Source organism: Gossypium raimondii, chromosome 5, assembly GCF_025698545.1.
Source record: "Gossypium raimondii isolate GPD5lz chromosome 5, ASM2569854v1, whole genome shotgun sequence".
Lineage (NCBI taxonomy): Eukaryota > Viridiplantae > Streptophyta > Magnoliopsida > Malvales > Malvaceae > Gossypium > Gossypium raimondii.
This window is the reverse complement of record NC_068569.1, coordinates 46,730,073-46,851,527: the sequence shown is the minus strand read 5'-3', so window position 1 is coordinate 46,851,527 and position 121,455 is coordinate 46,730,073. Positions and strand designations below refer to the sequence as shown.

At 33.6% G+C, this 121,455-nt stretch overlaps 6 protein-coding genes across 7 annotated transcripts; 5 read left to right on the top strand and 1 right to left on the bottom strand.

Annotated features, from left to right (window-relative positions):
* Positions 1–12,369: 12,369 nt before the first annotated feature.
* LOC105766247 (probable BOI-related E3 ubiquitin-protein ligase 3) lies at positions 12,370–13,771 on the bottom strand. The gene is made up of 2 exons (XM_052630794.1): positions 13,143–13,771; positions 12,370–13,049 (listed from the first exon to the last, which is right to left on the bottom strand). The coding sequence occupies exons 1-2, from the start codon at positions 13,482–13,484 to the stop codon at positions 12,513–12,515; spliced, it is 879 nt and encodes a 292-aa protein (XP_052486754.1). The 5' UTR covers positions 13,485–13,771; the 3' UTR covers positions 12,370–12,512.
* Positions 13,772–57,713: 43,942 nt separating this feature from the next.
* On the top strand, positions 57,714–60,411 carry LOC105766246 (protein Iojap, chloroplastic). The gene is made up of 5 exons (XM_012585624.2): positions 57,714–58,024; positions 58,400–58,526; positions 59,146–59,284; positions 59,387–59,475; positions 59,894–60,411. The coding sequence occupies exons 1-5, from the start codon at positions 57,782–57,784 to the stop codon at positions 60,013–60,015; spliced, it is 720 nt and encodes a 239-aa protein (XP_012441078.1). The 5' UTR covers positions 57,714–57,781; the 3' UTR covers positions 60,016–60,411.
* A 4,293-nt stretch (positions 60,412–64,704) lies between these two features.
* On the top strand, positions 64,705–71,781 carry LOC105766245 (isochorismate synthase 2, chloroplastic). Of its 2 annotated transcripts, none has more exons than XM_012585620.2 (14): positions 64,705–64,983; positions 66,775–67,025; positions 67,132–67,249; positions 67,360–67,476; positions 67,575–67,721; positions 67,838–67,912; positions 67,991–68,059; positions 69,141–69,259; positions 69,372–69,429; positions 70,027–70,137; positions 70,401–70,485; positions 70,869–70,966; positions 71,194–71,286; positions 71,571–71,781. In XM_012585620.2, exons 1-14 carry the CDS (start codon positions 64,783–64,785, stop codon positions 71,637–71,639), a joined length of 1,611 nt encoding a protein of 536 aa, XP_012441074.2. In that variant the 5' UTR covers positions 64,705–64,782; the 3' UTR covers positions 71,640–71,781. The 2 variants fall into 2 exon arrangements, with proteins under 2 accessions (XP_012441074.2, XP_052487814.1); XM_052631854.1 differs by having other exon boundaries at positions 64,840–64,983; positions 66,598–67,025.
* A 3,285-nt stretch (positions 71,782–75,066) lies between these two features.
* Positions 75,067–76,923, top strand: LOC128041017 (uncharacterized). Its single transcript, XM_052630296.1, has 2 exons — positions 75,067–75,997; positions 76,082–76,923. Exon 1 carries the CDS (start codon positions 75,280–75,282, stop codon positions 75,979–75,981), a length of 702 nt encoding a protein of 233 aa, XP_052486256.1. The 5' UTR covers positions 75,067–75,279; the 3' UTR covers positions 75,982–75,997; positions 76,082–76,923.
* LOC128041091 (uncharacterized) lies at positions 76,117–76,926 on the top strand. The gene is made up of 2 exons (XM_052630415.1): positions 76,117–76,190; positions 76,329–76,926. Exons 1-2 carry the CDS (start codon positions 76,117–76,119, stop codon positions 76,924–76,926), a joined length of 672 nt encoding a protein of 223 aa, XP_052486375.1.
* Positions 76,927–95,205: 18,279 nt separating this feature from the next.
* Positions 95,206–116,369, top strand: LOC105766243 (conserved oligomeric Golgi complex subunit 1). The gene is made up of 6 exons (XM_012585619.2): positions 95,206–97,499; positions 104,493–104,687; positions 108,324–108,601; positions 114,290–114,469; positions 114,588–114,765; positions 115,941–116,369. Exons 1-6 carry the CDS (start codon positions 95,340–95,342, stop codon positions 116,115–116,117), a joined length of 3,168 nt encoding a protein of 1,055 aa, XP_012441073.1. The 5' UTR covers positions 95,206–95,339; the 3' UTR covers positions 116,118–116,369.
* Positions 116,370–121,455: the final 5,086 nt, after the last annotated feature.

Genomic DNA, 121,455 nt, shown 5'->3' with positions numbered 1-121,455 from the left:
AGAAGCTCAAATTTGTTTTGACTCGGGCACCCATTCTGATGCATCCTCAATCTGGTAAGGAGTTTGTTGTGTATAGTGATGCTTCTTACACTGGTTTGGGTTGCATTCTAATGCAAGATGGTAACTTAGTGGCTTATGCATCCCGGCAGTTTAAGCCACACAAAGGTAACTATCCTATGCATGATCTTGATTTAGCTCCAGTTGTCTTCGCATTGAAAATCTGGAGGCATTATTTATATGGTGAGAGGTGTATCATCTACATTAATCACAAGAGTCTCAAGTACCTCGTTAGTCAAACAGAGTTGAGTCTTAGGCAATGTAGATGGATTGAGTTGTTTAAGGATTACCACTGCGTAATAGAGTATTATTCTGGTAAGGCCAATGTTGTGGCCGACACTCTTAGTCGAAGATTGATGTCTGAATTGAGAGTGATGCTTGCTCGCCTAAGTCTGTTTGAGGACAATGGGTTGCTAGCTAAGTTACAAGTTAATCCATCATTGATTGGTCAAATTCAGGATAAGTAGTTAGTGGATGATTCTCTGGTCCCTTAGTTTCAACGGGTTGAAAATGGTAAGACTTTTGATTTTGGGTTGAATAGTGAGGGTGTTAAGTTTCGGAGGTTGGGTTTGTGTGCCTAATGATGCTATGTTGAGGTAGTCTATTTTTTTGGAAGCGTATAGTAGTCTTTATGCTATGCACCTTAGTGGGAATAAAATGTATCGAGATCTACGAGAGTTGTACTGGTGGCTCAGTTTGAAATGAAAGGTAACTAACTTTGTTTGTCGTTGTCTAACGTGCTAGCAAGTTAAAGCTAAGCACTAACTGCCTTCATGTTTGCTTCAACCCATTAATATTCTTTTTAGGAAATGGGAGCATGTGACTATGGACCTCGTTAGTGGGTTTCCCTTAATACCCACTAAGAATGATATTATCCGGGTCATCGTGGATCGGTTAACCAAGTGTGCTCATTTTCTTTCAGTTAGGACTAGTTATTCTTTGTAGAAAATAGCGAAGCTCTACATATATGAGATTGTTAGACTGCATGGGGTTTTGGTACCTATTATCTTTAATAGAGACTCTCGATTTACGTCACAATTTTATAAGAAACTGCATGAGGCTTTGTGTACTCGATTGGACTTTAGTACTACATTCCATCCTTAGGCTAATGGGAAATTTGAGAGAACGATTCAAATATTGAAAGATATGATATGGACTTGTGTTATCGACTTCCGTGTAGTTGGGAGGATTTTCTGTCATTGGCTGAGTTTGTATATAATAATATCTTTCAGTCCCGTATTCAGATGACACCTTATGAGGCTCTTTATGGTTGTAAGTGTTGCACCCTTTTGTGTTGGACCGAGTTGGGAAAGAAGAGGATTATGGGTTTGGGTTCGTTTCTAAGATTGAAGATAATGTTAGATTGATTCGGGATCGTCTTAAAGCGGCTTCTGACAGACAGAAGTCCTATGCAGATCTGAAGAGGAGAGATATAAAGTTTGCTATGGGAGATAAGGTTTTCCTTAAGGTATCTCCATAGAATAAGTTCTTTCGATTTAGAAGTAAGGGAAAGTTGAGCCCTAGGTTCATTCGACCTTATCGAATTCCGAAACGAGTTGGGCCGATCACCTATCTGTGACACCCTAACTTATTTAATCTTGTTTTTGTGAAATTTGTCATAAATATGTATCTGCTTCAGTGGTTAAGTAATTTGAGGGTGTGTTTGAGGCCTTGGGTTCAAGTCTCACTCTCTGGAAAATTTTGTTATTTTTTATCCTAGCCTTATCTTTGGTGGGTTGGGTTATATTTTATTTTCGGTCAACTTATATCAGAATGAGCCTGCTGGTTCAAGTGGTAAGGTGTTAGCTTGCCTGAGAGTCATGTATTCAAACCCCCGTGTGAGCAAAGGATGTTATTTTTGCTTCTGTGAGTATGTGTCGGTTGGGTAATAGAACCTGAGTAGAGTTGAAGTTCTGAGGTAGTTGGATGAGGTTAGTGGGTAGGATTCTAGGGGATTATGTTGTTAATGGGGGAGTTATTGGGTTTTTTTATTTTTTTAGTTAATTAGTTAATTAATTTTTGTCTAATTTTAATTTTAATTTTGTTTTCCAAAAATAATCCCCTCTTGTTTTATTACGTCATTTTTCTGTTCCCTCTTCTCCTCTATGTAAATTTTTTTCTTTTTTCTTCTCTTTGTGAGTTTCGAATCAATCAATCGTGCGTTACTCTTTGTTGATCGACGTTGTTATTTCATTTCGTCTTCTTTTGTGCAACTTTCAATTTTGTTTGTTCCAGTAAGTCTTCTGCAGATATGATTTTAATGTTTCTTGGCTAGTGATTAATGATGGGTTTTTTTTAACTCTCGGTTAGGGGAAAGGCAAGAAACATTTGGTGCTCCAATAGTGAATTAAGCGTTGGGTGTTTCCTATTCGTTGTCGGTAAGTGTGCGAATACGTTGAATGTTGTTGTGAGGTTTTGTTTTAGGATCATTTGTGTTTGGGTTTCGTAAATGCTTACTGAAATTGGGCATTAGAATGCCATTTTTAGGGTTCAGTGGTCTCAGAGTTGATTTTCCATAAAACATGAACCAGGTGTGTAACAAAAACGCGAGAAAATGAGGTTCGACAAAAGCTGAAAATGTGGCCTGTTGACACCACACGAGCTTATGCCCGACCGTGTGGTAGGCTGTGTGCGATACACAACTGTGTGACTGGAAAGTGTGTGGCCGTGTAGGTTACATGGCCTAGGCCGATTTGGGTGTGTAAGCCACACGGGCAGGGTTGATTTGGGTGTGTAAGCCACACAGGCAACGCTGATTTGGATGTGTGGGCCCACACGGGCATATGGGCCAAAAATTTAGTATTTTTCCCTAGGGTCGCACGCGTCGTTCTGATCGACCGTGGGCCTTCCATAGGGTTAGTAAGGGCAATCCAAACCCTAAAGCATGAGATCTGCTAATCTGATAAACTAGTTTGGGTATAGGAAAATCGATATGTATAATCTGATTATTCATATAAGCATGTATGATATTTGTATTTGAGCATGCGAGACATGTTAATTCTAATTTATTTTTTGATTTGTTATCTATATTTATTATGGGGTGGGTTATGTATATATGAAGGAAGTGTTTTGATAGACGATATTTCGCCATTATTTTGGCAACATCTGCGATTATTTTGATAAGTGACGTACGGATACTATATGGTGTGTAGGGCTGGATGGCTGTTTTATACCCCACGTGGTGTGTTTGGATGGTCAGAGTTAGTGTGTAGAGGATGGGGGTAGGGCTTTACATATCTTATGACTCTGTTGATCTAATTCTGTTAAGGACTTATGTCCATATCTGTATCTCTTCGGTATGTGAAAAATCTGGGTATATATGTATGTATGTTCCAAAAGTTACATACTAAGTTTTTTTAAAACTCACATCTATTTTCTGTTTTGTTCAGGTAATTCTCAAGCATAGGCGGGTCGGTGCGGCGAAGGCTCAACGGTGACCACTAGTTCTGAAACTATTTTAAATAATTAAGAATTTATTTAAGTTTCTATATTTTCTTTGAATTTTTTGTAATTTTACAACTTTTTGGACTACTGGTTTTAAATTTTTGGTTTTGGATGCATTTATGATTTTTATCCTGCGACGTTTTACAAAACCATGGTTTTACTTCAACAAATATTTTTGAAAATACAAACTCGGTTTTCAAATATAACGACTTTCAAACTTTCGCTGCAAATTTTCATTTTAGTTAAAGGAACAAGAAACTGATGATTTCACAAAAGATTATAACAATATGTTTCTCCTAAAATGAGGACTCTCTTTTTGCAATAAACTATATGAGGTTTTAACATGATAAGATTAGATTTGAAACCCTACTTTGTAACATTCCTAGATTCGGCCATAACGTCTAGGTCAGGTTTGGGGTGTTACATTTAGTGGTATTAGAGCCAGGTTGCAAAACTCGGGTTGTAAATTTTGGGTTCAAAATTGTATTTGTAAAAGAACTTATTTTCAAACAAAATTTGTTTCTATGTTGCTACACAGGTCCTGATTTGTCGCGACATTGACCCTGGACGAGAATTAATAAAGCCAGGGGCGTTTTGATTTGCACAATTTAACTTAAAGCTCGGGAAAGTCAGCTAACCTAGTGTTAAGGACAATGGTCATCTCAAATTTGTAAATAGGCTCATTTGTGACATGTTATGGACACCAATTACTTAGTTTAGGATCTCTCTTTTTAATTTTGGTTTAGTTTTCTCTTTTCTTAGGTTTTAGATTTATTTTGGTTCGTTCTTTGCTCTATCTTGGGAAATTTGGTTTGTGGATGCAATCAAAATTTGTGGATCCACTCTTTTTCATAATACAAATTAGGATTTTCCTAAACTCTATACTTTCGATTCGATTATTATGTTTACATCTTATATCAATTTTATATTGTTTATAGAAACCATGAGGAACTAATCCCTCTATGGGGGATTAGCGAGTGGAGGTATGATGGATTGACTATTTTGTAAGGTTACTCAACGGATTAGTTGCTTAGGAAAGGGAGAACCTAAACCCTAGGCTTGACGACCTTAAAAATTTATCAAGGTGGGAATTAACCCAAAATTGGTATGGCCTATCCGTGAACACCTTAACCTTGAGTCGGTTTGGACTGTGGGGTCGAAAGATAAGTAATCTCTACTGACTCGTTATTCTAGTAGACGTATCAGATTTGATCAATTTTACTTTTTCAAATTCCTAATATTATTTGCTTTTCTTATTACTATTACTATTATTATAAAAACCCCAAAAATCATTATTTTTATATTCTTGTAATATAACTTAATTAGAGTATTAATTAGATCTTTTAGTGTTTAGGTTGAAATTGATCTAGTGCTAGCCTCTTTTAGGTACGATCCTTGGATTACTCATCTACTCCACTGTAACTATATTATAACATGGCCTGTATAGTTGCGGATACCGTCTCATTTATATATATCTTTTGCTACAATATCCACACTCTGGACGTTAGTACGTCCGAGGGTGGTCAGTAACCAACAAACTTCAGAAGGATTGGCATGGCAGGAGCTCAGTTTCAAATTGTTTTTCCTTAATTCTATTAAGTTTAAGAATTGTTTTCAACTGGACTTTTTTATTTGGACTTTTGGGGATTGTTATTCGTTTCGGATTTTATTCTTTATTTGAATTGCTTAAGCATATTTTGAATATTTTATTTCAAATTGAAATGCACTGAATTTCAAAATCAAATTACAGATTTCAAAACTCTGTTTAAATTTTTTAAAACTTCATTTAACTCAATATTTCCGCTACAAAATTAAGTAATCTCATAAGTGTTTTTCTGAAATTAAAATGAATTAACCGAATAAGGTATTTTTCCCTAAGAATTGAAAATACTATTATCAAGTATTGTTTTATGAAACATTTTCAAATTTTAAATTTCTGGTTTTTGAACGGATGTATGTAATTCCTCAGAATTCGACCATAACGTCTAGGTTGGGTATGGGGTTTTACATAAAAGATCATTGATCACATACTTGTTCTTTGCCCAAATATTTTGTCAAAAACCTGTTAATTTTCTTTGAAGAAAATATGTCTCGCTGACAATGTAATAATGAATACTATCCTTACAGGTAGAAAACATTTATATTAATTGGTATGAAACAAATCAATATTAATTGTAATATTTGGTAGTAAAAAAATAGTTGAAAACTCTATAAGAGTTAATTATTTGGTCGTGTAAAATTAGTTGAAAGCTTCGAAAGAGTTACTATATCAATATCTGAAGGAACAAAATTAGTGATGGTTAGCGCATAATCCTCTGAAGATATTCACTGTAAAGATCTCATATTGAGATTGTGAATGAGGAAAAGAGTATATTTGGTATGAATCACTCTTTTTGTGAATTTCTATCTCTTTTTCTTAAATATTTGATTGACTATTGAATTATCGGTTATTAAATATGTTGAAAATTTTGAAATTCATTAATATTGTATGTGAATAGTTGAATCCGAGAAAATTTGATTATGTAGTATCAACTTGAATAGTGGAATAATTTAAAAGAAAGATATTTCATTGGAATATGATAATTTTATGATTGGATGCACTGAACTTGCAAGATCACCTATCTAAATCTCATTATGATCAGATGAACATGAAGTTGCAAAATTTTAAAAATACGAGTGAATATAACTTTATAGTATTCAAAATAGGTTCTCAATTAAATTTTAATATTACTAATAAGAACTTGTTTGAGATTTTTTAAAAACTTTACATGCTTCAAATATGTTCTTACAGTAGCAATATCATGAAAAAGTATTTTAAGACATATTCGCATGTTTACTTGTGGTTGAATAAAATAACAAGCTATTAATGAAAATAATGAAGCCCATCCTACTAAAGTTACTCCATTCTTTGAAGTGAATGTAGCAGCAATACATAATAAACTCAAAAGATGTAATCGTGGACGTGATAGGTGGAACTATAATAACTGTAAAAGGAATGGTCATATTAATTCTTCCTCACCACCAAAAGTGGAAAAATGAATATAAATAAGAGAAGAATAAGTGATGTGGTATGAAAAGTCATTTGTTGCATACTTGTCTTATGCCTAAACATTAAGTACAAATTGCATCTTTTTTTTTTTGTGGATTGTGGCACTAATTACTTATTGGATTTCTTACTAGTAATAATTTTTCTCACAACTAGAAGTGGAGATATAGAGATAAATAAGAGAACTATAAGATTTCTCAATATAACTCTTCAAAGAAGAAAAATAATTTTTGAAAAGGTGTTGGTTATGTGCCTACCATACACTTGAAAATTTTACTATTCAATTAATATTGCTTAAAGGAAAGAAAACATATGTCTCATAGACAATACAACAGTGCATACTATCTTTAGGGATAAGAAACATCTTTCTTATTTGGTAATGAACGAACTGACCTTAGGTGGTACAAATTTAATTTAAGGCTCCAAAAGAGCTAATATATTGTTACCCTATGTTCAATGTGGTACTGGAACATGTTAATCTTTCATAGTACAAAATTAATTCGAGGCTCCAGAAGAGCTAATACATTGTTATCCGAAGAAACAAAGCGATAATTAATGAATTATGTTCTAGTCAGTCTCAAATAAATAATTTTGTTTTAAAAGGATATACGTTGTACTATCATATTGAGACTATGAATGAGGAGACGATTAATTAAATCTATTATATTGGGTAAGAAATTAATATTAGAAAACTATCGTCTTTTTCTCTAGTTGGTAATATGTATATTTTAGTATGTTTAAATCATATTAGATGGTAAACTAGAAGTTTACTAGTCCAAATATACTAATTAGTTGGCATGATCAAGAGGTCATCTCGATCAATAATGATGTGACATTATAAAATTTACTTATATTTATTAAAGAACTTGAAGATTCTTAGTTTATCAAGTGTTTCTTGTTCTTAAAGAAGATGAATTATTAGAACCTTACTAGCAAAAGTTAAGATTGAATCTTTTACATTTCGAAAGAAATATAGGCCCATTTATCCAACAAGTTCATATTTTTATATAATTTCATAGATGCATCTACAAGATAACCACATGTGAGTTATCAATGCACAACCTATAGTTTGTGAGATTACTTGTTTAATGATTAGTATGAGAACAAAATTTATATTTATGTGTATAAAATGGTTTAGCATAATTTATGAAGTAATGTCTTCAGTCAATAGTCAAACCATATCTTTTGAGAACAAAAGTTTTTGTACATATGTATAAGGATATGATATTTGACAAGCATAAGAATTTGTACGCATCATGCTAATAAGTTATGACAAATGCTCTCTATTAGAATTTTGAATGTGTGATATATGTTTAAGTTTCTCCACCACAATGTAGAAAATAGGTAGTTAAAGAAAGTTGAGAATATACATTAGTTATGAGTCTTCTTGTATTATTAAATGTGTTGAATAAATTGGAGATTCAAATATAACATGATTTATAATTACTATTTTGATTTATAGTTTTCACAACATTAGGGGAAGAAATAATAGTTAAATTAAATAATTACTTTAAATGACTTATTATATAGATCCTCATAGAAAGTAATTTGAACCGAAGTTCAAAAGATAATTCACTTTATTACAAGTTAAGCGCCAAATGCATATATTGAGTTGATAAGAATAATCAAGTATCATATACTAGTTGATATTTTGAAGTCCCAGTAGGATAGCTTGTTATAATAAAGAAAAGTAATGCATGCTTGAAGTATGATATATCAATTGGTTCCAAATTTGAAAATTCTCGTAAAAGATAATAATAAATCTAGATGGTCATATAGGGGAGGCAATCCTCTTGAAGAGACCTAAGACATAACTAATTATTAAAACTCCAAAAGGGATTCAGGTACTTAAAATTGAAGATAGAGATAAGAAAAATAAAAAGATCTCGACAAGTTATGTCTATTTCAGAAAATGTGGAACCGATAAGCACGCAATATTGTTGTTGAAATAATGAAATAAAATAATGATCTTGAGTGAATCTGTTGAGAAATATATGGAATATATTGGCCAAAAATAGAAAGACACAATTCAATTATAATTAAATTCATAAAGTTTAGACCAGTAGTCCAACTATCTAAAGGTATAAAGCCAGTAAGGGTACAAATGAAGTAGTTTTGCGAAAACAAAATTAGAAAAATGAAGTTTTTCGCTAAGTCATGACATTGATTATGAAATATTCTCTTTTATGGTGGATGCAATAACCTTTAGATATCTTATTAGTCTAGTAGTTCATGAAAGATTTGATATCGTCTAGTGTTTGTTGTTATGGATTTTATATGAAAAACTATATAGTGGAAGTTTATATGAAAATCCTTGAAGGATTTAGAATGTTTGAAACATAGAGAAATTCCGGAAATTGTTCAATAAGATTGCACAAATGTTTATATGAATTGAAATGGTTTGAACATATGTAGTAAATTTGACTCGATGAAAAGTAGTTGAAGGAAGATTATAAAATGATCCAAAATATCTATTTGTATTTTTATAGAAATATCATGATTAAAGTTTGCTATGATTATTTTCTTCACTCATGACTTCCACAAAATGATGATATAAATGTTTAGCAAATCTATTCAAATGATTATTTAAAAACTAGTATTCAAGAGTGAAATACGTAGAATTAGATATATCATATGATGTTATCATGAGTGGGAGTAAATATGTATTGTATTCTTTTTCCCTTAATTGAGGCTTTATACCACTGGGTTTTCTGATAAGATTTTTAATGAGGCAACATATTATGTGTATTATAGATATGTATATTTTTTCCTTCATTACGGGTTTTTTCCACAAAGTTTTTATCTTAGGTTTTAACGAGGCACATTATCTACCAATGGACATCCAATGAGTAGTGTTATGAATACTTTATTATTAAGTGAATGTCCATTAAGTTTAATATAAGAGTGATGTACTTTAGAACTCTAATATTCTTTAGAAGTAGAGTTTTATTTCATTTATACATCTTATGTCTATAAATATAGATTTTGGAGAAACATTGTGAACATTCATATTTGATAAATAAAATATGTTCCCTTTTCTCTCCAATTTCTTCTTCTTTTACTTTCTTTATTATTTATTTCATAATTAAAACATTTTTAACATATTCAAATACAATATAGTTTTACTTTATGCAATTAGTGCCAAGTAACATTATTCAAAACAATATCTTATTAACATAATTAACTCTAATATTAATTAAATGATAATTAAGATTCTTAAAATTATATTCCAATAATAACTCTATTTTGCATGAATAAAATTAACATAACTTTTTGCATAAATTTTTAACTAATAGTTGTAATTAAATTATAATTATCGCAACTTTTTCATATATTATATGCTTAGAGTTCTATTCAATTAATAGCTCTATTTTAAAATTAGAAAATATTTTTAATTAATAATTGTAAATTAAATTATAAGAAATTTCTATTAAATTATAAATATCACAACTTCTATTTTACTTTAACTTTTTTTAAATGGATTTAGTAATATGAGGAAAAATAAAAGGTATTCTCATTGTTCAACATTTTTTCCAAACTCGTGATTATATATATTATAGATTATATCTTAATTACAAAAATAATTTTAACATGATTATTATTATCATATTTAAAATAAAATAATATTTATAGATAAAAATTATAAAAAATTAATTATTATTATTTTTAACTAATCTAATTATATCCAATGATTCTAAAGATTTAAAGTTTTTTATTTATTGATAATATATTATTTTACTTTTAAGTAAAACTCTTAAAATGTGAATAAATTAATTAATATCACATTAATATACTATCACTTTAATTAATAGCTAATTAATATTATTTTTATTATCACATCATAATAATTAATATATTAATAAATTATTTTTAATGTGAACTTAGAAATACAATTAACAATAAAAGAGGTTTTCGTCACTCTAAACTTATATATATATATATATATATATATATATATATATATATATATGTATATTAGTTTTCCTTCTCGGCTACGTAGCAGTGAAAAAACATGTTTATTTTATAAACATGAATAATATTTTATGAATAAAAGAAGTAAGTATCATAATTTAAGTTAATAATAAAATAAAATACCAAGTAAAAAAGCAATATATTGTAGTTAATAATAAAATCATAATTATTATATTATTCATGTGCTCTTTCAAATCATCAAAAGAAATAAAATTATAAATAAAACATCTTTGTGAATTGTAGAAGTTGTTTCTTTAATAGCGATAAAAAAAGTCAATGATAATTTAAGTTTATTATGAATACTAATAAATCTATCAAAATTTTTTTACTACATATAGGGTTTTTCCTTTTGAAAATTATTTTGAATTAATGCATAAAACTATTGAAAACAATATAAAAATTAGAACTAAAGTAAATTATAATATTAAATTAAAAAGGGTAAAACAACAGTTTTTTACTTTAAATTAATAAATATATTTAATTATAATGACTAAAATAATTATTGATATCCTATATGCTATTTTTTTTTTACTTTTTAATCTTTCTCTCATCCATTAATAATAATAATAATAATAATAATAGAAAGTATTTTTATGGTATAAGCAACTCACAAAACCTTTTCTTTAAAAAAACAAAATATTGTTAGTTGAATCTAACCTCGATTGATATTGGTATTGTTGCTAGTGCAAGACGATGTGGATTCAAGTGTGTTGAAGCACGTTCATCTTCTTATTTAAGGGTTGGGATGGGTTATGGGTAGTTCTAAGTATTGCTTCAACTTAGAAACTTTCAAATATTTTCACAATTGAATTAGATATTAAAAATAACAAAATATTATATTATCTAATAATCAATTAAAATGGCCCTACATATCTCACCATCTTTTAAATATTATTTGATATTTCCTCTTCAAAAAAAACCTTAATTATTAGTTATTTTAATTTGTTGATAATAAATATGCTTAAACTTTTATTTAGGTTATAACTCATTTTTTAAAATAAGTTATAACTCTATTTTAACAGTAAATAAAACTACCGCAACTCAATTTTAAATAGAATTATAATTAATAATTTTAAATTAAACTATAAATATTTTTAAATATTAAGTCAAATTCAAATTATCTTTTACTATTTTATGTTTTATATTCGTAATTATGTGCAATATTAAGATTACTTTTTGTTTCATAAACTTAATCAGTCAATCTCAAATATTCGAGCTCCCGACAAAATTGACAACTGAGTTACATATATCTGGGAATTTGACTTAATTTAATAAAAAATCTTTCACCATCAAATTAATAACTTAAATTTGTCCTATCAAAATAAATTCTAAATGATTAAAGTGAAAGGCCTTTAATTTTTATTTTGAGTAAATACATCTTAATCGAATTATTATTACAAAGTATAAATTTGAATAAAACCTATAGAAAATTTAAGTCATAATAATAAAAATAATAATAAAGAGAGTCCACACAATTTATCAACACGATCTATACATAATGAAACTTGAATCTAAATATTCAAAATCTCAATCTTGTAAATCTGGTTCACTATATCAATTTATTTTAACATTTAATAAATTAATAAAGAAATCAAATCAAATAATGTCAAGTCAAAAGTTAAATATTTGAAATATCAAATTAAAATTATTTAAATCACAATCTAAAACTTGTTTATATAAATGACAAAATTAAAATAATAAAAAGGTATTTAAAATAATCACAAAAGAAAAAGAAAAAAGAAACTAGCTTGAAAGCTTATTTAAAAAGAAGGCATATCAGGAAGTAAATTGAAAGCAAAGAAGTGACTTCCTCTTCAGTGCAGGAAGAAATGAAAACTGAAATTTGAAAGTGGGGGAAAAAAAGAAATAATCTAAACTAACTAATTACAAAATTTGGGGTTACTAAGTTGAAACAATATTTGTTTTCTGTTTTGTTTTGGGGTGCTTAATGTATTACTATTATTATTATTATTATTATTATAATAAAGAGCTTTTATGACATTTTAATATGAAGGCTTGCATTCTTCGGAGATTTACAAATTGGACAAATGTGAAGGCGCGGCGCACAAACAGTGCATGAGCACAAATGCCTACATGGTAGCAGCAACACACATGATTCCTCCTCCCTACAGGTCCGGCATAGCCTGCCGCCGTCGCCATTTTTCTCCACGTCCCAACTGCTGCCGCAACATGATTGCGCATCGTCAACATCATCCGCCGCCGCTTCTAATCCTACGCCACGGTTTCTCTTGTCGACCTTAACCTGCTGTGCCGTCGCGAGGATTTGTTCTAGGTTGGACCGCAGGGCAGTGGCGGTGGCCTCATTGGTTTGAGCCAAATCTCTCCAAATTTGGTTCTCTATGCAAAGGGATTTCACTCTTTCTTCAAGTGCCCAATTTATTTTCTCAATCTTCTCCATTTCTTCTTCTTTGACTCGAAGTTTCTTCATTACTCTTTCTTCAATGGCTTCCATTATTTTCCTTGCTTGCCTCTTCTTTTTTTCTTCTATCTCCACCCTCATTTTCTCCATCTATATAAACACAAAAAATCCAGACTCCATCAATTCTCAAACTTTAAAAGCAATCGATAAAACTAAACAATTGATCTTGTTCTTTAGGCTTACATGTTGTGAGATGAGGCGATCAATATCCAACTGTTGCTGCTCCATGTGAAGGGAGATATCATGGCCAAGAAAAGAAAAACGAGAGCAAGCTTCGTTGCTTTTGTGAGGTGGAGAAGGGAAAGAAACCATAGCGGAATCTCTGGAACGCTTCCTGGGTAAAGGAAGATTGTTGTACGTCAAACTACTCTCCGATTTGATCGCTGCCGTAGGCTTTCGATGGATGAAGGAATCGGTAACCAAAGAGTTATGTAAAGGAAGAAATCCTTGAGTCGCCACCGTCGGAACTCCATATACCATCTGGGTTTCAAACATATTGCCGTTTGCTTCAATAGGATTCATCATTAAGAGAATGAATGCAATAGACGTTAGAGGTAGGTGGTTGGATCTGAATGTATGATCATTTGGTTTCAGTCTTAAACGCTTAAAAGGAACATGTACGCTAAGAATTAAGGAGAGAAGAGATTGAGATGCGAAGCTTCAACGGCCATAGATTAAAGAAGAAGATTGGGTTTTTTGAGTTTGGTTTGCTTTGGTTTGGGATATAAGGACGAAAACTGAAAGGGAAAGAATACAAAAGGGGCATGCTATAGAGGTGGCAAGGCTGTATGGTGGGGTTTATTTAGGGTTTGGTTCGGGTTAGAGATAGAGTAAGATAATTAATATTAAATTAGTTTTTCTTTTCAATTTTTGGTTAGATTTGTAGATAGAGAAGTAAACTGATCTTGATACAATTATATCTTAGGCATAAGTTCACCCAATATATATAGGAATAATAATTTATTTAATACTCTAATTTTTTTAAAAAGTTATTTTGTTTTATTTAATTTTATTTTTTAGCCCTTAAACTTGTCTTATTTGACAAATAATTCAAAATAAACAAAAATTAACATCTACTAATTTTGCTGATGTGACGATGTCAAGTTAGCAATTAATTAATTTTAAAAAATACAATTTTTTAATATTTTTATACTTTTTATATTTTTAATTTTTAATATTTAAAAATTAATTAATTGTCATCATGGCATCTGTGGAAATCCATCTATGTATGTCACATTAACAAATTTATCTTTTCAATTTATTTTGGATGATTTGACAAATAACACTAGTTTAAATGTTAAAAGAAGTAAAAAATTAAATAGAGATCAAAACGACTTTTTGATAAAGTTGAGGTCAAATTAATCATTATGCAAATAATATCAATATTCAAATATATCACTTTGTCGCAATAATTTTTCATATTCTAATTTTTGGTGGTTACAATATTTTATTATTTAAATTTATTACTATTAACATTTAAAATTATAAAATGTAGTATTTTAAATTATATTTTAAAAATTAAATTAGTTAAAACAAATAATTGATTTCAAAATTTTGAAAATACTTAAAAGATTAGTTGTGATATTTAAACTAAGATGAAAGTAATTTTTTTTATTAATGGTTGAGTAGGAGATGTAAGCGTCACAGACCGCACAAAAGAGTATGTGATCTAGGCACACTTTGATCTCTCTTGTTTATTGGGGGTTATTCGACCCGACGAGACTAGCTCATTACTTGGAAGAGACTCAAGCCCCATCTACTTGAATCATGGTTAAACTATAAATTGTATTTTTACTAGGATAAATATTGTAAATCCTAAAGGATAAAGTGTAAAGAGTTTAAATCCCTTAGAACTCTCTTATTATAGATGAGAACTAATCTGAGTCATCATTGTAATTTGATTTGTACCGTTAGATATAGGGGAGGTCTACTATAAATAGAGCCCTCCTCATTCTTTTGTATTCATTCCATTATTGAGTTCAATAATATTTTGAGATCATTTACTCAAACACTTGGTGTGAGATATTTTTTTTTGTTCGTTTGTGGCTTCTTTCTTTTTCGAGTTTGCTTCCGCTTTGTTTTGGTGTCTTTGAAAATTGCTGTGTGAATTATCATTTTTCGAGAGTAAGGCTAACTTAGGCAGATTTGAACCTAAGAAATTGCTTAAGGTTGCATGGCTTACCAGACTAAAGTTCTAACTCCATGACAGTTGGTACAAGTTAGTGATCAAAGACACCAATTGCGATGACAAAAAGAGTAAATGAGTGGAATGTCCCGATGCAGACCCGTGCTAGGAGGGGAAGGAAAAATAGTAGATCGAGAGATATGTTGTCGACTTTGAAAAGTCATGTAGTTCATCTCGAAGAATCCATAGGGTGAAGTGAAGGAAACACTTAAGGTTGTTGAGGGTCGCACAGTTGAGTTGGACCCGATGAAAGAGCAGTTCAAGGAATATGTGGCGCAGGCCTTTAGTTTCGATATGGACACACTGCAAGTGCTCCTCAACATTGTTGTGGGTAAGCTATCAAAAAAGAATGATGCTCTCGAAGCCATAGTGATGACTTTGAACAAAAAAAATCAAAGAGCTTGAGGAAGAGTTCGCTGCGTGCAAAGTTGTTGTGAGAAAAAAAGGGTTTTGAGTGAGACACCAAGCCGTAAGATTGATGTCCCAAAACTAAAAAATTTTAAGGGGCAAGCTTTGCAAGGGAAGTGGAAAATTTTTTTATGAAAAATGGAGCACTACTTCTTTGTATTAAGGATGGTGATGCTAAGGTAAGTATTGTTTCCATATATTTTATTGATGTCAGTATTTTATGGTGGCGTTGTAAGTCCACATATGAAAAGCGAGCTGGGACCAAAATTAAGACTTAGGTTGAGTTCCAAAAAAATTTTAAGGACTAGTTTTACCCACAATATGCCGAGAAGGAGGCTCAAGCTAAGTTGCATAAGTTCTCGCTACAAGGCACAATTAGGGAGTATGTGAAGGAGTTTAGTGAGCTAATGCTCCAAATCACTGATCTGAGTGAGAATGAGACATTCTTCTTCTTCATGGATGAGTTGAAGTCGTAGGTTAAGCAAGAATTGGAGCGTCGTGGGGTTGAGGAACTTACCAAAGCCATGACCATTGCGGAGTCACTTCTTGAGTTGGGTGCTAAGAAGTCAAAAAAATTTGAGTCTTCCATGCCCAAACTCAAACCAAAGGGCAATGGTGGGGGAGATAAAGATATGTCGACAAAGAATGGCAATGGTAAGTGTAATAGCTCTATTTTTAATAGTGTCGAAAAACGGTGGCTTCGAAATCTTATTTCTGACGAGTAAGTCCGTAAATATTATTATATATTTATGAGTTTATTTAGAATTATATTTAATTTTGGTTTAGAAATTTTATTGAATTGATAATTAATCAAGGTACAATTGTGATTGTAACACCCCAAGCTCGATTCGATAAACCGGATCCGAATCTCAGGTGTTACCACTCTAATACAAATGTAGGGTCAATCTAGTTGTACAAATTTCAATGAATATAACTTACTTACATACCGCCTGAACTGAAATACATTAGACCATTTTTCATTTTTCGAGAATTTCTACATGAATTCTCATTTTTCGAGAGTAAAGCTGACTTAGACAGATTTGAACCCAAGAAATTGCCTAAAGTCACATGATTTGTCAGACTAAAGTTCTAACTTGGTGACATAAGAATAGACGTAAATTGGTCACTTAAATAAATATAATTCATTTAAGATTATACCAATAACTTAATTGATAGTGTGATTATTAATATATTAAAATTATATACAAATTAGATTATCATACACACTGAAGAAATAAAATTAATTAATAAATATATTTATAAAAATAATATAAATAGTAAATACGAATTTGATTAATGATAAAATATAAATATTAAAAATTTTAGAGAAATAAGTTTAAATTGTATTATATGGGCGTAATTTACTATTTTAATTTCTATATTAAAAATATAAAGTAATAAAATAACTTAAAAACAATTTACTTTGTAATTCTTAAAAGTAGAATTAGCATATAATCAAAATAATAAAAGTGGAATACAAATACATGAATAACTGAATAGGAGGATTAAAAGCTTGTTTATTTTAAGGAGAGTCGCTTACCAAATTAACCTCTTTCCTCCTACTCGACTACAATAATCCCTCCAGTGGTCCTTGAAAAAAAATATAGAAGTAGTCAATCCGTAATTCTAGAAACTTTATAGAGGTATTTACGGTTTATTTGAAATCTGATTTATGGTTAACTGTTTTTTCTCGTTACCAAGTCACATATAACAATATATATAATGTTATGAATATCTTATTAAGTGGATGTCCATCATAATTAAGATAAAATTTTGGTGTGTTTTAAATTCTAATAGTTATTAGAATTAGATCTCTACTTCTTCTATACTTCTTATGCCTATAAATAGAGACTCTGATGAAGCATTGTAATCACCCATTTTGATCAATAAAGTACATTCCATGTTGCTTTCATATTTTCTTTGTTATTTATTCTCTCACCTCTCTTTATTTTATAACACGTTATCAGCAAGATAATTCTCTATTTTTTCAAAATCTTTCGAAGTCGTCTCACAAATCAATCTTTAAGATGTTGAAAGATTCAATCTCAAAATGGATGCTCGTGATAATAGTCAAGGTGATGATGATGATGTTAAAGATCTTCAAGTATATTTTACTATGTTATATTTATTATATCATATTTATTATAATTGGAGAATAATCATGACAACATGAATGGATAGCTTCTGATTTAAAATCCACATATGTTTATGATGTTGATTATGAAATAAAAAATCAATAGAGACGTTTAGAAGTCTATCCTACCAGATTTGTTGCATTTCCTGAAGTGAATGTAAAAATAAAAAAAATAAAAGATATACTCATGGACCACTAAAAGTGGGAACATAGTAATAAATAAGAGAACAATAAGAGTTCTCAAGATAACTCTTCAAAGGGTAAAGATAACTTATGTTATCAATGTGATATGAAATATTATTGGCCACATATGATATTTTATTTTGTTAATATTCTTTGAGGAAGGATATGAGAATGTAGTAATAAATTCTATCATTATAGATAGAAAATATTTATCTTATTTGGTACTAAAACAAACAAATATTATTTCAAGATTGATAGTACAAAATTAGTCGAAAGCTCTAGAAGAGCTAATATATTAATATCTTGTGATGGTTAATCCTTTGGTTTTAAAATATATTTATAATGGATCTTATATTGATATTTTGAATGAGGAAAATATTATATTTCATATGAATCACTATTGTTATAAATATCTATTTTGAAAGGATGAAAAAGGGAGGATTAAGTTATTGATTATTCTTGTTATTAAATTGAATTGATTCTGATTATCTTTGTAATCTTCTTTTGTCATCATCCTCATTAAGGGGTTAGAAGCAAAATATTTGACTGTGAAAGATCTGTTCATGAGCAATAAAATATGATAATTCTGTCTAAAGCTCGTTATGGTTGGATGCACCTCAAGTTGCAAAATTTTTTTTTAGATATTTGAAGATTTTGACATTTTCTGAATTAAATATTGCATATAATTGTTTGGAAATTATATTTATTTTGTGGACTTAGTGACATTATAATATTCACATTGATTTAGACATTTCCAGTAGTAAATGTCACAATAGCACTTATATGTGGATACAAAGTAAAAGGAATGATAGTAAAATTATTAATTTGTTACAATTTAGTACAATTGAAACACAACGTTGAAGTAAACCAGAAGTAATGCGTTTACTACTTGGCATAACCATTTAGACCATCCTGAATCATAAATGATTTGAAAATTAATTGAGAATCTATATGAACATTCATTAAAGAACTAGAAGGTTCTTTAATATAAAGTATTCTTATTTGTTATTTGTTCTCAATGAAAATGGTTCTTAGAAACTCACTAGTTAAAATTGATATTTAATGTATTGCATTTCGAAATGAATATGGGCCTATTCATCCACCATGTGGATGATTTTGATATCATATGATTTTGGTAGATGCATCTACAAAATAACCACATATGTGTTATCAATTTGCAACATGTCGTTTGCAAGATTGATTGTTTAAATAATTAATTTCAGATCATGTAATTAAGACAATTTATCTTGCTAATCTTGATGAGTTTATATATTAATCTTTTATTGATTGAGTTTGAAAAACTTCGTAAAAGTTTAGCATAATGATTTAGAGAAATTATTGATTGAACACTTCTAATTAATGTCTAAATAATTATTTATGAGAACTAAACTTTCTATTTCAACATGAGATTATGTTGATTTACGTATTGTACGCATCAAGCCAATAAGTTATAGATACTCCCCATTACAGTTGATTTTTGATCAAGAGCTAAATATTTCTCATCTTTGAATTTTTGTATGTGCGTATATGTTTCAATTGCTCCACCACAACGCACAAAGATGAGTGAATCCTCAAAGAAAGTTGGGAATATATATTAATTACAATTTTGATTTGATAGTTTTCCCGACATTAGGGGGAGAAAATTAATAACTTGTAATGAGTTAGGGGGAGAGTAATTTGAACCAGAAGTTCAATAAGAATAACTCATTACAAGTTAACTGTTAGATGTATTTACAAACTTAATAAGAATAACCAAGTGTTTATATATCATCTAATATTTTTATTTAAATCAAAGTCCCAATAGGACAATCAGTTGGAATAAAATAATAGATTGATCGGTTCCAAATATAAAAATTCTTCTAGATGGTTATATAGTGGAGGCGGGTGCTCCAGAAGAGACCCAAGACATAACTAATAAGTAAAACTTCAGAAGAGATTCAAATACCTGAAACTGGATTTTAAAATAATGAAAATAAGAGATCTCGATAAGTTATGTCAATTCGAGAAAATGTGGAACCGATTAATAAAAGTGGTCGACAATGATTTTGCATGCAATATTATTATTGAAATAATGAAATAAAAGGAAGATATTGAATAAATCTATTGAGAAATATATATATGAAATAAATTGATCAAAATAGAAAGGCGCAACTTAAGTACAACTAAATTCGTGGAATTTTTGGACCAGTAGTCCAAATATCTAAAGGTATAAAGCTAGTGAGGGTGCAAATGAAGTAGTTTTGCAAAAACAGAATAAAAATATGAAGTTTTTCACTAAGTACTGGTATTGATTATGAAAAGATATAATATTCTTTTGTGGTGGATACAATAACCTTTAGACATATTATTTTGACAATTCATAAAAGATTTAACTTGCGTCTAATGGTAGTTGTTACAATCTTTATAAATCACTATATAGTAAAGTTTATATTAAAATCCTTAAAGGATTTAGAATGCTAGAAGCATATTGAAATTCTCGAAATTATTCATTTATATAAATTGAAATAATTGAACATATGTGGTAAATTTGACTTAGTCAATAGTAGTTGAAAGTGGATTATAAAATGATCCAAAATGCCTATTTGTATTTTTATAGAAGGATTATGATTAAAGTTTGTTATGATTATTGTTGAAACTCCTAAAGAGATCAAAATATGCTTCCCCAAAATTTTCCCTCACTCATGATTTTCAAAAGAATGGTGATATAATTGCTTAGCAATACATTCAAATAGTCATTTGAAAAACTAGTATTCAAGATTGAATACGTAGAATATGAGAAAGTATGTTATGTTTTCATGAGGGGGAGTAAATACGCGTTGTACTATTTTTTCCTTAACCGAGGTTTTGTCCCATTGGGTTTTCTTGGTAAGTTTTTTAATGAGGCAGCATATTATGTGTATTATAGATTGTGTACTCTTTTTCCTTCATTAAGTTTTTATCTCACAGGGTTTTTCCTAATAAGGTTTTAACGAGGCACATTATCTACCAATGGACATCCAAGGGATTAAGTAGATGGACCTTTAAATTCTAATAGTTATTAGAATTATATTTCTACTTCTTCTATACTCCTTATGCCTATAAATAGATACTCTGATGAAGCATTGTAATCACATCTTTTGATCAATAAAGTACATTCTCTGTTGCTTTCATATTTTCTTTGTTCTTTATTCTCCCCATCTCTCTTTATTTTATAACATATAATGAATTTTTTGGCTCTCTAATTTATAGAAAAATTCATTTTGTCATTTGTTTAATTATTTAATTCTTTGAACCTTTAAAATTGTATTATTTGTTAAAGCATCCCAAAAGGGATGAAAGGTTAGCGTTTGTTAACTTTGTTAACGTGACATACAAGTGAATTGCCACGTGTATGCCATGTTAGCAATTAATTAATTTTTTTAATTAAAAATATTTTTAATAATTTTTAAAATAATTTTTTATAATTTTTTGATTTTTTAAAATTAATTAGTTGCTAACATGGCATCCAAGTGTATGTCACATTAGCAAAGTTAATACACATTAATTTTTCCACCCATTTTGGGGTGATTTGACAAAAAAATACAAGTTTAAGGGCTAAAAAAGGTGAAAAATTAAATGGAAGACAAAAATAATTTTTTTTTTGTAAAAAAGTCATTATGCCAAAGCAAAAGAACGTATGTCAATAAAAAGGCTTAAGCGTGTAAAAAGCCTCGAAGCTAGCCCAATTAAGCCATTGTTTTTTCCTTCACTCAATTGGGTATCGGCTATACCTATTCATGGGTCGGGCTACCCACCTAGGCCTTAAGGTTCTCCCGAAATTTGAGAGGGCTTGGGCAAAAAAATTAGGCCCATTTTGAGAGGGTTTAAAATTAGGCCCTAATTTTTTTTGAACATTCAAGGCCCAAGCCCGACCTATTTTTAAGTTTATAATACTTTATATTATGTAATTTATAATACATTAAAAGATAAACATATATTAAATATATAATACTACTCTAATGTAAACATTAAAATAATGTTAAGATGACTATATAAACATTTTCAATAAATAAAAAAAATTAAATTAAAATAATATAATTTTCTTAAAATAATATGAGCGGGCCTAAAATGGATTTGGATTAATTTTTTTTGTAAATATAAACTGATTTGGACAAAATTTTAAACATATATTTTGAGTTGGACTGAACTTGAATCCGAACCAAACCTAGTTCAACCTAGCCATAAATAGCAAAATGCATAAAAAAATAGAATTACAATAGATTACTTTCATTTTGCAGATCAAATCAACAACCAGTTGAAGTAAAAAATGTATAAAAGAAGGATCAAAGTACTGCAGAGCTTGTCTCTTTCTTTCTCTCTCTTTTTTTACGATGCCAATTGAGTGATAAAACTGGGTGAAATAAATAGTTAAGTAGGAGCCAAGAAATACCGGTTTTTCTACCATGAAATTCTACTCTCAAGCTCATACTATTTGGTTATTAATTCCAAATTTACATTGCCATTCCAAATTAATAATTAATGAATACTAAACATGATTTTAATCAAACATATAAACATGTATTTTCATATTTTATTTACACCCATGATTTTGTCAACATGTCTAATCCCTGTTTTGAGGGGGTTTTTAAGTATCAATTCAGCAGTACTTGAGCCAACTTTGCTGGTTCATTCACTCTAATCAGCTTTAGTTTCATTCCCAATACAACCAAACAGGCAAGCATCAATAAAAGGTTTGGTCTGGTAAATCCGTGACGGGAATTAATTACATGCAGACATGCAAATATGAAAAATAACATCATTTGTTTTTTCTCTATAATTTTAATATTTTTGATAATTTTTAATATTATTTTTGTATTATTTTTATAATTTGTATGGATTTTAATAAAATTTCATCAGTTTTTTCCCACATGTCACAACCACCATGTGATATGCGGCAAAAATAATTGAAAATGAGGCCTTTAACTTTAACAATTGATCGTTAGAGTTAATAGTCAAAGAATTTTTTTTGATACATTTTAATGGTTTAAATATTCAATTGAGTGAAAATAAAAAAGAATAAAAATTTAATTATTTTTCTTTTAAAAAGAATTGAAAAGATTTTTACGTTCTTAAGGGTGAGTTTAGATAGACGGCGCGTTTACCTGCGGTTAGTGTAAAAACAGCGGTGGCGGTGAGATTAGGCACTGTAGCGATACTGTAGCGTGAGACAAAAAGTAAACTAAACGCACCGCACCGCACCCAATCGCCCATCCAAACCCACCCTAAGTCTTTTAGATTTAAAAGTGTTATACCAACTTTGGTGGCGGAGCCGATTATGGGATCAATGAAATTTAACAAAATAATAATAATTTATAAATTGAGTCATGTACCCTCTCACAAAAATAATAGAAAAATGATCATTCAAATCTAAGAAAACTTAAATATTTTCTATTTTCTTTTAACTTTCATCATTCTTTTTTTAAATATTTTTATTTTGTCACACTCTCTCCATAACTTTTACAAGATAAATTATGTCTTTCAAAATTCTTTTAAGTAGGTTTCTAATTTGATAAGAATTTTTCTTTTCTTTTGAAGCTATTGATTAATCTCTAAAAAATTAAATTTATGACTTTACTTGTGATAAATTTGGATTTTTATGCAAGATTAAATTTTATTGATGGAATTATTTTAGGATATTAATTATGTATGAGACTACTAATACATTGATTGATTTATATTTTTAGAGAACATTAATACAAGTTCATAAAAAATTAGGATTGGTTGTCTGTATAGTCTTTTAATATAGATTAAAAATTAATATTTTCGTTTAAAATTATTGTCGCTGGTATGATTTTGTGCATCTTGTGTTTTTACTCATAATGTATTTTTACACGTGCATTCATACTTAAGTAGCTTTTATTGTTGTGAAGGGAAGTATAATTTATCTCATAACTACCGGCGTGAATTGTGAAATGAGATTTTATTTCAATTCAAGTTATAAAATGATAAGCATAAAAAGATAAATTTATTTGCCACTATTGATTAGAAAATTTAGTTATTATAAATGACTATTGGTTTAATACTAATAATATGGTTAGCTTTATGAAAATTAATTTATATGATTTTTTAGACATTTTAAATTTTCGAAATTTGAGCCCACAATCAATATATTATGACTCCACCCTGATCACCTTCGTAGACACCTATGCACATGCCCTTTTTGTGTAAGCGTCATAATGAGTGGACCTTCGATACCAGATTTTTTCACCATGGGCCTCTTACCTAATGAACCTCCGCGGTGAACTACCTTCATTAAGAGCGTATAGCATCTCACGCTTATTGATTGTTTAACAATCTTAAGATGTTACATCCCCATTGTATGAGATTACATCGCTGCTCCTATAAAATGATAAGATGCGACTTTGCTGCTAGTAGGATTCTAACACATGATGCACTCTTTATCTCCTGTATATTTTAATTAATAAATAACTATTTGAGCCAATTTGAATTATTAAATAAATTATTCAAAACTTAATTCCAATAAATTCAACTTACTAAACTGACCACCGAGGACATTGGTGCACAAAGTGAATGCGAATGAATAATTTGGAAAATTATAATTACTAAAGTGATAAAAGTTATATTTTAACATGAAAAGTTATAATTCAAATTTTACCTCGTAATATACATATATTTATTTCGGTCCCTTGACAAATAATCCAACCTTAGATTTAATTGCAGCCGATATAATTTCGGCATTCATTCACTAAGAAATCATAATTTTGCATCAACAATTTCGGCAGCTTTGTACCTAAAAAAAAAAGAAAAAGAAAAAACAAAAGAACATCGGTAGCTCAATCATGTCATTGTTAATGAAAAATTTGTTATTGTAAAGGCGGCATTGGCCGTATCTCGTAAACCCCGTCCAACTATATAGTTTTAAATACCAACAATATATGATCCTCAGTTTCTTCTCCACTCCAAATCTCATCAACACCATATCCTATTCATGCCGCACTCTGATCAACAACAACCTCCTCGTAAGTTCTTTTTACTTTAATTATTCATATGACTTCACTTTGCGCTCCCCATAATGTCCATATTTCTTCACAATAACATCCTCTCTCTCTCTCTCTCTCTCTCTATATTTATATATATTCCACAATTACTCTAAATTCCTATAAGAAAGATTTGTTAAAAAAATGTGCACTTAGGGGAGGGAGGGTAAGAAGTGCATATGTACACACATTTTCCTAATAGGGTTGCAAGTAAAAATTGCAGTGTAAAACTTGTGATATTATGTTGATATATAACACCACAAAAATTCAGATAAAAATGGATGATTGTAATTTGGATTTGAATTTTTATAATAAAGTTTATCTTGTTTAGTTCGATTTATAATAAAATATGTTCATGTTATAATTAAATTATATATATGATAGCATATCCTCGACCGAGCGAGATATATCTACCATTAAAAACCCCGTTGAAATGTCTGCTATTGTGCCTTATATTGCTCCGCCACCGTCACTACCACCACCCGTCGGCTATCCCATGACCAATGGCACTGGCAACCCCCAACAGGCGGCTCCTCCTGTCCACCTGCAAAGCAAGGGTGATGACTTTTGGAAAGGATGGTGAGCATCTTGTGTCGTTGTGATTTGGTCTTTCAATCTTTCTATGTTTGTTATTAAATTTCAATCTATTTGCAGTTTGGCTGCCATATGTTGCTGCTGTGTCTTGGATGCGTGCTTTTGCTAATCAATTCCAATAGGATTTGGATTCTGTGTTTCTTTTTTTCTTTCTCATGGATTTTCCATCTACAAATTAAACTATACACTTTGTTCTACTTGTTATAGTTATTTTGTATAAATTTTGGGATATATAAACGAATAAGAATGTTGTGTAAGCTGAATGAATCCATAACATTCTTACTGGTTTGTATCAATTCATATCATCCAATTCAACTCTGTTCACTTCTGATCAATGTTTAAATAAAAAAATATATATTTTTGTTCAACTATATTTACCAATTTTATATTGATATATATAAAAATAAAATTTACATTTAATAATGTTATTGGATTGTCTTCCTGTGTCCAACTTGATTTTTTATATAAAGAATTGAGAAATAGAAGCATAGCCTTAGTGAAAGTTCTCTAGAAACGTCATGGTATAGAAGAGGCTACCTGGGAACCAGAAAAAGCTATGAAAGTGCAATACCCGAAACTCTTTTCTGGTAAGATTTTCGGGGACGAAAATTTCTTTAGGGGGAGAGTTCTAACAACTTGTTTTTAGTAAAATCAGAACAGTAGTTTTGGGACCACAAATACGACAAGTAAATATTTATTTTTTTATTTTAATGTCTATGGTATGATAGTAAGGTCGTATAAAAATTTCGTTAAGAAATTTTGATGTTTTCATGCTTAATTGAGTAAAAAGGACCAAATCGTAAAAGGTGCAAAAGTTAAGTTTTATAAGCTAAAGGGGTTTAATAGCTATGAAATTTTAAAGTAAAGGTATTTATATGGTAATTAGACCATTATTATTAGTGGACAAAGATGGGCAAGAAATTAATGTTTTAATTAGTTTTAACTAAAGATTAATAAAGTAATTTAATAAATAATTAAGGTAAAATAGCCTAAAATGAAGATATCATCTTCTTTTGTGAGTTACTCCACCAAAATTAAGAAGAAAAAACCCTCCATTGTTGCACCTTAATCATTCAGCTAGCTATCTCTTGCATGTAAGCGACTCTTTGTCCCCTTTTTATTGATTTTTATGTTTTCGAGATCGTTATAGCTTAATCTAGCTAGCCCTGGGACTAATTTGCAAAACTGTTAAAGGTTTAGGGTTTTTCCATGAGCATGTTTGTATGGTTTTTGAATTTTAATGAAAGATTATGAGTCCTTGTTGTTAAATAAACAAGTTTTGTAAAGTGATTTTTAATAAAATTATTATTTAGGGACTTATTTGTAAAAGTAGTAAAATATCATGGTAAAATTGTGAAATGATGATTTGTATGGATTGATATAAGTCCCTAGGTAATTCGGCTAGCATGAAATGTGGATGAAATTGCATAAATTTCAATTTACGAGCTTAAGGACTAAATTGTAAAAAAGTTAAAATATTTTGGGTAAATGTGTAATATTTTAAAAGTATGAATTTTGGACTAAATTGAGTAGTATGAATATTAAATGGATTGAATTTGCTTATTTAGATCAAGATAAACCTCGTACGGATCTAGATCGAGGAAAAGCTAAAGCCTCGAATTAGTTGACCTTATGTCGACATCTTTATAATCGAGGTAAGTTCATATGTTAAATAACGTTATAATGTTATTTTGATATTTATGAGTTGTGATATATATCATGTAAAGAAATGATGAGAATCCAACAACGTTTCAACGATTATCGAGTCTCGTTTGAACTTTAGGAATATATAGGATACAAATGACGTCATTAGGGTTACCATGTTTCGGATGCTGGTCTTGAATGTCCTACCGATGACTGAGGTCCTATATTTGTTGCGGATGCTCGTCAGCTTGTGTGAGTGGCATCGTGTGGCTTACATTCCAATTGTCAGCTTGTGTGAGTAGACCCATTTTATGGCTCGAGTGAGCAACGATGTAAAGGAAAAGGAAAGGTTATATATTTAGCACACTTTGTGTGAGCTTTCCCGTATATCCGATATTATTCTAAGTGGTTCAACGGGCAAGTAAAAGGAATGAATGGTAAGTGTTCCATCAACTATGTTATGAACCTATGGAAAGGTATGAAATGGAAATGTTCAATGTATGCATATTTATGCTTATGGAAAGTATGAATTCAATGGTACTATGTTCATGTAAAATTTACCTTACCATGTGATAGTTTAATTGAGTTATGTGTTAAAGCACTAACATATGTTGTTGTTGATGCTTAGGCTTGTGCCAAGCTTGTTGTTGGATTATATCATGCTTAATTTTAATGTTATACAATGAAATGGTATGTTTTGTTCATGTTTTACAAACTTACTAAGCATTATATGCTTATGTAGCTTTCTTTCTTATATTTTATAGATTATCAAAAGCTTGATCGGTTTGAAAGTTCGTCGAAGACCTATCACATTATCCAACGAATATATTGGTAGTTTTTAATGTTTTAGCCAAGGTTACAATGGCATGTATAGGTGGACTTATGTTTAATGGCTAGTTGATATTTATGGCATGTAAATGTTGCTTAGAATTTGTGGTACTTTTGGTACTTTTGATACTTTGTGGTTGGGTGTTAACGTGGTCAAGCTGATGCATGATTTTATGACCAAAGTAGTAAGGGATGGTATGTTTGCAATGTGGTCAATTATGGTATGTTTTGATATGATTGAGCTAGATATGTATAGATGAGTTATGACCAATTATGCATAAGTTTAGGTATATTTGCTTGATTATGATTGAGCTGCCTATATGGCATATTGGTTGGATGGATTAATGACCGATTGATTTGGTCTTATCATGCATGTTTTGGTATGTTTTAGTGCCTTGATTATATGTGTATATTTCTTTTAGGTACATGTTTGAAATGCGTGAAATAAATGATTTGATTTGGCCAATTTCTTGTCCACGCGGCCTAAGACAAGGGTGTGTGTCTCAGCCATGTGTGACACACGACCATGCGACACAGTAGTGTGCTCCCTATAGGTTTTAAAGGTTACAAGTCAGGCAGTTGCACGGCCTAGAAGATAGGCGTGTGAGGCCGTTTCGATTTCGAGTGTTACACGACTTGACAGACGGGCGTGTAGCTTGACCATGTAACCCAAGTCAGAGAGTTACATGGGCTAGGACACGGCCGTGTGTCCCTATTTTGATTGTTACATGGCCTGAGACACGGACGTGTGTCTCAGCTGTGTGAATTACACGGCCTGACCACACAGTCGTGTGACCCCTGCAGTTTAAATTTTCTAACTTTTTCCTCAACATTTTAAATGTTTTCGATTTAGTCCTGATTCGTTTATAAAGTATTTCTAAGGCCTCAAGGGCTTGATTAAGGGACAATATGCATGTATATGATTGGATTATGCTATGTTTATATCAATTTTTGGAAATGTTTGTTTTTATGTTACGATTTTACGATAATGCTCTATCAGCGACAGATACTGGTTAGGGGTGTTATAGGGTTCATAAGAGGATGCGAACTCATCACATGCGAACCCCAAGACGTGAACTATGTAGGTTGTGGGTCAGTTCCAATCGGGTAACCGGGTAGCGGGTTGGTAATGGCGAACACCATAACAATTTGTCCCCAACCTAGTTCAAATAAGAGTAATAAAGTGACTCTTCTGAGAACTTGGCTTCGCTAAGTGGAGAAAATTTGAGAATGAAACGTATCACACACATTTTCCGCTTAAAATTGTTTTGTCGCATGATTATATGCAAGTGTACATGGTCGTACAAGTAATAAGCAGTGAGTAAAGAGTATCGTCTCCACAGAGATTGTTGTGTGAATTATTTGCAAAGTCAATTTTAATCAATTTGGAAGAAAACAAAAAAAAAAGAGAATAGTGTTGATGAAAGTCACAATTTAAGTTAAGGATGTAATCAGTTGTCAAATACCCACAAAATAAAACAACATACATTGCAGAAAAATAATTACAACAGAATTAAACATAAGACTTAATATAACACAAATTTAATAGACTAAAATAAATATTTCACTTAACAAGATTTTATTGGCATTCATAGAAAGAATATCACGAAAAGAATGTGGCAATATGAAAATTCATTAAACCCATTTTAATTAAGGCATAAGCTTCTCCCAATTTCCTATTATGTTCCTAAGTTAATTAGCATATACCTATGTAAAAATTAAATTAGAAATCACACTTTTGGGCATTTATACAGTTTATACATACAAAATTAACTTTCGATATCGACATGATATGCACCACTTAGGTCTTTTGTCCATTAACTATTACCTCTTCTCAGATTAAATAGTTAATTCATTAACATACAAATGTTGGCCATACATTTACAAGTATATTCATGAATTAAACCTAAATGGATGAAATAATCATTTGCAAAAAATATTCAAAAAACAAAATCCAGTTAATTCAAATCAAAATTCATATCCATTTTGAATAAACAAAATTAAGGCATGTCATATGAAACTGGAAACATGTAGATGAGATGCAATCTTGTCTCTCGACATAGAAAACAATAATTAATAGTAAAGAGAAAGGTAGGAAAGAGTAGCCGAGTGGGGCTATCCACGACCATTTCACAATAAGAAGAGTAAACAGTTGACTATAGGGAATTATCTACAATTTTTCATTGCAGCTTCCCATGGTGGCTTTCCTCATCATCTTTATGATAAATCATCTAGACGTCTTCAATTCATCCTCTTAGCTGCTCTTATTTCGACAAGTGATTGCCTTACTTTGTGGAATTCAAGTGTGTAGCAAGCCATGAGAAAGGCAAGAACCCTCATTTTTTTTTCTGAAAACTTGGTATGTAATGGTGTGTTGATGAATGAAAATTTGGCTCCTTTTATAACCTCTTGTCCCCAACGTCTCTTGCTAATAATAACAATGTGAATCATTGATTTTCTCTTCTACTTGTGTTGTCCCTGGTATAGTGGTGGAGTGGCTACTTCCTTGCTAATTTTACTTGAATTAAGGTAACATCAAATAATATCAATTTGCAGATAAAATATGAAGACAAACATAAGGAAACATAAAGAAAATAACTAAGTCTTAAGACAAGTGGCGGAGTTATCAGAAAGATATCTTTAAGCCCAAACATAAACCCACATTGCCTTTTGTTGAGTAATATTTTCTCGTGTCTTATTGATAAGAATGTTCGGGTATTTATACATATTGTTACATATGCTATTATAGCTCATGATAGGGCCCCACTATTTTGTCTTGACCCTGCTGCCTCTAGTACTGACATTCTTTACAAATTCTAGTTTGCTTAGCACGTGTCTACAGAGCACGTAATCCTTTCTGTTCCTGAGACTGACATTCTAGGTGGGCTCCTTACGTGCTGAACAGGTGTCTAGGTTGCCTGCAAAGAACGAGCCCTTTTATGAGCTCTCTAGGTGTACGTGAGTTGAGGTGGTGGCCTAGCATTGCGAGTTGGGTCCGTGAGCTGGCACTGCGAGTAAGGTCCACAAACCCGCCTTGCTGTCCTCTTCATGGCTCGTTCCGCACTCACTCTTCTGGTGGGACCTGCCCGGGTCACTTGTTAGAGACTTGGACCTTGAGTAGGGCTTGAGTCAATGACATCTAATGTATAACACCTTTAATCTAAGGCTTGCTTGTTCTACCTTTCCAAATTTTTCGCTTCTTGTAACACTCGTCTCACCACAACTCACCTCGCAATCTAGTTATCTGCAATGTTTGGGAAAGAGTGTGTGAGTTCTTGCGAACTTAGTGAATGAACAGGAAAGAATAACCATATTATAGTACAAAACATAAGTTAAACAGAAACATAGGCATTGTTACTGAACTACGAAAATGGTTTGCATACTTGTGCGAGGTCTGGTTCACAAACACTTATAATCAAATCACTTAGTAAAAACTTAGGTTTGAAAATCACAATCTTTTTCTCTTTTTTCTTCCTATAGGATAAGTGGCTCTCCTTATCAATCCTTAGAATGACTCAATGAGTCCTTAACATGCCCCATAAGTGTAGCAGAAGGCTAGACACTCTCCAACACACCAACATGTTGCTCTGAATAGAGCCAAACTCGACATTCCCTTATCTTTTCAACCTATCCTAGGGCCTCAATACCTAATGCATAAAATGTAAGTGTGAGTACTCACAACCCTATGGCATGCTAATATATCCAACAGATTTAAAAGGTTTTCTTGTCAAAACATTTACTTAACACAGAGCTCACAAATCACAAGAAGCTCGCAAAACATGAAATCATATAGAGTTTGCCATAAAGATCTCGCATATCACTTGTTCATAAAAACACGTATTTAAATACATTCATTAAATAAAGTTATAGAAAAGGTTTACTCTTGGAACTTAGGTTAAGACTCTAAGCTCCTAATTAACATTGTGGTTCGCACATACAAGTGGTGATTCCTGAACACTCACCAATTTGTTGAATCTTAGGCAAGCTTCACTTTTTCCTTATTTTTTCTTGTAGACGATTCTGTTCGGTTCACAATAGATATGCATAAGTTACAAACAGCATATTCAATGTACACACATAAATATTAGCGAACTTAGGTTCGCACATGTTAGAGTTTTAGCGAACCTAGTTTTTTTCATTATAAACTCTTTTAGACATCAATATAGGAACAAAGTCTTACGTTAGGTCATAAGGGCTTAAGTTCTAGGTTCTTAGAACTTGTTAACAAAATAATCGATGAAGAATTTAAGGGAATAATAGAATATAAACTTTCTAATGGCAAGGGCTTAACTTACAAGCAATTAGTGTTTCAGTGTTCCTAGGATACTCTAGTTGTATTAGAAGTAGGAAATAGTTACGTGCATGAATGGTGTTGTAGTACATGTTGTCTTCCTAATTCAGGTATAACTGCTCTTTTCACACGTGGCTAAAATTGGCAATCCCAGTTTGCCAACCTACTAGCGAACTCCTGTTCGACAAACCTACTAGCGAACTATAGTTCGCCAATCATGCTAGCGATCTCATCTTGCTAGGCATAAACCAATATTTGCAATTTGTTAGTCCCACTAGCGACCTCTACTCGCCAAATATTCTAACAGATACATAGTCACCAATTCTTCTATCAAACCCCTGTTCGCCAAACCTACTGGGGAATACCTGCTCGCCTGACTCTTTAGCAAACACCATCTCGCCAAATCTACGGGCAAACCCCAATTTGCCAAGTCCAAACTTCTAATCCCTACTGTGGAATGTTATAGTCACCCTATTGGGTGTCGCTATCTTGGCCAACCGCAACACATGCAACACAACCAAACTAGGTCATCTCAATCTCAAATTTGGACTTAAATGCTTATTCATGCAAAATATGGCACGCTACTCCTTTCTCCGCACAATCTCATAGGTTTCATAAACAAGAAATCCCTAAATGGTTCTCTTGTTCAAGCTCTCAGACTTGATAATCCTCTAGCCTATTTTGGTTAAAAACTCAATGACACTTAGACTAGCTCCACAAATCTCATGTATTAGTAGTTTATCATGGATAACGGCATCGTACGCCCTACCCCAAACAAAAGGATCCAGCTATCCGCTTATGGTCCTCTAACCAACTCAAACTTAAGGGTCCTTGGACCCACTCAAACTCAAGGAATCTCCAACCAACTCAAACTTGAGGTTCCTCGAACCGACTCAAACTTAGGGGACCTCCGACCCATCTAGACTCAATCTCGCTAGGCCTTCTAAGCCCATCTTGATCACAATGGCCTACTAACCAACATAGATGCAGCTTGTAATTGCTACAATGCTACTTAGGCACACTCTTGTCCTACTTAGGTGCCCTCAAACCCATTGCCTCAATAGGACACTTCACTTGCTCCAATGATCCTCAAGTGCACTCTAGCTCGTTGCTTGTAGGAGCCTTCATTAGTTCTAGTAGTGGGAAACAAAAATGATTCTCATGTTTAAAAAGTAATCTAATTTGGTTCTAAATTGTTGAAAATTTACCACTACAAAAAAAAACCATTAGCACTGACACCAAACTGAGTGTAAATAAATAAAGCAATCACGGTGCCCTAGAAGAACCACAACCGAAGAAGCAAATTCACCCTGATCAGTGTAATCTTGTTGTGAATGTCGCCCCCAAGGTTAACACAATACCTCAATATTCATATACCCGAATAAAGAAGTTCGAACATAATAAGTATTGTTCTCCTCAAAATGAATCGAGACTGAAGAAACAAAAGCAGTTGGTCAAAAATCTAATTAAAAAACTGGAAGAAAACTGGCAAAACCACACTAGGTTTACTTTCCATGAAATATTCGAGGGGTCATAGATGATCCCGCTTAAAACCCAATCTCTTAGGAAAAATTTCCCTCTTGTTTAATTTCGTAGAGCACCAAAAATTAAAGAACAGAAAGATGAGAGAAGTTGGTTTTCTCTTGTTGTGTTCAATGAAAAATGTGGAAAGTGGCCTTCTAATTATATTATTTTCTAAAGGGGAAAATGGTAAATTTGCAGTGTCAGTTTCCTAAAAAATCTCAACAGCCAAATTCTGATTCTATCAAATCATAATCGTTTAGAAGCTAGATTCTGCTTTTGTCAAATCGTAACCATTTAAAAATATTTTTTTTATTTTGTTTGCATTAACAACAACCTGTAATTCCCTAAATAAGAAAGTGACACCAAACACCCACGTTGCCATAAAAACTTGCTTTAATTAGAAAGATCATTTTTCATTTGGGATCATTCTATAAGTCCCTTACCAAATAAGGCTAGAGAGAGAAATATCTAAACTCTATCTCCCTTTAAGTTTAAAAACTTTATGGACGAACGAAGCATTGACTTGACGGTCAAAATGTGTCTTAGAGAGAAAATCTTCGGCAAGCACTAGCTAATTCCTTGTGTTGCAAGTACCCAAGGAAGAGTCAGTAACTATGCTACAGACCCCCAAAAAGAACTTTTTAATGGTTGAAGAAGTATCCTGGGCACGATCCATCTTTTTCCTTTATCCCAACGTAAAAAAAGTTCCCTCAAGAGTTTGTAACAAAAAAAGAAGCACCCTAGGCACGATCCCTCTAATCCCTTTGTCCCAACATTAGAAAGGTTCCTCAAAGAAGAGTCCATAATGGTGGAAGAAGCATCCTAGGTAGGATCCCTCTAGTTCTTTGGTTTTATTATTACTTAAAGAGGAGTCTGAAGATTTCATAACAATAGAGGAAGCATTATGGCCACGATTTATCTAGTCTCTTGGTCATGACATTACTTTAAGTAAAGCTTGAGGAATTTTTTGCAATAGAGAAAGCATTCTAGGCAAGAATTGTAACAACCCAAAATTTAATGGTGTTGAAAATGCGATTTTCGAACCCCATTTTCTTAAATGAGTCCATAAATATTTTCATTTAATATTTATGGAGTTATTATAATAAATTAAAGTTCAATTAAGTATTTCAACCAAAAAAGTATTTACTTAAAGTTGAGGGGTTATATTGTAAAAGTCTAATTACTATTAGGTCTTAATTTAGAAAAGGCTTGGAGACCTAGAGGGCAATTATCCAAAGGACTAAAATGGTCAATAAACCAATTCTAGTTAGTGGATGGTCGATGATGATGATTGTTTCCATTAATTTTAGTTAAAAACTAATTAAATTGTGTTAATTCATTAATTAAACTAATTAAACAATTTTAATTAAATCTAATCTAAGTATAATTAATAGGTAGTGGGAATACAACCAAATTGTCATCTTTTTCAAGCGACCACCGTAGCCATTAAAGGAGAAACACCAAGCTTCCAGCTCAACTTTCAGTCAAAAATTGTTTAAGGTAACCAAGTCCTGTTCTTGAAATTTTTATAGACTTATGATCATGGGAACTTGATTTAATTAGAACTTGGACCAATTTGTGAAACTATTAAAGTTTTAGAAAGTTGTTGTTTCGATTTCTTGAAAAATTAAGCTTGAAATTGATAGATTTTAGGCTTATATTGTGAAAAATGACTAGATTGTAAAGTAATTTAACTTGTTTGTTAACCTTGTTACATTAGAGACCAAATTGAAAAAAATGTAAAACATGTCATGAGATTTTGATAGAAAATGAAAATATAGGGTCCCTAATGCAAGAATATTAAATTAGATTTTAATCCAAAGCTAGGGATCAAAAGATACTCTTGTCCCGAGTTTAAGACTAAATTGAATAAGATAAAAAAATATTTTTGGATTTGTATTTAAGTGTTAATTGGGTGAAAATTGATAACTATTTACCTATCGTATTATTGTGCATAGTTATAGATGACGTTGGGTTATCAAGAGGGAAAGGAAAAGCGAGAGTCGTTGATGACTAATGCAAGATTTTCAGTTCATACTTTCATAATTCGGGATAGAAATATTTTGTTGCATATACTTGTTATTGAATAATTAATCATCAAGGTAAGTGTATCATTGTCATATGAATTGATTTGCTAAGATTGATGTTAAGTATCGAGATAGAGGACTGAATTCAATAAAATTGAAAATAGTATGACTTAATTATAGAATATGATATGTGACATGGAAAAATGAATTGAAACATGTTATATGGTCGGAGATATTTTGTGTTTATGGTGAACTGAATTTTGGTTTTAAAATTGAATTTGGAATTATATATATATATATATGTGTATGTCACACCCGAAGAAGAGAAATTTGAGGAAAGCTCTGCATGGGGCAGTGATCATGAGGTTTGAGTCTGAGAAGTAGAGAATCTAGTGAGCTGGTAAGCTTCTTAATCTTTCTGTATTCGTGGATTTGAGTAAAAGAGAAGTTAGGATTTTTTTTAGATCTTTGAAAAGCTTCTGCATGTTACTGGATTATGGGTTTGTAAAGCTTGAATACCTTCAGTTTAATTGGTATATTGGTTGTCATGCTTAACTTCCAGGACAAATGAGGCTCTGGAATTTGGAAAAGGTAAGCTAGCGAGGACGAAGGTTAGTAGGTGAGTTTCTATACTCCATTACCTTGGGAGCTATTTTGATTGTTGTGCTGCTTGTATGATCTACTCTGATTTTAGTTTGAGCTCTATGGTTGCTTATGATTGTGGATGATTAAGAAATTAATACATGTGTGAAGTTGTGCAATTACATGAATGTTTGCAGGTATGTTTTTTAAATTGCATGATAGAATTGTGCATCGATGAATTGGTATGTGGCGTACTCCATGATATGTTGTAAGTAAGTAGTATTAGTTGTAATGATGTGCGTGTTATACATGATTATAAATGTGGAGTATGGAGGGAATTATTTGGTGGGTTAGTTGAAGATAGGAAAATTGGCGTAATAGAGGAATGGACGGATTGAAAGGGGAATTGTGGAGGTTCGGTTGGTATAAATGGTCTATAGGCTCTACGGGCTGACACCATGAAAACAATTTTCTAACTCTTTGGAGTCAAAAGTCCATTGCTAGCCATGGCATGATCCAGTGGAGGACAAGTTCGCCTTATGGCGAAATAAAGTCCGCTAAGACAGTAAATAGGGAAGCTTGTTGGGGCATATAAGTCAAAATTACTGTATCACTCACATGGCGAAAAGTCTATCATAACTATTATGGCGCGTATGGGAACATTGGCAAATGTGCTGGTAAGAGGTCTAGCTAAGATTAGAACGCAAGAGGATTATGTGAGACTTTCTTGTACATGGATATACATGGAAAAAAAGGGGTTATCCTATAGGATATATGCACATGTGTATTTGCCATTAAAAGTCCACCAGATGTAGCAGTCAAGCCAACATTTTTATGAGAAAGTGAGGCAATTGATTTAGAAGTTTCTTGTCAAGGTCCTCCAAGGACTATCTTATGTGGGAAGTCTGCCAAGGGCATCTATTCTGTAAAACCCCTCTAGGGACTATCAAATTAGGGTGACGTTCGTAAGGGTTATTCGCTCTAGGTAAGTCCGCCAAAGGTTATTTATTGGAGGAAATATTTTAAGGATTATTTGATGAAGGAGAAATCCTTCAAGGGCTCTCTTGAGGACGGGAATATCCTTAAGGAGTACCTTGATAAAGGAAAGTCCATCGGGATTATCTCATACAGTCCACCAAACAATTGATTTAGAAGTTTCTTGTCGAGGTTAAGTACATGAGGGTTTCCTATTGGACAATTAGCTGGTTAGCTATGTTATATACACGAGGTAAGGCTAGTTTAGCAATGCTTTTGAAAAGTGTTTTTAAAATGTGCTGTGGAAAAGTGCTTTTGAAAATTTTGGTTTAAGATTTGAGTGTTCAGCATTGCTATCAAAAAGTGCTTTTGAGAAATAAAATGTTCATTTTAGACGTGTTATTATCAAGTAACAAATATGCATTTAGATAATATTTAAATTAGTTAATATTATTATATTTTAGTAAGAATATAAAAATTATTATTATAACTTGTTGTTAATATTTTTATATATGAAATATAAATTTTAAATATTTTTAAGCAATAAATATTTATTATTTATAAAATTTAATTAGAATATATAAATTATATTTTAAATATTTAAATATAACCATTAAATATTTGTAATTAGATATTAACACATTCTTATTATTTTAATAAATATTTTTATTTTCAATTAATAATTTTAACACATTTGTAATTAAGCACCAAGAAGAAAAAAAAGAAGGGAAAGTACTATGTTATTGGAGGGGTGAAAAGTAATTAAGCACCAAAAGTGATTTTGGAAGAGGAAACGCTAAAAATTTTAGCTTTTCCTTTTCGAAAGTGCATCTGAAAAGCCAAAATTTTCAATAAAAAACAACTTGTTTAGAATAGCTTTTCTTCCAAAAGTGCTTTTAGAGCTAAAAGTGTTTTTTTTAATCACTACTAAACAAGCCTGTAGTCTGAATGATGTCGTGCATTTACGAAAAATTCTTAGGGAAAGAAGTGTAAGGATTAAGAATCAGCCACTACAGCGAAATGCGTACTAGTCAGCCAGAGTTAACCAATAGAGTTAACCAATGATAAGTATGTCAACTCAAGAGATGAGTTATCCAATACATATATCAAGTGAGAAAGACTTTGAATCTAAGATAAAGCTTATGTCTCTTGAAAGAGTTGTCGGGATGCATACCACTTAGTGCAATCCTACTATAGATATATCTGTAATGATTCGTTCAAGGAGAATGCCTAGGCGTCGACTACACCAGTAAATTTGAAACAAATTATATGAAACTTAGGAGTCTATTTTCATGCATTAAATCCTATTACTCGCGATATTAGGAGTTATTATCTAATAATGAATCTCACTAAGTTCATCCGAACTTATGTGTCAATTGCTTTGATCATAGGACCAAAGACTAACGTGGAATGTGTGGTAAAGGACCAAGCTAGACTTTGTGGAATCCAAGTGGATATCTTTTTTTGTGGTAACATGCATATAAAGGGGTGCCCTTAAAGGCTATGCCTTAGGGGTTAAATATGTAATGAAGAAGAATTTAAGTTTTTAGTTTGTGTACGAGTATAAGCCTATTCAGTAAATTGATTGGTCAGTAAAGACTTGAATCTTCATATATATTGTTATCTTTATTTATATAGTGTTCATTTATGGAAATGTTATTGATAGATAGTAATTGGATTAATTTCATTTGAGAACGTAGTGTTAACTCTGGCATAGAATTAAATAATCTGAAATATGGTTTGCTGATTCCGTTTAATTGTAACATTTTGTAATCAAACTGACAACCAAGTCAGGTATAAGCTGTTACAATTTAGTGGTATCATAGAAGGGTTTAACCAATCCTCTAGGTGTAGGAAATTGAGAAATAGCCCATATATGCATGTTAAATTAGGCTTGGCTTACTCCCTTAGGCTATTGATTATTATGTGTTATATAGTTGGGCGTAGGTCGATGGACCGTTACAAGCTTGATATTAGGCATTTAAAAAAAAGAAAGGTAAATAAAGTGAATGCAAATGAAAAGTGAAGAAATGATGGAAACTCAATTAAAAAGAGAGTCAATACAGATGTACAATAGAAAAAAGTTATAATCTTCCCCCTAAGTGAAAGGAGTGGCGACATCTATTGGGATTTCATCCTCTAGGCCAACATCCTCTGAGGAAACGAAGTTGGTCATTTCTAGTTCCTCAGCATAAAAGAAATTTCTTGATTCCTTCCATTTCCTCTTGAATCCATCCCATTTAGCCCCTGAGGGATTTATAACATTGAAGTCAAGGTCGGTATTGGTGAGTTTTCACATGCAGTTGAAGTTTATGTGGCTCAAATTGAAGTGACCCACAGCGACTTGTGCATGCAGCATTAAGTTAGACCTCGAGCTAGGCAGATATGCTTAAATGCTTGCTTTGGTATCTGCCGTGAATTTTTCTAAAGCCTAGTTATTCTCCCTCTGCATTTGTGTCTTCTCGACGAGGTGTTGTTTCTCGAAGACTTCCAGTTGGCGAGCTATCTCTTTCAACTCTTTTACACGGACCTCCAGAGATTGGTACTTAGTTTCCTAGGTGGAGACTAAAAGTGTAAGCTCATGATTTTGGCGGACAATAGCTTCATATGATTAGTGGAGCTGGCTAAGTGAATGCTCGCCAGAGTGAATGATCCTCTCAGATTCTGCCCGCCTAGCCTCATTCTCAATATAGGCTTTTTGGAGGGCCCAGCTCATGAGTCCACATTCCTCTGCCAACATGGAAAATGAACCCTCTAACTCCAGAAGATTAGGTTTGTGAACACCATTAGAAGAAGAACAGGGGTAGGTAAACTCTTTTAACTCCAAAATAAATCCCTATATTTTTTTCTATTGGACATTGAAGGGAGAGAAAGGATATTGCCACACACCAATGTGTTTTCTCTATGAAAAGCAGGTTTGTACCTCGCCTGAAGGAGGCGTGTAGTAGATAGTGCCAATTAGGGAAGTGTGCGAAGTTGGATGAGTAGTTTCCATGTTTGGAAACATAGCAAGAGGCATCAAAATGTGTGTAGGAAAGTCCGCAATATTGGCGAATTCGATGGGAGGCTCAGGGATGGATGTGGGCAGAACAAAAGGATATCTTTTTGGGATTATTGGCTCTTTGCTTGGCCTAAGGTGAACCAATCTATCCCCGCCACTTCCTCCACCACTTGAAAACCCTCTTTCTAATCTCGAAAACTTGCGGCTACTACTACCAACCTACGCCCTAGTGTCAACCACTTCAACAGCCTTTTGTACACTCTCCATGAGGGTCGCCACATCCATGTTCAATTGCTCACTGGAATAAATTAGGGAATCGAGAGATCCTACAGTAATAACAAAAGGGCAATCCACGTTATTGGTCAAAATTCTACCTAATGACTCACCCTTAAATCCCGAAGTTGAGGTAGACCAGTATTGGGGAGGTATATTATAGACAATGTAAACGAAGTTTGTAGGATCCCTCATTCTCCCAACCAATGCCTAGGCTAATTCATTGTTGGCCCCATATGACAACACCTCTTCAACGGACTATACTATCCTAGAGCTCACGCTAAAATTTAGATATGCTGCCCACCAACCATTTGGAGTTTTTCCGACTAAGCAATAGCGGAAGATGTTTCTGATTGTGAGGAGCCTTCTCAGTTGTGGCAATTTTTGTGTCCAAGGTTTGATGTTGGAGGTAAGTGGATTCCTTGGGGATCAACCATCTGATGGGGAATATAACACCCCCTAACCCGTATCTATCATCAGATTAGGGTTTCAAAGTATTACTGTACAAACTGAACATTTAAACATACATTTCATACATTATCATAAACATATTATAAACCAATCATTTACATATATACCGTCCCTAAATTGAGCCTTCGAGGCCCTAAAAACACCTTAGAAACATTTCGGGACTAAATTGAAAACATATGGAAACTCTAAGAAAAAGTTACAAAAATTTGGAAATAAGGTCACACGGTCATGTGCTTTACACGGCTGAGACACACGCTCGTGTCTCAGGCTATGTAAACTTCGAACTAGGGACACATAGCCATGTCCCAACCCCTGTCCACACCTATGTAACTCTCTGAGTAAGGTCACATGGTTGTGTCACACTCCCTTGTGTCAGGCCATGTAACTCTCAAAGTTTCCCCACACACCCATGTGCTAGGCCGTGTAACTCACTGACTTGCATACAAAGGAACCTTCAAGAGACAAATGGCTATGTTGCCCAGTCTTGTGTCACACATGGCTATGTCACACGCCAGTGTCTCAAGCCGTGTGGACCTAAAATTCACCCAAAACAAATCATTGCCAACACCATTTCATCCATATTCATTTAAATCAAAATTGCACACCTACAAGGCATCAAACCATACCTAAACATGCATATATATTCCATTTCAAAGGTCCTAATTCAACTAAACAATATGCCATTCAAAGGCAGCTCAAAAGAAATCATCAAATCTTACCTAAACATGTCAACTTTACCTAACTTCAACCATCAATGTATAGTTCAATACTTTTCAAACCTACCATAACTTAACCATAATCATACCAATTCAAAACATATCATTTGAGCCATTCAAAACAGCAACATAAGATAGCCATAATGACACAATCTAGCAAGGCATCACCTGGTACCAACAAAGTTAACTTACACAACTTTTACATACCAATTCATCAACTAAACATTCAACTAAACACCATTACAATTCCACCTATACATGCCATTATAACCTTGACCAAAACATTCAAAAACTACGAATATTTATGCTAGATAGTGTGATAGATCTCTGACGAGCTTCCAAACCGATTTAGCTTCCGATAATCTATAAATCATAGGAAAGAAACTACATAAGCAATTAATGCTTACTAAGTTCGTAAAGATCAAAACACAACTTACCATTTCAATTTGCATAATTTAAAGCATAAGTACATTAGAGTCCAAACTATAAGCTTGTTATAAGCCTATACATCACCATCAATACACAAGTTAGCACATTGTACAAAACTCATTTGAACTAACCACATGATAAGTCATTTTCATATGAAATACATCATTTGATTCATGCATCCTTTCCATAAGTTTACGCACAATTCCATTTGAAACATACGATTTCATTTCCTTTTATTACCCATTGAACCATTTAGAATTTCATCGGATACTTGGAAAGCTCACACGAAGTGTACTTAAACATATAACCATAACCTTTCCTTTACATCATTGCTCACACGAGCTGTGAAATCGGTCTGCTCACGTGAGCTGTAGGACGAAACGTAAGCTACACTATGCTGCTCACACAAGATGTGGAGTATCTGTAACAAATGCAGGACCTCAACCATCGGTAGAAAAAACAAGACCAGCACCCGAAACATAAAATCCCTAATGATATGTCATTTGTATCCTACAAATTCCTAAGGTTCAATCAGGACACAACATCCGTCAAATCATCATAGCTTTGGTATGATTATACATCGATCCATTTACATTAAGATAACATAATAAACATCCAAGTTAACAACATTAATATAATAACTGTTCATACAAACTTACCTCGACAACTAGGGATGTGAAGATAAATCGAGCTAATCCATAGCTTTTGTTTATCCTCAATCTAGGTCCGTACGTGATTTATCTTGATCTAAATAGATAATTATATTCAATTAAGCACTTCAATTAACTTTGAACATTCAATTCAATCCAAATTTCACATTTATGCAAAATTACTATTTGGCCCCTAACATTTTAACTTTTCACAATTTAGTCCTTAAGCTCATAAATTAAAATATAAGAATTTTAATCCCTTTTATAGGCTAATTGAATTCCTTAGGGACTTAAAGCAACCCAAATAATTCATCATTTCACAAATTTAACATGAACTTTTACTACTTTTACAAACCAATCCCTAAATGCATATTTCATCAAAAACCACTTTACAAAAATTTTTTATTACTTAAAAAAGGTTCATAATCTACCATTTAACATCAAGAACCATTCAAAAACATTCATTTCATAACCCTCAATCTTTAACAGTTTTACAAACTAATCATCACGCTAGCTAGATTAAGCTAAAACAATTTCAAAACCATAGAAATCAGTAAAACTGAAGTTGAAACTCATACCATGCAAGCAAGGAACTTGACCGAATGCTAAAATCACTATTCTGGTTTCACTGAAAATGGGTTGTTACAGGGAAGCTGAAGCCGCTGGCAAGCTTACTCTTCAAAAAAATGAACTCGTTGCGATTTAGATGAAGATTTGACGCCTAATTTCTAAGAATGGGTTCGCAGCATTGGCAAACTCTGAAATATACCATACCAATTAAGGGCTCTTGTGTATAGACTTTCAATTGGTAGAAGAGTAGAAAGAAGGGGTGTAAGGGAAAGTAGACACCAACCTTTATCAGGTAGAGAGGGAGTATAAGACCCTCACTGGAATTGCTAATCGCCTTTCTCTAGTGATTATTTTGAAGTCATAAGCAAAGCTTGGCTACCGGATTCCTTGAACTGCCAAATAACTTACCATCTCCCTTTTGATGGTCAGACAACTATACAATAGAGACATCGTAGATATGTTGACCTCTTAAGACTGTCGCCCATCGCCATCCTTGGCCATAGGGTTACCCCTGTAACCCTTCTGATCCTGGCCACCATAATTTCTTGCCCTCTCTCTGGCACTGGTCTGATTCTGAGCATGTTGATAATGAAGTAAGAAAGAGATAAGGAATAATGAAGATTTTACCTTGGGATTAGGAAATGCCTAAAAAGGGAAGATAAGCTCTGGCAGCATAATCGGATGTAGAAGAAGAAAAGATGGTATAGTAGTGGAGGAACTAGGGTTGTGGATGGAAGCTTAATCTACAAGAAAAATTAGGGGAAAAATTTTAGCAAGTAATGCTTTTTTCCCCTTTTCTCTCAGTATACATCTCCAATCGTGCATGAGAAGTTTGGGTTTCAAAGTTGAAATGAACTGTTTAGGTCCTCAAATCCGCTTCCGACACTTGTTATCATCTAGAAAGGTTTTTTTTAAACCCTTTTGGTATTTAAAAAGGTGAAAATATCGACTAGAATTAGTTTGTCAAGCAAGTATCCGCCAACTAGTTTTCGCCCGTAGTGTTTTGAATGGGCAATCATCTCCCTAAGAGTGTAACCCATGGTTTTCCGCTACGGTAACCATGGTTATTTCTCTATGCAAGTTTTCCACTTTGAGTTTAGTATAGATGGATTCTTCAATCAAGCAGAGTAGGTTTAAGGTGAATATATGAAAAAGTAAACAACATTAAAGAATCATGGCATAGTGAAAGGCGTTTGCCTCAGTGATAATAGGAGGTTATTTTAGAGAAAAGTATTACTATGTGTCACACCCTCATTTAATGAGTTGGTACTGTATTGGGGACTGCTGGCGAGACCGCCTAAGTCACAAGATTTAGACAGGATAACGTTGGTAAACTTCGTGGCAAAATATTTCATTGAACTTCGTTAAGTCTGCAGAATCTCACTTCACGGATCGATGAGTTCCCTGTTATGGCTTGATGCTTATTTGGTGGACTCTTTCGCTAATAAGTCTACCACCCATGTTTTTGTGTCATTGCATATGTGAGTGTAGTGGTTAGTGGGACACATTTTAGTCACCTATCATCCAAGTGGAGGTAACGTGTCAATAAATAAGACACCTGGAGAACCTCATAGGATGTGATTAATTAATGGAAGCATGTAAGCATGATTACTGATTAGAGTTTAACCTTGAGTGGGAATTGGGTTGGAGATAGCTATAAATAGGACCACTTGGTAGTAGAGAGAAGATTTCTATTTCATCTTCTCTGCTTGCTTTCGTTATCGTCGAAGAAAACTAGAAGTGTTCATCATTAAAAGTTGTTTGTCAGGCTTATAGAAGCTTCTGTCTTAAGTTGTTTGCTGGTAAACACTTAAATCTTTCTTTAAGTCTTACCAGATAGAAAGGAGTGTTGTAAGAGTTGTTCTATAGGGCTTTCATTTTGAATACTAGATATGAAGGGAACTTCAATTCAGAAATTATTTGCATGTTTATCGATTCATGTTATTTCATTAAAATTTAGTTCTTTTTATATTTAAAGAAGTCATTTTATTTTTTTAGCTAAAGAAACGGGAGATGGACCTAGTGCTAAATGGAAAGAACTTGTTGAGTAGGAAAAACTCTGAGTGAGGATTTCTGATGAGTTCCTTTATGCCTTGAGTTTTTTATCTAACCTATTTCATTTAAACCTACTTACCCTATATCCAAGTAAGTGGGTTTAACCATTGGTCTTGTTATTTGCATCAAAAGCAATGTGTTTAAGGAGTTAATGCATGTACAATTACAATTAGTAAATCAAAAACAGAAGTCGTATATGTGCATGGGTATGAATACTCTTTCCTTGGTGTACAGGCTCCGTATCCAGAATGGTGTAAGGAGGTATCAAAGGGTTGTTATGTATAATGATGAAAAGAAGACGCATGATATTATGTTTTGCCTCTGGTAGGGCACTCCAGTGCAAATCGTGATTGGTGAAAACCCGATCTTGCAGAGGAACAATTATGTGTTCAAAATATAAGGAGGGATTATGGAGGTATGGAGGTTATGAATGGTTTAATGGCTCTAATGAGCAGTATGAAAATACAAGAATAACGGTTCTTCGAAACTTGGATCAGAAGCTAGCACAAGAACGAGAATATGCAGATAAAAATCGTGTATATTGCGTAAAAACAAGTTTGAATGTTGCATGAAAAGTGTAAACAGTATGTTAAAAAGTCATAAAAGGAGTAGTCCACCTAGGTGGAATACCAATAGAGTTGTGGTGTCTTGTGTCCAGTATACGCAAGTCTTAAACTGAGGATAGTGTCTGCCATGGGGCTGAGTCTGCTTGTTAAAGTATCTGCCAATAGATACTTCAGAAACAGGAAGAATAGTATCCGCTAGAGTGGCATACCATTGGTTGGTCTAAGCCTTTATTCTAATAACGTCTGTTGGAACATATTCTGTTGGAACTCACTAAGTTCTTATAAACTTACTTAGTTTCTTTCTTCTTATTTTCAGGCCCTTAGGTTGGATGTACTATTACAATGAATCAGCTAGATTTGGGGCCTATTTGTGAGCCATCTCTTGCCTTGGGGTAACATGTGATTGTTGGGCTATTAGAATGTTTATTCACTGTCACCAATTTGAAATTAATGGTCTATATTTGAAAATGATATTTTTTAATTTCGGATGTTTATTTTTAACCTTGTTAGACTTTATGTCAAACTTGGTTTTACGTGATACCAGACTAAAATGAATTTTAAATTACTACTCGAGTGATTACTTGATTGAGAAATTCTATTCGAACTTGTGAATATTTATGAACCTTTAGCCAAAAGCTATTTACTCGTATCCCATTTTTAAATGGCATGATATTATTCTTAATTCACTTTCAACTTATTATATGTTTTCAAAATATCGGGGCACCACTCTAGCAAGTCGATACTTGCTAAGTTAGGATGTTGAATTTCAAATTGTATAGTCATTTTAATGGTTTTTAACTTGTGACACTCCATAACTGGATCTTAAGATCAGGTCGGACGTAGGGTGTTACAGTTTTATTAGTAGCAGAGCTTTACTTTAGCCAATTCTTAGAAACTATCATTAGTTAGAAACCTCACAATTCATTATACATAAATCTAGCTTAGTCCCTTATAGTGATGCTAACTAAGTTTGTGTGTTGTAGCGAAGAAAAGAAAAAAAAATGTTAGTCAACTCCAGAAGCGCTAAAGAAGATGAGATTGAAAGTAATGCCCCTCGATAAGTTAGTAGCCCTGGGCCTACAACAAGTCGATGAGTGCTAGGAGCCGAGGCTAAAGAGGCTCTCATGGAAATGATGGGCCATGTCATGGGACAATGGTTAGAAAGATATATGGGAGCTGCACCAACCTCTTCCTATACTAAGATGAATTAATGAGGCCTAAAGAGACTGTAAGAACAGTAGAGGTTGCACCGCTGGTAAACCCTGCGCCTCTTTTTCTAGTTGTAACAGTATCAAGAAGGGACCCTATTTAGGCAATTCGTAAATGTGGTGCAAAGGAGTTTATGGGAAGTAAGGAACACGATCTTGTGGTAGTAGAGAACTGGCGTTCCTGAGTCTGTCAGGTAACAGGGGAGCTGCAATGCTCCTCAACTGAGAGTTTGAGGTGCGCTATCTCCCTATTAGAAGATAAAGTGTAGTAGTGGTGGAATACAATAACTAGAATGGTCTCTAAAGAAAAAGTGAACTAGGAGTTCTTCCTGAAGAATTTTAAGGAGAAGCTTATCAGCAAGCTTTTCGTTGAGCAGATGAAGAAGTTTTTGGAACTTAAGCATGGAAGGATGACCATATTTGAATATGAGCAAGAGTTTATCGAGCTAAGGAAATACACCAAGGATTTGGCTCCATATGAAGAAGGCCTATGCATTATATTTGAAGGAGGATTTAGTTAGAAACTCCGAGTGTTTTTGTCTACCCTAGAGATTAGGGATTTTGTCGCTCTATTGGCAAAGGCTCAAAGAATGGACTTAGCCATTCAAGAGAGGAACAAGATTAGGGATAGAGAGGGGAGCAAGTGGGAAGCTTCTAGTATGATTGTTAATGTTGGGTTGAAAAGGCTCAAATACATAAAGTGTTATTCGGCTGCTCCAGCAAGGGAGTCCCAAACTATTGGTTTCCACTGAGAGAGAAGTAGGTGCCAAGCCACTTCCATGGCCAAAACTAGAGGATCCAGGAGAATGAAAGTTCCCGTTTGTAATGACTGCGGGAAGAATAATACAGGAACTTGCTCGAAGGTCACTAAGGCTGTTACAACTGTGAGGCCCAAGATCACTATAAGAGGGATTGCCTAGTAAGAGAAGGTAACAACACTAAACACTTTGTTCAGGTAGCTAGGAAGTCTCAACCAGAAGTGGCAACTGGAACAGTGGCAAATTCCAAGTCAGCGCAGGGAGCTTCAAGGAGGAACGTAGCTAAAACTGCTCTAAAAGCCTCAACGAAAGTTTACGTAATGCAAGCAAAAGAGGATGCTTAAGCCCTCGACATTATCACAGCTAAATTTCCTTTATTCGACACCAGTATACATGCATTGATAGACCCTGGGTCTACTCATTCTTATATTTATGATAAGTTTATGGTTGGGAAGAGTCTTAAAGTTTTCCTATTGAGGCTAGGATGATAGTTACAAATCCACTCAATTAGAGTATTATGGTGAATAAGGTAGTAAATGATTGCTCTTTGAGTTTTGGCAGACATGTATTTTTGGCGGACTTAATGCTACAGAGTTTCCATGAATTTGACACCATATTGGGATTAGATTGGCTGAAAAGGCGTAGTGCAATAGTTGAGTGTAAGTCCAGAGGCATATGGTTGTTATCTACTGATGGAAACAATGTGTTCGTTTTAGAGGTGAAGCGTGATGTTAGGAACAGATTAGCCTCAGCCATTACAGCTCAGAAAATAATTTCAAAGGGTAGAAATACTTATTTGGCATATATTTTTGGATTCAAAGATAGTAGGGGAAGACTTCAGGCAAGTACCAGTCATGAATGAGTTTCTAGGTGTCTTTCCAAAATAACTACCAGGGATACCACCAAACAGAGATGTGGTGTTCTTAATTGATGTGGCGTCAGGGACTGCTCCTATATTGAGTGAGTCATATAGAATGACGCAGTCGAACTAAAAGAGTTAAAGACTCAATTGTAAGAAATGTTAGATAAAGGGTTTATCAAACCAAGTGTTTCGGCTTGGGGTGTGCCAATCTTGTTTGTTAAGAAAAAGGATAGGACTCTTCGATTGTGTATTGATTATAAGCAGTTGAACAATGTGACCATTAAGAATAAGTATCTGCTACCCAAGATAAAAGACATGTTTAATCAATTAAGTGGAGCTAGAGTGTTCTCAAATATTGATCTTCAATTAGGATATTATCAAGTTAAGATAAAAGGGGATGATATTCCCAAGACTACTTTTCGCACTCACTATGGGATTATGAATTCCTAGTAATGCCTTTTGGCTTGACTAATGTGCCAGCAGTGTTCATAGATTTCATGAACAGAGTATTCTAGCCCTACCTCGATTGTTGTGTGGTCGTCTTCATTGATGACATTTTGGTTTATTCGAAAAGTTAGGCGAAGCATGAGAAACACTTACAGATAGTCTTGAATGTTATATGAGAAAACAAGATATATGCAAAGTTTAGCAAGTGTAAGTTATGGCTGAAGGAAGTTCACTTCTTGGGCCATGTTATCTTTGTGGATGGAATTAAGGTAGATCCCGAGAAGAAAAGAGTTGTACTAGATTGGAATTTGCCAAAGATTGTTACATAAGTACGTAGTTTCTTTGGTTTTTAGAGGTACTATAGAAGGTTCTTGAAAGGGTTCTCCATGTGATGCCATTGATGTGATTAATGAGAAAAGATGAGAAATTTTAATGGTCTGATTGTGTCAACAAAGTTTCGATGAGTTGAAAAAAACATTAACCGAAGCTCCAATGTTAAGTCAACCAGAACCGAGAACAAAATAAATGGTATTTATAGATGCACTTCTAAATGGATTGGGGTGTGAGCCCATGCAGAAAGGAAAGGTGATTGCTTAGGCATCATGCCAGCTCAAGCCTCATGAAAAAAATTACCCAACTCATGATCTGGAACTGATAGTCGTTGTGTTGGCTTTAAATATTTTGAGACACTACCTTTTGGGGGAAAAGTGTCGTATATTTTTAGACCACAAAATTTTAAAGTATCTGCTCACCCAACAGGAGCTAAACCTACGCCAGCAACGATTGATAGATTTGTTAAAGGATTATGACTTCACTATTGAGTACCATCCAGGAAAAGAAAATGTGGTGGCTGATGGATTAAATAGGAAAACTTTTTCAACTCTGGCTTCCTTGAGAGCCAGAGTATGCTTGGCAGATGATGGGTCACTTCCCGTCGAATTAAGGGCACAACCTATTTTCCTTTCCCAAATACTGGAATCCTAAGGCTAAATTATGGAATTGCATCTTGACTTCTAAAAAAGTAAGCATGTTTTATGAGCCTAAATAGTAAAATGAGGAGATAAAGTGTTGCATGGAGGTTATCTAGGTTTCTGATAATGGTAAAATTTATATGAATGAGTTTTAATAGTATCCATATGTCTTATAAGCAGTGGTTACTGAGTTTTTGTGATAAATGTTTAGGATCCGAGATCAAGCTACTATTCGTGAGTGTCAGGTGAGTCCCTAAGCTGACTCATGTATGGTGTTTGTTGTTTATCCTAGATACTTCTACAAAAGATCGTATGAACTGTGATCTGAAACTAAAAGGGATGGCATGATGAATATGTTGATATATGAATGTTAGAAAAGATTTGCATGTATAGTTTGTATGAATCTGACAAGTATAGAGCACATGATGAGAAGTCTGGAGTTGAAAGTATGACTATGAGAGAATAACTGAGATGTATGTTAAGTTTGGTGCAAGAGCATGAAATGTATGTTTTTTGAGTTTGTGCCTGTTTATAACGGTGGAGTCTAAAAAGGGTTTGTCAGAACTTTAATCATGATCTCTGAAAGAAAAGTCAGTGGCCATGGCACCATATTGTGTAATACCATAGTTGGGCTATGGAATCATACGGAAAGACCATATCGTGTAAGACCATAGTTGGAGGGTTATGGCATCATATGGAATAAACTAAAGGAAGGTTATTAGCTAATGGAGTTTTCTACATGACCCAGGATGATGAGGGGCAAACCTCACGAAACGTGAGTCTAGGTGCATCCCTATTGTGAACACGCTAGAAAATAGAAGCCTTTGGGGCAACCTGTGAAAATAAAAGCCTTTATGGCAATCTATGAAATAGAAGCCTTTGTAGCAATCTATGAAATGAAAGCCTTTGTGGTGATCTATAGAATGGAACGCATTCATGACGTATTCTAAAGGAAGGTCATTTGTGGCGTGTGAATATGATATGTGAATCGTGCAAGCATACACATCGGTTCAAGTGATAAAGTGATAAGTGATGTCGTCTCCACAAGGATCAGATTAGGTATACAAATGGTCAAGTTATTATAATAAACTTAGATTAATGTTATAGCAAAATAATGATAAGAATGTAGTGGTAAACAAAAGGAATATTAATGTGAACAAAATGTGTAACTAATGAATAATTGAAAATGCTATGACAAGTTAAGAGTGAAAATGTAATAGCAATTATGAGGATAACATCGTGACTAATATGCGAACAAATAAATAAACAACTAAGAATGCTATGGCAAAGATACTATGACAAAGGATAAAGGGTCTACGATGTTGATTTGAAAGGTGGGATTACTAAGAATCTACCTTTACTTTCATTAATGCCTCAGCAAAATCCTACTCAATCTACTGCTCAGAAGACACCTAAAATGACTTGTTTCTTTCGAGAGCAAGATCTCAAGTTACCTGGCCTATGTCTATATGCCTTAGCACAGTACTCTACACTATTTTGTTTTCATTCTATATGAACGTTACTCTATGTCTAGAGTCTACTACAAGTATATGTCGAGTACTTGCTCATATCATTCGATTACGGTTCAACTACTCCAAACTTTTCAAAATTAGATTAGTTTATGAGCATGCTGCATAGTCATCTATGTCTAGGGATTGCATGCATACAATTTAGAAGTAAAAACAATTGAACGAAACAGTAAATTAATTCAGATATGTGCTTCACCATTAAAGAAAATAAATGTTTCATCATGTAATCCCAATCCTATGAGATTTAGCTCATTGGTTGACAATTAAAATTCAAAATCAAAATATCATTCAACACTGTTCCAACAAATCAATTCATGAAGAGCAATCAAGAAATAACGAAAGAACTTCAGAAGGATAGCTTTCGCTTATCTAGCCCACACTCCAGCGACACAATGTCCTATGGTGGCTAAAAAGGACTGCCGTCATCTTTCTCTTACCATCACTGCTCAATCGCTACCCTCTATTTTTGCCTAAGGATTTTTGTTCACCCCCTTTAGGGTTTCCTTCTTGTTGTTCTTTTTCGCTCCCCCCTCTTTAGGTTTCATCCTTTAGCTTTTATAAGCTTTTCCCTAGGGTAAATCCAATCAGTCCATGATTTTCTTTCCTCTTTTTTAGCCAGAATTTTCTAGTACAAGTAGAGTTGGGCTAAAACTGTTATACATTGAGTGTTGACTCGGTCTTCCTAGAATTGCCATGGCATTCATGTTGGAAAATTATCCAACGTTTTGTCACGACAAACCTTCATTCCTTTATTTCTTTCTCCGCGTCCTACACCTGCCAATTACTACCAAACAAATTTTTTCCCGCAAATAAATAAAAGTAACATATAATAACATTTAAGCGCAGTCCAATCTTCTTAATGTAATGCAATGAAAATTATGAATGGAATGTCCTAAAATACAACTAAATTTACTTAAGTACAGGCAATTAGTTAGGTCTAAAGGTATGAAATATAACTCTTTTCAAGAGTTATCACCCTTGTGGCAATCATCTAGAAGAAACGCTTTTGTGATGGACCTTGAAAGAGAAAAATGATAAGTATGACAAAACCTAGAAGAATGATATGTATGACTAACTTTGGAGAATGGTAAATATGACAAACCCTGGAAGAATGATATGTATGGCTAACTTTGAAGAATGGTAAATATGGAAAACCTTAAAAGAATGATATGTATGGCTAACTACGAGGAACAGTAAGTATGGTAAACCCTGGAAAAATTATATGTATGGCTAACTTTTAATAATAGTAAATAAAGAAAACCCTGGAAGAATGATATGTATGGCTAAATCTGAGGAATGGTAAGTATGGCAAACCTTGAAGGAATGATATGTGTGACTAGCTCTGAAGGATTGGTAGGTATTGTAAACTTTAAGAGAATAGTACGTATGGTGAGCTCTAAAGAAATAGTACGTATGGTGAACACTGAGAAGCAGTGAAATGTTGTGGCATATCCTGCATAGTCTTAAAATACATATAGAGAAGTGGAATACACCAAGAAATATGGAAAATTCATAGTATGAACCAAGTAGACTAGAAGAACCACTCGATGAAAAGTGTTCTATAGGTATGGGTTCCAGAACGGGAACAGTTAAGAAATCACGAAAAGGCTAGGTGAAGAAGGTTAGTAATGAACTGAAGATGCTAAGGGTTAGGCGTGGTCACAAAGCAAGGTATGACATTACGGTATAAAGAAGAAAGAACAATGATTTTCAGTTGTGAAAACCATGTAATTCTAATGAAAGGATGTCATTTACCCATGTCTCAGGCCATGAATTCTACTATTGTGAATGATGCTACGTACTACAAAAGTCGTACACCCAACACACCAATTTTCAGTTCCTTATCTATTCGAACTCAGCTTTTACTTACATCAAAATGTACGAGTCACGTATACATAGTCCACCATTCACTCAGGATTTAAGTATGTCACACTATGAACATCACAAGCGAATAAATCCATAAATAGATTCAGGACTATTCTACTTAGGTCCAGTCCGATGTACTGTCATTCCAGTCAGTCACATCTATGTCTCTATCTTCTTGGAATCATACACTCCGATGCCCAACACAAAGCATCTCCCTAATTGGACTTGATAGATGACATATTAGTCTTTCAATCGATTTTCTCATTTTCGATTAGACTAAGGATATGTTTAGGTTCGACTACTAATGCAAGTTATCTTTTCATATTATGATCTAACCACATAATACTGCTTAATATTAGTTAAAAATTAGACAACCAATGAGCAACATTTACTTCCATTTTGCTTTGCGTGCAAAAACCATGTGAGGAAAATATACAAATTATTAATGTAATTAATGAATAATTTTATTAACCAATCTGTTTGAAAAATTACAAGTGTACTTAGTCGAAAATACTACACTTAAGGCACCAGATCCAACAATATCTTGTATTTGGTTCCATCGAACGGGTCGAGTATAGGGTGTTACACTTAACATTGTGACGAGATCTAGTCAGTAAGTTACATTACAACGAGGATCCCTTGAAGTCGAGACTTCAACCCATTATTTTACAAGCTTTACAATTCGGTACTAATTCAACCTCGGTTAGTAAAAGAACTTTTGTAAGCTCGTTTAAGACCCGTAAATAAATATGTATTATGTTATAGTTATGCAATATATTTGTAAGCATATTAAAATGGTCATGTTATGTATTTAATAGATCATAGTTGCTCTGTGAATAGATGTGGCATCTTGTAGCTCGAACCCGACGATTGGTTCAAGTATGGGGTGTTACAAGAACCTTTAAGGTCTCTCAATCCCAACATTACTAAGGTTACTTAGGGAAGAGTCTGAGGATTGCACAAAACATAAGTCTACGACTAAAAATTCAGTGTGACAAGATCTTGGTTCAATCCAAGGTTAGTCACGTAGTTAAGATCACACATGAGATAACACTTGTTTGGATCTAGTGTCCTTACTTCGTCTATATGTACTTATATTTTTCAAACAAATTAATTTAATAAAATATCTATCAGTTTCTTTAATATTTTTGTATATTGTCCTCAACGAATTTTACATGCAAAGCAAAATGAAAGAAAATACTGGCTCATTGATTATCTAATGTTTAACTAATATCAAACGGTATTACGTGGTCGAATAGTAATACAGAAAGACTGATTATATTAGTAGATAATCTAAACATGTTCTTAGTCTAATCTATTGAGAAAATAAATTGAAAGACTAAAATGCTACCTATTAAGTCCAATTGGGGAGATACCTTGTCTTGAGTATTGAAGCGGATGACTCCCAAAAGATAGAGACATAAATGTGACTGACTGGACTGACAGTACATTGGACATGACCCAAGTAGAATAAATCTTAGATCCATTTATGAATTTATTCACTTGTGACGTTCATAGTGTGGCATACCTTAATCTAAGTGGATAATAAACTATGTATGTGTGACTCGTATAATTTGATGTAAAAGGAGCCTGAGTTCAAATAGATACGAAATCGAAAGCTAGTACGTTGGATATACGACTTCTGCAATCTGTAGCCTCATTCCACAATATTGGAATTTATAACCCAATAAATGGTAAATGATATCCTTTCATTGGCACTACATGATAGATGAGAAGTAAAACATGATCATGGGTCATTTGCCTTTGTGATAAATAATTTAATTATTATTTGATAGTAATTTATTTTTCATGAATGAAGATGTAATGGTTACTATGAGATAAAATAATATCATATTGGGAGAACAAATTACCCTAAAGAGATTAAAGATATGCTATGAGGGTAACACACTTATGAGAATGTCGTTAGATAAGCACTTGATAAGTAACTTTCGTAATAGTATATAATAACGAAGAGTTCAGTCACAATACTTTAGTAGAATGACATCATGACTAAATAATATTGTAATTAATAGGAGAAAAGTCGAAACTTAAGTACAAATTATTTGAGCCTAATTATATATGTCCAATATGTCCCTCAAATAGTTCGAGATAACCAGAAATGATTTACATGTAAGAACCAATAATATGAAATGAACGAAAACGATGAAGTAAGGTTTCTTGCTAAGTACAAAAGAGAAATAGGTCGAGGTAATTTGTGGTTCAAGAATAACAGAAAAGGCCGTTCGGTAGAAAGTCGGAATCGACTTTAGACCGTCTCGTACAAAGCACAGGTATATTTCGATTAAGTTTATTACTATAAAAAACACAATGATTCAATTTCAAAGAAAATTTTTAAAACTTTCATTCTACCTAAAATAAATGTTTTTTAACCGATTTTTCCAATAACATTATGTTAATTGGTCACTTTCATTATCATCCCTGACATTTTAGGGTGTTAAGTTAGACCTCTCATCATTATAGCTCGAAAACTTTTACACTTACAATATTTGATGCTTTTGTTGAGAGTTTGAACTCAAAACCTCATGCATATGAATGACATGCAAGATGTTTGGAGTAACATCCAACGTAGTCATGAGATTTCCCCACTCAGCATGAATGTCCTTACTAACAAGGACGGTATTGAAGTACGAATCTAGCTGGGAGAATTACCAACGAAAAATAGAGCCTTATGGAGAAATCAACTCGTAGTTCATATTTTAAAATTTTGGTATTTGGAGTAATGCAAGAAAATCATATATGAAATATAATTATAAAAATGGTACTTATTTTAAATATAATTAAAAAAATATTTTGGAACTCAAACAATTAGTATAGAATTAAAAGTTTTTATATATGCTTGTGTTTCATATATATGTGTGTGTGTGAGAGAGAGATATGGTTTAAGCCATAAATTGACATTTAAATTATAGCTTTTTTCAATTTTAGTATCTAAATTTTTTGTCACAAGTGGTATCTAAATTACTTTTTTTCTCTATTGGTACTTAATTCAATTTTTTTGAAAAAAACTTAATTCAAAAATTAGTATCTAAATTATACATTTTCTCAAGTTGGTATCTAAACTTTTTTTGTACCTAAACTATTCTTTTGGTACCCATTTTACACTAGAATATTATATCCATTAAAAAATTTCAGTTGGTAATAGATTGTCATGTCATACAAACTTTAAAGATAATTTTAATTCTTTTATTTTCTTTATTTTCTTTATTTTCTTTTACTTTCTTTTTCTATTTTTCTTTCTTCTTCCTGTATAATGTTTGGCAATACTAGCAACGCTCGAAATTCACCCTCCTGAGGTTAAGACACTATCAATTAATTTTACTTTTGAACTCCACCGCTTGCTTGCTCAACCTGATGAGATCAAAAAAGTTCTTTCGTAAATCAAAACCAATATTTTCAGAACCAGACCAAATCGATTGAGTACTAGTTTAGAAATAGAGATTGAATCGATTGACTCTTGAACCGATACAACTAATTGGATCAGTTTTCTTTATTTTTAAATATATTTTTTATTTTTATGTATTTTTAATAATTTATTTGATTGAACTGGATGAATCAATCAAATCAAGACCTAGTGGCTTGACACGTTCGACTATCTGTCTGATTCAGAAAACCTTGAACAAATCCATGAAGTTCAAAATGTCCATACTTGTAAAAAAAGAGCTCAAGATGAGAAAAAAAAAGAATATAAATTAATATATATATATATATATATATAAAGAGAGAACAGAAATAATTTTGTCTTTTTTCAAGTCACAATTTTAATTTGTTATTGTTTAAGTTACATACTATTTGTGATTAAAAAATATTTAGAAATCAAATAAAAAATACTTTAATAAAAAAATTCTTAAAATTAAACCAACTTGAAAAATAATAATTTAAATATCACTTGCCATCAAAATGAGAAGAAAAAATAAAAGAGAGTAATAATGCGTTAGTTAATCCTATATATATGTAATATCTTACGTGTAAAAGTCTATATAGGAAAATCGGCACAATTACTTCCATCTCTCACTCTTATCAGAAACAAAGAAGATAAAAATGGCAGTGTGTTCAACAACCACTCTATCCATCGGCGGTAGCGTCTTCTCCGGCCAGCTACGGCATTGGGAACCTAACGAATCGAAGCTCTTTCAAAAACCCAGAAGTCGTTTTCGATGTTTATGCCTTAATGACCTCCATTTGCTACGCTTCAGAACCAAAACCTTGAATTTCAACCCAAGGGGAAGCTTGCTGCCTTCACTTTATGCTTATGGCAAAGAAGCTGACGACGCCTTTCTCTCGGTATCGATCTTTCTCCTTTTCCTTACCTTTAAATGATAGAAATTAAGCATGGTGAAGCTTATGATTTGTTTTTAAAGTTCATGTTTTGGAAATTTAAGTTTCAATTTTTAATTGTTCGAGTAAGCTTTGAGGACATTAGAAGATTTTTGCAGTGTATTGGCAATTTCTCATAGTTGCATATTAAAGCTGGAGAAATTACGGTTCCATTTAGCTTCTACTTTTGGTGCTTGATTTTTGCTTTGGGAAGTAAAATAGAGCAAAAACGTTTTATGTAATTCTAGGGTAATATCTATGCTGTATATGTAGGCATACATCATTGAATATCTTCTTTTTTATCCTCGAATGTCGGTCTTAAAGAAGTGATAATTTTTGCAGAAGGTAAATGAAGACACTGATGAGATGTTTGATGATTTGATGAAAAAGTATGGAGAAGTAGTATTTAGAAAGAATGACCGTAAGTCTCCAAGTGCTGAGCTCGATGATGATGCCGAAAGCTTGTCGTGTAAGTTCATCTAGTACAATTTTGTGTCATATAAACATCTGCCGCTATCATCTTTGGCTTTATGTTGTACTAACTTGGGTAGATATCTAGCCTCACCTCATACATCAAAGTTCATAAATTCTTTCCTTCAAGGTCATGTACCCTTGTTAATTATTGCATTTATACTTGCAAACTTTAGTGGTAAAATCAAGATTGCTCTGGCCCCATGCTTGCTTAAAAGTTTTGCTGTCTTGCAATTGTTTTCATATATATTCTGTCTGCAGCTTTTTTACAACTAAATAAAGTGGTTCCTTCCTCGTTACACACATCTTGGTCCATTGGTCCTTCAAAGGTTCCTTATGCTCTTTTAGTGCCCAAGGTATAAGTTGATTGGGTGGTTTCATTGCTCTCAACTGTAATGTGGCATATCATGTGTGGTAACGGACCATTGCAGTGTGTTTTTAGTTTTGACATCGATTCATCATGCTGTGGCTACATATAATGTCTTGTCTGCCTTAACGTGTGCAGCATGTTTATAAACAATTTAAGAAAAGTAAAATAAAATCATACACCCTATGTAGCAAACATTAGTAGCTGGTTTAAGCTTGCAACAGCTCACAGGTTCCTGCTATATCTGTAGTTGCTGTAGAAATGGCCAAGGTAGCAAGTGATGTGAAGGCTGCTGATATAAGGGTCCTCTTTGTGAAGCCTCTTGTGTATTGGACTCGGTTTTTCATCATTGCAACAGCATTTTCTCGCCCGCAGATTGATGCCATTGGGTATGGACTTCAACTTTGACCTTTCCTCCCTTTGCGGAAGTGGTTTATAGTATGTTTTCCAGTAGTTCTTAACTGATTCTTTTCTTGTGAGTTTCATTGCAGATCCAGAATAAGAGATTTGGCTGAGAAGAAGTACGGAAAAGTTCCATCTGGAGATGCAAAACCAAACTCATGGACACTTTTAGACTTTGGTAAGTAGTCTACTGTGTCAATTCATTGGCACATTTCTTGTATGGTGATCGACTTATGACTATGAACATGGAAAGCTTTACTCTAGGGATGAAATTTGGTGCTGAAACTGTCTAATGCAGCCAGCTTAGAATTTGTGCCTTCTTACTATATGTATTTTTCTTTTCTTGTCTTGTTTCATTCCGCACAGAAAGTATTTTTGAAAATTGAAAAGGCAAACAGTAGCAAGAAGTAATTTGTAATTATTAGAAAGTCTTACCAAATAAGTATAAAATTCCATTTGATCATTATGTTGATGAATATGGAAAGCTTACTGTAAAACCGGCACATTAATTTTCAATATGATTGAATCCCTTGCTCAAGTAAGCTATTTTTATTTCTGTTAATCTTTTAGCAATATTTCATGTTTCATAAATCCAGGTGATGTCGTTGTCCACATATTTCTTCCTCAACAAAGAGCTTTTTACAATTTGGAAGAGTTTTACGGAAATGCAACACTCATTGAGCTGCCTTCTGAAACCCAACCACCATTTCACACTTGAAAGCGACTATTTCCAAAGGAACCAAAGGCCCTGACTGATAGAACCTCATAGTGGAAGTGCTTATCTATGCCAGATTTCAGTTAGCATTACATACTCATCACCTCAATCCTTGCTGGGAGGCTTGATCTGGAATCACTGGGGCACAGTTCTATTTCTGGTACGTATCATTTGCTAATCATATGGAACAGTTGAAAGCCCGGAATTATTATATGTTCAGTTACATGGATACTTCCGGGTAGTGCCTTAATTATTTATGGCTTGTACCTGTAACAGTCGCAAGCAGTCATGCCATGAGGCTTGATGAGTTTCGAATCAGTATAAATGTAGATTGAATTTATAGGTTAAATTTAGCTTATGATCCGAATGATTATGAATCTAAGAATTTTAGATTGTTTACGAGGCACATCCAACATAAGTTTTGCACCAGGGTCACAAAAGCGCGGTAGATCATGAAAACACTCGCAAAATTCATCGATGGTTACTTCTTTGAAGTTTATAAAACATGGGGACCGTATGGAGGAAATGGCATTTTTCTTTTATCTATATTTAGCTTGGTATTTTTAACGTGCTAATTGAAAATGAACATTCTCTATAGAACCTGGATATAAATAACTTCTATTAATATAGAAGTCTAAACTCGACCTGAACCCAGAGTAAGACTAAAGGTGCATGCAAAAACAATTGCCTGGAGCTGGTGCTTGTCGACGATACAAAACAAAAAGAAAAACTGATGTTAATATAGAGGAGTTTTTGGGTGCATGAATTGTTTGAGACAAGATTGTTAGGGTTAACATTGTTAACGAGCAAATTAAGTAGTAGATCACAACTAAGATCAGTATTTTGGGGCAAGGCAATACAGCTATGCTATTTCAACATTCACAACGGAAGCACTGCTCGGGAGGAGATGAACTGCTGCTGCTGATGTTGCTTCTTGCAATCAATGCAATGTTGTTTAAAATTTACCAGTTTGACTGGGAACCAGTTACATGTCCTTAATTTGCATGTAGAAAATTAAAACTTTATAAATGAGACACTGCCATATTTTAACTCCACTTGTAGAGTTATGAAATAATCATCATTTTATACTTTTATTAGATTTGTTAGCATGATATGTACACGCAATTCAGAACAAAACTAGAAACATTTGGTATGAGAAAGAAACATGAACACAACAAAAATACATGAACATGTTAAAATTTGCATAACACATTATTAACTTATCAAAATTTATATAAATATAAATTAAATTAAACACGGTAAGAGAAAAAAATACAAATATTTGAATACATTAATTACAAATGGAGGTGTTTACGAGTTCGGGCTTGGTCGGGTTAGAATTGGGTCAAGCTTAAGCGTGATATTAATACATTTTATGCTTGCCTAAGCACAACCTAACTTGGAATATGAGCTTAAAATTTTGTCCAATCCTGCTCATTTTTGTAAATGGTTAACCCAAGCCCATTTTAGAATTTAATATTTAATAATTTTATATGTTTTTTATTTAATGAAATTATATTTTTATATATCTTAACTTTTTTTAATGTTTACATTATAGTAGTATTATATTACTATAAATTTAATTTTTATGTGTTATAAATTACATAATATAAAATATAAATTTAAAAACGGGTCGGGTCAAGTCAGGCTAGTGTAACACCCCAACCCAATCCATTTGTCAGATGCGAGTATGAAGTGTCGCAAGTGAACCGGATTCTCCTATCTTTAACTTTTGCCGAATAACTTAACTGCTATAAAGCAAACCAAAGTAAAATAATCTAAAATAGAACCAATAATAATTTAATAATCTAAAATAGAACCAATAATAATTTTATTTTTTTATAACCAAGGCCTTAAGCCACTAAATATTTAGTCCTTCAATTTCTGTCTCTAATCAAACAAGTTGTTTACAAAATAGCTCTTAAAATTTAGCTAAGGCCAACTATCCAAAAATCCAGATTCAGTAGATGTTATCTGGCTATTGCATGACTGATCTTAAGACGAAGCCTCCAATGGTACCCCCTTCCTAGGTGCATGACTCAGAATCATTCGCAATTACCTAAACTCAACAACATCTGACTTGGTTCCTCCTCTAAGTCCTCAATCATCCTCGCAAGTCCTGCAACCAGAGGAACTCAGTGAGTTCCTTTACTGCACCATAATTAAGCCCTATCGCACAAAGGTAACAAATATAAAAATAAACTAAACATAAATTAACTCTCTGCTCGCTCATGGCGGGTGTTCTTTATCAAGGTGACAGACTCCACTTGATCTTTCGAGCTACTTGGCTCGCCATGAGACATTCCTCTGGTTGGATTCTTCACTTGACTATAATCCAAATACCTCGCTATATCAGCGGGTCCTATCCTTACTTCTCGTCTTTCCTTCCTCTCATACACCCACATTCAGGGTGTCAAATGACCTCCATGGTAACTATCCTAACCTTCTGCGTAAGGATCCTTAGGACATACATTTCATTGGCGGACTTCTCTGGTTGGACTAGTCTTTGGCGAATTCCTTCTTCCCTTACATTAGTCTTAAAGGACTTGTTGACATTTTTGTACCATGCTAACCTTCAACATGACTCGCCACTCTGACGAACCCGTTTTGATTCCACCTCATTGTTCGCAATGGGGGATTACTTCCAGTAACCACCCCTCACTCTAGCTTTTACTTGGGTACTCACCTGTCTCATACGAGAAGGTCGATCTGTCTTGTTAGACCAACAGGTTATAGTCCATGTGACTACATGGGACTGCCACCTCACTTATTCATCACCCCCTATGGGCTAGCATTGTGGCGATGTACCAGCTATAGACTTTCCTCAAAAAAGAATAGTCGTGACAGGCATTCTATCCCCTGAACAGAATCCTTATCTTAGGAGTGGAATTCTCATACCTCTCACGAGATTTGATGGTTGCGTACAACTTCATTGAGCTCTCATTGGTGGCTCTTCATTTCGGATCCTTGCTTGCAAACATCCAATGAAAGATAAGGTGTTACTATAGAGCACGTCAGTATAAATATTTAGCGACGATATATTTCTGTTGGTATACACAATTTGATCTATAATGACGACAATTTCATCGATAAAAGTACTATCAATTTTATTTTTAATAACTTTTATCTATAGTTTTATAACTACTAGTACACTACCATATGATGACAATCATTTACCGACATATTATTTTATCCTAAAGTTTATGATAGAAAATCTAAGTTTTGCATTTTAAAGATTTATCAAAATTATGCATTATTTAACTAAATTCTTGGAATTATCAATTCATATATTGTATTCCAAATAACATAAAAATTATACAACAAAATAAAATAATTGGTTGACTTGTATTATAACCAAAGACCAGACAACACTTGCAATTTGATCATAAAATAATTCTTGATTCAACCTTGATCTTAAACATGCATCACGGTGATAAACTACTATTCTTCCTTTGTTCACCATATATAAAATTTTCATATGAAAAGCACATTTTAAAAGCCTTAAGATTGTTACAAAAGTTAAATAGAAAAATTGAAATAAGAAAAGTAAAACAATATTACTAAAATATAACAGTTTTAAAGCGTGTAAATACATTCTCTTAAAATTTAAAAATGCTTTCAAGATACAACAAAACCCTCAACAAGCATAATAGTAAAAAGATTAATAAAAAATCCTTTATATAGACATCTAATAGGTGTATCTTTTCATGAGATATATTTTCATATGGATGTATCTTTCGATAAGATACATTTTACCGGTTGTGTTGTTTTGAAAGTAACTTATATAAAGTTATATCTTTAACTTTACGTACAAAAGTTATATTTTTACAAGACTGACTATTCGCTAATAATTATATTTAGTTAGACTTTCTAGATAATAAAATATTATTACATACCAGCGTTATAAACTACTACTACTAAAAACAATAGCAATTACTACTATTACTATTACAGTCAACTCTCTATAACAACCACATGTTATAATAGTATTTTGCTATAACAACAAAGTTTCTAATAGAACAAACTTTTTATGTTTTATTTTAACATTCTATAACAACTTTTCACTTATAACAACAACAATCATAATTATGAAGTACATTTTTTCTAAATTAGTTCTCCCTAACAACATATTGTCGAAAATTTTAGTAAATTTATAGTTATTTCATATAAGTAAGTCTATTAATTATAATTTATTAAATAAAACTATCCCAGTGTGTGTTTGGTAAACAATTGAAAAAAATTCATTGAAAATAAAAATTTTCAACATTTAATATTTCAAATGTGTTTGATAATCATTTTAATTTTTTACTTAATATAGAATTTTCAACAAAATATTGTTAAATAAGAATAGGTTGGAATCGTTTTCGTTATTTCGATTCAATCCTGTAATTTTACAAAAAAAACCGGCCTAATCCAAAAATTAATTTAAAAAACGGGATTTTTATGTAAAACAGTACAAGAACCGAGAAAAAGAAAAAGAATGGAAGCAGATGAAGACAACAGAAATTTACATGACTGGGCAATTAAAAAGAAAGGAAGCAGACGAAGACAATAAATAATATGATAAAAAGGTCCCATTTAATATTTTTTCATGCAATGGGATTGGCTGGTGAGATTTTCATTGAACAGGTGGAAGAAAAGAAAAATTTGGAAACAAATAATGCATCAGTATTTATTTTATTCCCTTCACACTCATTCTATCTATTTCCTCCCAGTGTTTCACAACGTAATTCTATACTTTCTGTCTTCTTTCTAATTTACGGAAAAGGAATGTTTGGAAATGAGGCTAGGAGAGTAGTAGCATGGATGAATGGGTGCGAAGGAGACCCCAAACTCCCTATAGGCAGCATAGAGACGCGCACATTAACTGTCGTTCCATCTCCATCAAAGGCGATGGAGAGGTTGAGTGTAGCCATTAGAGAGTTGAAATGCAGCCCTCTTCCTCTTACCTCTGGCATTCTTCGACTTCAGGTAAACTTTCCCTTCCTTCATAATTAAACATGGTCCAAATACTAGTCTACATCCAGGAACACCAAAGATTTGCTAATTTCTTTCTGTCATTATCTCCGAGATTATGGGTTGTTGCTAGGTGGTTGGTTGTGGCATTTCTTCCATTTTCCTTATCCCCTCATCAACAAAAAAAAATTACATGTAACTTCACTCAACTAAATTATAATTAAGTTTATGTTTTTAGTATTCTAACTTTAAAAAATTATAAGATGGTAATTAAATTATTTGAATGTTTTTATTTAATTCATTTTTTTAAAATTTAGTTTGTGAGTTTTAAGCGACGATTGGATGATTGGTATGATGGATCAATACTCATCGATGAGTAAAAAAAATACCATAGATCCAAGTCGATCTTACGATCAGTTTCAAATATCGGAAAAGAAAGATTTTTGGATTTTAATTCGTAAATTTGTGACATTAAAATTGTTTCATGAAAACAAATTGTAGAGAATGAAAAAGAAAGCTTTCAATTGATATCGCTGATGTAAACAGAAAAGGCATACAGTAATAAATTTAACAACAGAATAATATAAATAAAATTTTTAAATAATTTAATATTTTTTATAATTTTTTAAAATATAAATTTAGTAATAATTTAGTAGTGTACGAAAAGTAAAATAATTGAAAGATGATAAAATTGACGGGGATATATATTAAAAGTTGGACGAAATAGAAGCATCAAAATCGGCTTCTTCTTTTTTAATAATTGATCCAAAAAATTGATTAATTACAAAAATGATTTAGGTGCAAAATTTTGTACGAAAATGATTTATTTTCTACAATGACCATTAGTGTTGCTTATTTTCTACAATGACCATCAGTGTTGCCATTGCCATTGGTGGCACCATCTCTTATCATTACCCCGGAAAGAAAATTTTTTTTTAGTGCCTTCATTCCCATTAGTGATACCAGTGTGTATTTTTCTATATACTCGTTAAAAATAGGGGTATTCTAGAAGAAAAGAAAAAAAAATATTTTAATGAATGTCATTATTTTCTTTAGCGACACCAGATAATTTTGTTTTAAAAAAATCCGTGTTAAAATAAAAAAAAGTCGTGTCAGATACTTTTGGGTGCCGCCGTTCTCATTGGCAGCACCCATGTTAGAAAAAATTATTATTTTTTATTTTGATGCCTCTAGGCAGTGTGGTGGCATCGGTGTGTTTTTTTTTTTAATTTGAGTTTTTTGTACCGCCAGGTTACGTGGCAGTGCCGGTGATTTTATTAAAAAATTTTGAATTTTTTTTTGTGTCACCTAGTTTTGTGGCAGCATTGGTGTCAAGTGTACAAAAAAAAAATGATTTTTTTTGTGGTGTCACCATGTGTGGTAGCATCGATGCCAGAAAAAAAAAATGGAAATCTTTTTGGGTGTGACCTGGCGGCACCTCCCAATATATGTTGGGTTTTAGGTTTTTGTTGAGATTTGCTTTTTAATTATTTAAGAGACAAGAAAAATTGTGTTTAGTAGAAAAGAAAACAAATTGGATTGAAGATGAATAACCAAATGTTTTTTTGTTTGTTCATTTCAATGGGGGCAATTCTACCGTCAATTGAAACTAGTTGTGTGTATTTGAAGCTGGCCAGAAATTAGGGATAGATTCAATAAGAATATAAAATGTGGAAGAACTGAAACGGAAGATTAATGCAAAAATATTTCCATTGTTAAATCCGTTGGAGGGACTCCGGCTCTGCAAAAAGTAAAGACAAAGGAAAAAGAAAGAAGAAAATTGAAATTGGTAAGTGTTGTTTGAAGGTACCGATCGAGGAGCAAATCGAAGCAATCGAGTGGCTCCATGCTCAACATGATAATCTTCCACGTTGTTTCTTCTCTGGTAGAAGAAGCAGAGCCAATGGAAACGGTTCCAATCTCTTGATGGACATAGGTAATGAAAATGGCGACACCTCTTTTACCAATAATCTTGTTGGTGTCGCCGGTGTCGGCTCAGCGGTCTTCTTTCAACAACTTCGTCCTTTCTCATATCACGATTGGAGGTCGATTAAGAGGTAATAATGCAGATTTCTCTTAGATAAAGTTGTCAGGTCAAAGCAAATAATGCCTCACGAATTTGGGATTTAGTTGTATGTTATCTTTGTTTTCTTTGGATTGAAGGTTTCTGTCTTCAGAGTGCCCTTTGATTCGTGCATATGGAGCAATTCATTTTGATGCGACGGCTAATATATCACCTGAATGGAAGGCGTTTGGTTCATTTTACTTTATGGTCCCTCAGGTTGAGACCTTGTTTTTGTTGACCAAGTAGTTTGTAGGGAATAATTCAGTTCACTTTTTATTTTGTCTCTTTAGTATTTAAACAACCTACTGCTACATACCAAATGACAGGTTGAGTTTGATGAGCTTGAAGGAAGTTCAATGCTTGCCATAACGATTGCATGGGACAATGCCCTTTCATGGACTTGGGATGAAGCCATTCATTCACTTGAAACCACAATGCAACAGGTGCCTCAACTTTTTAACTTATTTTGCTCATCCTACATACCTATAGCCTCTTTGATTTGTTTAGTACTGTGCAATTAATTAAATTTCCAATTTTGAAGATTGCTTCAGTTGTTGTAAAGTTGAAGAAAGAAGCTTCAGGAGAATCCATCCTCAGAAAAACTCATGTTCCCAATAAGACACATTGGGATCTTGCTGTAAAGAAAGCTTTGCAGGAAATAAACACAAGCAGCTCAGAGCTCGTTAAGGTATTTTTAATCCCTTCTGCTGATGAAGTCTCTGAAGCACCATCCCTAAACCATAGTCCTAGTCTCCTGCTCTATATATCAGGTTTTTAGTTAAACATTTTGATGTGAAAAACTAGGTTGTGCTTGCCCGTAGCAGCAGGATTTTAACTGCTACAAATATCGATCCTATAGCTTGGTTGGCTTCTCTGCAGGTACTCTTTTTCTTTTCTTCTCTTCTATAAAGTATTATAAGGGAAGATAAATTTCATTGAGCTGTGTACTTACTGCAGGTTGAAGGAGAAGATGCATATCAGTTTTGTCTTCAGCCACCTAATGGACCAGCATTTGTGGGAAATACAGTATGTGTGACAGCAGATTTCATTGTGCAATATACATCTTTTTTTTTACTACTCTGCCACATGCTCTTTACTTCTATCTCCAGTTTTCCTTCTTCCCCTATGAGAACAATGTGTGTTCAATATCTTTCCTACTAATGTGAATTTTGAATCATATCTGATCGGTAGAGTTTTGAGACCATGACTGAAGTTTAAGCATAGTTGATAGAAGTAAAACTTGTAAGATGTAAGATACTTAAAATCCCTTTTCCCACTTTCTACTCCATTGCAGCTAATAATAGATCTCATGTTTAATTTTTATTTAGAATACACATACTCTTCTCGATTTCTCTTTGGAATGATCCTTGTTATTCGTGATATTAAATAGATAGTTTCTACCCTTTCAAAGTGATAATTAACCATAACTTACAATGTCCTCATATTCCATGTCACTATTTTGAAGTTCATGGACCTGATTTCACTGCCATTCAGAATTTGTATTCTTGCTTTTTGTATTTGATTAGAAGTTTATTGGTGTAAGGCTCTCTTGTAGATGAAGTAATGATGCAGGGAAATGGAAAATTATGACCCCCCCCCCCCAGTTTTGCTGAACTTAGGTTGTTTTGAATTGCTTTGAGTATCAAAAGTGTCTCGAGGTGTGGATTGGATCTGAAAATATAAAGGCAAGGCATTTTTAGGAAAACGATCAAGAAATACAATTCTCGGGACACTATGATTTTACTCGAACAGAACAATTCTTATTGTACTGCGAATTGCTCTAAGTCAGAATGAAATCAGAGAAACACTAAAGAAAGAATATTTTTCACGGTTGGAATGAGAAGTGATTAATCTTTTTTCTATTCCAAACTAAGTCTATATATAATGCACCAATAGGTGTTTAAGTGCTTTTATGAATGATCACAACTTTTCATGTTAAAAGATTTATGAATAATTGTGACATTTGAAATCAACCAAAGTTTGAATTGAATTTTGAAATTGAATTCTACAAAAGGATATATATTTTTTGTTTGAAAATACTTCACATAATATATATTATATACAACAGTTTCTTCTTGCTTTGACTTATACGAGCTTTGGTGAATAGCCAGAGCGACTATTTCACAGAAAATGGCTAAGCATTAGTAGTGAGGCACTGGCTGCAACCCGCGCTAGAGGTGAATCCAGAGCGCTTGATCTTCAAATAGAGCATGATCTACTTTCCAGGTTCCTTTTGTTACTCTCAACTCTTTACCGAATAACTTCCGTTTTTTCAATGTGTTATTACATAAATTCTTTTGTTACTGATTAATAACCTGTTTTGTTGCTAATCATGTAGTCCCAAGGACCACCTGGAATTTACTGTAGTACGAGAAAACATACAAAACAAATTAGAGGTAAGTTTTCTTCGGATATCTCAATTTGTCAATTTGCTTTTCTAGGCACTGAAATTTCTTTCACTAGGACTTTTTATGTAATTAAAGTTCTTTTGTAGAATCATTTAGGTTGATGCACTCTCCAATGCTATCGTGCATCCTCTCCTGCACTTAAACACGTGAGCTAATGTCAAAGATAAAAACATATTACCACTATTTCAGTGGTCTCATGAAAGGGCGTGGTTTAATGATGCCATCATGGGATGCCACTATTTCTTTTAAAAACCACTGTACTTGCAGTATGTTGTATGGTTCTGCCATATGCTTTCTGTTCACTCACAAGGATATATTTAGCAACAAATGATGAGGCTCCCTATGTCCTATAAAGGTTGGCTATGTTTCGTCCTTGTGTGTTCAAGTCTTACTTATTTTACCTCTTCTGTGTATATTTATTGTTTAAGTTTCCTAAAATGCTTTAAATCAAAAGGCTTTTCATATAATTTTTAAATATGTCTATAAAATATAAAGAATATCAAGTTTTCATCTCAGAGAGTTTGAACGGAAGCCTCTGTTTTACCTGAAAATAAAGTGATTGTTTTACTCTTTTCTGCTTCACAGTCTGTATGTGATAGAGTTGTTGTTGAGCCGAAGAAAACGGTACGAAAACTTCCAAGAATTCAACATTTATATGCCCAGTTGACTGGTAACCTGAGAAGGGAAGATGATGAGGTAATTTCATTATAAGTTTCATATGTCAAATAACGAGAACTCCATCAGAGCACTAATAAATTTTTGTTGCATGATCTAATATGTCAGTCTGAATAAACTGTTTTATTAAAGTTCCATACTCTTAACTGTTGTTGATTCTAGAATGAGTAGTTAGCTGTAGTAGTCTCAATACATAGACTACTAATTTGTCAAAGATCTGGGCGGTAGTTTTCTCTATAGCTTTGCTGTTGTGATATATTTTGTGTTCCTACGTTCCTGTGCAGTTTGAAATCTTGTCTTCTCTCCACCCAACTCCAGCAGTTTGTGGACTTCCAAAAGAAGCTGCACGCCTCTTCATTTCAGAAACTGGTATGTGGTATCCTTACAGCTTATATATACTGTTTTTGTTTGTTCTTCTACAGCCATGTTACTTAGGATAAGCGTGGGATAGGAGTATGTCTTCGACACAGATATACTCGACTTTTAAAAGTTTTTTCAAATATTTGGAGATTTCTAACCTTGCATCTCTGTTTGAATATATAAACTGGACACGGATACCTAAGGAAATTGAAAACTCGGTTGAATTCCTCCTTAAGTTTGACAGCTTGACATCTTGTGCTCCATATGTTCATTGTTTAGTGATCTATGGAAAATGATCTGTCTAAAAACTTAGACTGCCAATTACCATTCTCTTACAGAACAAAACCGTTTGATGGCTGCTATACTCATTTCTTAAACTTTTCTGCCTTCAGAAATGTTTGACCGAGGGATGTATGCTGGACCAGTTGGTTGGTTTGGAGGAGGAGAAAGTGAGTTTGCAGTTGGTATAAGGTCAGCATTAGTGGAAAAGGTGAGCTAATTAAATAATGACCTCTACTAAAACATGCTTGACTTTTGAGTGAGCATTGAAGTATCATCAAAGCTTCATACTATTCCACATCAATGCTTTCCTTTTTCAATGACCTCCAGCTAGATTATCACCTTATTATACTTGTAGTGACTCAATTTAATCATTTTAAATTGTTGTAAGAAAGCTTTTATGCTGCCACCAAAATATTTGACAGTTTAAGTTGATAGGATTCCGGAGCATTGATATACGCCGGAGCCGGGATAGTAGAAGGCAGCAATCCCTCGTCAGAATGGGATGAACTAGAACTCAAGACATCTCAGGTGAGTGTAAACGGATTTTTGTCCTTGTGAATTTTATATCTTTGCTTCCACATGGATGCGACATCGAATGCTCATACATCTGATTTGTATGTCAAGCCGTGTTATTTGGACTTGAGAGCGAACATTTAATATGAGTATGTTTATTCTTTTTCCAAGCGTTTAGCATACTTTCATACTCATATTGAAATATAGCAATTAAGAGTCCGGGTAACATGGTATTTAACGTTTTTCAGTAGTGTATGCCTTCTAAGTGATTGTGGGAGTGCTTTTGATTCTGCATGCAGTGCACCAAGTTGCTTCAACTGGAGGTTCCTCGGCAATCAAAAGTTGAGAATTTGGAAATCATTTATTAACAGGGTTAGTGATTTAGGGTAGAAATATATGATTCAGTACGTCTGGAGATTTGGTTTCTTTTTGTTTATCAATTAACAAGTTTTTAAAATTTGTGTGAATAATTGAATTAAAGCACTTAAAGTTTGATTTTCTTTCGTAATATTTTATAAATAGTGTAATGACGTGTCAATTGGTAAGGTTCGATATTATCTTCAATAGATGCCCACCAACTCTTCAAAGATTTATCACCTAAAGGTGCACTTCCTTTGTATGGAACCTAAGATCACCCCATGTAGGAGTTCTATTTACAATCATGGTACACTAATTTTCTTGTGCTATGATGTCGCACCCACGTGTCCATAAACCGGTATTATCTTCTTTAAGCGTCCATTAATCATTCAAGATTTTGTCACTTAAAAGTGCAGCTCTCCATGTTCGTAACCAAGACCTTAAACTAGATCAAAGGATAAAAAGTAACTCCTATATATAACTTAAGTGCATTTTTGAATTACAAATCGTTGAGAAGAAGTCGGTCGACATCCAAAAAGGATGATAACAACTTGTGCTCACAGACATCAGTGCCACAACCCAAATAAATATTAATACCTTGTTGTTGGATGACTTGTGGTAAATTGTGTTTAAAGTAGGGTAAAGTATATTGACAGTTACTCAACTTAGATTAAAATAACAAAACAGTCATTGAACTTTGAAAAGTTACAACTCAACCACTAAATTTTAAAAAAATAACAAACCAGTCACTAACGTTATCAAAAAGTAACAAATTAGTCACCTAGTAACATTTTCTATTGTAGGCCTAACGGAACAAGTGACATGGCCAGTTAACTTGTCACGTTAGACATGAAGAGCTGAAGGGTCTCAATTTGGGGGGGGGGGGGGAATAAAGAGAGATTTTCTTAAAGGAAGTTGGAAACTTGAAATCTAAGATCTAAGATTGTAGTTGAAATGATTTTGTTTAGCAGAGAATTTTGAATTTGAAATCCAATGAACCAATTGTCATTGGTAATACAATTATACATACAAGAAAAAGTGAATATAAACAATAGAGCGACAAATCTCAAGTAAAACCCTTTTCCCTTTCCTATACTTAAATGGGAAGCCCCAAAACAACTCATAGTAAAGTTAGTAATACATATTATAGCAATAATACCTTAATTAAAAGAGCCAATCAAAAGAGATGATAAAATAATCCTAAAAAGGAATACTATAAGCAAACAACATGGTCAAGAAAGAGGCTTCTATCTTGGTTGGTCAAAACCAAAAGCCCCCATGAAATGAACAAAAAAAGAATAAGAAAACAATAGAGAAAAGCAAATGAAAAGGTGAGCAATGGCATACACCAAGCTGAAGTAGATTTTATTCAGCTATTAATATTTGGAACTAAAGAGGGAATAAGAAAAGGAGAGGAAATGCGTCATAAGTCGGCAACTACTAAAAACACCCCCAAAACAACAATTGAAAAGGAAACTTGAAATGTTTTATATGAGAATGTAGTGGTTAAAGTGCTAGAAACCGTAGGATTCGGGCTTAGATCTAGAGGTTTCGGTGTTGATTTTGAAAAATCTAAGGTGACTTTGGGGTTTACAAGTTCAAAAGGAATGTTGTTGTCAAACTTAGAAAGTTTCTAGGCTTACTGACAATCAAAAACAGTGGTTGCCGCAATGGACGGCTAAAGCTACAGAGACAGAATCACGGCCAACATATCCTTTTCTTCTCTTATTCTTCTTCTGCCCAACCCAGCTAAGGTTCTTAAATTGGAGTCGTTTACACCGTGGGATGACAAGTCAGCTTTCCGTTACAGACGTAATGGAAAATGGTTACGGGTGACTGATTTATTATTTTTCTAAAGTTTAGTGACTGAGTTATAACTTTTCAAAGTTGGGTAACTATTTTATTATTTTAATTAAATTTGAGTGACTATTGGTGTACTTTTCCCTTAAAAATATCTTCTCTAAAAGCAGCTTTAAACCAATTGAGAAGGCGTGAAAAGCAAGAGCAGTGAGCCTGATTGCATGTCCCAGGTTTTGATGTTATCACATGTTGCTTGTCAACAGGTTTTTTACACAAATAGTATAGAAAAAAAATACTGAAATAGGATGTCAGAAAAAATTTACCAAAATAGGTTACTTTTTCATTGGAGCCTATTAGATAGGCGCCAATGAATAAAATAATATTTTTTTTGAATAAAATATAATTTTATATTTTTTCGGGTTAGTATATAACCCGTATAATACATAGTATTGGCGTCTATCTGGGAGGCGCCAATGGTGGTGCCTACCTGGGAGGCGCCAATGGTGGTGCCATTCTGAGAGGCGCCAATGCTGTTATTTTTCCCTATAAATACCCCTAACACAGACATAAATTTTACTCTAGAAACGAAAGAAATAAGAAGGAAGGAAGCAGAAGAAAAGAAGGAAGGAAAAGAAGAAAAAAATTAGGTATTTTGGTTTTTCTTTTTAAATAGAATGTAGAGTATTGTTAGTAATTTTATTATTTGAAAGTTATTTTGTCATGTTATTAATTTTGTTAGCTTCTGAATGAAAAATTTTGCATTAAAATTTTTATGTAATTTGTTTACATTTTGAAACTGTTTTAAGAAATTTGAAATTCTTTTTTACAGATCAAGTATTGAAAATGGAGAATCAGTTTTTTGTATGCGTTTATTTCGATGGAGAAATTTTGACAACAACTGTGGGATGTATATTTGAATGTCGCAAACAAGTAGCAATGAGATTTGATAGAAATATTTCGTTTGATGATATGAAGGAAAAAATTAGTGAAAAAATTTATAGACATTGTGGGAGAAGGATATCAAAAGTTTTCTACAAGTTTCCAGTTTCAACAGATCCAATAAAATTTACCGAAATGGAACTTGTAGACGATGAAGACGTGGAGACAATGGTCTCTCTTTATTGTGGGACTGAGAGTAACAAAAATGCACCGATTCAGTTATTTGCTGAGTTAGCCAGTGTGGAGGCAACTGAAGATCTCACTCCATTAGGTGAAGAAGATGGAGTTGAAGCGCTATGTATGGTGGTTCTGGTATCGTATGTTGATAGTCAATCACCTATACATGGGATAAATATTGATCTTAATGCTACAGCCGAGACTGATGTGGTTGGTGATGATGTATACTATAGTAGTGATCCTGTTGATTACGAAGTGGATAGTGAGAGTGATCCCGACGCAGACGAGGTCCCGGATGATATTGACGATGAAGGCGTGAATGAGGATGGAAACGTTAATGCGTCTTCAGTCGGAAACCAGATTCGTCGTATTGTGATACACAATAATCCTAGGGCACACATGTCTCGGATAGACCCGATGCAAAGACAGTAATCGAGTTTCGGAGTACCCGAAATACCACATGCTTACCGAATGGGCGTATATTCTGATCCAGATGAGTTACGCGTGGGCCAGAGATTTGAAAGTAAGGAAGAATGCATGTTAGCGATTAAGCGGTATAGCATGAATATATCAGTAGACTACAAAGTCATCGAGTCTAAACCAACATTATATATTGGATGGTGTTGGAGGTCGGCAGAAGGCTGCAATTGGCGGATACGAGCTGCATTTATGCAGAAGTCGCAGATGTGGGAGATATGAAAATTTGTTGGGCCCCACACATGCACTTCAACACGTATGACAGAAGATCATCGAAAACTTGACTCCAAAACTATCTGTACATGCATCATGCCAATGGTGAAAGACATGCCGACCATTAAAGTTTCGGTACTGATTGCTGAAATACAAGCACGATTCCAGTATCGAGTATCACACTGGAAGGCATGGATAGCTAAACAGATGGCAATGGAGCAATTGTACGGAGATTTCGATGCATCGTACAATGAATTACAGGGATGGATAGCCGCTATGAGGGAACACGTGCCGGGGACTGTAATTGAGTTGCAGACACGATCTTATTATGGGCCAAATGACCAACTACAATCGAGAAAAAGAATTTTCCATCGGATGTTCTGGACTTTTAATCAATGTGTGCACGCATTTCCCCACTGCAAACTATTTGTGCAAGTAGATGGAACCTGGCTATATGGAAAATACACACAGATCTTACTTCTTGCGGTTGCTCAAGACGGCAACAGGAACGTACTCCCGATAGCATTTGCCATCGTCGATAAGGAGAACATGAAATTGTGGGAGTTCTTTTTTACCAACCTGCGGAGGTATGTGATTAGCAATGATAATATTTGCATCATTTCCGATAGAGGGAAAGGATTAATTGCAGCCATTAGGCGTTCTGGTGTACCGTGGAGATCTGTTTACTACATCCGGCACATCGCGGCTAACTTCCAGCGAGATTATAAGAATGCAGACTGGAAGTGACAAGTTGTGAGAATGGGTAAAGAATTACCTTATCTTTTAAATATAAGTTTTAATGTTTTAGAGCAATACCGTAACTTAAATTTTTTTAATACATATGCAGCGTACGAGCTAGAGCCACACATTTTTCACCAAAGAATGGCCCGGCTTGAGAGTGACATGGAGGGTCAAACCAACACATCTTTCCGGCAGTGGCTGGGTACCATGGAGCCGTGACAATGGGCTCAATGTTTTAACGAGGGCTTTCGTTATGGTCAAATGACTACAAACTTAGTGGAGGGGATCAACGCTGTGTTATTAAAAACACAACATCTTCCAATTTCATCTGTCTTCTCGGGAACGTTCTACAGGTTGGCTACCTTGGTGCCAAGAATGGGTCAGCAGCAAGTGAACCAGATGGAGGCGGGACATGTCTTTGTCGAAGGCATTAGGGATGCAATGGTTGTAAACCGTCGAATGGCGAGGTCGATGACAGTAGAAGTATATTCACGACATAATGAAACGTTTCGAGTTACAGAGACCATCGGTTGTCGACCCAGTATACCACCTAGGTCCTACGGAGTTGATCTCCGAAATAGACGGTGCGATTGCAGGAGGTTTCAAACACTTCATTTTCCATGTGCACACGTCGTGGCAGCTTGTGCTAAAGTTGGGCTCAATGTAGAACAATTTATCGATGAAGTGTACACCATCGAACGCACGTTGCGTGTATGGGAAAACGAGTTCCCCGTGCTTCCTGACCTATCTACTTGGGAGGTACCTCCGACGACCTTCGAGCTAGTCCCAGACATAAGGTTACGTAGAAACCTAAAAGGTCATCCGCAATCATCCAGAATCCATAACGAAATGGACATTAGGGAGAAATCTGACAGGAATTTGTGTGGCGTATGCAGATTACCTGGTCATAATCGGAGTAAATGCCCTCTCCGAAACTACCATGTTGGATAATCGTCTCAATCGGGTAGAAATTGATATGCACTTCATTACATAAATATGGTTTGAATCACAAAATTGTCTACAATTTGTTGCAGTTATGGAGACATTTTTAAACCATTATAATTTTATTTAGATAAGAACTATCATTACATAAATATGAGGTTGTTTATTACAAAAACCCCTAAAATTGATGGTTTGATTGTGTGGTTCTAGGGGTATATTTTTGTGGAGCTCGACGCTCACGTTGTGGGCGATTACGGTTACCAACATTCTCCTCAACAGTATGTTGGGGTGTGTGAAACATAGATAAATAATCATATGTCTCAAATGCCATCGATGAACTTGATCCGGGAGGAGAGGAGTACGACGGCGGATATTAGCCGGAAGGAGCGGAGTACTGAGGTGGATACGAGGCCACAAAATAGTCATCGCCCCCTAATTCTAGATGATAAGAACTATCCCTAGAATGTAGTTCTGGCTCTGGCTCTGGCTCTAGTGCATGATGCAGATCTCAAAGGGGTTGCGTAATTCGTGTCATATGCGGAGGGACTACAATCGACCACCCACCGCATGTAAATGGTTTCCTGTCTCACAAGTACCATCTTGTATATACTCTAACGAGGGCTGCAAATCCGGAGCACGATCCATCTGAGGTACCCTCCCGAACCGGTTGTTCCATATCATAATATATTCTTCGTGCACTTCTTCCCAATTATCTCCATACCTCCCCTTCTTGCCCATCCCATGGATCCCCCCCAATTGTACTGGCAGTGTCGGGATATACTGTATGCAACCGAACTGCCGGAGTACTCGATTGCCATGATACCACTCCACTACGTTAAAATTGATAATGGGTGCACTAATACACCATAGGTTTGAGTGGACGTGGGCAGATGATGGCATAATTGCCATAATTTTCGGAGCAGAATACGGCATCCAAATGAACTGCACAGTTAATAACGTTGTTATATTAACGCGGGTCGAGTGAGATAAAATAATAAAATTAAGTTTATATTCGAAAAACTTACCCCCTCTCCAGTATGATTCTCAATCATTAGACGATATATCGGAACCGTCGGTGACCTCCCGATACCCGGATTAGTACTCCACCTACGAAAACAAATTGTTAGAATAATATAATATAAAAAACTCAACTAATTATTATAATGAGTAAAAATTCATCACCTATTAACTAGTGGAAATACATATGATTGATGACTAATGGATGCCAAGAATGGTATCCGGTAAAGTGCCCACGACTGCAGCAGTATGAGGCATCCGCCTATGTCAACCGTAGAAGGATTTGTTGTCCGAAAAAGTTCGCGATACAGCATGGCTAAAACTGCGGACCCCCAACTGTATGAACGAGTGTTATGCAAATTGGATAATAAGGGTAAGTACATCAAGTGGACCTTACTGCTGTTTGCATTCGGCATGAGTACACCCCCTATAAGGTGCATAATGTAAGCTCGAACAGCCTGCATCACCTCCTATTCATTAGCAGTACTTGGCAAATGCTCAAAATTGGCATGTAGCCATGAAAATCTAAACCGTAATTTCCCGACTTGGCGAGCGTCCAAGTAATTCATTGCAAAGAGTAGCCGGCCTAGAGATTGAACTTACGCCCGTGACCACATTCCCGTCTATGGGAAGCCCGAGCTGTACTGCAACATCCTCTAGAGTGACGGTACACTCTCCGCACGGCAGATGAAATGTGTAGGTCTCCGGACGCCATCGCTCGACTAAAGCGAAAATCAAGTCGTATCGCAGATCAAAAGTCCGAATCAATGCCGCTGATCCGAACCCGACTAACTCTAAGTATGGTATTAGGCGTTTATCTGGCTGAAACCCTACACTATTAACACGGCCCCTCAATGCGCGGTATGGACCCTAACATTATTAAATTAGCAAAATAGTTATACAATATAATTTAATTCAACAAATAACATGAATATCAAAAATAAATTTTATTACCATCTCATTAATAGTACTTGATATGTGATTATTATTATTAATTAGAGAACCCATTTCCTGCAAATCTGCAATAAAAAAAATGAATTCAGTTAATTTGTTTCAAAAATCAATAATTATTGTTAAATAAATACAAAATCAAATAAAATTTAATTATATAAAAGTTACATTATATAAAAATTAAATGAGTTAACAACAACTATATGATTAAAAAGTCAGTTATAATTAAACTTTTAATAAAATGATTTTTAATTTTTATAAACTTTATATGTTAAACTCACCAAATACTAAACTAAACACAACAACTTATAGCTTAATCCTAAATTACTAATAAATTAAATTTTAAATAATTAAAAACACAAAATTTATAACATAATCCCAAATTACTAACAAATTAATTATAAAATAATTACAATATTCATACAAAAATTACAATATTACAATATATCCCCACGTTACAATATTCATACAAAATTACAATATTACAATATTCATACAAAAAATTGCAATATTCATACAAAACTATAATATTACAATATTCATACAAAAAATTTATAATATTCATACAAAATTACAATATTCATACAAAAATTACTAATCCAAAACTATAAATACAAATTTAATTATAAAATAATTACAATATTAATACAACATTACAATATTCATAAAAAATTATAATATTCATACAAAAAGTTAAAATATTCATACAAAATTCTAATCTAAACTATAAACACTAAATATAGATAATTTATAATTAATAATTAATAACAAAAAATTCACAATATCTTCTAAAATATATCCTAAAAAATTCACAAACTATAAACCTTTTAAATTATAAACAAAATTATTTATTAAAAAAATACATTACCTTTTTTTTTCTTTCTTCTTCTTCTCCTTCTCTTCTTCTCCTTTCTCTCTTTTTTTTTCTCTACCATGTGGCGTTTGGGACCATTTGCAATTACTTATAGGCAAAATAAAAAAAGCATGAAGGGACAATTCATTAGCAGCAGCATGCAGGGGCTGCAATGGTGGGCAGAGGCCACCATTGGCGCCTCTCCATCAGGCTCCTTCATTGGCGCCTACTTGACAGGCGCCACCCGACCCGACCCGACCGTATTTTGACTTGTATTTTTTAAAGAAAAATATTAAAAAAAGTATAAAATTATATTTTATTCAAAAAATTATTATTATTTTATTCATTGGCGCTTATCTAATAGGCTCCAATGAAAAAGTAACCTATTTTGGTAAATTTTTTTCTGACATCCTATTTCAGTATTTTTTTTCTATACTATTTGTGTAAAAAACCCCTCTATCGCCGCTATCTACAAATATTAATATTATTAAGTAGAATTTACCCCTTCTAAACGGGGTTGGAATATACGCCATATTAGACAAATTTTTGTTCTTCTATTCAAAGTCGTTCTTATTCGCAAATAAGAATTTCACCCAATTGAAAAATGAATCTTTACATTATTATAGCAATTATATTTACTCTTTTATGAGTTCATTTTTTACTCATTATGTTACTTGCTTTTCATTATTACTTTTTACAATTTATATTATAATTGTTTTACTACACAACATATGTATTATTTTAATCTTCTCATACCATAAGCTTTTTTAATATTATATAAACAATATCGTTACTCGTTAAACTAACTTAAGGATAATATACCGTAACAGATACCACCAACTTAATATGTAATACAATTAACTCATCCTACATCAGAAGCGCGACCTTGAGAATGATATGATAAATGGTGCCTTCTTTATTCAACCAGGGAGACCAATCCAAAGGGTTGACAAGGGGTTTTTTATTAAAATGGGTTAAAAAAATTTTATGTACTGAAATGGGGTGTCAGAAAACTTATTTACGAAAATGGGGTATTTTTTTCATTGGAGCCTATCTTAGAGGCGCCAATGAATAAAAAAATATTAAATTTTTTTCTTTTTTAATGGCGCCTATTAGATAGGTGCCAATGAATATTTTATATTAAAAAAATTATAAAATATAATTAAATATTTTCCCGGGTCAGTATATGACCCGTATAATACATAGTATTGGCGCCTATCTTAGAGGCGCCAATGGTGGTGCCTATCTGAGAGGCGCCAATGGTATTATTTTATGTAAAAATTTGTTTCAAAAAATTAATAAATATTGTTAAATAAATACAAAATCAAATAAAATTACATAATATAAAAGTTACATTATATAAAAATTAAATGAGTTAACAACAACTATATGATTAAAAAGTCTGTTATAATTAAACTTTTAATGTAATAATTTTTAATTTTTTATAAACTTTTATGTTAAACTCACCAAATACTAAACTAAACACAACAATTTATAGCTTAATCCTAAATTACTAATAAATTAAATTTTAAATAATTACAAACACAAAAATTTATAACATAATCCTAAATTACTAACAAATTAGTTATAAAATAATTACAATATTCATACAAAATTACAATATTCATACAAACAATATTACAATATTCATACAAACAATATTACAATATCCATACAAAATTACAATATTCATACAAACAATATTACAATATTCATACAAACAATATTACAATATTCATACAAAATTACAAAATTACAATATTCATACAAAATACTAATCCAAAACTATAAATACAAAATTAATTATAAAATAATTACAATATTCATACAACATTACAATATTCATACAAAATACTAATCAAAAACTATAAATACAAAATTAATTATAAAATAATTACAATATTCATACAAAATTACAAAATTACAATATTCATACAAAATTACAAAATTACAATATTCATACAAAATACTAATCAAAAACTATAAATACAAAATTAATTATAAAATAATTACAATATTCATAAAAATTACAATATTCATACAAAAAATTACACTATTCATACAAAATACTAATCCAAAACTATAAATACAAAATTAATTATAAAATAATTACAATATTCATACAAAATTATAATATTCATACAAAAAGTTACAATATACATACAAAATTACCCATTGGCGCCTCCCTATGAGGGACTTTTAATGGCACCTCCTTATAAGGCACTTTTAATGGTGCCTCCCTATGAGGCGCCACCCGACCCATTTTCCCCTTTGACCCGTTGACCGTATTTTGACCCGTATTTTTATTTAAAATTTTTTTAAAAAATAATATTTATTCAAAAAAAGAAAAAAAATTAATAGTTTTTTATTCATTGGCGCCTCTGAGATAGGCACCAATGAAAAAAGTAACTCATTTTCGTAAATAATTTTTCTGACACCCTATTTCAGTAAAAAAAAATTTTAGCCTAGTTTAGTAAAAAACTCGCCGATAGAGAGTAGAAATAATATTATTTGTTTAGTAAAAACGAGTAAAATAAATGTAAAAGAGATTTTGAAATTAAAATTACAATTATGTAAAAAGAGATCGCAAAATAAAATATAAGTATTTCAATATGATAAGAACTTAGTAACATATAGAATATCAGTTTAGATTCATAGGTTTAATTATCAATGCAAAAATAATTTTCAATGTTCCATTTTCGTAAGTAAGTTTTCTGACACCCCATTTCAGTACATAAATTTTTTTTTAACCCATTTTAATAAAAAAACCCCTTGTCAACCCTTTGGATTGGTCTCCCTGGTTGAATAAAGAAGGCACCATTTATCATATCATTCTCAAGGTCGCGCTTCTGATGTAGGATGAGTTAATTGTATTACATATTAAGTTGATGATATCTGTTACGGTATATTATCCTTAAGTTAGTCTAACGAGTAACGATATTGTTTATATAATATTAAAAAAGCTTATGGTATGAGAAGATTAAAATAATACATATGTTGTGTAGTAAAAACAATTATAATATAAATTGTAAAAAGTAATAATGAAAAGCAAGTAACATAATGAGCAAAAAAAATGAACTCATAAAAGAGTAAATATAATTGCGATAATAATGTAAAGATTCATTTTTCAATTGGGTGAAATTCTTATTTGCGAATAAGAACGACTTTGAATAGAAGAACAAAAATTTGTCTAATATGGCGTATATTCCAACCCCGTTTAGAAGGGTAAATTCTACTTAATAATATTAATATTTGTAGATAGCGGCGATAGAGAGTAGAAATAATATTATTTGTTTAGTAAAAACAAGTAAAATAAATGTAAAAGAGATTTTGAAATTAAAATTACAATTATGTAAAAAGAGATCGTAAAATAAAATATAAGTATTTCAATATGATAAGAACTTAGTAACATATAGAATATCGTTTAGATTCATAGGTTTAATTATCAATGCAAAAATAATTTTCAATGTTCCATGATAAATTAGTTATAGTTACCAACGAAATGTCTAACAATCAATCTCTTATTATCTTCTCGATAACTAAAAGCAAACTCATTGAAATTATTTCTTTTATTAGCAAAGAACCTTGTAACGAAGCGCTAGGATTCGGTTTATTAATAGCATTAAGAATTAGAGAGATCCAATTCTAACCAATAAACACAGACAAACGGGTTTCATTCAGATTAGATCACATATTCACAATCAATTGCATTCTTCAACATACACAACTATGTTATTCATTACAAGTATTAAAATAATTAAACAATTACAAATTTAAAAATTCTAATGGACAAGACAAATATTTTAAGTTATCAAATATGAGCTTTATATTCAACAAACCTAAATATTTATAATTAAAACAAAAGATATGCAAATACCAAAGAATAAAGAAAATATTAAGAAGAAATTAGACGTAATAAACTTAGAGAATCAAAATGCTAATATCTCTTTAGCTAGGAAAAAAAGTTTGGAAACTCACGTAAAAGAAAACACATAAATTAATAAAACAATACTAAGGTGGCTATATGTGGCTTTCTCATTCTAAACCTAAAACTTTGTATTTATAGGGCAAAATTCGCATAAAGGAAAAAAAAGACAAAAGTACCCTTAATGAATTAAAGTAGTTTTCTAGGTTTCTGGTAGATTTGTGTCACGAACTTTTAGGTCATTTTTGGGCACTTTCCGAAATATCTCCCATCTTTAAATCAAATATCTTGAAATATTTTGGGCACTTTCTATCACACCCTCGTTAGGTGAGCTAGTTCTGTTTGGTAGACTACGCTGGCGAAGACCGCCTAAGTCGCAGACTTAGACAGGGTAAGGTTGGTAACTTCGTGGTGAAGTACTTTGTTGAACTTCATCGATACTGCAGCATTCCACTTCGCGGAGTGGCGAGAACCTTATTAGGCGAACTTTCCCACTAATAAGTTTGCCACTCGTGTTCTTGTATCGCTGCTAATGTAAGTGAACTAGTTAGCGGGACACGTTTTAGTCATTTAATATCCTAGTGGAGCTAACGTGTTAGTAAACAGAAAATTTGAAGAGCCTCGTAGGATGTGAATAATTAGTGAAACCATGTAAGAATGATTACTGATTAAAGTTAATCCTGAGTGGGATTTGGATGTGAGTTATCTATAAAGAGGATAACCTGGTAGTGGAGAGAAGACTTTTGTTTCATTTTCTCCTGCTAGACTTTGTTATCATCGAAGAAAACCAGAAGAATTTTTCATCATTAACAAAGGTGCTATCTAAGCTTCTGTCTTAAGTTGTCTGCTGGTAAACTCTTAAACCTTTCTTTAAGTTTTACCAGATAGACAGAAGTTGTTGTAAGAGAGGTTCAGTAGGATTTTTCATTTTGTTACTGGATAGGAAGAAAACTTCTATCTAGAAACTATTTGCATGTCTATGGATTCATGTTATTTTATAGAGTTTTCATTGTTTTTTATGTTTAAAGAAGTCATTTTATTGTTATAGCCAAAGAAATGGAAGAAGATCCCAATGTCAAAGGGAAGGAACCCATAGAGTAGATAAAACTCTGAGTAAAAAATTCTGGTGAGCTCCTTCATACCTTGAGTCTGATATCTGCGCTATTTCATTTAACCTTTATCACTGAACAACCAAGTAAGTGCCTTTGTCATTTGGTTTTGGTGCTCGTGTCTAAGGAAATGCATTTAAGGAGTTAGTGCATGCAAAGGTATTTAACAGACCTAGAAATCTAATATATACATGGTATAAACACTCTTTCCTTGGTGCACAAGCTTTGTATCCAGACTAGTGTAAGAAGGCAACGGAGGGATGTTGCATATGGTGATGAAAAAAGACACATGATAATATGTTTTGCCTCCAGTATGGCACTCTGCTGCAAACTGTGGCTAGTGAAAACCTGACCTTCTAGGAACACATGTGTGTTTGAAAAAAAGGGAAGGATGTTAGGGGGTATGAAGGTGATAAATGGTAAATAGCTCTAATGAGCGGCATGAAGATCAAAAGTTAGCATAAGGAAGGGAGTATGTGAGAAAAAAGGGTACATGTGTGTAAAATAATGAGTGCATGTTGCATGAAATGTAAACAGTAAGTTTGATAGTCATAAAAGGATGGTCCACGAAAATGGCGTACACGTAGAGTAGTTGTAACACCCCTCACCCATCTCCGTCGCCAAAATTGAATTATGGGATGTTACAGTAATAAACATGAATAGGAACATATCAATTAAATTAAAATTTCAATAAATCATTCATCATATCTCAACATTCAAACTAAACATGATTATAATACAATTCCGAGCTTAAATTGAGCTTATGAAAGCTCTCAAACTAAACCGTTATCAAATAGGGTCTTATTAGAAAACTTAATAAAAAAAGGGAAAAAATTAGAAAATAAGGGTCACAAGGCCATGTATCTAGGTCGTGTGACAGACTATGGCCATGTGTGCTTGAATCAGAAGACTATGTCGTCAAGCTATGTAACAAACTGAAGTCATGCAAGGATGGAGTCACACGGCCGTGTTGATAAGCGGTGTAACAGACTCGGGCCCTGTGGACCTAAATGCAAAGTTTTCACTAAAAACCACATGGTCATGTCCTAGACCGTGTAATAGATTGAGATTGTGTGCCAAACTTTATTGACCAAATAAACAGTACCACACGGGCCTGTGACCAACTCGTGTGATAAACTGTAATCGTGTGAATCCAAAACTTCTCAATCAATATAGAGCACACAGTCGTTCACATGTTCGGGTGTGACACACGATTGTGTGTCATCCCATGTGTACCAATAGGTACCCTATAATGTATGTTACAAAACTAAATTCATACATATACCAAAAGTAAGCACTTAACCAATCTTTATACTTGTTCAAAATACACAAAAGCATACCAAAAACATGTCATTTTCCTAGTTCTAACCAATATGCCATAAGACACCATCACAAACATGAAACAACACTAAAGTTTAACTCAATTTATGTCAAGGTAGAAAGTGACCAAAAATAATCCATTACACAAACCAAGTACATTCTTCAATAATCTAATATTGACCAAGAATGCTAAATCTATAACTTATAAGTTTGATGCCAAAACTTTCACACATACCATGTAATATTCTGTTTTTCAATAGTGTCAAAAATGGTGGTTTCAAGACCACAATTTCGACATGTGAAGTTGTGTTTTATGGTTTAGTTAATGTTTAAAGAGTTACACTAGGGTCGTATTAAATTTTGGTAATGAAATTTAATGTTTAGTTAGTCAATTAATTAAAAATGATCAAATTGTAAAAAATGTAAAATTAGCCACAATTGAATTATAGTGATTAGATGGATTAATTATTATTTAAGGGAGTATTATATGGAAAATTATGCCATAAAACAAGTTAATGGACGGTAATGGGTATTGTTTAAGCTTAAATGAATGTTTTATTAAAGGGAAGTATGGTAATTTAATAATTAACCATAAAAACAAAAGATAACAAATTATGTTATCATCTTTATTGTTTTCTTCATCATCGATTGTAAAGGGGGAAAGACACCATTTTTGGTGCTTGAAGGTTCAGTCACCATAGCTCTTTGCATGTAAGTAATTTCCAACTTGTTTCTTGTAATTTTTATATTTTTGAGATCGTTGCAACTAGGTCTTACTAACCCGAACCTTCGTTTTTGAAACTGTTAAAATTTTGAATGTTGCCATTGATGAATATTGAATGTTCTTGATGTTAATGATGAGTTTGAAGTCTTGGTTGTGATTTTGGATTGTTTTGTAAATTGATTTTTGTTAGTTTTAGTTAAAGGATTAAATTGTTGAAATGTTAAAAATCTCATGGTATAGTTGTGAAATAGTGATATTTTAGGGACTGTTTTGTAGCCTTACATATTGGCTGGATGGGGTTATTTTCAAAGGTGGATAATTTGATGATTTTTGGGATAAGGGACTAAATCGCATAAAGTGAGAAAGTTAGGGGAAATTGTGTAATTTTTGCAAATAGAAGGGAACAAATTTTAGAATTTATTAACGTATGAAATTTAAGCTAATAAATGAAATAAATTATATTTTAGATCAAGATTTTGTTGATATACGAAGGAAAGGAAAAGTAGTAGAATAGTTCTTAAACTTTTATAAATTTTGCAATTTAGCCAAGGTAAGTTCGTAGTTATTTGCTATTCAATGTGATTCACTTGTAATTTATGTGGATATTATCTTGTTAGTTGATCTCTCTGAATGTACATGTGAGTATAATTGTTAGGAATGCAAGTATCATATTTATATATATACACATGAAATTGAGAAGTAGATCTTAATAGTGTTTCTTGGATATAGTATTGGATGAGTCTGTAATAAGTTTTAATATGAATACGGAAATGTGAAGTGATTTTATTGCACCTCGGTGCCTCTGATAGCACATTTGTGCCCCTGACTGCACTCCGATGCCCCTAATCACACATTCGTGCTCCTGGTTGCACTTTAGTGCCCCTGTTTTGCATCTACGATGCCCCTGAAAATGTATGAGGTTTAAGTAGGTGAACTGGATAATGCTGAACTTGATTAAATGATATGAAGTGATCTTGAAAACTTATAGATAAAGTAGTTGAGAATTTTAGTTATCATGTTATAATATTTAAGTGATTTCTTTACTAAAAGCAAGTCAAGTAGATTTTACCCTATAATCTTACTAAGCCATTTAAGCTTAATGGATTTTTCTCATGCTATTTTGTAGTTAACGGTTGTAGATGGCTCAAAGGATCAACATCAAAGCTCATACTATCAATTTACTCTTGGTAGTTTTTATATCTCTTTTTGGTTGTGGCATGTATATAGGTTTTGTTGTAAGAAAGTTAACATTAAAAGTTTGTAAGATATGAAAAGTTATTTAGTATTTGTGATTATGTTATGTGATGTTGAATGGTAAATTTTATTAGTATAATTAGAAGATAATAGTATGGTTGGTTATGAATGTTGATTTAGGTGTGTTAATGGATAAGGTTTTGGTGTATTGTTGGGATATAATTAAGGTACCTATAAATGTTGTTTGTTTTGTCCATAGGATGGTTTATCTTTTAGGTTTACCTTGTTGGGCAAGTTTTGGCTTGATTTTAGCTTGTTTAATGAGCAAATTGGAAAGCACACGACTTGGGACACGGGCCGTCACGCGACTGTGTATGGCACACGGTCACCACACATGGCCGTGTGTAATCTGTTAGTTTTAGTGCGAGTTTCACACGGTCTGAGACACAGGCTAGCACACGGCCTGCGACACAGTAGTGTGAGCCTTGTCAGTGAGTTACACGGGCTAGCACATGGTCTATGACACGGCCGTGTGTCCCTGCGACACAGTCGTGTGACCCCTATTTTTTCAAAATTTAAGTTTTTCCAAAAACTTATGTTTTGATACAATTTGGTCCCTGAATACTATCAATCAAATTTTAGGGCCTTGTAAACTTGAAATAAGGCCCAGGTGTATAATTACTCTATGAGTTATTAGATGTTTGTATTTTTAATTGAATATTTGTTCTAATTTAAGATAAATTGTTCCATTTGGCTCTATAACACTCCGATTCTTAATCCGATAATGGAGGCGGAATATGGTTGTTACATACCATACTTAAGCATCTAATTCAATGATCAAGTTTTTTGGCCATATTCACCAACACAATCTTACATATTTGAATATCACATACCATGACCAAACATGCCAAACTTTCATGTTAGTTTATCACATTTTCAATACTTATCAATCATCTTCAAAGTCATCACTTCAAACCATAATCAAACATATTAAAATGACATCATCCAAACATACTTTATAAAAACTTTCCTATTACAAAACACATTTACATAGTTCAACCCCTATTACATGCCACATAATCAAAATAAAATGTTTTCAAAGTCTACCAAAAGGTGGCTAGATAATGTGATCTTCAAGTTTATCCAATCGTCGAGTTCCACAAAATGATAACTATAGGAAACAGGAAAACAAAACAGAGTAAGCTTTAATTGAGCTTAGTAAGTTCATAGGTTAAAAATGATATAACATACCTTAATATCCAAGTTTAAATAACAAAATAGTAACTAACATTTGACCCTGTTACCACAATCATATCAATAGGTGAGTCCATCACGTACAAGTCATATAACCTTCTAATTATATAAGTTGATTCAATACCATGTCAAGTCATCATATCAATAAACACAAATACACCTTCAAATCATTCATCTATATTCTATTACAATACAATTGGTTACTAGTCATCAAATCTTTTAACAACTACGATTCAACCCAATAAACTAATATGAATAGATACAGATACTCGATTATCCACCCAAAACATGCTAGAATCCTCAAACGAGCTAATCAATCCAAGAACACACCTGGGCACTAAGTATCAAGCCCGAAGGCTACACATCATCCCCCAGAAACACGCTTGAATAACTGTAAATATAACTCAGTAATTCGCAACAAATGTTAGATTTCGGTACATTCTGTGAACATGTAAACATATCATCTATCATCATCTCATATTATATCAAACTTATACAACGCGCAACACAACCCTATTGGCATACTAATCATATCCTATCTCATGTTCATCCGGGCTCAAAACATGTAATAATATATCACTTTTCAATCAAATCATTTTCCTTACCTTTGTATCAATTACCACATTTAAGTCTAAGTCCAAACATTCCAAACATACAATTCAAACATAACTATTAAGAAAATATAAGGAACTACACCATATGAACTTACTAGGAAATAACAACAATAGAAGATGTGTTAGGGACTAATATGTTATTTTCCTTTTCCTTAGTTATCTCTTGGTTGATCCTTTTCTTAATCTATACGGTAATTCATTTCAAATTATCAGTTCCAAATACCTTATAATATTTATTTAATGCATATGACCTTCTATTATCATTTTTCAAAATTTATCTAAAGTTTTGCATTCTATTTAATTTAGTCCCTAAAATCGTAAGAAGCTTACTTTTCATAATTATGCCCCGAACTTTAAAATCAAATTCATTAACATCCATTAACAACTCTCAAATAACTAAATTTATAAGAATTTCATATCACTTTCAACATAATATCATTTTAGTCCTTAAACTCAAAACTAACTAAATTCACTTTACAAAATAGTCCTATTTCAACATAAAGCTCCAAAATCAACCATTAGCATCCAAAAAGCTTTAAAAACAACAATGGTAACTTTTCAAAACTTTGATAGTATTACAAAATAGTCTTTGGGCTAGCTAGATTAAGTTACAATGATATCAAAAAATATAATTTTTATGAAAAAGGGGATCAAAGTTGACTTACATGCAAGATACAAGCTTGGCCGAACTTCTCAAGGTTTACCAATGGAGGTTTCAGTGGTGTGGAGAAGAAAATGATAAAGTGAAAGTGGCCATCAACTTTATTTTTTTTGTTTTAATACTTTTTTTTCTTAATTTTTAATATAAAAGAATATATAATTTATTTATAATTCATTCGTGAACAGTCCATTATAAAATAATATGGCGAAATTGTCATTTTAAACCATCCAATCATTTATAATCATTTAGCACATAAAAATTATTAGCGATTAACTTTTTTTAGTTTTACAATTTAGTCATTTTTTTTCTTAATTAACCATTCAAACATCAAAATTACCAAGCTAAACTTTAATATGACACTCTAATAACCTCTTAAAAATTAAATAAATAATATTTAAGGACTCACTCGTCGAAATTATGGTCCCGGAACCACTATTTTTTACTCCACTGAAAATGGGTTCTTACAGTAGTTATGCCGTGTCTGTTATATGCGAGTTTCCAAAAATAGTTAGTGTCCACCGATAGGCTGAGTCTTATCATGGTAGTATCCGCCAGTAGATACTTCGGATCAGAGAGAGTTGTATCTACCAAATATGTCGTGATAGTCTGTTAGTTTGAGTCTAACCTCTTAATGTTTAATGGTGTTTATTTTGGGATTTGTGTCTCAGGAACTCACTAAGTTTTCACAACCTTACCTAGTTCTTCTTATTTTCAGGTTCTTAGATTAAATGTCGTGATAGAAGGGGATCAGCTAGATTAATGACCCATTTGTGAGCCTTCTTTGTTTTTTTTCGTGGGTGACATGTATTTTCTAAGGGTATTAGAGTGATTGTTAGATGCCACCATTTGAAAGTTATTACCCTGTATTTTGAGGGACAATATTTTGTATTTATAAATATTTATTTTTGACCTCATGGGATTATTGTTAAACATGGTTTATGGTGTTACTGGGTTAAATTGGGTCGAGTTTTAAATTATTGCTCGAGCAGTAAATGGATAGGAAATTTTCATTTGAGTTTAAGGATATTTTTTAAGCTTTTGTCAGAAGCTTTTCACTTGTGTCTTTAATCTTCTAAAGTGGCATGGTACTATTTTTAATTCATTCTCGACCATATACAATTTTTTTTAAAAAAACGAGACACCCCTCTGGTAATCGGGCACTAGCCAAACTAGAAAGTTGATTTTTAAAAAGGTTTAGTGATTTTAATGGTTTTAACTCATCGCTCCATACCCGGATTTGACGACCGGGTTGGGCGTGGGGTGTTACACTTTCGATAACATTTCAAAATCAAATATCTAGAATCATTGTCGATTGTTCACTTTAACACCAAATACGCGACTTAGGAATACTACATCCTATGTAATATTTGATTTTAACAAATGGTTGTTGGATTTAAGTGATGGAAGAATACTTAATATCGCAAGAGATTTTAATATAGGTACCCCATTTATTACCATATCAAATAGATTTTTAATCCATTCAATGAATGATTCAGTCTGTGTAATGGCTAGCTACACTTATTTGGATCTTTGGCAAAATTTCAGTAACACAACATATCTAAAGGATCAAGCTATATTGTCTTCTACTAATAATGTGGTAGACAATGTGAACAATTTTGTGCTTTAGAGGATTTCAAGTGAACTTAAAACATATCTCAATGCACATAAAATTACTCTAGTATATGGAATTATTGAACAACAATCTTTTTTGTATCTTTCTTTCTTTAGCCATGGGCAGTAATAACATAAGGATAAGATGATGTTTGTAACAATCTGGTTTTTAATAGTGTCAGACATAGTGGTTTTAAGACCACGATTCCAATGAGTGAACCAATAATAATTATTCATTAATATTTACAAGTCCATTATAGTGTTATATTGGTCCTTGATTTGGTAATTTGGTTAACCGGTTAGTAATGTCAATGTAAGGACTAAACCATAAGAATTATTAACTACCAAGTTAAATGTATTTTATAAGAATTGATCAGGGAGTTATGTGATGATTAACCACATTTGCCTAGTAATGAACGATTAATGTTGAGTATTTAAGTAGAAATCTTTAGTGAATGGAAATAAAGTTTTTCATTCTCATCTTCCTCCACAAAACCATCTTCATTAGAGAAGAAAGAAAAGCTCTAAGTAGTCTTAAATAATCGGCTTTGTATGTAAGTGTTTTCAAAGCCTATTCTTCATGAATTTTATTTTTTGAGATAGTTGTATCTTAATTTAACTAACATGTATGTCTAATTTCAAAATTGTTAAAGTTTGAAGAGTTGTCATTGATGAATTGAATGTATTAACGTATAGATCAAGAATCAAATCAACCAGTAGAAAACAGAGGAAAAGGAAAGATTGCAAAATAATCTTTGATATTCTACTTTTGCTACTATACCAGGTAAGTTCATATGGTAATGTTGTGTTTAATTATGAAATTTTTGAGTTTGAATGGATATAGAAAATATTAGCAAACTAGCACATGAGGTGGGACATGTATTGAATGGTAAAAAGGAATGTTCAGATATATTTGTGGAGCCCAAATGAACAAAGGATACAATTGGCATGCCAATAGGGTTATTGCGCGCTATATAGGTTGTAAAAGAGATGTGAAGAAGATAAAGGAAGTTCTTTGATGTTACTAGAGTCCATCATTTGATACAAATTTCCAATTATGGTTGTTATGAGCAAAGTGGCGTGTTATCAGATGTAATAACTCTTATGAGCAAACTGGCGTATTATCGGATGGAATAACTCTTACGAGCAAGCTGGCGTGTTTTGGTTGGTTACTTGTGTATCTATTTCTGTTTATAACTTATACGTGTGAAATGTGTTAACGGCGAAAAATGTGTTCTAGTTAAGTTATTTATATTAATATTTTGTGAGGTGAGTTTTATGTTTAAAAATCTATGAACTTACTAGCGTATTTAATGCTTACCCTGTTTAATTTCCCTGTTCTTGTAGTTATATTTACGGAACTCGACAGGTGGATCAACCTACAACTCATACTATCCAACTCTTGTTGGGGTAGATTTTACTTTTAATCCTACCCTCGATCAGGTGGCATGTATATAAGTTTAAATTGTATACATGTCTATTTTGAGGAATTGGATGTGAATAGTGATGATATTAATTATAGGTAATTATATATATGTTGATGATGCTTGTTCATGCGTATGACATTGATAATTAATTGCTTGAATGGAAATGAATACATGCCTTGGATGTGTGAAATTATTTTTGGTTTCACGACAGACTTCATAAATATGAGTTGTTAAATGGATTTTACAACAATGTTCAAAGCTGCAGATAGTAATCATATGAGTATTCATGGCGGAGGATCCAAGCGTGACTTATTATGCGGACTTTGTGAAATCAAGATGTTATGGCATATTGTCCAGAGGCAAACCAACATGGCAGACACGTCTAGAAGCAAGTGGTTATGGCTGGCAGAGTATACGCGAGAAAATTGGTTAACTGATTTATGTATCATTTTTTGCGGTTAGTGATTTGGCGAAACCTATTTTGGTGAATAACTTTAGCACATTATGTTTAAAATTTTTCCAATTTAATCTTAAACATGCTTGAATCTAATGATGATTGCATTTAAATATGGTTAGAATAGTTTTAATGATTTTAAAACGAAATTTCTTATTAAACTTTGCATGTGAATGTTCTTGTATTTTGATTATAGCATCTCGTAACTTAGGTTCGGTGACTAGACCGAGTGAGGGGTGTTACAATGTTTCTATTCTCTCTCCTACACACTTAACTTATAAACATATGATTAGTTTCTTTAACCATGTTTAATTAAGCTAAATGAATGACTAAGATTTAAGATTAGTCTACTTAATGGAAATGGATGGATGGGATCATCCCAATCAACTAATCATGAAATAATGATGGTACAATATTTATTTGGTCATTAGTTCAATTGCCTCATAAGGACTCAAGCATTTCTTCAATCAAAACTTATTTGTGATTACACTTTTGCAACTTAGTCCTGGTATTGCAATTAACGAATTTCTCGATTTAATTACTTGATAATTCAATATTATAATCTCGCACTAGATACATAAATTGCTCGGTTAATATTTCTACTAATTTGATTGACAAAATTTGACTTTGAAAGTACATTTTTTGACACTGGTTAAAATCGGGTCGTTTCATGAAAGTTTTCATTTAAGCCGCTGAACTATTTTAAAGTTTTATTTAAGTTACTAAGCTATTAAGTTCTTTTTTTTTTTAAATTGACTAGTGAGCTCCAAGTAATGATTTGACAATCGGTACGCTGAATCAGGACCCATCGGTGAATAGAAGAACATACCTTAAATCTAAGTCGATCTGGTGATCAGTGTAGGAAACAAAAGATGAAAATTAAGATTTTGGTTTGCAGATTCATGACATTAAAAGTTGTTTTATGAAAAAAACTGAGTTGTAGAAGAAAAATGGAATGAGTGTTTTCGATTGGTGCAAGTAGTGCAAAACAAGAAAGTCATAGAACATCTATTTTAAAAACTCAATGATTTAAATAAAAACTTTCAAATAGTTGAGTGATTATTTTGTAATTTTTTGAAGTCAAATACCCAAAACAAAAATTTATCGATAGTTTAGGGAATTTTGATAAAAAGAAAACCTTATTACCAATTGCCCCGATTTGGCTCGTAGGTAACTTACGAAGGGAGTTGGGTTTTCCGAACAGCGAGCGCGACCCTGGTATTACAACATTTCATGATGCAGTCTTGAATTCACAACAAATAGGAATAGCAAGTTGAGTGGGATCCAAAATTAAGACGAGAGAGCATAATGAGACTCATCTCAGCTTCTGCGGATAATCGAGACGCCGAATCACTGTTCCGCGCCAACCCCATCTCCGAAATCCGCAATGTGGAATCCACCACCAACAAACAGATTCAGGACAAGAAGGAGGAGCTCCGGCAGCTGGTTGGTACCCGCTATCGTGACCTCATTGACTCCGCCGACTCCATCCTCCATATGAAATCAGCTTCCGAATCCATTTCCTCCAACATCTCTTCCATCCACCGTTGTATCCGCTCCCTCTCCGTCTCTGACTTGGAACCTTCCCCCAAACTCCAATCCTCCCCCAACAATACTACTCGCCTCCGCATCTATGGGATCGCCTGCCGCGTTAAGTATCTGGTCGACACGCCCGAGAACATTTGGGGCTGCCTCGACGAGTCCATGTTCTTGGAAGCCGCCGCCAGGTATATCCGTGCTAAGCACGTCCATTCCAACTTGATGCTACCCGATGGTGATTTGGATCTCAGCATCTTGTCCAATTTCCCTCTGCTTCAGCATCAGTGGCAGATCGTTGATAGCTTCAAGGCTCAGATTTCCCAGAGGAGTCGTGAGAGGTTGTTGGACCGGGGCCTGTCCGTCGCTGCCTATGCAGATGCCTTGGCTGCCGTTGCTGTCATTGATGAGCTGGATCCTGAGCAGGTTCTGGGCTTGTTCCTTGAAGCCAGAAAAACTTGGATATTGCACACGTTGACTGCTTCTGCTGGTAATGCTAATGCTACCTCTTCCACTGCCATTTCGGCCTTTTGTGATGTTTTAAGCATAATTCAGGTAACCGTAGCACAGGTAGGAGAGTTGTTTTTGCACGTTATGAATGACATGCCTCTGTTTTATAAGGTTATTTTGGGTTCTCCCCCTGCTTCTCAGCTGTTTGGTGGGATTCCAAATCCTGATGATGAGATCAGGTTGTGGAAATCTTTTAGGGATAAATTAGAATCTGTAACGGTTATACTTCATAAAACTTTCATTTCTGGCACTTGTTGGAGTTGGTTGAGGGATTGTGGGGCACGGATCACCAGTAAGATTAATGGGAGGTATCTCATTGATGCCATATCTAGTGGCCAAGACCTTAGAGCTGCTGAAAAGTCGATAAGGCTGACCATGGAAAGCAAGGAGGTTTTGCAGGGGAGTTTGGAATGGCTTAAAAATGTTTTTGGGTCTGACATAGAGTTGCCTTGGAATAGGATCCGAGAACTTGTTTTGGAAGGTGATTCAGATCTTTGGGATGAGATATTTGAAGATGCTTTTGCCAGGAGGATGAAAATGATTATTGACTCAGGATTTGAAGATCTGACCAGAGCTGTCAATGTGTCAGGTGTGATCCACACCATTGCAGCAATTGCTGGTGAGAAGGTCGTTTCTGAGACATATTTGACTAGGTCTTCTACAGGTGGTAGGGTTTGGTTTACAGAACCGAATAACTGTAAGAAGGCTGGTCCACTATTGGGAAATAGAGCAGTGCCTGAGGAAGATAATTTCCAAAGTTGTCTCAATGCCTATTTTGGTCCTGAAGTAAGCCGAATCAGAGATCAAGTGGACAGTCTCTGCCAAAGCGTTCTTGAGGATCTATTGAGTTTTCTTGAATCTTCCAAGGTATCTGTGAGGTTGAAGGATCTAGTTCCCTATCTGCAGGATAAATGTTATGAAAGTTTGTCAACTATAATGAAAGAACTCAAAACTGAGCTTGATATCTTGTACACTGCCATTGGGAGTGAACCTCCTTCTATAATTGTTGAGATATCTCTTTTTATTGGGAGACTCTTGTTTGCATTCGAGAATCACTCCAAACACATTCCTGTGATTCTTGGCTCTCCACGCTTCTGGGTGAAATACACAGCTCCTGCAATTTTTGAGAAGCTGCCTTCCTTATTGTGGCAATCTAAAGCTGTCAACAGTTCTCCTTTCTCTGACAGCCTTGGAAGGCAAATGCTCACTAGTTCTCAGAGGCAAAGTTCATATGCTACTGCTGCATTGCTCGGAGCAAATGAAAGTGCAAGCCCAAAACTCGACGATCTTTGGAAGGTTATGCGAGAGCTGTGTGTAAGAGCTTATAGCTTATGGATATCATGGTTATCTGATGAGCTTTCAGTTATTCTCTCTCGGGAGCTTGGACAAGATGATGGATTATCTGCATCAATTCCTTTAAGGGTAACTATTTTCCGGACCATTTCTTTACTCTCTCTCTCCCCCTTTCCTTTTGTCTTCGTTTGCATGTCAGTAGCTTGGGAATGGGGTTACATAGAAGGATGGATATAGGAACATGATAACTAGGGTTTAGGAATATGGAACCACTTTTAAATAATAGTCCAATTTAATAAGGCTGTATAACATATCCAAAGACTATTTAGACTAGGGCCATTGACCAAGCCTTTGTATGGTTAAACCCCATCTAATCCTAGCTATTTGGGCCACTGACCAAGCCTTTGTACGGTTAAAATAAAATAAAATAAAATAAAATAAAATTAAAAATAATCGTAGCTATTCAAACTTAATAATATATCACATGCTAGTCACATGATGTCATGACCACTTAATAAATTAAAATTTAATTGCTAACTATTAACTTAAGTAAAGCAACACATGCAAAAACTGTATAAAGATAAGCAATTCAGATAAAGTCTGGAATATTCCTGCATCATAAAAGAATTGTTTTTAACTAGGGGAGGTTATTGATAAATATAAATCTAACTGCTCCAGGGTCTTTTAATGGTAAAGGTATATTTCTTTATTCTTTATTTTTATGATGGTTCAAATGGTGGAATGCAAAGTGCACCTTTGATATGTCTTGACTGTTTTATTCAATTTTTGTTTCTTTGGAAGATAACCATTAAACAATTACTGTACATGAGTAGTGGGAATGGGATGGACTCTTTTGAGAAGTTCCTCTTTTATTTGATATAACAGTAATGATTTTCAGAAGGGAAATCATCAAGTTTACTAGGTATATTTGTTTGTATTATAGTGTTGTTGTAGGACAGCTTGGGGATAGTTTACTGTTTTAGAATTATATATTCTCTTTTATTTTAATTTGTTCTCAAAATTTGACAATATGAAACATTTTGTTAAATCATGCTTTTGCATGATTAAAAACTTAAAATCATCTTTGATTAGCATAATCAATTTTGATAAATATTTAAACAAAATTGAATTATAATCAACTGTTATGGTGGTTGGACAGTTTTATTTCTATTTTAAAAATAATTTTGCTCTTAATAAAAGAGTTGTGTATGAATTTTAAGGTGAATTTCATCCTTTGCTATACTTTTTCAATGGCTTTTGCAACCCCTCCACCAAAATAAACAACTCAGCGATTAGATATTAAAGAAGGTAACTTGGTTAATACCGAAAACCAATGGCCCATAATCCAATATTCTACAGCCAAAGCAAACACAAAACATGTATATGATGTTTTATGGTCTATTCCCTGTTTATTTTTTCTTTCATGTAAAACTTCTCTTTGTAAAAACACTCAGAGGAAAAATTCTGTTATATTGCTACCGCTTTAGTTTACGACTTTATAAAGAGAAAATAATCATTTTAAAGGAAATAAATCCTAATCCCTAAGAATCAAGAATTGATATCGTAATTTCCTAAGAATCAAGAATCGAGATTAGTTTCTATTTACAAGAGATCACTGTGATTTCTATCCTTAATTATAGGGATTCCAATACCATCGATTTCTATCCTTAATTATAGGATTCCAACACTCCCCTCAAGTTGGAGTGTAGATGTTAATCAAACCCGACTTGCCACTAAGTTCTTCAAACATGTTTCGCTCAAACTTTTGGTTAACATGTCGCAACTTGTTGTCTAGTAGGTAGGTAGATGATGCATACTTCTCCGAGTGTACTTTTTCTTTTATAAAGTGACGATCTATTTCCACATGTTTGGTCCGATCATGATGCATGGATTATGTGCTATCTTGACACATGACTGGTTGTCACAAGACATCTTCATAGGTCCGGTAAAAGGCACTTTTAGTTCTCCCATAAGTCTTTGTATCCAAACTCCTTCGCATATACCATGAGATAGTGCTCGATACTCGCCTCTGACCGCTGCGTGCTACCACAGATTGTTTTTGCTCCTCCACGCCACGAGATTACCCCAAACATAACTACAATAGCCGCTTGTAGAGCGCCTATCATTAATGTAACCCGCCCACCTGCATCGGTGTAGACTTCCACGCTTCGGTTGATAGTCTTCTTGAAGTATGTGCCTTTACCAGAGTTCCTTTTAGGTATCTTAGTATTCTATATGCGACTTCCGTGTGCTTCTCCCTGGGCATGCATATCTTCGCTAATAACACTCACATCAAGGCTATGTCCGGACGGGTGTGAGATAGGTAGATGAGCCTTCCTACTAGACGTTGATATCTCCCCCGTCGATTTCTTCTCCATCCTCATTAGTTCCCAATTTGAGGTTAAACTCCATAGGAGTTTTACCGGTTTTCGCCCATGAAACCAACTTCCGACAAGAGATCAAGAACATATTTCCTTTGGGAAATGAAGATACCTTTTTCGACCTTGCTACCTCCATACCAAGAAAATATTTAAGACTCCCCAAGTCTTTAAGTTCAAACTCTGTACCAAGAAATTTTTCAATCTCAAAATTTCGCCGAGTCATTTCTGTTATTATTATATCGTCAACATAAACGATAAGGATGCAGATTTACCCTCTTCGAGTGCTTGTAGAACATGGTGTGTCTCACTTTGTCCTTGAATGTAATTTCGCTAGTCATAGCTTTTGCAAATCGGTGAACAACGCTCGTGGAGATTGTTTCACCATACAAGGACTTCTTCAACTTACACACTTGGTCCTTGTTTTCTTCAAACCACGTGGGAAATCCATATACACCTCATTTAATTCCCGCTGAGAAAAGCATTTTTACATCCAATTGAGTCAAGTGCCAATCAAGGTTGGCAAGAAGAGATAGCAGGACCGAATGGTGTTTAGCTTGGCAACCGTGCAAACGTCTCGTTGTAGTCGAGACCATAAGTTTGGGTGAATCCTTAGCCACAAGTCGAGCTTTGTATCGGTCAATACTACCATCGGGTTTAAATTTCGTAGTGAAAATCCATTTGCACCCTACGGTTTTTTCCCTTTAGGCGATCCGAGACTTCCCATGTTTCATTGTTTTGAGGGCCTTCATTTCTTCCATCACGGCTTGTCTCCACTCGGTGATTCAAGAGCCTCTTCTATATTTTTGAAATTTTTACGAATCAACATTAGTCACAAAAGCTTTGTAAGACTTAGATAAATTTCCATAGGATACAAACCGAGAAATAGGATGTTGAGTGCGCTCCTTGTACCCTTCGAATCGCAATTGGAAGATAGATGGATGGTGACGGAGGTGGGACTTCGCCTTGAAGCAGTCCTCGGTTGGAGATGTAATTTAACCTTCAGACGGTTCAGGAGAACGATTCCGCGGAGTAAACTCAGATTCTTTGTTTTCCTTTGATCAAGTGGTCGTTGTACTTGGTGGAGGTATTGTCATTGGGAAGGACGGTGTTAAATTCTTCAGATAGGGAAACAACTAAATCTGGGATAGTAGTAGTAGGATCAAAGCGGTATAATGAGGAGAGTATTAAGGGTCTCATCTTCATTAAAATCTCCCCAAGATGAGATCTTTGCAAAGTATGGTTCATTTTCAAAGAAGGTAACATCTCGAGAGACAAACATTCGCGCAATGTTGGTGAGTAACACTTGTAGCCTTTTGTGTAGGGAATATCCAATGAAGATACAGGTGTGGGCTCGAGGATCAAGTTTGGATTGATTTGGTTGATGGTTATGGACAAAAGCTTTACAGTCGAATATTTTGGCTGGAAGATTAGGGACATGAAATAGAGGGAAGGCCTTTAAAAGAGTATTTAGAGGTGTTTGGAAATTGAGGATCTTTGATGGCATTCGGTTTATGAGATAGCAAAAGAAGGATGACTTCTCCCCACAAGTATTTTGGAACATTCATAGTGAACATTATGGCTCGAGCCACATCAAGAAGATGACGATTTTTCCTCTCAGAGATCCCGTTTTGTTGAGGAGTGTCAGGACAAGAGCTTTGGTGTATAATGCCTTGGTTAGAAAGGTATGGACTTAAGACAGAGTTGAAGTATTCTCTCCCATTGTCAGTACGGAGGGTATGTATGGTAGAGTTGAATTGGGTTCGAACCATTGAGTGAAAATTTTGGAATACTTTGGGTGTTTGATTTTCTTTGAGTAGATAGACCCAATGAGACCCTAGTATGATCATCAATGAATGTTATAAACCATCTAGCCCTCGTAATATTTTTCACTCTACTGGCTCCCCATAGGTCACTATGGATTAACGAAAAAGGTTGGGACCGAATATGTGGTTTTAATGGGTATGGCACACGGGTATGTTTAGATAATTGGCAAATTTCACACTTCAAGGAATTAATACTTTTATTTCAAATAACAATGGAAGATGTTTTTCAAATACACAAAGTTTGATGTCCTAACCTACGGTGCCATAACATAATAGTGTCTTCTTTTGCAATGGATAGAGCCAATCCCCTTGTGTAATGCTTTTTTATTCCAAATATATAGTCCATCATCAACTTTAGCAAGTGCCAATCATCCTCCCGATTTACATTCTGTATCACACAACCAATTGCGAAAATTCAACAAGAACATTTTCATCCTTAGTAAGTTTACTAATTGAAAGTAAATTACAGGACAAGTTTGGGACATGTAGGAATTTATCGAGAGAAAACTCTCATCATTTGTACTTCTCCTATTCCATACGGTGAGTAAGAACCGTCGACTATGCGGATTCGGATTTGTTATGACAAGGAGTGTAGGTTTGAAACAACGTGGAGTTACTCGTCATGTGATCGAGGCGCCTGAATCGAGTATCCAAGGAGATTGATTATTAGATTCAAAAGCAATGTTGAGGGCAAGACCTTGAATGGCTAGAGATCCATGAGTGGTGGGAGTACCAAGTATCTTATGGAGAGTCTCAAGTCGTGTTTTGTTAGCGAACATCAAAAACATCATCGCAGTAGTGGAGGAATTAATTTCACCTTGAGTGATTCCCCGATTGATATTCGAGTTATCTGTGATGTCTCGGCCAGAGAAAATTTCATTGATATCACCCATTGGAGGACTAAACCAAGGAATTTTTAAGAAGGGAAATTAGAGAAAAAATTAGGATCGAATGAATCCTAAAGCTCGATACCATGTAAAAACACTCGGAGGAAAAATTACATTATATTGCTACCGCTTTAGTTTACGACTTTATAAAGAGAAAATAATCATTTTAAAGGAAATAAATCCTAATCCCTAAGAATCAAGAATTGATATCGTAATTTCCTAAGAATCATGAATCGAGATTAGTTTCTATTTACAAGAGATCACAATGATTTCTATCCTTAATTATAGGGATTCCAATACCATCAGATTTCTATCCTTAATTATAGGGATTCCAACACTCTTACTAAAAGGCCATAGCTCGATTCAATGATGGAACAGTTTGACTCAAAAACATAATGATTCAAGTAAAATTTTTATGACAAGATGATATCAGAAACCTGTTCTCCATGTTTAAGCACACATTCCTGCATCCTTTTTCTTTTGTTGATAAAAAATGTTGGGAAAGCAAAAGAATAGAGAAATAGTTACTCAATGTCTAAGATTCTTTAAGTAGGATGAGAGTGCTTCTTTGTGGGAGGAGTGGAGACTTGAGACAAGCAACTGAAGATTGAAGGAGCAATGGAAAAATTTGGAATGAGAAAGGAGTTTGGAGTTCATTGTTGCCTTTTTGCAAGTGGAAAAACAAAAGGAAAGACATAAGCTTCTAAAACTAATTGTTGGTTTTCAAAGGCAGAATGAAATATGCATTGCTGTCTCTTTGTATTGTATGAGACAAGTTTTGGATATTTTAGGAAGCTGCAAAATCTTGTTTCCTATAATTTCTATAACTTATTTTGTAAAATTTTGAAAATGTTTAGAAAATGATCATCAAAACCTAAAGCATAAAACAAAAGCAATCCCTAGAAGTGATAAGGATTTATGGTGATATTATAGTATGGAGTTCTTGAGAATATATGGAATATCACACTTAAGGTTGATTGAAGGAATCCCTGTGCCTCATATTCAGGGTTCCTTAGGGTCAACCCTAAGGTTGATTGGAGGAACCAGTACAATTCACACATACGACTTTATAGGAATTGCACCTATGTTTTATTGCATTTCACAATCGCAAAAGCAATAATGTTGGACATTCTATGATTCCTTTCTATATCTTCAAAACCAAAAAAGAGTTTTACAGACTGCTGGTGTCCCTAATGCACTAAAACTAGTATTTCAAGCTTTTCATATTGCTTAGATATTTATACAAATTGATATTATTCACAGTGAAAATAGAAAACTAAAAACTTAAATTATACCAAAAGCCAATGACATAAGGAAACCCTAAACAAATTCCTAGGTACAAAATCTGATTGCCCTTCAAATCAGGAGAAAATAGACAGGTGGTATCGGTAGGGTGTTGGACTTTTAGATCCAGTGACTAGGGATCAAACCCTGACAACCTTAAATAAACTCAAGAAAAAATAAAGAAAAATAAGATTTTACAACTCAAACTGAAAGAAATATAACTCCAAGATTCAAGGCCAACGTAAGAAGTATGCAAGGTCCCAATTAAGCTTTTCATAATTATATTAGCAATTTTTGGACACAATACGAAAACACAAGAAGAACACAACATGTTCAATAAACATGATAGAATACACATAAACATGCTTAACATGACACATTTAACACATGTATTGTATTTGTGCTCAGGGTTTGACACCTTAAGTTTTCTGTGTTGTGTTTATGTTTTACACACTGACACACCATTCATCATATATTTTCATGTTTTACTTTTCCTCTTTGGCATATAGAATGCCAAATATGATATATGAATGCAACAGATGAGTTCATTAGTTGTTGGATGAATGAAATTTTAGAATCTTGTGAAGAAAAGTTCTGCACTTTGCCTCATCTCTGGTTGCTTTAAAACTTTTGAACACTAGCTGAGGCTTTTAGACTTTCATCTGGTCAAATTAATATAATTTGTTTTTGTAATGTAAGTATATGTTTCTAATAAACATATTCGTTCATCTTTTATATATTTCTCAGGGTTGGGAAGAGATAATTGTCAAGCAAGAACAGTCTGATGAGGGGTCATCTGAGATGAAAATATCACTCCCATCTATGCCTTCTCTCTATGTGATCTCCTTCTTATGTCAAGCATGTGAAGAAATTCATAGTATTGGAGGCCATGTTCTGAACAGATCAATTGTACAGAGGTTTGCATTAAGCCTTATAGAAAAGGTACAAACTTTGTCTTGCTTCATGTTCTTTGATTATTCTAGGAACTCCACGATTATCTTGCTTATAAACTCATACCAAAACAATGCTGTGCATACTGACTTTAACTACTTTCTTGATGGTGTTATTTCTGAAGTTCTTTTTCTTGTAAATGTATACATTAAAGCCTTAATTGATAGTTTATTTGTTCTAATTGTATTTGTTAAATTGCATATGGTTAGATCATTGTTTCTTAACTTTCAGTTTGTATCCCTTGAGGATCCTCTTCTATACAAGTCCATAACTTATGGTTTTATGTCTCTACTTTCTTAGATTTTTGGGCGTTATTACTATAAATTGGGATTGACCTTCTAATTTGCTGTTTCATTTTGAATACTAGAATTTGGTTGTTTTTCTTAAAAAAAAAAATCTAGAATAGAGTTATTTAGTTTTTTTTTAAAAAATCTAAAAGTGGATAGTTTTGTAGAATTTTTAATATAAAAGTTTTACAAAAACATTAAAAAGACATTAACATCCCATTCCACAATTATTATGATATTTTCCAATCTTCTTTGGTAATTTCTCCAACTAAATGTAATTTGACTCATGACACCAGCTTAGCGAGGGATTTTATTATTGTATTGATGCAGTACTTGGTTGCTACCTGTTCTGGTTCACTTGGGTTAAGGCTGAAGGAAACAAAGCTTTGAGGTGTCATTTATCAGGTTTTTAACATAATTAATCCTTCAATATTGAGCTAGATGATAAGTTTGAGTCCATTCAGTTTAAAGTTGCCTTATCATTTCTTTCCCTTGAGTAAGCAGGATGATATGAGTGTATAAATCTGTGGAGTGATTCAAGTATGCTAAACATTAAATATCACAACATACTGTCCTTAAAGCTGGTAAAGGAAAGAGAAAAATTCTGGGTAGTAATAAATAAAATATAAATACAATAGTGAATTTCATTCTACCCTATTTATTGCTTGATGTTTTCATTGATTCAAACACTAACATGAGAATGTATACCATTTCTTTCTTCACATAATCAAATACATGATCTGTAACCGTCTTTGGTGATGATTGACTTCATACTGTTGCATGGTATATTGCCATGTCATATGAACAAGTTCGGAGCATATTGAATTGTCTACTAGTGCAGCAATGGCTTGTCGTGAGATTGTTCATTAATTCTCTGGCATCATTACTTTTCCACAACCGCTTAAAATATTCTTGTCTGATGATATATTGCTAACATCATCATCGTGCTCCCTTCTTCCTAAAATATAAATCATCTAATATGTGTATACAGACACACACACAGAGACATGTATATAGTTGTTTTCAAGGCTATTAGGGATTTAACCATGGTTAATGTAATTGAGAGTCCAACTCTCTACTAATAGATCATATGGTTGTTGGCAAAATGGAATAATATTTTTCAATCTAATATAAGGGCTCTAATTGTTTAAAGCCAGAACCCTAGAACCCAAAATATTCTGTGAGAATAAGCTCTTTGATAGAATCCATTGTTTTGAAAAATTGTAGATGAATAAGGAATTGGATGACAATGAGTTTTTTGAAGGTGGCATAGATGCTGAGGAATTCTTTAATAGCCATTGATAGGATGAGGAATGCTAAAAAGGAAACACTATTAATTGCTCTGGGAAATAAAAAAGTTAATGATTATTGATCCTATTGCTTTTCTTGTGGTATTATTTATAAGATATAACTGAAATTTTTCTAAAGAAGAAAGAATGCTGGTTAGATTCAAGGTAAGCTAATTGATTTATTCTACTCCACTGTCAAGATCGGGTTAGTGTTCAATTAACTGACGTAAGCCTACCACTGTTAAGATTTCTCCTTGTTGCTGCAACTAGCATAATGGGTGTGACCTCATTCGCTGCTTAAAATATCTCATTTGTTGCCCAAAATGGATTACTATGATGAGGAATAAATAAATCTGGTAAATCAGTATCTTGTTTTTAGGACTTACCTGTGGAATATTTTTGTCATCATGTGAAACTAGGGTGTACAGTGTTTTTCAAGTAGAAGCAGAACAATGTGCACCTGCTTCCTGCTTCTAAAGTTCCATCTATGTCAGCTTTTCTCCATTGCAGTGAAAATGATTTATCTCAATCTCCCTTATTTCATCCACTCTTTTTTGTGTTTGTCTCGATTTGGCTTCCTTCGTTCAGTTTCCTGTAGAAGCTTACTTATCTTTTATTTGCAAGAAACAGATTTAGGTAATGGAAGATGTATGCCTGTGTGTTTTTGTCTCTATATATGTATGTATTTGGTACTAGATGAAAGCTTTACTCCAGTTTTGAAATATAGACCAAGTTTTGCATACATTGATCATTTTCTGGCTTTTTGCCTTTGAATACATGGTTCTCTTGATACTAATTTCTCAGGTACTTTCTGCATATTCTGTGCTTCTTATTAGATAAGTTATATATCAACAGTTATGTTAGTTTTCATCAAGGCATCTTTAAACATAAAGTTGGTATTCTGGTTAGGAGAAGTTAATGTTTATGAGTTGTGTGGAGTATGATTCTGCACATGCAAAGTTGGTTTGTTTAAAGCTGTGCATTTTTAAGTTGATGTTCAATGGCGCAAAGAAAAGAAAAGAAAAACTTAAAGCATTTGTTAGGTTAATTAGTCTTTGCTGTAGTATGATTTTCATGTTTACATAATAATGGTGATTCCATTTTGGTTTTTTAAATGTTCTTTTGGTCTGTTTTCATGTTTCTATCCAACTTATGTGTTTAGTGTGGATTTAGATTGATTTAAGAGTTTAATGCTGTCTTGTTGCTCACGTTTTATATAAAAAATTGTTATATTTTGTTTGAAAATGCTTTTCAATTTCTAATTATAAAATGAGATGTCGATTGAAGGTAATAAATGCTATAGTGAAGGAAGAAAATGGCACTGATAATGGTATTTAGAATGTCAAGCTTATATTGGATATAGTAAATTGCAGCAAGACTCAACATATTATGATGTTTTTCATGGCCATTGGCAAATTCCAGTTGATTGGGGTTGAAGCAATTGGTTCCAAATGAACATCTTAGGAATATATATAGGCACAACGGCTCAATTAGTAAAGTTTTTGAAAAGTTATTATTACTTTTATGCATTTACTTTGTTTCACCTATTCTGTGCCACTGCTGAGAGGTTGGTTGTACATTCCCTAATTCGGTTTGCATTTCTCTCTCTTTGGGGTGGGGATGCAGTGTGGTTATAGTGTTGAATTGGTTCAATGTTTATCTCAGTTTAAACTTAGTTAATTTACTGCAATTGGCATATTGTAAAAGATGTCTCCTTGGTAAACAGCATTGGCAACTATGGTTTATGACTTACTTGGAAACAAGATACAAGTTCTATATTTACATCCACTAGAAAGAAAATTAATTGGTCATTGCTTCTGCATGAAGTATTATATAATTTCTTTAACGGAATAAATAAATTATGCTTCTCTCTTGATAAGTTTCATATGGTGGATTCTTTTTCCTTGGTTTCAAAAATATTGACTAGCTCTAAATTATATTTTGCTAGATTCTCATTTCTTTCTGTTCTTGTTGGTATATTTATTATTATAGTCCAGTTGGCTAAGCATGTTTGGCACCTTTTTTTTTTTTTTTTGGTATTCATCTTGTAGGTCATTTCTATTTATGAGAACTTTCTCTCAACTAGAGAGGCCTCGGGAGCTCAACTGTCAGAGAAAGGAATTTTGCAGGTCTTGTTGGACATAAGGTTTGCTGCTGATGTTCTTTCTGGGGGTGATTTCAATGTAAATGAAGAGTTATCTAGAAAACCGAAGTCTAAATCATCATTCAGAAGGAAGGGCCAAGCTCAGACTAAGTCTGTTGTTAGAGATGCTGTTGATGGGCTGGTCTATTCTCTTTCGCAAAAGTTGGATCCCATTGATTGGCTGACGTAAGTGTTTCCATAACTTTTTACATGATGAATATAAATTTAATTTTTAATAATAATTCTAAAATTTTTGACAACTTTTATAGAGAGTAAAAACCACATAGTATTCTGTTCAATATCAGAAGAACCAAGATGCATCTAACATTGATTTTAATTTTTCTCATGCTTCTTTCATGTTGTATGGTTTGCTACCAAAGTAATATTGATAGGAGATTGTTTGTTAATTGATTTGCATGTGAGATAAAGCTTGATTTAAATGCTTGTAGTTTTCCCAATATTTTCTTTGAGCTGGGGCCTTCATAGTCTATTAAGGCCCCCGTCTTTATTCATCTTCATTTAGTTAAAATTTTTTATGGTGAGGGAATTTTTCTGAGATGCAAGTCTTGATTTTTTTTTTGAGATGAGGCCTTCATAGTCAATCGAGACCCTGTCTTTGATTCACCTTCATTTAGTTATGTAAAATCAAGGGAGAGAGAGAAAGAAAGGAAAAGAGGGAAAAGAATAAGAAAAATAGAGGAAAAGAGGGAAAAGAATAAGAAAAATAGTGGCTGAACAGTGGCTGCTGGTGATGGCTGTTACAGCCGTGGGAAAGTAGAAGAAAAGGGAGAAGAAGAGAGAATGATAATTTTAATATACATTTCAATGACGATATACACCCTAATACGTCACCTATTTATACTAGTAGACATGCATACAAATAAGGAAAGTCAAAGATTATATACGCTCTTATTCTGTGCTAGTCAATCCCTAAAATCTCTATACATTAATGATAATAACTAATAAGATTACTATCAAGAAGTTAAATTTTTTGATGGTGAGGATTTCTGAGATGCAAGTCTTGAAATTTTTTTTTTTTGAGCTGGGGCCTTCATAGTCTATCAAGACCCGTCCCTGATTCGCCTTCATTTAGTTTCCTCCTTTTCTCTTTCGGTTTCCTAGGAACACCTTTCTTATCCTCTAAACCTTTTTTTCTCTTGTTTGTGTTTTTTTCCCTTTCCTTTTCTTTTACTGTTTTACTATAAAAACAACCTCTTCTGTCTATTGCCTGCTTTGTTTTCTTTTTACTTTTCTCTTATTAGTTTCTCTTCTTTTCCTTTTCTTTCTGAAATCTTCTATCTCTCTCTCGCTCATAGCATATGATAATCACCTGGCCTACCATCACTACAAACTTCACATCAAACACCACTAAACTGAGCACACCACAGCACTATTGGTCTCTTGAATACTAGCATATGTTGCATTCAAGGCCAGTTTCGACTACATCCATCCTAGCCATCTAGATCTAGTATTTGGAAAATCCCTGACAGATCAACGAGATCTAGGTTCAACTAGAAGATGTGGTTGGTTGGCAATAGATCCATATCCTGCTGGCTCTAGATCTTGTCAACTGACCTTGGATTTGTCTTGTCCAAGAATAGAATTAGGTTGGTAGCAACAAATTCCTCCTGTTAGATTCTCTCCTCACAAGAGCGAAATGAAAATCTTGAAAAAGCAACTATGGAAATCTATTAACTAAATCAAATGAATTTTCTTTTCTTATTTGTTTGAACTTTGTTTGAATTATTTCAAAAAAAAAAAAAAGAAAGTTACTGTCCACAATTAGAGTTAAATAAGTTGACTTAAAATCTGCTTGATCTGTCCTACTAGATTGGACACAAAAGATCAACAATCCGCTCCCATGCAACCCAAACCTGGTTTGCTCAGTACCAAATCAACTTGCACCCATGTAGACAAGAGCCTGAATTAAATTAAAATTTAAAATTAGATATTATACATAAAGTATTTCATTTGCATTTGTCTTTCATTTTCCATATTTTCTGAATGATAAAATATGTAGCGGATAAAAGATAACTTTTAAAAGTGATAAACTTGAACGATAATGAACATTAGAACTAATTGGAGAACATATTCTTAAATATGTTACTTTCTTTCACCTTGAGTAGATGTAAGATATGGTTGACATTTTAAGTTTTATTTGTAATTCATTGTGGATAACTAATAATAATCAAAGCAATAAAAATAAAAGTTAATATTATCAGACTAGCAAAAATTGTTTATGATTGTTTGGTAGCAGGATATTGTTAATATTTTTTCATGATAAAAGGATATTGTTAATATTTGATATAAAATAACTTTAAATTAGTAAATGAATTTTACATGATCGAATCATTTAAAGAACCTTTTTTTTCCTGATATCAAATGTCAAAATTGGAGATATGCCACAAGCTGGTGAGTATCTGACCTTAGTCCTTATAAAACTTAACTCAGGGTGATAAAATCTTACATTTGCATCCAACCCAATTCAAGTTAAAGCCAATTACTTAAAATAACCCATGCCCCAGTGACTGGAAGCTGAATTAGCTTGAAACCAAGATTACCCAAATCAGAACTGATTTGAGTCTTGCTTTATTTTTGAAAGAAGAATTTCAAAATGCTTGAAAATTTGATCTTCTTTACTGTTTCTCTTCTTTTTATTTCCTATAACTCTATTAGTAATATAAAAGTTATATAAGGCCTATGCTTCATGTAGTTATTTGCTATACTCAAGTTTTAATTTCTATATGTTGAGACTTTGATCTTTATCTTATCGTTAATGGATTATAATGACTATTATTTGAAGGAACTTTTAAGTTCTGCTGTGAGATTAAATGCTGCTACATGTCTTTTATTTTATCATTAATGTATTATAATGATTCTTTTTAAAAAGTATTATAATGATTATTGTTCAAGGGACAGAAAATTTTAAATTCCACTAATGGGTTATTTAATAACCCTAAAATCATGTTATTGGAGTTTAAAAACCCTAATGACAGTTTAGTGGATATTTTCTGATATTGAGATTTAAAAAAAAAAAATATTAATATTTTGCTTTGCAATTACATTGTTATTGTATATGGTCTCATTACTAATTTTAACAATCCCTTCAAACATGGGTACTACTTTAAGCCCTACAGTCCCCATAGCCAAATTTCTTGCTCCACCTAAATGTAATGAAAACTTATATCATGTGAAATTGCTGTTTGTTAGCAATAAAAGTGTCTTTTAAGCTCTTTCCAATTTTTCATTTTACCCTTAACTATCTCAGCAACTTTAGTGAGGATATTAATGTGTATGGACATGCCTTCTGCCATCAGCTCTCCTTCGCAATAATGTCCTGTTTGTGTTGGATATGGACATGCCTCCTAGTTTTGCAGCATGGACATCAATGTGGTTGGATGTGCTACAAGGTTTTCTTGTTAAAAGAACTGATTTAGGAACAAAAAACAATGTTGTTGGACTTATGACTAGGACATGCGAGTAAGCCTTGGGGGAATAAAAAATTAAAAGAGGAAGGTTATGACACCATCACTATCAGCCTCACCATTGACAACGGAAACCTGCTAGAGATATGAGAGAAAGGAATAAAGATATGAGAGATTAAGGAAACACAGGAGAAGTAGTGCAGTGGCCTGATTGCCTGCTGCTGGTATTCACCTCCAAACTCTAAGCACATAGCAAGTACAGGGTGCTGTGGTTTATTACAATGGGTCGTTCCTGTTAATAGAAGTTTTCTGACTGTTTTACTTGACACATTGCAGAAGTTAATGCAAAGTTTCATCCGGTAAATTATTGCATTTGTTTATCTAGACCAGATTGTGATATGGATGCTTTTATTTCAATAGGAATTTTAGTTTTATTTATTTATTATATCAGGTTTTATTAAGAGTTTTAGTTTTACTTAATTTCTCTATTATATTTAGGTTTTTATTTCCTTCATAAAGTTAGGAATTCTATTAGGACTCTTTCCTTTGGTATTAACAGTCTATAAAAGGCTGCCAATATGAAATAAAGAGATAGACAATTATTCTATAAAAAAGAAACGTTATTTTGAGAGGGGGTTCAGTCAAGGACGAATCTGCCTTTTGAGTAACCATAGGTCGAAGCAAGAATTCTTTCTCGTCTAGACCTGTGACTAGATCCTATGCCAAGGTGCATAACAACTTGGTATCAGAGCCAGTTGTCATGGGTGATGAAATGACTTTGACAACCAAGCTAGAGGCTTTCATGGAACAAATGGCTACAGGGCAACAAGCATTAGAGGAGCAGGTGGCGATACTATCCCTTTCGGTCCAAAAGATAACGAAAGGAGACTCAGAGAAGAATAATGAAGAACAGGGTAGTAGCGGAGGCAGGAAAAGGAATTTAGACTTGCAACACGGTGGGTGCATGGTGCCACGATACTCTAAGATGGAATTTCCCACTTATGATGGTGTTGGAGATCCTTTAGGGTGGTTGAAAAGATGCAAAATTTTTTTTGGCAATCAACGAACTAACGAAGAAGACAAAGTAAGGTTAGCATCATTCCATCTTTTAGGAGAGGCACAATTGTGGTTTGATCAAATGGATGAAGAGGAGGCAAATCTTGATTGGGGGCGCTTCAAAGAGTGTTGTCATGTAAGGTTTGGACCACCTATGAGTAATAACCCCTTGGTAGAACTTGCCAACTTGAAACAAACTGGGACTGTAGAGGAATATCAACGCCAATTTCAATCACTATTGGCTAGGACTACTGATCTTAAACCTCGACAACAAGTAAACCTCTTTACTGCCGGGTTGATAGAGGAACTTAGAATTGATATTGAGATGCAACAACCGGAAAACATTGGAGTTGCAATGAATATGGCTTGAACATTGGAACGTAAAAAAAATTTCTCTTCCAAATTGTCATCTTGAGCCATCTTGAATTGGCCAACTTCCCAAAACAATGGCAGCAATTCAATCATTCCAACAACTAAGAGCATTGCAAAGGGAGGGGGACAAACAATAGAACCAACAGGGAACAACGGCAAAATAGGTTCTTCTGCACCATTTATTAAGAGATTGACACAGACAGAAATGGCTGAAAGAAGGGCTAAAGGGCTGTGTTATAATTGTGACGAGTCTTATTCAATGGGACACAAATGTAAGAGGTTATTTTGGATATAAGTACCAGATGTTGAAGGCAAGCAAGATGATGATGAGATAGATGATTTTGGATAAGTTCTGAAGTTTATTCTGAATTTGAGCTTGAGGACAAGCTCAACTCCGAGAAGGGGAGTAATGATATGGACACTTTTATTGCAATAGGAATTTTAGTTTTATTTATTATATCAGGTTTTATTAAGAGTTTTAGTTTTATTTAATTTCTCTATTATATTAGGTTTTTATTTCCTTCATAAACTCTAAGTTAGGAATTCTATTAGGACTCTTTCCTTTGTTATTAACAGTCTATAAAAGGCTGCCAATATGAAATAAAGAGATAGGCAATTATTCTATCAAAAAGAAATGTTATTTTGAGAGGGGGTTCAGTCAAGGATGAATCTGCCTTTTGAGTAACCATAGGTCGAAGCAAGAATTCTTTCTTGTCTAGACCTGTGACTAGATCCTACGCCAAGGTGCATAACAGATTGTTACTAGTCTGATAAAATGTGTACAGTTATTTGTCAAAATGTACTATGGATCTTAATCAAACTGTGTAAAAATCTGATGAAATTGCCCATGTGTCATCTGCTCTCTTGATGCTTCCTTTTGAGTGCCTTTTCGCCTATCAGTTTATTATTAGAGCCAGGATTTCAACTAGTAAACATTTATATGTTCTATTTATGTTGTTGGGATTTAGGCATGACTGCATATATCTCTTCTGATTAAAAGTGTTTTCTGAATAACTTCAAGGTATGAGCCATACTTATGGGAGAATGAGAAGCAGTCATACCTCAGACATGCTGTGCTCTTTGGGTTCTTTGTTCAACTTAATCGGATGTATACAGATACTGTACAGAAACTGCCTACTAATTCTGAGTCGAATATTATGAGATGTTCTGTGGTTCCTCGTTTCAAATACCTTCCAATCAGGTCTGTTTTACTTTTTTTTGCTATACAGTCTTATTTTCACTTTATTCAATGTATAATACTATCCTGGGCTATTTATTCATATATCTGATTTTCTTATAACTTATGGTTGGTCATGTAGTGCCCCAGCATTGTCTTCTAGAGGGAATAATGGGAAACCTATTATGGCTGCATCCAATGATGTTACTTCAAGAAGTTCCTGGAAAGCTTATACAAATGGAGAGCTTTCCCAGAAAGGTGATTTGGATGATCACCAGAGTTTTGGTGTTGCAACACCATTCTTAAAATCTTTCATGCAGGTAATGCTATTCATCATCTTTTACGGCATTTAAAATGGCTTTTCTAATTCCCACTGTCACAGTAAAGAAATTCATATAAAAGTAGTGTTCACTTCAAAAGCTGGCTGATGCTTATAGGCCTTGCCAATGGCTATAGAGTTTAAAGTACGTTGGTTGGAATAGATTGGTTTGGTTTTATTTGATCCAGTTTGAAGGTTTGATTAAAGTTTCACCCTTTTTGGTTTTAGCTCTTCGCAAATAATACCTCATAATTTTTCTTTTTAATTTGCGCTTAGCATCCTGAAATTTATTTGTTGTTATAGGGGAATAAATTAATTTCACACAACAAAATTACAAAGATACCTATTAAATATGTGGATTTGTGCAATTTGTTGGTCAAAATTGATGTAGTCTCCTATGATAATTGAATAAAGCTTCAGGTTGTTTAAGTGCAAGGAAAAGAACTTGTAGTGTGTTATTTACAAAAGTAGGAAATCCTGGGGTTGTAAATGGAATTTACCCTGAAAAAAATAGTCAAATCAAAACCATTGAATCTTGTTGAAAAAGCTAAATCTATCTATTTATACCTTAGAAATATAAGTTCTTTTATAGTTTTCCCACATGACTTTTTCTTACTGAATCTCAACTGGATTGGTAAGAATCCGTAGTTGGGGCATGACATATAACGTGATGATGAATGTGTTGGGCAGTAAAGAAACAAAATAATTATAGGGTGAATCTCAAGTCTCAACCCCTTGGTTGACACTATATGCGTAAATATGCAGTTTGGCAAGGTGGCTTATTGTGAGTTGAATATACCTGAGCATAACTTGTTAAATAAGGCTTTGAGTTGATACGTGTGTATATATATCTGAACCATATATAATATACCTGATTGAGACTAAAAACTCTACTTTTTTTATAACTTGACACATTATAACTAACAGTATAAATTAATTTAAAAATTTTGAACTTCTCCATGTCCATGATATCAGTTGTGAGCGGTCTGAGATAGTTCCCATATCCAGTTGTATGGCTTCTACATATTACTGTTTTTAATTCCTTTCATGTTCTTACTTTGAAGTGATGCCAAGCATTTCATACACAATTGTGCTTCTGATAAAAACTAGAAAATTTTGGTAGCATGTTCGAAATGTTTTGTTGATAGTGAAATTCCTTTTATTGGGGGCGGGCAGGTTGGGAGCAGATTCGGAGAGAGCACGTTAAAACTGGGATCAATGTTAACGGATGGGCAAGTGGGGATATTCAAGGATCGATCTGCAGCTGCCATGTCAACCTTTGGTGACATCTTACCGGTACAAGCTGCCGGACTTCTTTCATCCTTTACAACCTCCAACAGATCAGATTCTTGATTTCAATCCACATTTTGATACATACATGCATCGCTTACTTTCTATGGCTGTTTCAAATTTCCGACCAATGATAAATAGTGTCGAATCCCAAAGAGTGTAAATGCTTACTTTTCATATTAACTAGAATCTTACCTACCACGCGAGGATATTTGTATTTTTTTGGGCTAAATTATAATGTAAAAAAACTTAAAGGTCAAAATATACTCAAGTATAGTTTTTGAACATTTTAATTTAGTCCTTGTATTTTGTTTTCAAGAATTTAGTTTTTCTGTAAAATTTATGTTCAGATGTTAACATTAGAATTCTAAAAAATGACATTGTAATAATGAATGACTTAAAACGTAATTAATAATTTTAAATATTCATTTTATTTTAATCATTATAAAATATTTAGATTAATTAATGATATTGATAAATTGAGATATTAAATTATATCAAAATTAAAATATAGAAATTAAATTTTAAATTCGAACATAATGTCATTTTTTTTAAAATTTAAGAAAATAAGTTGTTTTTGAAGAGTGTGAAAGTGGGCTCAGTTGGGTGAGCTTTTCACTAACGGTCATTTTTTTGAACATTGGCAATGGTAAAATTTTTTAAGGCCCCAATGGTAATTTTATTGTTCCTATAAATACCAAGTCATTTTTCATTCCTTTCACTCAAATTCAATTCTCTTAATTCTTTCTAAACTCTCTCAATTCTTTCAAGTTTTGTTCTAAATTTTCCAATACGTTTGTTTAAAAATATTGTAGATTTATTTAATTATTTCGTATATTATTTGTTTCGATTAAGTTTTCTCGAATGACAACCTCTCTGATTTGTTTCGGTGACAAGCACATTTTCGCTGCTCAAGTGATAATGGTAAGACGAAATTTTAAATTTTGTTATTTTCAATTAAGTTGGTTTTAAAGTATTTTATTTTTAAAAATATTTTAAATTATTTTTTTGTCGATATAAATAGGCGGACGATCGTGCTTTGGAGGGGTTCATACATAATTTGTCAAAGGGCCTAATCACAGAAATTCGTGGTTACTAGCAAGATGCGAGATTCTTGCATGTGTTTCGTATGCTTGGGGGCTGCAAACTCGATCCTACACTCATCAATGCGTTGGTAGAAAGATGGAGGCCCGGGACGTACACTTTCCATCTTCTAGGCGATGAGAATACAATCACACTTGAGGACGTAGTTTTACAATTCGCTTTACTGGTGGATGAGCCAGTCGTCACGGGGTTAGCGAGCCGTTCTCGGTAAAGAGGATCTTTGCGAGACATTTTTGGGGAAGGTGCTGAAGAAGTTTTACGGTGGCCAGATATATATGAAGTGGTTGAAAACTAATTTCAAAGAGCTTCCTACAGATACGCCCAACATCGTCAAAGAACAATACGTTCGAGCATCCTGAGGTTAATTGGGGATATCCTAATGCCCGATAAATTTTAAAATTTGGTACACATAAGGTGGCTACTATACCTAGTCGACTTCAAAGAAAGCAGACGAATGAGTTGGGGATTAGCTGTGTTGGCGACATTTTATTGGGAGTTGTGTTTGGTGATGGAACCATATAAGATGCCCACCGGTGGTTGCTTGCTCTTGTTGCAGTCATGGGCTTGGTGGAAACTACCATTTCTACGTCTCCGAGTGAATGACCTACATATGTTTCCATTGGTGACAAGGTAAAAATCATTTTTAATAAATATGTAGTTTATATAGTAAATGTTGTTTATTTATTATATGTTTGAATTAACATATCGCTTCTATAGGTGAAACCATGGGCTGAGTTATGTGGGACTACCCGAGCAGCTCTAAGATATCTGGCAGTTGTTCGATCAACACTCGAAAGCTGAGGTTAGTTACTTATTTACCCTAAACCTATAATAATTGCGTAATGATTTGTAAAATAAAATTTCGTATATAACAAAATTTACAATTGTGCTTTGCAGTTTTAATGGATGCCATACACTGACCCAAATATCATAGAATGCGTCTCGTCGAAAATTTTGGCCAATCGAAGTATGTGGGATGTGAAGGTGTCGTTGATAGTTTGCGTGATAGTGGAAATACATGAATCAGATTGAGTGATGCAATAGTTCGAGTGGAGGAAACAAATTCCACCACCGCCGCGAGACGTGGAAGCATTACATAAGTTGGATCTGCAGGGGAAGAACGACGAGAATTTGCAAGATTAAGACAAGGAGTATATCGACATTTGGGATCATAGGATGAAATTATTACCTATCTACGAACTCTTTTTCTCATTAGACACGGCGACTTGTTTGGAGTACATACCTTGGTTCAGAGTTTCCCGCAAGCCGTATCTGCTATAGGTGGAGGCGAGGAGTAGGCAACTTCATCTGAAGAGGCAAAGATGAGTAGGCCAATAGCGTAGGTCCAAATGAGGTGTCACACCGGGTTTGTCATCAGCTTTGACCTAAAAGGCGCCACCGATGTCTACACCACATCCTAGTCAGTTAACTCCACTTATTCCTGTTCATTTCAATAACCCTGTGTTTTTTTCACAAGCACCACACTATGCACCACTGTAGCACCCTGCGGTTACCCCTCTCGCAGGTACATATTATGGGGCACCTTTGTCCCCAACATTCTATGCCCCTACGATGACGTCGATGCCAACGTAAACGCTGAGCCAAATGCCGACGCATGTACCGTCACCGGTGGTGACACTAATGCCATTATAGATGCAAATATCGATGCCAATGTCGATGCCGGGGTCAATCCCAGTGTATCTGGGTTTCGCAACATCGTACGGTTATTTGCTGATAATATCACAATCACTTACTGTGTTGTTATTTTATTGTGGTGAGTTATCGATGCAACCACCTTATCATGGAGTAGAGGAAACACGATGAGAGGCTAAGACGGCATCACACTTGAGCATAGAGGAAGGCGATGGAGACGAAGAGGAAGCCAAGGGTGGAGATGAATATGAGTACGAGGGTGGAGGTGAAGACGAAGACGATGATCATGATCAACAACCAAAGCTGACACCACTAGTTATGCTCAGAAATCCTACATGCATTTGTCAGCCACCGCCCTATAGCACACAGTCGGCCCGATGACATCGATGATATATTATTTATTTAGTTATTGTGGTGTAAATATAAATAAAATCAATAGAAAAACAATCATGATTTATATTTCTATTGCAACCCGTATTTTTCTTTGTTAAATTCTAATGTAAATTATACGTTTTCCATATATGATATTTACTTGAAGTACTACTTAAAGTAGCAATTTTTACCTAATGTAAATGTTAGTAGACGGTGGCAAATACCATTGAAATGCAAGTTAAAAGAAAGAACATATTTTTTACACAAAAAGGAAGCATTGTAAGCAATTTTATATCGCTGGAAAAATTTGAATGCTAGCGACGTTGAGGCCCCAATGTACTCGTCAATATGGAGCATGTTGCCTTCGTATGCCTTGGGTTTCTATAGTACTAGCATAACATCTGTTGGTTGTCCCTCTCTTGAAGACCCGTATTGGTGTGTATCCAAGTAGAATTCGGGCGATCTTTCAGGACGCGACGCAAGTTAAAGTTCGGGGCCAACTCAAATGGTGCGCTGGACACTGGCGACCACATACTCTCATTCAGAACGGGTGGAAATTCAGGTCACCATACACTGTGCATGCGTTTTAGTCTGTACACATTATTGATATAAGGCGTTACTCAATTCGTAGATTCACACATGCAGCAAGTACGTATGCGTATGAGAATTGAAGTGCCTGAAATCTCCCATAATCGCAAGTCCCTTCTGGTAGATCGACATGATATGATGCCCCTAACATGTCTTGGTCAGGCTTAACCTACCCTGTGACTCGGGATTGTAGGTTTTGATGCGAGTGACACACTACATACATAGTGTTCGCTCTCACTATATTTCGTCTAATTTCTTTCAGGACATCCTCGTACCAAACGGGTCCACCCGTAATTTGCCCAACATACATCGTCTCTCACTTTGGAAATAAGACAGCCAGTAGAAAGTATATTTCCTTGACAACTGAGGTTATCGACAAACGACACGTCCCTTTTAGTACGAAGTTAATGCATTTGGCTAAGTTTGTCATCATGTGCCCGTACAATAGACCCCCATCATACGATTGCGTGTACTGTTCAAATGGTATGTCAGCAAGGTACACCACACCATAGTTGTTGATGGAGCGCAAGTTATCCAATATTTCATGGAAATGATGTTGGACAAGCTTGTACCCTGTTGAGAAAGGTATACCCATTAAAGCAAACAATGAGCCCTTAAATGGTATAGCATGATTGTGGAAATAGTGGCAACTACATACCTATTTCAATGACTTGATATCACTCAATTTTTGAAAGTCATTTTGATGGGTAGTTGGAACCGACATGTCGAATACAATACCTATGGTGAGTGTGATCTCGAAGGCTACCGTGTCGTTTAATAAAGGCCAAGATTCTCAGTCCTCTGTCGAAGATGACAAATGTGTCGGGTTGGGGATAACACAATCAACTAAGGAAGAAATCCCAATGATCTACCTTTTCTCTCAGAGTTATTGCAAACACTATCGACAGAATCTTTCGATTACTATCATAGGCAACAACCATCAACAATCAATGCTCATACCTTTTGTACAGTCAGGTGCTGTCAATTTTCCACTAAGGCTTGCAGTGCCAGAAAGCTATCTTGTATTGATAGAAGGACAAAAAAAGTCAGTGGAATACTTTTTTTTCTGAAGGACCAGATGATTGCCAAGGTATGTTGGGTGAACTTCTAGATCGATTACGGAACTTGGTACGTACCGATCTAGTACCTGACACCTTTGTCAAAAGTCGTTGTACAACCTATCCCAGTTGTAATGCAACTTATCCATAGCCTTCTGTTTTGCCACCGATGTTTTGTAGTACGATGGTGTAATCGTGTTGGCTACGGATGTTGGCAATCAACATCGGGATGGAAATCTTGGGACTTGCCTTCACCATAGGTAGAATAATGTCAGATATCATGTCAAACTCTAGCCTCGATTGATCTTGACTTACACTTGCAAATTACGAGTGAAAGTTATGTGTTTGGGAAAAAAATACCCCGATCAGGACACATATGACATGAAAATTGGGTGATCATCATGTACCTACTGTAACACAAGTATGTGGACTGAAATACTTATTTATCATCCAGAAGCCCATTTTTTTCCAAAAGATGCCATGATTTTCCATTTGCACCTCCCATCTCGAATGACGCACTTTCCCTCGAATTTCTTCAAACGAGATTTTGTGACGCGATAGTTCACGCCATTCTTAAAGTTGCACCACTTTAGTGTAGCAAGCAAAACATATTTATTTGGGTATTC

Coding starts and splice junctions, on each gene's coding strand:
- LOC105766245 (XM_012585620.2), top strand. CDS start 64,783: ATGTTTGGAAATGAGGCTAGGAGAGTAGTAGCATGGATGAATGGGTGC. Junction 67,477..67,574: donor TTGAAACCACAATGCAACAG/GTGCCTCAACTT, acceptor CCAATTTTGAAG/ATTGCTTCAGTTGTTGTAAA. Junction 69,260..69,371: donor GAGCATGATCTACTTTCCAG/GTTCCTTTTGTT, acceptor CTAATCATGTAG/TCCCAAGGACCACCTGGAAT.
- LOC105766243 (XM_012585619.2), top strand. CDS start 95,340: ATGAGACTCATCTCAGCTTCTGCGGATAATCGAGACGCCGAATCACTG. Junction 104,688..108,323: donor CATTAAGCCTTATAGAAAAG/GTACAAACTTTG, acceptor TTCATCTTGTAG/GTCATTTCTATTTATGAGAA. Junction 108,602..114,289: donor GATCCCATTGATTGGCTGAC/GTAAGTGTTTCC, acceptor AATAACTTCAAG/GTATGAGCCATACTTATGGG.
- LOC105766246 (XM_012585624.2), top strand. CDS start 57,782: ATGGCAGTGTGTTCAACAACCACTCTATCCATCGGCGGTAGCGTCTTC. Junction 58,025..58,399: donor CTGACGACGCCTTTCTCTCG/GTATCGATCTTT, acceptor TAATTTTTGCAG/AAGGTAAATGAAGACACTGA. Junction 59,285..59,386: donor CCGCAGATTGATGCCATTGG/GTATGGACTTCA, acceptor GTTTCATTGCAG/ATCCAGAATAAGAGATTTGG.
- LOC128041091 (XM_052630415.1), top strand. CDS start 76,117: ATGGCCCGGCTTGAGAGTGACATGGAGGGTCAAACCAACACATCTTTC. Junction 76,191..76,328: donor TGGCTGGGTACCATGGAGCC/GTGACAATGGGC, acceptor AACGTTCTACAG/GTTGGCTACCTTGGTGCCAA.
- LOC105766247 (XM_052630794.1), bottom strand. CDS start 13,484: ATGATGAATCCTATTGAAGCAAACGGCAATATGTTTGAAACCCAGATG. Junction 13,050..13,142: donor ATCGCCTCATCTCACAACAT/GTAAGCCTAAAG, acceptor GTGTTTATATAG/ATGGAGAAAATGAGGGTGGA.
- LOC128041017 (XM_052630296.1), top strand. CDS start 75,280: ATGACAGAAGATCATCGAAAACTTGACTCCAAAACTATCTGTACATGC.